Raw genomic sequence first — 119,327 nt, 5'->3', positions numbered from 1 at the left:
CAATCAAGGCCTTCAATTTTGTGCGCCTAAAATACTGAACGTGCAAGAAAGCAGAAACTAGGATCAAAGTAACACAACAAATCTTATGCAGGTTAGTCATCTGTTTTTTGCTTGCCTGAGATTATTTCTGGACTAATGTCTAAGCAGAATGATTACAAGGAACATACACCTACAGACAAAGGAATAGGAGGGGGCGGCAATTTAATGCTTTGATTTGGAGGCCTCGATCCTTCTTTAAGGGAGGAATGGGATGAAGTAAATAAATGTACTCCTAGATATAGCTTGATAGCAGTTTATATTCCAAGAAGAAAATTGCTGTTTAAATACTTGTCATTATCTTTCTCATCAGCATACTTCTTCACTCACATGAGAAAAAGTGAGAAATTTTCAGTATGATTTCCTACAGAAAAGATACTTACAGAATTGCTCTGCCAGTCTTCTCCAGCAACATTTGAAGCTACTTGCAAACATTAAGCAATTACATCAGTGATCTCAAAGCTACTGCAAGTCTACAAGTAAGTGGCTGTTGATAAGCACAGAAGTGCTTCTGCGGTAGCACTCGGCCTTTTTCAGTGTGGCACTAACACACCTACCTGCTGGTGGGTCTGTATGCAAGTCCACATGGGAGTTTGCTGCATTTTGTGCATCTAACCAGTGATAACTGGAGCAAGCAGGAGCGTGCTGGGGAAAAGAGGGTGGCTAAGATGCCTAACTGGAAGCTTAGGAAGCTGCTAGGAGCTGTGGATATTACAAAGGGGACAGAGAGAAGGCGGGAGGTAGGTGGGCCTGGGAGAGAATTAAAGATGTTGGAGAGGAGGCATGCCAGAGACAGAAGAGCACTGACAAGTCTATTGAGGGATGTAGGTGAATACGGTGGGAGGAACCTAGAGGTACTGTATATAGTGGCTGAGGATTGGGGTAAGTCCTGTAGCAGCAGGAGAGCTCTATGGGACAAGGGGGGTGACAGGACTGCAGCATTATTGGGGATTTGGAGAGGAGGTTACAAGCTGGAGAATGCAAAGGATGCGGAATACAGACCGGTAGACTGGCCTTCGTTAGTTCAATTGTTTACGAACAGCTCTATACTTCTTGCAAATTTGCTCATTATTTTCAGTTAAGAAGTGTTATCTCTACAATACCATTTTATATGGAAAATACCATGAAATGTAAATGTAATTGGTGTTCTCAACAAACCAATGTCCTCTTTCTTCTGAAATGATCCTTCTCATCATAGCTGAAGCGTGCTGTAGTGTCAGGTCAGGAGGTCAGAGCTCGTAGCCTGCCTCATGTCTTGAATGGGTATAAAGAGGCGCATACAGTTAGTCTGATACTTTTCATCAGCAGAGAATGAGGGAGCACGTGTAGAGCAGTCTGGCCCTCATGCAGTGTTTCTGTTTTTTATTAAATGCACTAATGCTATCTGACTTCTTTGCCAGATGATGGTTTGCAGTATTGTAATCAGGACTTTCTTCTTATCACGTCAAGGTAAATTTAGCTCTGTAGAGTCCCAAGTTTGTTTTTGTATTTCCAAGTCTCTGAAATAAGAACCTATATAACCTAAGACCTCCTTAAAAGTACTAAGTGGGTATACTGCTAACTGAGCTGGCAAACTAAATTATGTATTTATGCAAATGTCTGTGGCTGCTATTAAGCTAACTCATTGTATTTGACTATTCAGTGATTATGTCCTGTGATTGCAAGGAAGTATGACTAAGGCCATGTGCAGTCTCCGAAGTATGAGCCAATAAACTGCTTTGGCCAGAAGTGTTGTTATCCGAAATATGCAAGAGAAGTGGAAGATGAAACTATAAAAAAAATAAGACACATAAATGGTGTATTAATCGTAAGTGCTTGGGCATATGTTGGCTGCCTAACCTAGCACGTTCACAGAGTGACTGTTGTGACTGGAATTTTACAGGGTCTGTCCCAAGTTATATTCGTGCAGCACAGTGAATAGCTGCATTTGCAATGAATAAGAAGAATGTAAAAAATGTTAAAGAGTGTTTTATTGCAGATTTAGAATGAGAAATGACCTGTAAGCCTGCAGAGTAGTGTTAGTCAAAAATATTTTAAATAGTTGTGCCTAGCAAAGGTAGCCAAGCAAAGGTTGCCATTCAAATACAATGTGTTCTGTCTACCAGAAGATGGTGCCCTAAAACACATTCAATAATTTCAATTTTTAAAAGCTGTGATCAACTGCAAATGAGTATTTTTAAAAACATGTCAGAGCAAGGTGATCTGCAAACAAATCACCCAAGTCCAAATACATATTAATATCCAAACTTCATATTCCAAAAAGCTTGCTTATACTTCAAGTTATCACAACACACATTAACATATAGGACCCAAACAAGCAAAACAAAGCAATATAAAACACAATACAGCTACCAATTGAAAGAAAAGAAAAACTTCAGTCCCCCCCTCCCACAATAAAAACATTCCTCAGCATAATTTTTGTATGAATTTCACAAGTTTTTTGGTGTTTTGTTTTGTTTTTTAATGGGGCTTAGAACGGACCAGAGAAAAAGAATAATTATTACATTCCTCACCAAGAAATCAATCAGTTTTAAAATTGGAAATCAGAGCAGTAAATCCCTGAGTAATAATAAGTCTTATTTACCTTGTGGACTTCAAGGTATAATTTCATTGTTTTCTTAATGTTGGAGACAAGGAGGGAAATTGCAAAAAATCAGGTAGCATCCAATTCAATAAGCAGATCCATGGAGCAGCTTCAAATTGTTAAATTGATAAAGTGAGACAAGGAACTCCCTCCTGCATTGTGTTAGTAAAACCATGTCTGATAGACACACACTGCAACACAAGTCAGTGGGATTTTTGCTATTGTCTTCAATAGGGCTAAAGTTTCACCAGTGAATTCTTACATTTACAGATTCTCTGCTTTGTTGGTAGTAAACTGTTTGCAACTCAGGGAGACAAAATCCCCAGCAGACCATCAGGTCTCCCCGCCTGTTGGCGTGGGTAGCATTTCCTTGAAGGCACTGGCAATTAGAAGAAACAGGAGTGCACTGCCTGTGAGGCCCAGCCAGCCAATATTCACAGATCAATAACTCCACCTGGCTCTTTTGCTCCCTTTAAGTCTTAGACAAAGGAGTTTATTTAACAGAAGCAGCTGGCTTTCCTTAATATCGGATTTACTGATATAACTTAAAATCAGGCGTAAGGACTACCACACCAAATTAAGAAATGAAGTTCAGCTTTTATAATACTCTATGATAGCTCTTGTGCTCTTAGTTGCACAAGCCTGAGTCTTTTTGCAATATATACATTTTGCTGCTGGTTGTTAAAATTAAGCAAATATATTTAAAATAAAGTGGGGAGAAAAACGTGTCAGGATTCTCAAGCTGTAATTGCCCAGTACTTTGGGTTTTCTTGTATATAACAGTAAGAAGAATGATGGGGCTACTTATTAGAGCAACAGCAGCTGTAACTCTACGCTTTTTGTTTGCACAGCCCGGCACATATGGTCCTCTATGAGAAACGCAGCAGTTCTTGAGTGTGCTGTGTACCACTGCAAACATATTTATTTCACCCATGTGGGCTACATCTGTGGCTATAGTGTGGATAAATGTTATGTTCATTACGTGTATGACAGAAGTACGATTTACTGGTGAAGAGCGGGGCTGTAGTATTGCCCCTGCAGCAGGGCTGAGACAGGAACACTGCAGGGATACTCTGGACTAGGGCTGCAGCAGGCTCAGCTGGGCCTGCCTTTGAGGATTTACTTATTGAGCATAAGCTTTCAGCAGTAAAAGTAAGTGATTTTTATCATTTGATCCACATTGCTTACTAAAAAGGGCTGGTGCCTTAGATTCCCCAGATTCTCTCAGTCCCACTATGTTTTTCCCATGAGTTCATACTCAACAAAGCATGTGCTTTAATGACTTGCGTACCAAGAGGCTTACCGTAGAAACTTGCTACCTGCTAGCAGCAGCAGCAGTATAGAACTGTGCTCAAAAGGTGGAACAAAGGCAGATTTGTGGCTCAGAAGGACAGAGCTACAGAAGGACAACAAGCTCCTGCTGTATCTTACACTTCTGACTTCACACAGCATCAGCTCTGCAGTTCTACTGTAAAGACAGCTGCTCAAAATGCTGCCTTGCATGAGCACGCAGGCAGGGCCTCCCAATATGTCCTACCCACTCTGTTAGATTAATACTAAAGTTATCTAATGTTGTAAAGTTTAAAAACCAAAACAAACAAAAACTTAAAATAGAGTAAATTAATTTTTCTTTACATGTGCTCTGATGGACCAAGTTCCCAGGTTGTCCATGAGCCTCTCCTAATTTCTCAGGAAGACAAGCTTATAAAAATTGGCTGTAAGTAGTTCAAAGTAAGTAACAGGACAGAACATCCTAGTACAGGCCCCAGGAGCGATTGAAGAAGGAGCTCTGCACCGGTACACTTGAAGGCAGCAGCCCACGGGATGCCCACTGCCCCAAACGAACTTTGTGCAGGAGTCCCAGGTGGGGTAGATGAGGGCTCAAGTTAATGGGGATTTCCATGCGCTCTGTGGAAGGAACCTCTCTTTGTTCTCGGTGGCTATGTGGCTAACAGCAGAGTTTGCGTCTTTGCTGACAGCTTTCCCAGAAAGTCCAAGGCTTGAGTGGGACGGGGACTTGAGCTGCTGCTTTGGTCCCGCTCAGTGCCGTGGCATGTTTGCTGGGAAGCTTTTGCCACTGATGCCGAGGGCCCGCGCTGTGTTACTTGGAGCAGCGATGGTGTGCACCAGGACGCACAACTGCAAGAGGCGCTTTTGACCATCACACACCTGCAGACTAGAGGTGAAACGTAACTTGTTCCACAAGTAGTAAGCTGCAGAAGCACATGGTAACAGCTTGTTTAGGAGATCGACAAAAAGTGTAATGAAAGACGTGAACACACACTAGAAAAGAGCACTTGACTGCCAAGATCAGTTGTATTTGCACACGTATGTTCACAGGGACAGTGGACTATCTCTCCCATGTCTAATAGATTTGATTTTCAGGTCTTGCTCTGCATATTTACATGGTTTGTCGGATTTTTTTTTTTTGCTTGCCAGCCCTGCACACACAAACAAACAGATTGCCAATCAATTACCCTCCACGGCTGGGGACATTTTTGAGTACACAGTTGCTTTTAATGTTTAATTAGGTATGATAACAGGATAAAATGTTCTTGGCACAGCAGAGTGCCTACAGCTCAAACTTGCAAGGTATTTCTCTCCTCACAGGGTGCTCAGCACCAGCAGCGTAAGGACGCTGCTCAGGTACCTATTGTTAGGGCTTTGTCAGCATTTCTGCCATCAACACAAATGATGGTCAGGGATTTGCAGCTTAGTGGCAAAAAATTAACTGTAGGCTATGGTTTAGTATCGGAGGTCTCAGGTCAGTAGCCATGGCAGAGGTGTGTTGTTTTCTGACAGCCTTTTTCGTGTGTATACAGATGCAAATGGCAAGCAGTGCGGGGTCTTGTTTGTCACAGGATCAACAGATGAAGCTCTTGCAAAGTTACACAGACAGTAGTGTGCTTTTTTAAACTCGTGTCAATGCATAAATTGCTTTAGGCCACAATATGTTTATCATATGTCTTAGTACTGCCTTTTTTTTTAAAAAAAAGACTAAATAAATAACTGCAAATAATTAGCTGCCGTGCTAAAGCAGAGGTCCTTTCCGCAGAGTCACCTGGCCGGTTCTGGGGATTTTGCACAGGTGTGAGTCATTTGCAGCAGCGGGGCTGATCCCGTAACCCCCGGCCACTGCAGACACCACCGAGATGTCGGTTATTTTACTTGGCGCTCCCGGCCGCAGCCCCGGCAGGAGGGCGGGCGAGAGCTGCTCCCTTCCCGCGGCGGGACGAGGCCGCGGGTGCCGCCGGAAAGTTCCAGTCAGGGGCGAGAGCGGCGGAGCCCCCCCGGAAGGCGGGAACCCCCGGCGGTTGTTCAACGTCTCCCTCCCTGACAGACCCCCTCCGTGCGCGGCTTCCCTCAGGGCGCTCCTCCGAGCCCCCGGCTTCCCGCCCGGCGGCGGCCCGGGGCGCGGTGACAGCCCCACCGCCTCCCAGTCCGCGGCGAGCACCGGCACCGCCCGCCCGCCCGCCAGCCCCAGGCAGGGCTCGGTGAGCGCCGGCCGAGGAGGAGAGCGGGCGGCGCGGAGGGGAGCTGCCGGACCCGCCGCCGAGCAGCGCTGCTGCCGCCCTCTCCCTGACTGACTCGGTGAAAATCATTGTTTGGCTCCGGCATTAACTACATTCCAGCGGGACGCAGCGCCCAGTCTCCTTCCTCGCATTCCTGCCCCACACAAAGGAGTCCCTGCCTCACCGCGCCCCGCGCTCCGCTCGCCGCGCCGCAAAGCCCCTCCGGGCCGGCCGCCGCCTTCGCCCCCCGCCCGGGGGTGCGGGCCGGGCCGCGGCCCCGCCGCGGGGCGGCCGGCCGGGGGCGGCGGGGGCAGGGAGCCGCCGAGCGCAAATTCCTCCGCGCCGCGCGCCATTGACTGGACCGAGCAACTTATTTAAGGCTGGAAAGTGACACAGGGGCTCCTCGTCTCCGCTCGCCGCGCTCCGCCGGGCAGCCCCGCCGCACCGAGCCGAGCGCTGCGGCGCGGGGATGCCGCCGAGGTGACTGCCGCCTCGCCTGGTCGCCGCCGAGCAGTCCTCCGGAGAAGAAGCCGCGTCCCACCGCTGCCCCGCCAGGACCGCGGGAAGGGGCTTGCTTTTGGGGTGGGGTTTTTTTTTTTTTTTGGCTCCCCCCCCCCCCCCTTTCCCTTTTCTTTCTCTGCTCCGGGCTGTGCTTTCGCAGAGAGTTCGCCGTCCCTCCCCCGCCCCGCGCCGCCGGGCTCCGGCCGAGCATGGAGAAGTACGAGGAGGACATGGCACTGAAGGCCACCAAGTTCATGGAGGATCTGTCCCTCTACGAGCCCTGCCCGGAGGGTCCGTACAGCCGGGGCGGCCGCCGGGACCTGGCGCTGCACCCCGACCTGGAGGAGACCAAGCGGGTCATCGCCGCCCACATGACGGCGGAGCAGCGGGGCCGGAAGATGAACGGCACCGCCGCGCCGCCGCCGCCCGCCGAAGCCTTCCCCGCCGCCGCCCCCTGCGGCAAAGCCTACCCGCCCGCGGCGCCGGCCGCCCCGCTCCGCGCCGCCAACGGCCGCGCCGCCGCCGCCGAGCCGCCGCCGGCCGCGGGGCCGCCGTGCTGCGAGGAGGGGCTGTGCACCCGCTCCGAGGTGGCGCTGCCCTGCTACAGCGGCTTCGCCGACAAGGGCAAGCGCTACTCGGCCGAGGGCTACCGCTACGCCGCGGGCAGCCCCTACGAGGGCAGCTACGTGGCCAAGGGCGGCGGGCGGGCGGCCGGCGGCCCGGACGGCAAGTACGGCGCCGCCAGCCCGCGGGCCAGCCTGGCCGCCTCCTCGCCGGGCCCCGTCGCCGAGCACGGCAAGTTCTCCAGCCCGCGCTCCAGCCTGGGCGGCGCGGCCGCGCTGCCCTACGAGAAGTTCTCCAGCCCCCGCTCCAGCCTGGTGGTGCCCGGCCAGGAGAAGTACGGCAGCCCCCGCGCCAGCCTGGTGCAGTACGACGCCGGCGCCCTCAGCCCCCGCTCCAGCTACGCCAGCACGGCCAGCGACACCAGCAAGCACTCCAGCCCCCGCGCCAGCCTCACCAGCTACGACGGCGGCGGCGGCGGCAGCAAGCCCAGCAGCAACCGCACCAGCGGCATCAGCATGGGCTACGACCAGCGCCACGCCAGCCCCCGCTCCAGCACCGCCAGCCAGTACTCCTGCACCACCAGCCCCCGCTCCAGCTACTCGGACTCCAGGTACGGCCCGCCGGGCAGCGCCGAGCCGGAGGGGGCGGGCGGCGCCGGGCTTGCCCTGGCCAGCCCCCGCTCCAGCCTCTGCGGCCCCGAGGGCCGCGGCGCGGCGGGCGCCGCCGTGGTCAGCCCCCGCTCCAGCATCTCCAGCCAGAGCTCGCGGAGCTCCCGCGGCTCCATGAGCGCCTACCCCGAGCTGCAGCTGCCCTCGCCCCGCTCCTCCCTGCTGGGGCCCGGCCTACAGGAGGACGGCGCCGTGCCCGAGCTGGGGGACGTATACCACAAGATCCATGCCCAGTCCCCGCCGCGGCACGACCAGCAGCACCCGGCCGCCGCCCCCGAGGCGGCGCCCCCCTACGCCTACAGCCCGACCAAAGGCTCCGCTTCGGCTCCCAAATTCAAGCTCCCCTACCAGGTGACGCCGTGCCGGGAGAGCGGCCCCAGCCAGGCGGAGAGGCGGCTGGAGGCGCTGACGCTGGAGCTGGAGAAGGAGCTGGAGATGCACATGAAGAAGGAGTACTTCGGTGAGTGAGTCGCCGGGGTGGGGCGCGGGCGGCCGCGGGGCCGGAGGGGGCGAGCGGCTGAAGGGCGGTGGTGTGCGGGGCCTGCCTGGGGCCGGGTGGGTTTGGCTGTGGAGAAGGCGAGCGTGTGATGCCCAGGGCTGCTCGGGACCAGGTGCCTGCTAAAGCCCCGTATCGCCACGAATGCTGTCTGTCTAACTGGTGTCAGAAGTGCTTGTACCATAGCTCGTTCCTGGGGTTTGATCTCTCTCCCGTCTGTTCCTTAGGCAGTTTGCCAGGATGTGTGGCGCTTCCCCTTCCACGTGCGGATGGGAGAGTTGTCTGAGGTGTTAGAGAAGCTGTTTGTGCTGTTGTGGCTTACAGTGACTCTCGCTTACTTCCCTTCCTCTTGGGCTGCTGAAGTTTCGCTGATAACCTCCAGCATCTCTCAGACTGTGGCGTTTGTGATCGTGCTCTCAGGCCGTCTGTGATAAAAGTTATCAATGACGAGCGTGCCTGGTGAAGCAGTTTTTAGTGCCTCGTTCAGTAAAATCTTTGTGCTAGTTCAGAGGGCCTGTGGGAGCCCCGGCATTGTTTCTGCCCCACGAGGCGTCTGCTCAGCGTGCAAGGCTGGCGGGGGTCAGTGTCATCCCTGGGAGGGGAGTTTTTGGGAGAGGAGAGCCCTCTGTCCTTGCTGAGGCTAAATCAGCCTGTTGGTCGTCTCCTGAATTTCTGTTGATGTTTTATAGGACAAAAGTAACTTATTGAAATGAGCAACCACGTTTTGTAGTCACAGTAGTTAGGATTAAGCTCCTCTGTCTTTCTTAGTTTTGTACTGCGTGAAAAAGGCTAAAATGCCTTTGAAAGATGATCATGGAGCGTGCAAATACTGTCCTGTTTCTCCTGCATGGGGGACTGCAGATGAGCCGGGTGACTGCTGGCCCCGGGCAGCCCTAGGCAGCAGTTTGTTCCCTCCTTGAACGAGGAATGAGAGCTCTTGTGTTGGAGCTCCCAGCAGAGGAGAGAGAAGGAAGCCTAGGAAGATGAGGGCTGTGGATGAGCCAGTCCTCATCTGTGGCCTTTGAGGGGACAGTTATCTCTCTGCCTTTGTGTGCTGCCTGGGCACGGGGTAGAGGCTCCCTGATGGCGTGTGATTTCTGACAGACGCGAGCGTTGCTGAGGATGGAGACATGCATTACCTTGGTCGCCGATTAAAATATAAGGATTCAGACCGCTTATGGCACAGCATTAGTGTGCCCTGCATGGAAGGGAGGAGTTGTGGGGCTCCTTGCAAGCATCTGTGAGATGCTTGTAGTGAGACAGACCTGGGCTGATCAGCAGAGGTAGCTGAGCGAGCAGTACTCTCTCCTACAAGGAAAACCTTTCTGTGAACTGCAGTGGCAGAGTTTCTACAAGCTCTTGTGCCCAGACAAAGGAAACTGAATGCAGTGCTTACTGCCTCCCTCCATCCAACGTAGGGCTGAAAAGAAAGCTGATGGACATCCACTGCATCTTTTGCAGGGTCTGGCACAGTACTCCTCACCAGCTGAGTGACTCCAGCTGAGGACAACAGGTTCACTACTGAGTAGGTGTAGAAGCTGGATGGAAGGGCTCGTTAACACACTTAACTGCAAGAAATGTTTCCTTCAAAATTTCCATGGTATATGCTGCGAGATTGAGAAATAAGATGTATTCAGAGTAAGAAACAAGTTATAGCTGTCCTGAGCCTTTGAGAGGGGTTTCCAGTGGCCAGGGAAGCTGGATGTGCGATCAGGGACTCCAGGAGCAGCCCTGGGGAATCTGTGTTGTGAGTGAGTTTTTCTTATTTACAAGAATCTGACTGTTGCGAGTGTTACTACTTGCAGGTATCTTCTGTAGCATCGTGTTGCAGCATGCCCTAAACCTCGGCGGATGCATCCTATGTAGGATCAGCAGTAAGCTTGCGCCTTTATGCCTAGAGAGTGTACATACTAGCTGCTCTGTAGGTATTTGTTGTAGCAGCACAAAGAAGCGCTGCTGTGGCTTGCACCCTGGAAGCAGATGAAACCCAGAAAACTGAGGTGCTTTAAAAGAAAGTTGATTTCTGTGCGTTGTAGAGGTTTTGATAAATTCTGGTGGGCTTGATCCTGTATTTCTGGCTCAGATTACGCATGGAGGCAAATGCTGAGCTTTGGCTGAGCAAGTGCACGAGAGGTTGGCAGGGACGATTGCAGGCTGATGGGTCAGAGACAAGGAGGGCGAGGACAGGATGCAGAGAAGTCTGCTATTTAGTTTGACTTACCTGAGAGGGTCTTAAACAAGGTTAATAAAGGAAAGCAAGGAGAAATGCACTGATTTGCATAGCAGTTAGCACATACTACAGCTGAAGTCTTTGCTTGCATTCACTCCCTTAGTGCTGGTGTCTGGCACATTCTGAAGGCAGTCGCCGGGTGTTCTGTGATGCCCGTGGAAAACAGAAGTGTTAAGCCAATAGTCTAACAAGGTAGAGGGAACAGAGGAGATGGTTTAGTGCTCCTTGATTAGATGAACTCAATTGTCTAGTGAGTAAATGCTTATATGAGGACACTGGTAATTTTACTGTGTTCTGTGCCGCCCCCCCCCCCCCCCCCCCCAAAAAAAAAAAAAACACCAAAAAAACCCCACCACAAACAAAACCCACACCAAAACCCTGAAAAATTGAGCAGTGTGTTCTTTTGAAACTGAGGTCAAGTGACTAACCAGTCCTGTTTGGAGGAGCAACAACTCTACCCTACCTTCATTCTATTTGTGGGTCAGTTTGAGTGTTCCCCTTACTGTGCTTGTGCTGGCAGTCCCTGGCTGCTCTTCCACACCTCACTGCTCTGCTTCAGGAGGAACCTGCAGTCTGGGGCAGATACAGACGTGATGGAGGACATGTGCAGGGTCTGAACATCAGAGAGGCTCCAGGGGAGCCAAGCAGCATGCAGCCTGCCAGGTCTGGGGGACTGACAGCCATCTGCCCATTTTGGTATGAATGGCTCTGAGCAGTGTTGTGCTGGGAGCTTGGCTTTACTGCCTCACCTTCTCCATCCTCCCCTTTCTTCTGGCAGGCTTCAGTGCATCTGTAGAGAGGAGGAAACGCCCTTCCGCAGTTGGTTTGATCTGACTGAAGATGACAGTGCCGCAAAAGGAGTGCTCTGCATCTGCCCTACCCCCAGTTGCACAGCTGAGAGGTAGCACCCTGCCACTTCCAAGTGCTCCCACCAGCACATTGCAGCCACATGGCGCTCATTGATCTTACAGAAAATAAAGCCTGCAGAGAAGGAAGGGGAGAGGAAGGGTTGTTTTGGGCTGGATTGGTGAGCTGCTCCAATTCATCCCTGTTGATGAGGTGGCTGGAGCTGACCCAAGGGAGAGGGTGCAGACAGAGGGCTCTGGGAGGCTGAGACTGTTGCTTTGGCAGCAGCCTGCAGTTGCATTGGGTAAAGCTGTGAGAATTCACAGCTGTTTCCTATGCAACCCCTGCCCAAACTGCTTCATCCTCAACCCTCTGAGACCCCCTGTCTGTCCCTTATCGAGGTACTGACAGTTTACTAAATGTGCTCAGTTTAGTGGCAGATGCTGAGAAGAGGGGTAATAAAAAAAGTACTTTCACTCACTTTCATAACTGTTCTCAGCTGAGCATTTGTATGTGATGAGGTGAATTGTCAAAGTTGTGTTTCAGGGATGTTTTAAATTGAATGTGCATCCTCAGGGGTCAACAAGACATTTGTGGGTGTTGGGAAGTCACCAGCTCAGGTGCTGGCTTAAATTCTATTTACTTTGCAGAATTCTTCAGTCTGATGTCTAGGTGTTGAAAAAGACAGTTTAAAGCAAAAATTGGATTTTGGCATGCTCATCCAAGTCAAAGCAGTCCCTGTGGGACTGACTGTAAACCTACGGCTTGTCATCTACTGGGCAGGGAAATGTCATTGTGTTGAACAGTCATGCTGATTTGGCTGTTGTTTTTGAACAAGATCTCTTTGTATGTCCTGTAGCTCCACCGGTGTGTTGTCAGAAATGGAAGGAGAGTCGATGGAAGGGCGCAGGCAGCAATCTTGCGCTCCTGGCAGCCCCTGCTGTGCTACAGCCGTCACCCAACAAGGGCTGTCTGCTCATCTTGGTCAGGGTGGTGGGATCCAGTGCAAGAAGTGACTTACTTGTCTCACGGTCTTGAACTAAAGGGAGATGGAAAAGGCACCGTGAGACTAGGGAAGCGGGGGGGAGTGCAGATTACTTCCTGCCTGTGCAAAGTCTAGAGAGAGACAAGCAAGTTTGCAATCTTGCTGGCGTCCTTTGACACGCCTGTGCAGTGCCCTTTGTGAAGGTGCTTTTCCCCATCTCTGCACATTGAGTGTCTTCTCCACCTCTTGCTGCCACCTCACACCCGTATCTCTCGCATCTGATATGCAGAATACAGCAAGTTCATACCACATGTGGTACTCCTCAATGAGAAACAAGCGGTCCTGTCACGGAAAGCTGTCACCTTTTTTGTCTTCCACAGGCACCTTTGTCTGACCCTTCTCCACCCTGAGGGAAATGGCCCCTTTCTCAGTACCCTGTAGGAGGTTTACCAAGCGAAGCAGGGGTCGGTTGATGTCTCAGAATGAGACACAAAGTCTGGATTCTGTTAGTAACTGTATCATCTGTCTAGCAAAAGCCTGTTCTTACCGTAGCAAGTAGGCTTGACTTTTGAGAGCTCCTGGATCTTTCCAGAAAGCCATCCAGTAGTAACAGCACATGTTTTTTGGAGCACCACCAAGAAATGCTGCTAACATCCTGTTGAAAAGTGCTTGGTCTGGTAGGTAGGTGTGGGGAAGAAATAGATCCCTAGACCCATTCAGGTCTTTCTGCCCTTTATATACATATAGTCATCCATGCAAATATGTTTCTCTGCATTGAGAAATCCTGCTGGCATTGCAGGATTGGCTTTTGGGCCCTACAGTGTGCTTGTGAGTTCAGAGTTGCATGTTCATGTTTCTTTTGTGTGTGCAGGTTGATGTGACAGAAGGGTGTATATACAAGTGTGATCAAAAGTAAGACAGATAACAATGGTAAGTCCCTAGAAGCTGCATTGTTTAAAGATGAAATTTGAAAATCTGAATAAAATTTAGGTGAGCTTGCAGTTAGTGACCAGACTTGAGATATTTGCTAAAGTCTTGTTTTCTGTCTTATGATTTCCTGAAGCTTCCTTTGTGAAATATTAGATCTTTCCTATTTCCATCATAATAGAGGTAAGGGTTGATACATCATACTGTTTCTGGAAATAAGCAAAGATTTATTGTCTGGGAATGACTTTGTATTTCTCTTTATCTGGGCCTAGAAATCCTTTCAGCTTTGATAAGCAGCAGAGATCCTTCAGCCTTTGCAGATGAAAAATAATGTCTCTTCCGTCAGATTTGAGCCTTTAATAGGCAAACATCTAAATAGAAATAAACTTACATGGTGTGGTCTCCTGAAATGTTCAAACAGGTCATGTAGTTCAGAGTTCGGTTTTGCTGATCTCCCAGTTACAGCTGGAAAATATATTGCTGAAACTGATTTGAGAGTGGTCAGGCTTTTTTAGCTGAAATGCAAGAAAGCCCTCAAAAACAGGGTCAGAAGAGGGAGGTGTGTGTTCACTGGAGAAGGTGCAAGAAGAGCTGCAGTGGGAGATGCTGGGGTATGTGTGAATTAGCATCATCCTGGTCGCTTGCAGCTACCAGGAGCCTGCCCTCCTGTCATGGATCCTACGCTGAGACAACAGGCAGTGCAGACTGCGTGTGTGTGAAGGGGAGAGTGAATGGTGCTGCTGCGTGAGCCTGGGTGCATGACAGTAGTGGAGAGGGAAAGAGAGTGAATGATGGGCTGAATGAGTCAAGAAAGTAGTGATAAATAGTGATGGGGAAAGCCTGGAGCTGGAGGGTCATCCAAGGGAGGAAGGAGTAGGAGGGTGTAGGGAGATAATGTATAAAGAATTCAAGACAACAAAGAGGGATGCAAAAAATAAGCTTGATAACGCAAGTCAACAGAGCTGGAAAAAATAATTCTTTTTTTGTCTGATGTATGAAATGTCCTAGGAAGGATGTGGGAGTGGTTCTAGATGGCTTCTTGCAGTCCCTGCTAGCCATGCACATGCTTGTGAGTCTCCCTGAAGTTGGGAAGTGATAAACCATGTCATATGTAATAACAGGAGGGGAGATGTGGAATATAAGTGTGTTTATATTTTATTAAGTACTAGATGCATGTAACATACAATTAAAATTAAATGGAAATTTGGGCAACTACAACTTGCACGGAAGCATGTGTTATGAATGGGGACAACTGTTTTCTTACCTTCAGTTGCAGGAAACTTGACTGTGAACAGGGGTATTATTTGATGGTGAATGTTTTTTGCTTGGTTTTGTTGTTCATGCTTTTACTCTTGAGTTCTCTCTTCACTGTTATAAAAGCACTGTGTGCAGAGGGAGGTGGTGACTTCCAAAGAACTGCCACGCATTTTATTACGGCTACCACAGGTGAGGTTTCTGATACAGAGGTTTGGATGTGTAATACAAGAGTTGGCATAGACATATGCACTGCTGTGGTGTAGTAACTCCTGGTTTAATTGTTACCCTTTCCTGCTGCCTTAGGGTTTGGGAAATGTACCCATGTGCGTGCCCCTGTGAACGTACCTGGTTGCTTTTGAGCCGCAGGGCAATGCAGCAACGTGCCAAGGGGGAGGGAAGGGACGAGCTACCCCACTCTGTGGGCCTGAAGTAAAGGGGATCGTTTACATGCAAAATGTGTGTGGAGAAGGAAGTTTCTTTCCACCTGTCTCAAAGAGTCTGTGTCCTTGTGGAAAGGATACTGGTTTGCAAGGGTTGAGTGGAGCCTGTGTTGCAGTTTGCTTTGGTTTGGAGCATGCTGTGCCCCACTGATTGCAGAGCCACAGCGCTGCTGTGTGAAACGCTGAGCAATTCATTATGTCTGGTCGTTTTTTAGGGCTGTCACAAGCTCCAGGCCAGGACTGTATTGCATTCCTCAAGTAAGAGGCTCTCAAATTCTCAGAAGTAACGTCGGGCTTTAAAACCCACTCCCCTCCCCAACCCAAAAACCCAATCAAGTATGCCATCTTAGGGGGGTCAGGGAGACATGCTAAGCAAGATTCGAAGTAAAAAAACTGTTCCTCTAGTGGAGTTTAACTTGTATTGGCAGCTGTTTACCTAGCCTCTGTGCCTGATCCTCCACAAAGATTTATGTGTGCGAATGTCCCAGTTGGATGTTAAATCATGCACTGGAAATTCGTATATGGTGGCGTGTGAATTGGGAGTAAATTGTTTAATGGATTCTGTGGCTGCTGTATTTTGCAGAGTAGAAACATGACCCATTGTGAAGGAACAGGTAACTGTCAAAGCAGCTGTAGTTATGTGACTGAAGTTGATTCTTCTTAGTGGAAAATTTCCCTGAAGTTGTATCATTTTTACATTGAAAAGGTGTAAATGATACAACTTTGTGTGCTCCTGCTGATGGCTTGGTGGCAGCAGCAAAGATACCAGTCTAGGCTGAAATCCTTAATATCTATGGTTAATAAATTAGGATACAAATGTCTCTGTTACAGCCATACATACAGTGGATATTGGATATTTAGAAAGCCTTCTCAAAGCAAGAGAATTTGCCAAATACCAAAATGATTATTAAAAAAAAAAAGAAGGAAAAAATCTGGCAAAGTAATTTTCAGATGTTTAAAAGAGTTATTCATCAATGGAAAGGAAATAAAACAGCAGCAATAAGCCAAGCAGTTTTACTAAAACAAAAAATATTTTGCAGAAGTGTAGTAAGCTCTGAGCTTGGCCTCCTACCTACATCATATGTCCCAAAAGCTATCACAGGACAGTGCTTCACAGCATGTTGGCAGTTATGGTCTGGGGTTTTCCTCAGCAGCGCCTGGAGCCCCACGGCGTTGCAGGGGCATCTCCTTTATCCCGGACCCAGCTTGGGCACCGGCAGAGGATGTAATCCTGCGCTGCTGTCCAGCGATGGCTACCTGGGCAGCTGTCCTTGTTGGGGTGAAGGTGTTGGGATCCTGCAGGACCCCACTCCCCAGGTCCCCTGCCCCGCTGGTGGGGGAGGAGGTGGAGCCACCCCTATGGTGTCTCAGAGTCTGTGCTTTGTCTCGCAGCCTGCCGAAGTGGAGCGGTTCTGTTGTTGGCATTAGTTGTGTCCAAAATAATTTCTTATTTTGTGGCTGGAGAAACTAGGTGTCTCTTAGAGTGTAATGTGGCATTTGATTTTTATGCCTATCCTGGACAAAGTGCCTCCTCTCTGACAGGGCTGGGAATGTACAATATAAAGCAAAACTGAAGCAGCAAAAAGGAAGAAATGCAGGAATGTGCACAGTGTCTGTAAGTTTTATTACGAGCTTTAAAAGGCGCATTTTGGAGGGCTGCGTTCAACTGCCTGAAAGGTTCAAGTCCTGACAGGACGGAGGTACCTGAGGCTGTGATGTGGCATTGCTTGGAGATGCTCCAGAGGCATGATGGCTCCCGAAGCTGGTAGCAGGATTCCTGTTGGCTCGTTTGGGAGCAGGACCAGCCTTCAGCTCTTAACAAAATTAGCAGATGTGCTAATGATTGACCAATAAATGTTTGGCTGGATTTTTATGTGATTTTTCACTGTGCCTGTGTGGATGCTGTCTCTGGAAGTGGATTTTGTCCCTTTTTTCTACATTGGAGCAGATATTTCTGTTGTGTGGTATGTGTTATCTCTTTCTATTAACCTCACTGTGTTGTTTTAACTCCCTATCAGCATAGCCTTGTTTGTAACTGTGCTGTGAGACAGAGGAGCACGAGAAAACAGCCAAGTAAGTCATATATCTCTTCCAGCTGGAGTATTTCACATTGTGTGAAACTTCATTCCTTGTTTTTTGGAGCAGTTTTACTAAATCTCTAATGTCACATTTATGTGTTCCAGCAAACTTTTAAGAAAAGGCCTATGACTCATTAAGGAAAAAAACCCCAGCACCCCATAGCAAACACTCATTTAATGCTCAGCTGAGAACTACTGTGCATATAAAACATGTAAGAGGTTACACGGGGGACTCAGCTGGGTGTAAGGATTTATTGCTAGTAACACCTATTTCCGAATTTGAGATGCTGGAAAAGTTCCTCTCAGCAGGTTTTTCGCTAAAACCTGTAGACAGTTGGATTTAAACCTCTGTGTTGCTGGGGTTGTGGTGGTGCATGTGTGCTGGCAAGTGCAGCTCAGCCGTTGTCTCACCCAGCATGGCTGCGAGCCCTGACCCTCCCTGCTGCTGAGAGAAGGGGGCAACAGTGGCAGCTACTGTGTGACCTGGAAAAAGGGGTATATTGGACTGATGTGGTTGGTGCTGCCCGTTGGGATTGGGCTAGCATGGGGTCTGCCGATGGGTGCTGCATGCTGCAGGTATGCTTAGTTTCTCCTGTGATGAGTTTTTGGGAGCTGAGGTACCTAACACAGAATTGAGTTCCTCCAAGTGCCAGGGATGAGAAATCAAATTACTTTGAAGAGGAATGTGATCGGGTTGGAATAACAACACAAATACTTATTGCTCAATTTGGGAGAGATGGTTAATTCTAAAGTCTTTAATTGCAGGCAGCAGCACTGAAATGCATCTAGCTTGCTGTGAGGGTGAATGTATTTGTGAATATTGGGAGAAGTGCAGGGAAAGCAGTGTGCAAACATAAAGAATATTAATACCACATTGTCATGAAATAGCCAGGGATTGGATCAAATGGACAATGAAGAGGCATTTAATAGGTTACAAAAGGTCATGTCGAGCTATATACCATTGCTCTTTTAAAGAATTTGGCTGAACAAGGCTCATTTCAGTTCAGAACATATTTATAGTTTTTGTGAAAAGTAGATAGCTATTGTGGAAGAACTGCTGGGGACTCTCAGATGTTTTCCTGGCCATCGAAACATTTAATTGGTGAACTGTTTCACTTGCAACACCGCAGAACTTCTGGAAAGTGAAAACAAGATGTTTTCTCCCTTTTAATGTGGCCACTTGAAAAAATTAGAACATTTCAAAGTTAAAAGAAAGAGAAACAAAAAGCCATTCCTAAATGCAGTTTGACAGTTGTGCATATTTAGATGCTTCAGCTTGCTTGGATCATATTTCCTGTGGTCCGTGGAGACCCTGTGGCCTCTCCCAGGCATGGGAAATACCCTTTTGTTCTGCTGGTCATTGCATAAACCTTTCCCCTGTGCTGCAAGCTGGGGAGCTTGCGTATCCAAGCATATGCAGTGCAGGGAACTGGGATCCCGTAAGTAAAGCTCCTGAGCTTCAAAGTTGGGTGGTTCTGCTGTACTTTCTCCATATCCTTCAATGTTACCTCTGTGCTGGCAGTCCCAGCCTGTGGGATTTCAGGGAGCATTGGGTAAGGCCAGTCCTGAACGTGAGTTCTTGGTTGGGTCAGTGTGGTGTGCTGTTGAACTTGAAACACAAGGCCAGGCAACTGTTTGTGGATGTCCCAAATTTAAATGTGCGTAACTTGAGGTTCATTTTTGTGGGGGGGGCTTTGCGCGTGCAAAACTGCAGCATGCATGCAGGGAGTAGTTGGTTGGAAACCTTTGTTAGAAAGGGATTTCTAACAAGGTGGGGAGAAGTGTGATTTTTTCTTTTTTTTTTTTTTTAACTGTAGTAAATCAAGTACTGGCCTGACTGAATTGAGACAGCTGAGGTCTCTGCTGCTGTTGCTTGATTCTGTTTTCCTGGCCTCGCAGATATGACATTGCCTTCGGTAGCATTAGAGAAGGATCTTGGTTTTGTGTTCTGTCTTTGTTCCTGGTGTGAAATTCCTACTAAATCCATTTGTTTGGGCCAGATGTTGAATGATTGGAAAATAATCACTGGGGGAATGGTTCTGAGTAAGGGGATAGTGAATAGACTTTGCCACTTATCCATGGCTTCCTCTGCTCAAAAAAGTCTTCTCACCTGGCCATGTGCTACTGTCTGCTCCCCTGCCTGTTCTTGTCATTGACGTGAAACGCAGCAGGATTAGACCCATGGTCTCTGTGGACTGTCTCACCTGTCACTCATCTTTCCACCTCTCCATAACTAAGTTAGTTCAAAGAGGATGTTGATTTTTGGTTTTGTTTGTTTGGGTGTTGTTTTTTTTAAGGGGGAAAAGAAAAAAGAGAAAAAAGCAGAAGCACCAAAATATATTGGAGCCCAACATCAGCTGAGACAAAACAACTGTTTATACCAGGCAGCGGAAAGAGCTATAATTGGTAAAATGTTGCATCTCTCAATGTTTCTCTCTGTGTTGTGGCAGTTGCCATGCTGTTAACCTTGAGCATCCCAGTTCCTGGGTGTAGATGGGGGAAACAGGTAATTCCTCAAGGGACAAGGCTGAAGTTTTGATGAACGGCTAATAACTTTGTTGCAGCTCTTTTTTTGCCAAGCAGTTATGTGAAAATTCTCTGCAATTGGTGGGTTGCCCACTTTTAATCAAAGCCATACTTCCCAGATCTAAACACTCAATAGAAAACAGAACTGCACAACAATCAAGTGTGTTAGAGTCCAGATTTTGAGCTGGTTTGAGAAATAAGCATGTAATTTTCTGAAGTGTAGGTCAGTAGCTGGTCTTCTTAGAAAGTGTGTTGGCTTGTTCTACCTGTTCCCGGCTAGAGCAGGGCTGAGCCTCTGCAGTCCAGCCCTGTAAAGTAGCAGTGGCTCACAGCAAGTGATGCGCTTGCTCTGGTGGAAGACCCCTGTGGCTCAGGTGCAGACATTGGTGACTTAACTCAGGAAAAAAAACCTCAAGGCATCTCAAAATAAAATCCGTACAAGGTATTAACTAATTAAATTTTTATTTAGAAAATGGAACACTTATCTGATAAATCCAGACCTCCCTCATTCATGACAGTCCTGTTTAGGTCACAGGGGCATGTTTGACTTGTTTCTGACAGCTTGGAGTAATCTCTAGTTGTTTTTATTACACCACAGAGATCAGGGAATGAGTAAATTTACATCTGTGTTTTACCCTTGCCATGTTTCTCTGCCTGGTCTGCCTGGCCGCCTCTGTACCTCCCAGGATGTATCCACCGTGGAGCTGTTGGGTATATGGCTGCTTTGTGCTTTGGCTGTAAAAGCAATGTGCAGTTTGCCTGGGAACTTCATATCTTGACAGATAGACACCAATTTCCTGCAAATTATGATGTAAATAACAGAGCAGGTGGAGTTAATGGTGTGAAAGAGGGCTATAATGCTCTTTGAAGTCCTGCTGACCTCTTTCAGCTTGTACAAAGCCAGCTATTGGCCTTGAGTTCCCAAGTCACTCTGCTTGCTTGCAGGAAGACACCGTGGGTTAACGGAAGATGTGTGTGAATCCTAGGAAAGCTCCTTGTTGCAGAAGCTGATCCCTCTGTCTCTGGGCACTGAAGTGTCAGTGTGAAGAGACTAGATCCAGAGACTGAACCTGACTTTTCCGTGCATGTGATTTTGGCAGGGTGGGGTAGAGGTTGTGTCCAGAAGTGGAGTTCTGCATCTTCTGCTTTTCCTCTCCTTGTCATCTTCTGCCCAGAACAGAATTCACTTAAAGGTATCAAGACCTAAACCTGGAGAGGATGTAGAGAGCAGAGGAACGGGTACAGACATGGCTGATGCATGTGCCACCCGTTGCCTCTGATCTGCAGGTGGTTATAGAGAGCACCCTGACGCTGTGTGTGCTGTGGATTAAGTGCTCTGGGCTCTGGATACTGTTGCCATTTTTTTTTCCTTTGGTTGCCTTTTTTGCAGCAAAATAATAGGTCCTGCTTATTGATACTTAATGTTTTTTCCTGAAATTTTGGTGGCCATCAGGTGTTGTCTCAGATGCAGTTTTACAAACAGTTAGAAAAAAGCTTGCTGTTTTGCTTGGCCTGGAAGGAGAATATCCCAGTCTTATTTCTGTATGTTAGTTTTGAGGGAGACTTTCCTGTACAAGGTTGGTGAGAATGGCTGTGCCGGCAGGTGTTGCCTGGTCTTGGAGAGTGGTGCGGAGCTTCCTGGCAGCCACACAAGCAACACCTGCAAAGCAGGTCACTGCTCAATTCAGAGAGAGGAAAAAAATCAAATCCACAGCAGGTTTGGGCTTGGAGCTTTGAACACAGCAGCGGGCAGGCGCAAGGCAAGGTTTGCCCCTTGCTGTAGTTTCTGGCAGAGTGGAGGCATGGCAATTCACTTGCCAAATCCCACATTGCCCTAGAGTTTCAGAGGGCCCTTGTGCCGTGGGGTGGAAGGACTCAGGAGTGCCAGACCACGCTCTTTCAAAAAACAAAACCAAAAAACCTTCCTGACCTGTTAGGAAAAGGGGAATAGAGAAGAGGTAGCTTGGGTTAGGCTTAAACAGCCTTGCATACTGTGTAAGAGCAAACTGATGTTACTCTTTTGGGAAAAGGCTTTCTCAGCCCCTGTTCCACACCTGGAAGGAATTCAGGCCAATGAAGAACCAGCCCAGAAAGAGGTGATGCCCAGAGGCTGATGTGCATTTATTCACAAAGAAAATACTTTGAAGATGCTCCAAGTGCAGACTTGCAAATCAGCTTCCTGGTGTGCCAAGTGTGTGAAGCTCTGCCTTTCTCTGCTGCTGCCTCTGCTCCCCACCTTGCAGGGGCTTTGCCTGGCTTCCCCATGGGGTGGTGGGAGTGATGATGGGCAGGAGCAGCTTGAACCCGTCTGGCTGCAGCGGTGGCCTGGCTCTGTCTGGGCACCCCATCTCACTTGTGTCCATCTAATTTATTTCTGTAGCTCATGAAAGAAAAAAAAACAAACCACAAAACACGCTAGCTCCTGAGCTTAAGGCCAAATCTTGGGCTCCTTTCTGGGCAGAACTTCCTTTGAAATTACTGGGTGTTTCGCTTGGTTAAAGACTGGCAGATTGGGAAACCCAGTGTTAGATTATTGCAAGGTCAGAGAAAGGGTGGATTGCAAGGTCTGAGGGAAGTACTTCCTTTCATTTTTCTGACAAAGTACCCCATGAGTAATGAGTACTAGCTTAGAGCTTTTTTGTTTCCAAATAGGTCAGTCTGCACAGCGTGCCAGCATGGGGAATTTCTAACACTGCTCTGTAGGTGGGATGATAAGTGGAGGGGCTGCCAAAGGCCACTGTGCTTGGGTTGGAGCAGAGCAGTGGACTCATAGACCTGACTGCCCTGCCCACCAGCAGCGCTGTATGTTGTGCCTTGGGGACTTTCAGCATGGAGCTGAATGCCACCCATGGGAACCAGAGGTCAGCAGCAGCAGTGCTAGTGGGGCGAGGGTAGGCTCTGGGCTGCTGCTGAGAGCACACGACCATGCACAAACATTAGCTGAACCTGAAGCCACAGATGTCAGGGTAACAAATGATACAAGAATTTTTCCATTTTCCCCTTTTACATACAAGTGCTTCTTCCTCAAGCTTTTCCAGCCGACGTGGTTGGGTGAGGATGATGTGCACCAGCTGATCCCAACAGTCAGGGTTCCTCTCTTCTCTCTTCTAATCTTTTGGGTGGGGGTTATCCCTGCCTTAACTCCTGTCCCCTCTCAGCCTGCAAATACAAGGCCTGTGTGGGCTTGTACAAAGCCCATGGCTTCTGCAAGGAAGTAGCTGTGTTGGTCCCTCAAGGTTGCTACAAATTTTCCTGTGATATTTAAAAGCAGAGAAGATGATCCATGCAGCGGTGGGGTGGGGGGGAATGGCTCTTCAGAGTGTGAGTCACTCTGGGAGTGCCCACTGGGACTGAGCGGCTCACCAACATGTGCATTTGGGAAGCTTTTAAATTGATGTTCCTAACCAATGTGTAAAATACAAGAGAGAACTTTGATTCAAAAAAGGAGAGGGAGTCTGCTGAGAGCTCTGGCAAATATGTGGCAATATTTGCTTAAATTTTTAAGAAATATGTTATTTCACCTTTATTATGAAGCTTACATCTGTGCATTTGCTCCCTCACTGTTTTCTAGGCTTTTGCCATATCAAGGCATTGTTCGTTGGTCCAGAACTGCCAGCACCAGGGCTGAGCTGAAAGTGGCTCTAAAACCACTTTGTTTTTATTTTGAGCTGTTTTCATTTTAAGCACAGAACCAAATTATAGGGGCACTGTGGGGACATGTTAGGTTGTAAGTTTTATTTTGCTTATATATGTTTTAAGTTCGATTAGGACTGCAACCAAACTGCAGTGAGACTGATGGGAGTCTTCCCTTCTCAAAGGACAAGAACTACACACCCAGGTGGCAATCATTGGTAAAAACATCTCCCTAAACAGTAGACATTCCTGTGTTGAAGAAAGATCAGCAGCTGGGACCTGGGTACGCTGCTGGTGCGGGCTCAGTTCTGCAGACACCATTTCCACCTGTGACACTACTGTTCTGAAAGAACTAGTTACCAGCCAGAAAAAGTATTAAATAAGCCTGTGAACAAATTGTTGTTTGAATTTTTTGGACTATGCAGCTTGCAGTTTCTCACTGAGCAGTTGACTTAAGAGAACAGAGTAAGCGTTGTCTTGGGGTCTAAACAGGAGTAAGACTGACTCTAAGGTCAAGTGTGACCATTTCATAACAAATAGTCGCATGTTTGTTTTTATCCTGCAGCTCAGGGCCAGGGCACTAACTTTGTGGGGGCAGAGAGGGACGGTGAGATAAGGTTGTTCTCTTCTGTGCAGTCTGGAGTGTAGATTTGAACAGAGAACAAGCCACATGCTTGATCCTAAATAGGAATAAAATACTTGAAGTTTTGTTCTCTCAAAGACCTCCAGGATCTGGTCATTGAGAAATAGTAGCAAGTAGTGCACTGGGCAGTATTATACAGGGAAAGAAGAGGTTGGAGGCTGGGGGACATCCAGTATTGCAGGTTTGAGTTGAAGATCCTTCTGCTGTCAACAGATGCTTAGATATTACCTAGTTCAGCAGGTAAAGGACTGAGATACCTGCCAGGATTTAAACCTGGTACTGTAGAGGAACACAGCTTTTTTCTAGGTACCATGTGTGTTGCTTGGCTAACTCTTACATGATATCACACATCTTTACAGCATGTCTGTTGGTTCAAGGAAAGATAGGGAGAAGGATGCATGTTCATCCTGTGTTCTCCCTGCCAGAGACTTGCATGAATCGTTCCTGTCAGCCTGTGTCACTGACACCACTGCAAGATAAAAGCTGTGTTTCCCATCAGTTGAAAACCAATGGGGAACAACCATTTGTAGTGATAGCTTAGTTTTTCTTGCTTTGTTTGAAGAGACATGTCTCTCTTTCTGGCTATGGTGGAAGACAACCAGAGAAGACTTTTTGTGACTGGTACTAGACTGAAACAGAATCTGTTTTAATGGAGAATAAACAATGATTCCTTCTCTAAATTGGACAAATAGCTCCTCTCCAGAAATGATAAAATCCTTCATCTCTCAAAGGGGCACCAGTGGGAGAAGCAGGGGATGTGTAGGCACTAGCTCAGTCCCAGCTCTGTACTTCACTCTTAACCTTACAGAGACAGCACAGTAGAGAGATTCTTCATAGATTTAGTAAAAGCTACCCTTATTTCCATGGACATAATTACAGAAGAGGCTAGATTCATCTGGAAACAAAGGCTCTAGTAATTAAAAAAAAAAAAGGGGCAAAAATAAAAAAAACCCCAACAAATGCACGAATTCTTTTAGCTAGTTTTCAAAAGAGAAGTTTTGTGAGTTGTTGTGTTTTGTTTTGTTTTTTTAAAGGAACATTTACAAACATATTTCTTAGTGGATACAGTGAAAGGAGAGATTCCAAAAGGGCTTTTCTGCAATTAAGGGAATGGTTGCATTAGGTTGTGCTGCAGTGATTTAGTGCATGAGAAGGAAAATCCCGAGTGATTTACACACTGATGCTGAATGTTTTGATTAAAGGTCAGACTAAGAAATGCATTTTTATGCTTATTTGGAAGTTTAAAGAGAATCCACTGGGGAGTTAAATCTCTAAGTAGGAGTTGAATGTGTAAATATTCACAGGTAGCTCTTTAATTACCCATGTCATTTTGTTGTGAATTTAGTTAGGGAAAGCTTTACTTGAAGACTGAAGTCCAGTCTCTTCTAGTACCTACAATAAGGGAGAGCATTTCTGTAGACTGTCCTGACTTAGGATATTGCGTATGTAAATTCTGTACCTTACTGACTCAAGGGAGTTATAAAGTAGCTAGGAAGAAGAGAAAAGGGGTCCAGGAGAGCTGGTTGATTTTCAAGGATTGCTGTCTCCAAGCTCAGGAGTGGTCCATCCTGAAGCCAAGCAAGAGTGACAGGAGGCCTGCATGGATAAGCAAGGAGCTCCTAAGAAAGAAATGAAAACAAAATGTGTAACATATAAGAGGTGGAAGCAGGGACAGGTGACCTGGGAGGAATATAAAAACACTCTCTGAGCACACACAGTTGGGGTCAGGAGAGCCAAGGCTCACCTGGAGCTGAATCTGGTGAAAGATGTGAAGGTCAAAAGTGCTTCTGCGGATGAATGAGCAAAAGGAAGACTAGGGAAAATGTGGAGCAGGAGTACTGGGGTGGCCTTCTATGATGAAAAGCTTGGTGAATAAGGAGAGACCTCTGGATGTTGTTGAGCTTGGCTTTAGCAAAGCTTTTGATTCTGTTGCCCATAACATCCTTCTAGACAAACTGGTGAAGTACAGACTAGATAAGTGGACTGTGATTTGGACTGAAAACTGGTTGAGCTGCTAGGCTCAGAGTTGTGACCAGCAGGATAAGGTCGAGTTGGAGGCCAGTCACTAGTGGTACACCTCACAAGTCAATATTGGGGTCAGAACTGTTTAACTTCTTCATTAATGACCTGGATGATGGGACAGAGTACACTCCTAGCAAGTTTGCAGATTGTACTACACTGGGAGGAGTGGTTGATAGACTAGGTGTATGTGGTGTCATTCAGTGGCACCTTGACAGGCTGGAGAAATAGGCTGACAGGAATCTCATGAAGTTCCACAAAGGGAAATGTGAAGTCCTGCACCTGGGGAAGCAACAACCTTATACAATGGTATGAGCTGGGGGCCCAGTGGCTGGAAAGCAGCTCTGCATAAAAGCCCTCTGGGGTCCTACTGAACATGAGTCAGCAGTGTGCCCTTGTGGCAAAGAAAGCCAACAGCATCTTGAGCTGGTGTTCAGACCCGACCGTCTTAGATCACAGGAATACTGAAGATGAATGCATGCCCTGGACGTCTGTGCGGGAGCTGGGTGCCCCCATGCTCTATCCATGCACTGCATATCCCCAGTGTCTGGGCAGTTTGCCCACAAGAGCTGCGTCTAAACAGGAGACCACAGGGCCTGGAGGGTTTGGCGTGGGTTGTGTCAGCTTCTGGTGTGGAAGTCTTGGATGGGAGAGGCACCAGCTCCCACCCAGTGCCCAGACAGAAGGTCCTACTGCTGTGATGTGAGCCCACGGGGCAGCTCACATCTCATCTGGTCTTCCTAATAGCAGCCCCTCTAGTGCCCGCTTCTCAGGTGGACCTTCTGAAACTTCAAAGGCCACAAAACACCTACCACATAGATCATAATCAGATGTGAATTATCTTCTATTGCTTTTGTCATGATCGTAATCTGAACCACTGCTTTAATACTAGGGAAAATATTTACCACTGATGTTGCACGTGGCATTTCCACCGGGCTCTGTAACAATGAACAGACAGTGCAATTGAGGTGGAAAGGGTTACCTCTCTTTATTGCTCCTCTGCGTTTTGCTGAGTATTTTAATTAAAACCAGATAGAGGAAAATTTTTTACACTGTTTCTAATTTTTAGTGATTTCACCTGCTGTTGAAAATTGTATCAAGACATAACACCGAAGGGATGATGTAAAGAGGAATGAATGTTCCTTTTAACTGCTATGAATAGAGGCTTCTCATATCAGTTAAGTGTTGACTTTATAATTATGAGAAGATTACATGTTTCTGTTATTTTTTTAGCTGGTCCTGTAAGATGTAAATTAACTAACATTTCACCACTTTGTGTAACCTTTCAAAATGGAGAAGGGAGGTTTGGCTGATAAATTGCATAAGATCACATTATTTGGAGATGTTTACTGTAACTAACAAAGTGGAAAATTACCTTCCTAACCCTTCAGTCTTTTCTGTCTGCTCATTCTTTCCCTGGTTTTGCAGTTCTTGAGTTTTCTTTTTGCTGCCTCTGGAAAGGTTTTTATGAATAATTGTCCCGGAGGTGTTTGCTCCACAACAGTGCTTTAGTTGTATTTTTGTAAGTGTTGCTTTGTAAGAGTTAGCCACAACTCCTTTGCTGTCTGATGACTGGGTGGTGGAGCTAATGAGTTACTAAATGAGTGATGTCTGGGTGGTGGGATGCTTGAGGGGGTGGTGGGATGTCAGGACTGGGAGAAAGGAGCATCTCGCCTCTTGTTCGCCACTTTGAGTCTGGCATCTAGCTCCGCAAGAAATGGAGTCTGTCTTCCAAAGTTCAGCTTAAAAAGAGGATGCCTTGCCATCTTGGCATGGAGAGAGTGAGCAGGGTGGGTGTGGAGAAGGCACCCAGTGCTAGTTCTGGGAACAAGCCTGCTGTGATGTGCAGTTGGGTCCCGCAGTGCTGAGGGCTGGTTGGCAGCTGCCGGTGTCTGTTTTGTGAAGACAAGACTTGTTAGGCACTGGGGCACTGGTGCCAGTGCTACGCACAGTGATCATTTCAAAAGATAAATCCTTTCTCTCCTCAAGCAAATAGCCTCCAACATTAGCCGTTGAGGCCAAAGTATATTTCACTGCTTGCATCTTGGTGCCAAGTGCTATCGCAGACACGTGTTCTTTAATAGGAGCGGCTTAGCACTTCAGCTAAGTGGTTGCAGGTTTCTCCGTAGAGGTTATGGGCCAAGGGTTTGGCTGCAGGTGCAGTGGGCAGGTTGCGAAAAGAGCAGATGATGCCAAAACCCCATTATAGTTGGGGTTTGCCTTTTTTGCCAGGTTCTTTCTGAAATAACTTGCTGATGAGCATCTTGTATGTTTTTTCCTCTGTGCCCAGCTTTTGCAGAGGAACCAGGCAATTCTACCATGGGTCTGTCTGGGAGAATATAAAAGATGGGTGGTAAAAAAACAAGTGTGTTTCTAGGCCTGCAGTCTGCTAACTCTGGATGATGGTTTATCACTAGCTGGGAAACAGTGTATAACTGAGTGCATAAGCAGAGTCTACTACACATACTTGTTAGTTGAGTCCTATGACCATGCCTGTTTCCCACTGTTTTCATCTGAGAACTAGCTCTACTCTCCTTTTTGTAATTTTCTGGCCTTTTATACCCACTTTGTTCGCATTTTGTGTCAAGATGAGTGAGACAGGGACAAAGCAGGGGAGAGGGATGGTCCTGAGTGTGATGTTTGTGCATTTCTGGATCATTCGTTGATACTAATTGGATGTGAGTCAAGCACGTGTTCACATTTCTGTCGAATTAGCCAGATAGACCACATACCCCAGAGTTCACGCCAGCTGCTGGAGAGCAGACTGTTACCTGATCCAGAACTGACAATACCTGATCCAGCAAAAAGTCAAAGCAGTCCAGACAGACAGTACCTGACCTAGCAGAAACCCCGCCAATGTGAAGTTAACCATCAGTACTTTACATTGTGTGGCATCTTTTTATACGGTACTAAGAGTTGTAAAGCTGGATTTATTCAGTTGTTGGAACATGCCCTCCTGTACTGCAGTGCTGCTGCCTGTCTCAGTGGAAGGGTTACTATTGAACGAAGGGAGATCTGCCCACTCCTACGGGTCTGAGCGGTGCTGGCTGGCTGCAGCTGCCTTGGAGAGCAAGTCACTGAAGGTGAAAATGGAGCTCAGGTCCTTTCATGGTTATGCAAGCTCAGAGTTATCCCCTTGTAAGAATCATTGCAGACAGGAATCTCACTAAAGCCTGGAATAACCACCACTTGTCTGCCTTAGGTCTGCAGTGGAGAGCAGCCAAACGCATGGGACTGCCCAGGTCTCTAGACTTTTACTCCCCCCCCCACCTTGGATCCATAGGAAGGAAATGAGCCTACATATATAGCATGTAGTGTTACTGTTTCCTGGAGGTGGAGGAGGCAAAATTAGAATATCCTGTTTACATGTCGTTAGTGCTGTATTTGACCAGCTGTCCCAAGGGTTTTCAGCTTGCTAGATCGGGACAGGCTTTTCTTATGGTCTGAGAGTCTTCCTGTCCTATGGGAGTTGAGGAGCGTGGCTGTTTGCACTAGCACGGAGCATCTCCCTGGACTGGGCCTTACAGCTGCAGAGGAGACTGGGCTTTTCACTGTAGCCAAGGCAGGGAAAGTGAGGCTTGCCAAGGTAGCTACTTCAGAACTAAAATCTGTCATGAGCTGAAGGTGGGAGAAACATATGGCAAATGACTTTCTGAAACTGTTGTTCCTGCAGGATGCCCTTACAGGAAAGTATATCCCTCTTCCCTATGTTCTCAAAGCATCCTTGAGTCACTTGGCTTGCAGTGGCTGAAAAAAAAACTAGTTCAGAGGGTTGAGGTGACAGAGGTTTAAGTCATTTCCAGCTTTCCTTAAGTGAATAGTTCAGCCTTTCTAAATAGCTTGGTATAACACCTGCCTATGTGCATGCTTTTGTTTAAGCAAACCTATTTATACTTCTGGAAATGATAAAGAACCTCCATGCGGCAGGTGAGAACTAGTGAGCCAGTGTGGGTGGTGGCAATGCGGGGCTGCTGTGACTGTGTGGAAGGAGCTGGTGGATTTATAACCAAATGTGGTTACGTAATGCCATGCCTTTTCCAGACTGTCATGCTCATTCTGGAAATAGACGGTTATCTAAGAAAATAGAAAAGTGCACCTGGAAACTTTTAGACTAGTCTCCTTGTTTAATCATGAACCCATTTTAAATATGTCAAGGAAGGCAGCTGTAATATATGACCTTTTTCTGCCATATATTAGAGTGATGACTCATATGTGCTATGTCAGGAGAATGTAATGAAAAGTCTCTCCAACTTGACGTCTGTGCAGCTGATGTTTTCAGGTCTGACGTGCTGTGGAGTTCAGGGTATTTGGGCTGCATTGTTCATGCTTTCAGTGTCGCTGTTGTTACCTGGTTGCACAGATTTTTCTAAGCTGAAGCATTTGAATGGATTATGTTTTTTCTGTGTCATCTCAGAAGGTTTAACTGTCTTTACTCTGAAGACCATACAGGTGTCAATGGCTCCCATTTCATATAGAAAAGAGCCAAGACAGAGCGACTGAATGGTTTGCTAAAGACAACTAAAAGTAAAAACTGAAAAAGGAGGCTGGTACAGTAGAGTTGCTGACTGGTTTTGTACTGTGATAGTGACAGTACAAAATGTACTAGTGACAGATAGTAGATAGTGTCAAAGGCTTTACTGAAGCCTTTGTCACTGTCTCCCACAGCATTCTCCTAGAGAAGCTGGCAGCTCATGGCTTAGGCCGGTGTACTCTTTGCTGGGTAAAAAACTGGCTGGATGGCCGGGCCCAAAGAGTGGTGGTGAATGGAGTTTACTCCAGTTGGCAGCTGGTCACAAGTGGTGTTCCCCAGGGCTCTGTGTTGGGGCCAGTCCTGTTTAATATCTTTATCAATGATCTGGACGAAGGGATTGAGTGCACCCTCAGTAAGTTTGCAGATGATACCAAACTGGGTGGGAGTGTTGATCTGCTTGAGGGTAGGAAGGCTCTGCAGAGGGATCTGGACAGGCTGGATCGGTGGGACGAGGCCAATTGTATGAGGTTCAAGAAGGCTGAGTGCCGGGTCCTGCACTTGGGTCACAACAACCCTGTGCAATGCTACAGGGTTGGGGAAGAGTGGCTGGAAAGCTGCCCAGCAGAGAAGGACCTGGGGGTGTTGGTTGACAGCTGGCTGAATATGAGCCAGCAGTGTGCCCAGGTGGCCAAGAAAGCCAACAGCGTCCTGGCTTGTATCAAAAATAGTGTGGCCAGCAGGACTAGGGGAATGATTGTGCCCCTGTACTTGGCAGTGGTGAGGCTGCACCTTGAATACTGTTTGGTTTTGGGCCCCTCACTACAAGAGAGACATTGAGGTGCTGGAGCGTGTCCAGAGAAGGGCAACGAAGCTGGTGAAGGGTCTGGAGCACAAGTCTGATGAGGAGCAGCTGAGGGAACTGGGGTTGTTTAGTCTGGAGAAATGGAGGCTCAGGGGAGACCTTATTGCTCTCTACAACTACCTGAAAGGAGGCTGTAGTGACATGTGTGTCGGTCTCTTCTCCCAGGTAACAAGTGATGGGATGAGAGGTAATGGCCTCAAGTTGTCAGGAGAGGTTTAGATTGGGTATTAGGAAAAATTTCTTCACTGAAAGGGTGGTCAAGCATTGGAACAGGCTGCCCAGAGAGGTGGTGGAGTCACCATCCCTGGAGAAGTTCAAAAAAACATGTAGATGTGGCACTTCGGGACATGGTTTAGTAGGCATGGAGGTGTTGGGGTGATGGTTGGACTTGATGATCTTAGAGGTCTTTTCCAACCTTAATGATTCTATGATTCTATACAAAAATCTGCAATGTGTAGATAGGTATACTATTATTAATGTGTGGTATTAGTAAGCACAAAGGAAAGGTGATGAAAATACAAGCTTTAAATATTTTGTTTACTGTAATATAACTGTCTTGATGTCTGTAAACCTGCCACTGGAAACAGCTTAAATAAAACTTAGCAGGTCCACATTCTGACCTGCATTATGCCAGTGTAAATCTAAAGTAATGGTGTGGACAAGCATCTCGTTGCAGAGCTCAGATAATCTCCAGTTGGTGCAACCAGCTAAATGAACTTGTAGAAATTAAAGCACTGGTAGAAATTGCAGTATCCATGTTAATTAAAAATCAAATGTTTACATGTGTGTGCATTTGCAACATGAAATTTTTTTTGAGAAATCTCCTCTATCACAATCTGAACTGCCACTTCTGTTGCCCATTATATTGGGGTATGCAGTGTGAAGGTCTGCCCTTTTTTCCTACATCAGTGTGAATATACAGCTGGGCTGAATGCCTCGGTGCTCTATACCAGCTTCCCAACAAGAAATTTTCCCAGGAGCATTGCAGAGCTTTGGATGTTGGTATTAGATCTTTCTGGACTGAAACTAGGACCTGCAGGAGCATCACTCGCTTCTGCTGTCTGCGTGACCTATGTGTGTGTGTCTGCTGGGCTTGCCTGGTGACTGGTCGTGTGTCCTTCTCAGCCAGCAGTTGTACAGGCTCAAGTGTTTGCTGGCCCTAGCCTGTCTTCACCTGATTGCTGCTAATACTGCGCTAGAAATTTTACACTCCTCAAATATACTGAATTATATGTGTGATTGCACTACTTAGGTTACAGGCAAAATAAGTGTGGTTTGAGCTGAAAGGCCTTGTTGACCTTTGAGCTCTAAGAGGATCGTAGAATCATAGAATGCTTTGGATTGGAAGGGACCTTTAAAGGTCATCTAGTCCAACCCCCATGCAAGAGCAGGGACATCTTCAACTAGATCAGGTTGCTCAGAGCCCCGTCCAACCTGACCTTGAATGTTTCCAGGGATGGGGCCTCCACTACCTCTCTGGGCAACCTGTTCCAGTGCCTCACCACCCTCATTGTAAAAAAATTTCTTTCTTAAATCCAGTCTAAATCTGCCCTCCCTTAGTTTAAAGCCATTGCTCTTTGTCCTGTCACAACAGGCCTTGCTAAAAAGTCTGTCCCTGTCTTTCCTATAGGCCCTTTTTAAGTACTGAAAGGCTGCAATAAGGTCTCCCTGGAGCCTTCTCTTTTCCGGGCTGAACAACCCCAACTCAGCCTATCCTCATAGGAGAGGTGCTCCAGCCCTCCGATCGTTTTTGTGGCCCTCCTCTGGACTTGCTCCAACAGCTCTATGTGCTTGCGCTGAGGTCTCCAGAGCTGGACGCAGTACTCCAGGTGGGGTCTCACCAGAGCAGAGTGGCAGAATCAACCTCCCTCGACCTGCTGGCCATGCTTCTTTTGATGCAGACCAGGGTACGGTTGGCCTTCTGGGTTGCGAGTGCACAATGTTGGCTCCTGTCCAGCTTTTCGTCCACCAGTACCCCAAGTCGTCCTCCATAGGGCTGCTCTTGATCATATCATCATCCAGCCTGTATTGAAACCGAGGATTGCCCCAACCCAGGTGTAGGACCCTGCACTTGGCCTTGTTGAACCTCATGAGGTTCACATGGGCCCACTTCTCCAGCTTGTCCAGGGCCCTGTGGATGACATCCAGATACATGTCTGCAGCGAGACATTCAGATGTTAAGCAGTGGAGGGGCAGTAGGACAGGGAAGGGGCTTTATAGACACTGTTTTCCCTCCAAGTCATCCATTCCCAGTTGTGCTCTCCTTTACCTCCCCAGCTGTATGTGTCTCCTTGCTTTGCTAATCCCAGTAATCACAAGGTACTTTTAGAAGCAGGATTTTCTTCTCTGTCTTTTGTTGGTCAATAATTCAGTTGCTAAAGCTATTTGCAAGTCCCCTTGTGCCATGGTTGTCAGCTTGAGCATGAAGCTTGAGCAGTCTGCTGAGCTCTGAATCACGGACAAAGCAACCCAAAGCAGCACAGACGATAGAGCAGCCACGAGAATTACTTGGTCTTCCAGTTCATTGCCTCAGTAGCAAAAGATCTTTCTATAAATGCCAAGTGAGAAGTATAAATCATCCTGGAACTGCCATGCACTAAATCAAGAAGCACAGAAATGAATGAATATTTGTAAAGCAAGTGTCAGTGTAACTAAAACACTGCGCAGAACAATAGGCCTGTGATATGCCTTGTGCCATTGGGAGGCTCCGCGGCAGAGTCGGAGATCCACACAAAGGGAAGCTATGCAGAGGCACGCCGGCTGCGGCCCAGGCAGGATGAACTCTGTGCAGATAGTGTCAGTAATTTCATGGTTCAGAGCAGTAATTTCACATACTGTATGAAGCAATAAGCATTTGCTGCGCTAGCTTCAGGCTTTCACTGCGCGACTGGGTGGATCTACTTTAACAGTAACAAAAGCCTTCCAGTTTCCAGCAGCTGCTAAACAGAGCTGATACCGGCTCCCATGACATCTCCCACTCTGTAGTGCTGACCTGGAGCTGCTGTGGTTTAATTCACCAGCACAGACATGCCCTGGGCTCATAGCTGCTAAAGTATGAAGTCAGGGAGGGTGGTGTTTGAGAGTTGTTTCTACAGCCTTCTATGTTCCCAAACTCTCGCCCATCACCTCACCCTACATTTGAAACTCTGGGAAGTTTCTGGCAAAACAGAACAGCCCATGTATTTACTGAAGCAAGCAGGAATAGGCTGAGGCTGAGCCCTGCTGGCAGGGCTGATCCCTCAGGCAGGTAAAGCTCAGCTCCTGTGTCCTGAACAGCACTGTCATTCCTGGAACTGCTCCCAGCGCCTCCCTTCATGGCCATGACCTCTCCCAACAGCTTTGTCCTATGTGAGCTACAGCCTTGTTAAGCAATAGGCGGAGTGGGGGTGATGAAGGTTATTCCAGGAGCTGGAGTTAGAACCTAGAGCTTGCTTCTACAAAACTTCCAGTGAATGTGAAATTCACTGTGTTTGTAACCAAACATAAATTAAACTTTGATTTTTCTAAGTAAGTTCTACACACTCATCCCTCCTGCTCCAAGCCTTTATATTGCGTAAAACCTCTGGTAGCAGGTAGGTGCTGAAGTGATGGAGATCTTTTTAAGTCAGCAGATATATATCCCAAGGGCTGAGTAGTTTATTGGTGGGTTTTTACCTTCTTTCCTTGAGGAGGAAAGCAAGGTTGTGGGGGGCAATCTCAGTAAGGTTTAACAATGACAGCAAAAAGTTTCCTGGTCCACAGTATGCTTCTTGTCTTGCTTTGTGTGAGCTGTGATTTGTATTAGGTGGTGTAGCCCATCTTCCTCCAGTTTAACCTATGCCAATCTTCAGCATGGTCTCTGTGGGGAGTGCATGGGTACTTGCAAGCTAGAGTTGTGTTACTGGATGGGGTCAGGTCTCTCCTGGTACTGGGGTGTTGCGGTGCCAGGTGTGGATGGGCTGTGGCTTGGGAGGGAAGCTTAAAATGTTTACCTGAGCATTTCCCACTTTTCTTAGTTTGTCATTTTAAACCTTAATTCAAGTTGTGTCTTCTGATCTTCCCCTGGGGGAGAGGGCAGTGCTGGTAGCTTACCCAGACAGTCCCTCCATCATTCCTATCACAAGACAACTTAGGCCAGGTCTTCGTGCAATTGTTATGTTGCTGCTGAGTGTGTCCAGGATATATTTACTTACTTAACTTGTACATACCAGATTTTATTTTATGTTACGTCTTCAAGCCTTGGTATGTTTGCCAGGCATCTGCCAGGTGACAAATTAAAGCCCTCCAGCGAGAGCTACCTGTGGTGGTGAGGGCTGGGAGGCTTTCCCAGGCTACCTCCCTCGCTCCTGCCTGGCTGCTAGGAAGAGGCTCTGCCCCTCCACCCTGTGTAGGTGCCTTGTTTCTTCTATCTGTCTCTGACTGGGAGATGATGTGTGTGTTGGAAGATCCCTCCTCCTGTGGTTGTTGGAAGAAAGGGAGCATTTTTCTTGCCTGAAGTCACCTGTCAGCATCCAAGCTGCCACAGTCCAGGATGTCTGCACAGTAGCTGCCGTCAGCTTGGGCAGGTACTGCTGCAGCAGTGGCACGGCTGCCCAGGCTTGGGGCAGCTCTGATGCTTCACTGTTTACCCAGCTTCTTAGCAGAATATTTTTTTTTTAAAGGTAGTAGCAACACCCTGTGTAAAACCTGCCGGGGCATGAGATCACTGGCTGCAGGCAACACCTCCTGTGGCCAGTGACACCTGCAGGCGTCTGGCACAGCCCCTCCACAGTCCTCCCGCTCTTGCAGCTGGCCCCTACTGCTGCAATTTGATTTTTTGAGCTGAGTTAAGGCTTCCCTCCTCCTTTGTTCTTCCTGCTTCAGGGCTGTAGGTTTTCATTTCCCTGCCCCTGCACCTTGGCTCTAGGCCACAGGTGTGGAAAAGCTTGTTGGGGGCTTATGTAGAGATGGTCTTTTCCTGTCTGAGAGAAGAAAAGGGGATTTTGCAGTAGTCCAGCGTGATGTTCACTCGCCCTTTTCCCGGCACTGCAGCATGAACAGAACTGCAGAGGCGGGGAGGGATTCATCTGTGCCATGTGTTAGTTGTTAATTTTAGCTTTACCATAATTCTTGACGACAGGGCTTGGTTGTTTCCTATTGTAGGCAGCATGTAGCAGTTATCCTGGAGATACGGTGTGGCTGTAAGACAGTAAAGCTGCAGCTCGTCCCTGAGCTGTGGCGCACTGTCAAGGAGTGTGATAGCGAGATTCCCCTTCTGACTCACGCAGCTGCCACGTACTGAAGTTGAGAGGCCATATGGTACCATTTTTCTTGCATTTGTGCTAAACCCTTGACTCCAGGTTAAGTGAGGATGGCATTAGGCACAGGCTGATTTCCACACATGTCTGAGGACAAAGCTTGGCCAAAAGGTGGTTATACATCTGCCATTACACATACTCCATTTAACCTTTGTCTACTGCCTTTTCCCCAGTTCTGGGTACCTGGTGAAGTCTGCAATGAAGTACCAGCCTGTACTGGCATGGTCAAAAGAGCATCCCAGGATTTGATGTACAGGTCCCAAACTGAACTTCTTCTAATGTATAGGCTACTACAGGGAACTCTTACAAGTATGTTATAGCAGGCTGAACAAAAATCATATAGCTTTAATACCTTCTCTAGGTTGTTGCTCATACCTTTGCTTGTTATAATGCATTGCACTTGGTCTCTTGAGTCTGGAGCAATACAATTGACTACATCAGAAAATACCTGTCTTATTTTCTCCTGGTGCTGATATTACCATTTTGCTAATGCATGAGTTACCCAGAGAGCATCGTGCTTCTGGTGGCGGTGTTGCGGTACAGTGCTGGAGGCTTGCCTGATTGAGTCCAGAGATGTTGTTCTGACTAACACAGTCAAGCTCAGTCAAGTAGACTGGTTAACAGTGTGGGGAGCGCTGGCAATGTGCGGTAGCTAACTCCAGCAGGGAGTCTCTGGGAGCTCCTTCTCTTTCTAGTGTCATTTTTGTTGGTGATCTTTTGCTGTTGTCCACAGAGTGTGTTTGTTCAGTCTCTATTCTCATGTTTGGTTAAACACTGTGTGAGGATGCAAACATCTCTTCACTGCAGTGAAGGAACCTGTGACACTGTGCTCCTGCTCAGCCAACCTTTATGCAGACTTAGGGTATATGCAACATCTTTTTCTAGCTAAAGGGAGACACCAGATCGGTAGGAGAGCTGATGACCTGGGTGGAAATGCAACAGTTTGATGTGTTAAAGAACTGGAGGCACAGCTGGATAGTTGGAAGCACAGTAGAATAGAGGTGTCAGGAGGGGCAAGGAATTGTATAAAGGCTGAAGCAGTTGATCTGAAGTCATGTCAAGTGAAGTGTCAGAAACGAGACATGCTTGCTCTGTAACGGAACATTCTTCATAGGTGGTTTAACAAGCTTTGGAATTAAATCTGGGGGGAAAAAAAAGTGATGTAGCTGTTATGTCAAGGCTTTCACAAGCTTGCAGTGTGCAGTCTGGGCTGTGACTGGTGGAAAACCAGACCTGAACACCCATGTAATCAGTGCTTTTCCTAGGCAATTATGAGCTCACACTATATTCACACCACAGCTGCATATATATTTTCCAAAATACACTTTTGGAATTATACATGCGCTTTTTTTAGTATGCTAATCGTCTCTGTGGTCATTCATTCCTGGAGTTAATGACTAGTCTCTTAGAGAAAATGAGTTAACAAACTGACAGCTGCTCATAACGAATCACTTGCTGGAGAGGCCAGCGTAAGTTTAACATCCACAATAAATCCTTCTTTTGCTTCTGATGGTTCGGTGGAGCAATGGCAAAGAAATGAGGCAATAACTTCATTTATCAAAGCAGTTCATGGCTGTAGTAGATTTGTGCATGAGAGCTCATAGACAGAAATGCCAGAGAATTACAGACTGTGGATTTCTGCTCCTCTTTGAGTAATATTAAGTGTAAATGGGAAAAGGTAGATCTCTCAGTGTAACCTCACAGTCAGAGAGATAATCGATAGCTGCCAGTTGCAGGTACATGTTTGTCATGAAAAGATAGGCAAGAAGGGTGCAGGTAGCTGGGGAGCTCTGAAAGGGCTCTCTTCTGGCTCCACTGCCAAGAGCAAACTGAAACATCATACCAAGACCTGATGCTGAAGTAACAAATTGCTCATTTCTGGTGTGAGCCCCATGTTCTCTGCTGTGTGTGCAACCCCTCGTGCCCCAGGGCCAGGAGGGACCAGGGTTATTGCAGAGTTTGTGGTATGTGATGAGGCAGAGAGCAGGTTTGTGGTTGCTGTGCTGCTCCTGGGAGCAATTCCTGCAGCTGCTGGCTGATGGGATGCCTTTTCTGATCACAGTGTCCACAGTAATCAATAACCATCTTTCATCAGCAGTTAACTGTTAACTCATGGCAAATAGCAGACCTTTTTCATAACCTTTGGTTACAAATAAATAAATAGACGTAATAGCCTTGAATAAGCAACAAAATATTCTGAAATTCCCATTTCCTATACCAGAGCTGAGCTAGCCTAAAGGCCAACATTTTCTTAATACTTTGTTTGCAATGAACTGATGGACCTAGCTGGCAGCTAGTTTGTATCACAGGTTTAGTTTGGGACATTGGTATCTAATATTAAAGTTCTAGTTCCTGCTTCACTGGAACACTGAAATTGTGTTTAGGATTTAAAAAAAAAATAATCTATTATTAATAGATTTATTGTTTTTTAAAATTATTGTTTCATTTGGCAAATGTCCTCATGGTCCAAAATGGCAACGTTGTGCCAGGATGCTGAGCTAGTTGAATGAAAGGCTAATCTCTCTTCATGGTTTGAAGTGAGGGAGTTAAAGGTATAAACACCAGGAAACCCATGATTATGAAAGGTCTTTCCATTTCAGTATTTGAATATTAGTAGCATAGGAAGATTTTTTTTCTTCAAATATAATTTAACCTGACAGAATCCCATTTAAACCAATCACACTACACAGCCCATACAGGTGGCTGTCTTAATGCTGCACTGAACTGAAACAGTTTGGTTTCAGAAATGGGGTTTAAAATGTGTCTGGAATAGCTTGGCAGGGGCAGAGCTATTCATGGGCATCGTGTTGTCTACGACTGTTTCCTTGTGGAGAGTCTGGGTGAAGTCTCGGCTGTATTACTGGGTACTGCTCTCCTGCCAGGTTTGCTCATCTCTGTACAGCTACCTGCCAGGGAGAGACAGCATGTGGCATGGCAGCTTATGCCAATTCATATACTGGGAGTGGATAAAAGCAAAACCCATGGAAACTGAACTGAGACACAAGCACTATGTTAGCTTAACTTTGTTCTTTCTGCTATTAAAGTTTCTACCAGTTCATAATATGCTAATTTCCCCCCCAGAGCAGCTTGCATTTGTATTTTCTGTGTGTTTGTGTGTATAAAATGTTCACTGCACAGCAGGGGAGAGTTCTGGATGATTAAAGCCCAATTTTGTAGTTCTCTAGTTCCTAGACTCTTAAGTATATTAGCAGTTTTGTTGATGCTAATGATTAATGCTAAGCTTGTGCGTGCATTTTTAGAAATGGGGCCTCAAACAGCACATGAAGTACAGCAGCTTCATTATAGAGTTGTATGAGGCAAAAATTTCAATTTTTATTTTCTACTGTAGTGTTTTAAAAATCGCACAGCCTTGTCTTGAGATGTACTGTCCTGCTACAATCGAATAGACACCAACGGACATCTCGGAAAAACTTAAAATTAGTGGTCTCGAGTATGTGAGAAAAGGACACAAATTCTCCGGTATTTCATTTCCTCTTCATGGGGATACAGAAGCAAAGTGATTCTTGAATTATCTCCCTGTCTTGGTTTGAATACTGAGAGGTTATGCATAGATAGAAATAAATGCATAGGCAAAAGACTCTTAAAGCTGTAATTATGAGGAAAAAGCTTTTTAAAAACAAATGAAAAAACACCCCCAAAACCCCTCTTTGTAGAGCTTATTGAAATCATGACCTTTCCTGTGAGTCCGCCGTGTGTGGAGCTAACTGCTGACTTTGCCAGTGCTACCTTGGCTCTTTGTCCTTTGGTCTCATGTGGGCTTAATGGGAGCCATCCCCAGCATCGCCAAGAGCAGGCTTGGGCAGCAAAGGTGAATTTCTGACCCTGCTGAAGCGAAACTGCCAGCCAGAATTTTTGCCCTTAGACCATAAGGAAGGTAGAAGCCTTGCTCTTCTGTTTTGTAAGGTGCCCTGTTATGTTTATGAGCTTACGTACTGCTATTCATGGAAAGTTAAACAATTATTAAACATGACTGACAGACCCATTTTCCCGGTACTGCATGGCATCCACCGTGGACCAATGCTGTTGATGTTGCATTGCTGGAAAGGAGTGAAGATAATTCTTTTGGTTTTGGACTGAATTGTTGTTTTATTAGTGATTATTGAATATAATGTGGAGGAGCACCTAGTTGTGAAGATCTCACTAAATTATTTCTTGGGCAAAAGGAGTTATTTTCAGGGATTGTGCAGATTTTCTGTTCCCTCATTGCACCTGCCTTCTTTGGATTTCTGTTTTTAACCAGCCTCAGTCTCCATGCACTGAAACAGCAGCAGGGGCTTCCCCCCCGCCTCCCCTTTTATTTTGGGTTAACTTCCATGCATTTGTTTCACTCAAGCTGCCTGCTGCTGTCTTGGGTACTTGAATCTATTCAGGGCGAGGAGTTCATTGATTTAGGACCTGATGGGGTGTGTAATCAACAGCCCGGAGCTGTTTTTAGGAGCTGCGGAGGATTCTAACTTTCATTCTCTTTCTGCTTTGTAGGTATTTGTATAAAATGTGGAAAAGGTGTGTATGGAGCGAGCCAGGCTTGCCAAGCAATGGGTAACCTCTATCATACCAACTGCTTCACGTGCTGCTCTTGTGGTAAGTCAGATCTACCGTAGCCTTATTAAGTGGCTTCCTTTTGTAATACATATTCCTGTAGCAACCAGTGTACAAAGTGAGAGCTCATCTTGCCTGCTTCCTGAGGCAAAATTCCCATGCAAGACTCCAGCTTCAAAAGTTGTTTTTTATTTGCCATCTGTAAGTGTTCAATGGTGTTTTCTTAAGCAACAGCCCAGAAAAGTAGTATTTGGTTGTTTTAAGGGCTGCATTTACAAAATGGCTTCAACCTGGCCTTCGTAATCACTACATACTTTAAATCACTTGTGTTTATGGAACTGAAATGTGCATTTATCATTTTTACAGAAAAACAATAAAATTTGTGCAGCCAAAACTGTATTTTCACTCACTTTCTATTTGCAAATGGAACTCTAGCATGTATATTTGTCACTTTGGTTTATACATAATGCTCAAAAATTGTTCTCTTACGTTTGAATGTGATAAGAACAAATAGAAACCGCATGTTGAAACACCTTAAGCTGTTACAATATTTTATTTTTGTAGAGGAAAACTTATAGGTAAATCACTATCTCTTCCTTGCTGTTCTCAGGACCTCTTTAGGTTTCTCTTTTAATCTGAATGCATCTGAAAGCAATGCATTCTGTGTGTGATTTGGGAAAGTCATATCTTTGCCAGGGGAAACAGGACTTGGAAAATTCAGGGCAGCACTTTCAGAAGTGTTTGCCTTAAGTCAAGCATTGTGAACTTAAGTTGGAAACTTCCTCAGTCTTCTCTGTAACTGCTGAGAGCTCACAGATTCCCACCGAATTCAAAGGAAGTATGAGAGCTCAATTTTCAGGAGTCAGGTAATTTTTCTTGATATACCCACACATTTATTTAGGTTCCTAATATATGAAAATATTTGCCTAGATGTTGAAGATCTTGTTGCGCTACATATACACAGCAAAAGATTTACTCTGAGCAGAATATGCTGAGCATAAATTGTTTATAAAAAGGATTAATTAAGGATGAGAAAAAGAGTAAAAGATTATTGGCGTAGGACCAAATAAGTTGATAATGAAAAGATCATTGTAAAGTTCACTTGTGAAAGGAGAAGTGTTGTCTTCTCTCCTGAGATTTGTATGATAAATATTGGTTTAAAGAAACCTACAGCCTGAACATAGAATTTAGTGACCTTTATGAATGACTCTGGACCATTACCAGGTTCTACAATAAACTTGCCTCAAACCTTCAGGGATCGCTCTTGACTTTGCTCAAGTCTGACAGTGAATGACTAGCTATTTTCTTGGCTCCCAAAGTGAACAGCATCTTGCTTAGCAGAGGATTACAAAATGTGATATCGGATAATATCTATCCACTCATCGCCAACATTAACCTAACCTAATTGCATGGGTGAATTCCAGCTTCCTCTCTGGGGCAGGCTTTTTTTTTTTTTTTTAGCAGTCAGGATGTGTATCTGCTATCGCAGGGGTCTGTACACAGGTCGCTTTGTTCCTCAGAAGAATGTATAAGGGCCGAGGAATGTATTTTAACAGCAAAATACAAACCCAACTTAAGTATTCAAAAGCACAACAAGCTTTTCTGACTGTTCTGATTAGGTGTGTGTGGCCAGTGTACATCTACCACAGGGCGACTTGAGACATGTCCGTTTGGAGCGTAATTTTGCCCCACCCCGCAGTGCCAGTGGAATTTCATGATTCACACAGCTTTCCGTGAGTCACGCACACGCACGAGGAAACAGTGCTCCAGGTTGTCTTCTGAGCTTCTCACTGTACTGCTCATGGGCTGGAGGGCCCAGCTATCATCTGCCAGGATGTTTCGCAAGCAAGAAGGGCTTGGACTTCCTTCTGTCTGCAACCTCTGATACAATCCCATCAAAAGGGGAGCGTGTGGGGACTTTCTTATGTTAGGCACCAGAAAGGTGGATGTACTGCTCATGTGGCAGTAGTGCCTGAGTGAAGGTAAAAAAAACTTGATTCGAGTTTAGGTTCAGATACGTACAACTGTGAGCCAAAAGCAGAGCTTTTCCTCTCAACTCAGCTCTGAAATAGTATCAAAATGAGCTTGGAAAGAGGAAAGAGCTGGAAAGAGGGTCTTGCATTAACTCTTTGGTTTCCCACTTTATTTGGGGCTGTGTGGTCCTTGGAAAAACCAGAGTGATTCAGGATGGTGCCAGTAGATCCAGACCTTGAGAATGAGGTGTGCAGGTCCCATCTATGGGAATTGCATCCTGGAGTGTGCTGCTGAAAAAGCTTTACAGGACCTCTTGTAAAAGCAACCAAATGCAAACTTCTCACAGTACTTCAGTTTATGAACATTTTACCTTCACTGTCACACTGGTGGGACCCAGGTGAGAATTCTGTGCTCTAGTTTTGGTGCCCACCTTTGAAGAGATGAGGAAGAACTGGAGAGGGTCCAGAAGTAGTTACACAGATGATTAAAGGCTGGAGGAAAGATAATCGTGAGAGCCCAGTGTATTTTGGGTGTCGATGGGAGGAACATGTGGCTGGAGCTCGTAAATACTTTTACCAGAAAACAGCATTAGAAAGTGGACTCATACATACTAGAGACAAACACAAGAGATCTTTTCTGGAGGCTGAAATTACACAATTCAAATAAGAAATCAAAGACGGTTTTTATACAATGAGGATGATTAACTGCTGGAACGAAATAGCAACAGAAGTGGCAGATTCTCTATTCTTCTTTGTTTTCAAATTAAGACCAAATTTCCCTTTGGAGGGTGTTTTACATTGAGCCAAACTTTTAGATTCAATATGTAGGTAACTGGGTGATCATTAATGACCTTCGTTAGGCAAGAGGTCACAGCACACAGACTAACGCTCCTTCTGAGCCTTTGGCAGGAGAGTGGAGAAGTAAGTTAGTACTCTCTGCCTAAAACGGTTCCTATGCACTGGTTCCTATGTATACTTAGAAATCTGAGATAGAGTAAGAGCGCAAACTTGCCTTTCTTTTTCTCCTCTTTTTTTTCCCAAATAACAAGAATGATCCAAACTCTCTTCCAGCAGTTATCAGTCTTACTTTCAATATAATGAATCTAGAAGTAGAAGGCAGTAATTGAAGAAGAAAAATTCTGTACCTGAAGACATCTGATTTAGATAAGGGACCAATACTTAACCAGCTACAATTGAAATATATTTTTTTATTATTATTTTTTAAACCCTTGGGAAAAGTTGTGGTTTGGAGACCACTCAGGCTGAAATGTGATAATGAGTGATGGAGCCTCCAAGGGCCTCATTTCAGCACTCGCCAGTGAGTATTTTCAGCTCAGCAAAGACAAGTGCAGTTATGCAGAGAAGCGGGAAGAGACCCTCAGTAGGAAATTCTGCCTGAGTCAGAGTCCTTTCTTAGGCACTTCTTTGAGTTTAACATTGGTTTCAGTGCCAAGTGCCGTCTGTCAGGGTGCCCTGGTTGAAGAGGGCAGCACGTGGCAGAATGGGCCATCCTGTGCCTTCCAGGGGAGCATACAGTGCTTGCCCCAGTGCTGTCCTTTTCAATTCCCACCATCGTATATCACACCATTGCTGGAGGGTTTGTGTTGCTTGTAATTAAGAGGAAAACCTAAAATACACTCACAGATGCAGGCACCTCTGAGGACTGCAGTCTTGCTAGTGTAGAAGTGTGAGGATGCAAGGATGGATTCTCAGGGCTCTTCTGCAGTGATGGCGTTTAGCTCTTGAGAACGTGAATGCAGAAAGATGAGGAAATATTTCAGAGACACATTAAATAGGAGACTTCTGTCCCCTTTAGACATTTTGGTAGAATGCTCAGATGGTAAATCTCTTCATTGTCTTCCTAGGTTCTGACAACTTTGTGATAAAACTCAGTAATACATTGATTCAGAGTTGTACAGGATCTCCTCAAAAAAAAGGAAATTGTGCCAGTGAGCTGAGGTCAGAAGAAGAATGGAAAGGGAAAGTAAATGCTCTACCTAGCAGGCACATTTTATGTTTTAAAATAAAACGCTGCATTTCTGCCTCTTTAATGTGTTCAGTGGGCTTTGGGTAGTTGAGCCTTGCTCCCATAACTGAGCAAGTTCAGCATCTGTAAGCTAATTTTTGTTATGTCTCTCTGTAAACCCTTACTGCCTTCTGCAAAAGCCATGCTCCTCAAATAGCTTCTTTCAGAGGTCAGATAATTCTCTTCAGGTAATGTAAAAGCCAAAGTGATTTGATCCCAAGGTTTCCCAAGGTTTCCTTGGGATCAAATAGTTCAATGTAGATCTTTATCCACAATCTCTTGGAGAAAACAACTGAAGCTTGTTAGGATGGTTTTTAAATGTAGATTCAAATCCTTTCTCAGCCCTAACACCAGTGGAACCTCTTTTAGGCCTAGATTCAGCAAAACACTTAGACATGTGCTTAAATATGTTACATTACTCATATGTAAGCATGCTTTGCTGAATCTTAAATAACAGAGACAAATTCAGGCAACAACATATACTGTCCCTTCTGTTAAGTGTAAAATTTTAGTTTTGGCAGGAGTTCAGTCACAGATTTTGCTTACAGTAGACAAGGGCTGAAAAATGTCTGCCTGAAAAGCTCATCATCTAATTCCTTTTGGTAGTATTTCAGAGTATGACAGGATTTCTTGAAGAATAATTGAAATAATGCCAGATCACTTGTGTGCTCTTAAGTGCAGATGATCAGTTGCAGGAATTAATGGGCTCTTTGATACTCATTACAGAAGATAACTTATCAGGTGCCTCCAGTTTGCAGATCATAATGCCATCCATAGCATCGTTTCAGGCTGAAAATTTTAATCCAGTGGCAATGATTGTAGAAACTGCAGTAAGATAAATATTCCTCTTTACAATGAGGAATATTGGTTTGTTATTTTTTACTCTGAGGGTGGAGGAGATGGGCAGGGAATGAGCTTTGCAGAGCTAAGGGTCTGAAGTCTGTACTCTCAAAGCTGACATTTATTTCACCATAAAAAACAGGGACACATTCTGCTCTCTTATATGAAGGCAAATGTTTGAGCATGCCATTTGTCTTTAATTTGCACTTTTGCCACTGGTTTTAAGGCACAGGAAATCACCGCAAGATCAATCAGAAGCCTAAAGCAAACTATATAATCCCGAAGGTATGCAGCTCATTTCTTACCTGGTAGCTATTGATCAGACTGGAGCACTCACAGGGGTTTTGTACAGCAGTTTTATTTTAAGGGACAGCTCATAAAGGTATTGCAGTTTGGTTGACTACTGGCACTGCTGCTGCTGTCTCAGTACCAGCCGTTGTCCAGACTTCACAAGCTCACTGCTACAAGCCTCTAAGAGGAGGATCACAGCGAGGGCTGACAGCACGGCCATTTTAAAAGGCCCAAGTGGGACAACTGCAGCACTAAGTACTGTTACCCTGAAGGTATAAAGAGCAGTTCTGAATTAACCTGTGCCCTCCAACTGACGTGGGAGGGGAATTGGTTCATGGTTGTGGACGCAGTCCGCCTTTTTGCTTGTATTAAGTCTGGGAGGCAACAGCTCCCTTCTGACTGAGGCTGCTCAGCGCTACTGTATGTAGATGTCTATTAATAGCAGGTTGCTCATGTCCCGGCTTGTAGGGAGAAGTTCCTTCTGACACTGGAAATGGTCTTTTGCGTATTTGCTGCCCCGGGTTGAACTTTGTTTGCTCTTGGTGGTAGTAAGGCACAGAATGTCTTAAGGGAGCTGTGTCCCTTCAGTGTATATTTATCAGCAGTTGGTGAGTTTTTAAAATACCCAAATTCCCAGTGGAAGGTTCATTTTCAATTCATATTTGTTCTGTCCCCACAGCATATTTATAAGTTTGGCATGAGTCACTGCATCCAAATTGCACACTGCCAGTACTTGCTTTGTAACCTTAAATTAAATTCTCTGTGAATGTGATTTTCATGTAGAATAAAACAAAATTCAGTGTCAAATCTGAGCTCTACACGGTGTGTCCACCAGTATTAGAGTTGGTAATCGGTGGTACAAATGTGCGCGTGTGTCAGTGGCTTTTAACTCTTAAGTGCCTCGTGGCTGACTTCTAGGTGATGCAGTTGCAGGTTCAGTATCCGTTCATCTGACTGCCACAGCACCAAGGAAACACGGCAAGAACACTTAAGGGAGAGGAGCTAATGAGTATTGCTGCAAGGGGTACATTGCTGTGCAGTGAAAGTCTGCTGGGTGGCTAATGTCCTTGCACGCTTTTCCCTGCCGTTTTCTAACCACGTACTGTCGGACCGGAGCAGATTGGAATTTGGGATTTTTGGTTTGTAATCCTGCCAGAGCCATTGGCTAATACCTGGTGCTCAGGGGAAGACAAGCCGGCGGGTGATTCAGTGCTGTGCATGTGGGAACATTCCTCCCCGACCCCCGTGGCCTGGAGCATGAGAGCTGGATGCCCTCAACTTGCATAACTGCGATTGTTACTCATCCCCAACTCAGACCCCGCGTTCAGATTGAATTCACGGCCACCTGAACGTTTGGTGGTTTCCAAGCCATAACTGGAGCTGGCAGTAGGTCCTGACGCACTGTGCGTGGGGCAGTTACTTTGAGGTGTGATTCAGAGGAAAAGCCAAGCACTTCGGAGAGGTGCAAGTTTGGTTAGGAAAAAGGACAGAAGGATTTGCTGTATGTGCTGCTAAGACTGTGGTTTGTGTAGATGTGTAATTGAGATAACTCTCATCACTGCTGCAGGAGTGCAGAATTTTGCCTGAGTCATTCTGCGTCTTTGGGATAAGTTACAGCCTGTGCTTAGCCCCGTGCTTTCCGTTTTAACACCTATCAGGACAGATAGTTAAAAGCTATTTCAGGTATGTCTGCAACTGCAGTCCCAGACGAACCCATTAATGCAAAATTCACGGAAAGGGAGGTGCTCGCTTTAAAAAGAGGCAGTCGGATGGTAGAGATGACAGCTGGCTTCAGACGGTTTGGGTTCACCTTGCGCAAGACTCTGAACCATGAATGAGTCTCAGCAAAGGAATGTAATCTTGTCTTCTGGTAATTAAAAGTCAAACTTGGATACCAGCCCATGTAAGAGCCCAAGTACCTTCGGGTACCAATTGGTAGAAAAATGTTTCCTTTATCTTGATCCATGGTTAGTCTGATAATATTCCAGGCTTTAGAAAAACAAAAAAGGATGGGATGGGAAAAGGGTAATCAGAAATGTTTGAGATGGGATTGACGCAGGAAACTCTCCTTTATTTAGAATGTATTTAGTTGTTTTTTTACATTTTAGGAGGTATTTAGTAGTTTCTCTGTATTGCTCTCTGTTGTCCCAGCTAGCTCTGGTCCAGCAGGGCACTGATCTGTGTGCTTGACTTCAGATAAATACACCAGTCTATTGACTGTGTCTGTTCTACAGACGAGACTACTAGATGTTATGTCATGAAAGGTCTTCAGTTCTGTGACTACTTTAAATTATGTTAGTTCAACTCTAGGAGAGAACCTGTTTTTTAAGGGTGGCTCATCTGATTGGCCCAGTCCTGGGCCTTACTTCCATGGGGACATCTCAGATGCTTGAAGATGCATGTGCTTAAAGTTGGTTTGGGTTTTTTTTGGGGGGGTGGGGGAGTGGAGGTGTGTCTTAATACAGAGTCTCACTCTTCTCTGAGGGCTGCTTTGGCAGCTAGCGTTGGTAGATCTAGATCTGGAGGCTGACCCCTAGGGAAAGGTGGTGTTGATAGGTAGCTAGCCGGCAGAGAAATGGAAAACATTTCCATTCCCTATTTCTGATTATCAGAGGGCATGCGATGAATAGTTGGCTGGTGGTTTGTCTCTGTCTCCTTGTTTCCTTGAAAGGTAGTAATTGCGTTCTGCTATTAATTATTCCAGCATGAAATGCATGGCTTTTGATGGTTATTTTAATTGGTGGGGGTTGCCTGGCAACTAATGATGGAAACTTTTCTCTGTGTTGATTGACTGACCATAGATGTATTCCTCCCACAATATTTTTGTATTCATAATGTGGAACCAATCACTGACAGCACCTGTGATCCTTTCAGGGGCTGGAAAACACATAAAGTACAAAAAATATACTCTAATTAACAAGGTTTCTGCCTGTTTTTTATTTCTCTGTAAAAACCACAGAGAACCTAATCACTTCCTTGCATAGTTTTGTGTGTTTGGAATGCCACCTATTGTTTAGTGTAACAAGATTTGCTAACATTTCCTTGTTTCCTTATCAGCATCTATTATCTGCAGGTCTTGATTGTCTTAGTCTGAAACCCACATCTCTTGTGCATTTTTTTCATCTTTCCCTTCTACTCTTTTTTTTCTCATCTTTCTTGCCTTCCCCTCTGCCCATTTAAAATGTTTTCTTGGAACACATCTTAGTTTCTCTAAAATAAAAGATTCCCTTGGGCTGCTGTTGAGTTCATCTCTGAAAGGGGAAGAAATCCAGATAATCCAGAACAGAGTGCAGGCAAGTCACTGACATTATCAACAGATGTTTCTGTTTCCTATTTCCAGGTTCTGTAATTTTTAAGTATTACCTAAAAACAAAGGGAAGAACAGGTGGAAGGAAAAAAAGGAAGAAGAAAATGAATGAAAGGAGATACACATGGCTAGCTTCCTGTAATTTTAATGATCTATGTTTCTGCTATGTGTTGTACCTATATATTTTGCAAAGTGCCTAGTTAATGCTTTAGTGATGTCCTTGATCCTTTACTCATCTGAAAACTAGACCCCAGAATGCTATAGCTCTCTGAAATAATTTCTAATTTAATATAAATCATCATCACTTCAACAATAAACCAACTCTGTCTCCACATGTGCCAGTTAATCAGTTTTGTCCTTCATCACTTCAGCACTCAGTAAATCAGTTCTTCTTCCCACAACCAACTGATCATTTATTTTCCAGTGCCTGTCTCGGTAAATTTGGTCTTCACGCACAAACCTGTCCATGTACACAAACATGTCCATGCTCATGTGTTTAGCCTCCCCTCTAAACGTGTGTCACCTGGATATTCTCCTGTCATTTGACTGAATCTCAGTCTTTCCTCTCTCCTACCCTTTGGATGTGTGGATCTCACCATTACTGCTCTGGACTGACCCAAAGTGTGGTCTGTGGGCCACCATTACCTGATTGTTTTCCTGGTGTGTTGGAAGGGTTGAACTTCAGGTTTTTTCTCTGATGCATCTTCTGTGAAGAAGGGAAGGCCAGCTTGTCATCTCCCTTGACTTTTTCTTCTTCCTTCTTTCTGCCTGTGTTTGCTCTGGCATGTGCCTGTTCTACTACTGAAGAATTCAGACTTTATTGTTACTTCTGTGTGGGCATCTTTTGTTCTTCATTTCAAATGAGCACAATGAATTTCTTTAGTAAAGATCTTAACTGCATGTCAGTACCTTTTTCTCCAGAAAATAGTGAGTTTACCCCCTTGCCCTTGGCAGTGTTTGAAATCTTACTGTACCCTGGTCATTTTGCGTTTTGACTTGTTATGCATATCTTAGGTTTTTCCTGGATGCCCGAGTTCCCAGGGTCTAAAGACTCTAGACTGCTGGCAGCTCATCATCCCCTTACCAAGGAGGCAAGATTATACCGCTTTGCAGTCGTGGAACCTTCAGTCAGTCCTTCCTCACCAGCAAAGCTCCTTTTCCAAACTTCCCGTGTACTTCTACAGCTGAACAGTTTTCTGTTTCTACCTGTTTTCTGCTGTCTCCAGTCTTTGACTTCTCGCTGTCCCTTCCCCTGGTGACACTGCAGCGCAGTGGCAGGACCTCTCCTCTCCCCTCTTGCCAGGCCACACACCCGCCTCTCACTCCTGCCCTGCAAGTCCTGCCTAACGAGGACAGGAGCTCTTAGCAAAGGACACAGTACAAAGTGGAAATCTGTTTTTTGCTGTTTCTGTTATCTTCATCTTCATGTGCTAGCTAACAAAAGGACTCTCTTGCTTTGCACCTCATCCATGCCTCCTATCCAGGCTAGATTACTAACTCATTCTTAATAATAATTCTTGTTTACTGCTTATTTCAAGGGAGAGATATCTGTATGGCCTGAAAATTCATTGATGTTCCACACCAGAAAGCAGCCTGGGTTTTATCTTACAAATTCATTTTACAGATTGAAGGTTTCCACTGCCACTCTTCACCTTCAGGATGCTTTTACTTCTTGCAGGTCTAGAAAAGCTGTTTCCCGCAAGAATCTTGCCATGTACAAAATAAAATAAAAGATCATTTTTTTGGTAAAGTTTGTCTTCACATTTATAAAATAAACAGTGGTAGCAAACTTTAGCATTCTGTCTTTCAGGCTTTCTTCTGGCAGAGGGTATTGGCAAACAACAGACAAAAAATTCTTAGCTGAGAGGATTGATAGGTTGGTGGTCACGAAGGGGTAAATCGGCCCTGTGCGTCAGAGGACAAGGTTTTACTCCACTTGCTATGGGCTTCCTTGTCATCTTGGGCAGATCGCTTAGCCTGTCTGGCTTTGCCCATGTGGAGATAATTCTTCTCACCTACCTCACATGGATGATACTGTGCTGATTTCATTAATATTTTGAAAGTATTTGGAGATCCTGAGGTCAAAGTACTGGACAAGTGAGAAGTTTTGTAAATTACTAAATAATTATTGTTATATCACAAATAGATGCATTCACTGGAGGAAACGCAGTGTCTGGCAGCCAAGCCATACTTGGCTGCATACATAGGTGCTGCAGCATACATAGCTGCTGCAGCATGCTACTGAAAATAATTACTTGCTCAAATAATGCATATTTACAGTTTCTAGAGGACCATTTTGAGGATTATATATGATTAAATACATGGACTAATGTAAGATTTTTAAAAAGACTACTTTCCCAGCACCACTCCCCAGAGCCCTTAGTGCCTGGGCCACGTGAATAACGTTCCCATTCCTCTGTCCAAGCCCAATGTTGTGTTTTTAATTTATTTTAAGTATCTAAGGAATGCTGTCTCCAGTATTCAGAGGACTCTAAATCGGATGTGAGACACAAATGCACCAGAGAAACTTATCAGAGAAACGGGCTTGGCACGAAGCCTACTTAAACAACCATATTTTTTTTTCTCATTTAAATGATGGGACTTGGGAGGATTGGCCTATTATAGCTGCAGTGGGCTGTCCTTGGGCACCAAGGAAAGTGCTTTGGTGACCCCTGGTATTTGACATGAGCTGAATGTTTTGCTTGCTCATAAACTTACTGTTATAGAATGACCAGCTTGGTTCTGGTAAATTGACTTCTACAGGTCACTTTCCAGAGTTATGTACTGGCAGTGGATGTTTTCCTCCTATCCTTGGGCTTTTCAGGAAATTTTAGCTTGGTTTTAACCCAGGTAGGGAAGAGCTCTTGTTCCCAGCCACTCTTCTCTGCCTCTCTCCCTCAAAACACAGCACAGGAAGAAACTAAGTAAATTTGATCTTAGCCAAAAAGCATGTTTTTCCCCTTCCAATAAATATCTCATTTCCTGAAAATCATGCCTTTGACCAGGACTTCTACTGGGACTTTTTAGATTTATCATCACTCATGGCCAAATCCAGTTTCAGCTAGTGTCAAAGTATTCTTGACTTTGTGGAGAGGCATGAGCTCTTAGCTAGGCAGCAGGAGCCTGCTCCCATCACACTGACGTTAATGGTGTGGTTTGCCCTAGGTGAGCCTGTTGCCTGTACTTGTATAAAAAGCAGGTAATTTTGCAATATAGCTTTGATTATGAACACTATGCCAGAAATAGTAAGGAATTATTTTATGGTTTTACTGAGAAACTCCTAGTATTTTACCAGCATGAAACCTATATGTGGGTGCTCTGCATTGAACTGACAAATAAAAATAGGAAATCTTCATGCTGCAAACTCGATCCCACAGTCTTGAATTAGGTACAGTAAATACTTTCTAAAAGCCCTGCCATGGCCTCCCTGATGGCCAACATCCAGTCCGTATTCAGTGCTCCTCCATTTATAGGATTATTGACTCCATTTGGCAGTTCACAGGACCAGTATCTGAGTGAGCGCAGGCAGCACGCTTTGGCAGCCAGCAGAGATAATGCGATATTCTGTAGTGCCGGTGCGTATCTGGAAATCAGTGCTGGGCTGCAGGGGATGAAAGCAGTCTGGCTGGGGCTGGTACCTGATATGTAGATGCTCTGTGCTGTCCCTTAAACAGTTGCCTTCTCTTGATGATCCACCCTCTCACGAGAGCTCACCAGCTCTCCTGGCTCAATGTTCAAATAAATCAATTAGAATTATTGTCTTAAAGTGGTGGAGAAAGCGGGAGTGTAATAACATTGGGTGTAGTCCTGTGTTCCTTGCCTGCCCCAAACGTCCTAGCAGGCTCAGGGCATGCAAGGAGTGAGGAGGGGTTCCTTGGGGAATGGTGTTGAGTGTTTGCTGGACACTTGGTCCTCTTGCTCCTCTTCTTATGGGTGTTTAGTACTTGAGGAACAGGTCTGTGCCCTATGGTCCTGGGCCAGAATAACCTCCTACCATCATTTTGGGCTAGTGGAGGCTCAGGTGCTTCAGCATTTCGCCCACAACATTGGGTGATGAAACAACCACCCTGCAAGCTGAAATGGTAAAGAACATTCCAGTCTCTCTGTGCCATGTCCCACAAAACTGGGTGACAGGTGAAGATGTAGCTCAGTATGTTTGCATGTAAGTTTTAGTTTGTGCATGGCGTGACTAGAGAGGTGCAGAAGCCTACTGGAGGCAGTAGGTGTTGCTTACGCTCTCCAAGCACCTTCTGCCGAGTGGTTTTGCAAGCGCTCCTGTTGGCTCATGCAATCTGGGAGGAGTGCTTTGGCGCAGGAAGGTATAGGGGAGGCTGTTGATAGCCGTGGCCTCTGAGACGGCATTCAAACCCCATGGTAAACTCAGTTGTTTGTGAGGTTACTTAGGCTTTGCAAAGTCATTCCCAGAGTCCCCTGTGAGTGCTTGCTGCCTTGTGGTGTTAGGGACAGGCTCACAAAAACAGGTTTCAAGTCCCACAGACGCTCTCCCTTTCCTCTGCCCGTTCATCCCATGGAGTGCAGGTGGCACAGAGGCGTTGGGTGCTTGGTGAGGGGTTCTCTCGCTGCTTTGTGCACCATCCTGCTCCTTTCTGTCTTCACAAGCTCCTTTTAGAGATGGAAAAAACCCTGTATTCCTTCCCTTTCCTGTTCAGGGTCCCATATAACCTCATCCTCACCTCCCTGTCTGCTGTTACTGCTTCTCCCCCTGTGACTCAGCTGGTCGGTCCCTAGCACTGCCATCCCCTGCCTGCTCCCTCTGTCCTGCTCCTGCAGCCCAGCCTTGGCGTGGGCAGGCAGCCTGCCTGTGTTCAGCAAGGGGCTCCCAGCTCCTGTCTGCCCAGCTGCCCTGCCTTCCTCTGGCAGGGACTCTGCTTCCAGCAATGCTCCCTGCTCTCGATGCCTCCTTAGGCTTGCTTCTTTCTCCTCCTCTCCCCCAGCCCCCTAAGCTGATTTTTCTTGCCTAAAACTATCAAGCCTTGACTCTTTGTTTGCCACGCTCCTGTGAACTTGCACTGTGTTTGGAATAGTCGTAATAAAAGTGAATGATGAGGTAGGCAAGAAATAGGCAAAGAAGTGGAGGAGAGAAACTTTTAAAGTATCTCCTGAAGAAGAAGTAAAATCAGCAGTGGCTGCTGGCTTCTGACAGCACAGCTGACTCAACTGGTACAGGCAGCTCACAGTGCCAGTGCACATGCAGAATACGGCCGCTAATATCTGCCAGCTCTTTTAATTGAACCTGTGCAGAGTGAACGGCATCTGATTTAATGCATGTTTAAAAGCAGGAATGGATTTTACAATCATTTTTGATTACTGACTGCTGTGTCTCAATGTGTGTCTATTAATGTGTTTTAAAACACAAGTGTGGTATGTCCTAATGTTAAATTGGATATAGTCATAGAACCTCAGTCACTTAACTCAGCTGTCTGCCTGGGTACTCCACACTGTCACTCTTCCAACTGCGTTCCTTGCAAAATTTTTCCTGGAAATAATGTACATAACTTATTTGAGTGAGTCAGTGGATTACCGACCTTAGGAACCACAGCAGTGTAAATTCAGACCTATGGAAACAATTTGCTGAATCAGTATTAACGGTCCAGTGGTCTCTAGAGCAGCAGTCTCCAAAGTGGGGTGCACACACCCCAGAGAGTGCTCAAGATGATCCATTAGGGTGCGGGAAGAAAATACTTCAGTAGTAGATGTATATAACTTATAAATAAATGTACATGTATTGGGGGTGCACGCTCAAATATTTTTTACTGATAGGAGGGCACGCTCAAAAAAGTTTGGAGACCACTGTTCTAGAGGAAGAAAGCCTAAAGAATACACAGCCACCAGGACTTGTTTTGCTGTTTCGACAAGTTATTTAACAAAGGAGAATGTATGCGCTTGGGGAAGTGAGGGTGGAAATCATCTACTTAAACTCTTAAGAAGGCATGTAGGTGAGAGCCTGAGATCATGTTTTCTAAGCCTTGTTTTTGAACAGATGTTATTTTTTATTACCCTGGTTAAATTCTAGTAGCAAATCATCCCTATTGTTACAACTGTTCTTCTTCAGGCTGGGCTGCATGAAGTTGGTTCAAGTAAAGTGGCTAGCAGCTAATATCTCAGAAGTACCGTAGTGTTTAGATGATGGTGGTGAAGATAATTTGGTGTTACATACAGAGATGGCACAGCACGGATGCTGGCAGATGCAGACATACAGTACCTGCACATTGAAGCCTCAGGGAGGTTCCAGTTAAATATGTGCGAAGGGGAAAGTCATCCTTTATCAGTGAAGTTCTGCAGCTGATTCTGTGCAGTTTTGAATGATTAACTTTGGGGTTTACAGCAGCCAATGCATTTGGTGTTTGTGGTTTGCTGTATAGCTGCTTTTCCACCTAGCCCCAATGTTGGGCTAGTGAACAGGATACGCGAAAACAGAAAACGAGGGAAAATCAGAAGAAGGAATAACAAAGTTTGATATGAGCATGGCTGAAGGCAGAGGTTTTCGTTGTCTTAGTCACCACTGGCTGTAGTGGCGAGCTGATGTCTCATGCTGGGTAGGGAAGAGAGGAAGGAAGTGGATTTAGTGGAAAATTGATTGCATCTACTTGGGCTCTTTCCAGCTGAATCCTGAGTTAAGTACATTCATCCTGAACTAATCGTTGGGGAGAATTGGCTGAAATCTCACATACTTCTTAAAAGGAAAGCTAAGCATTAAAGGAACAATATCCTTATTGTACCTGAGTGCCAAAAGAAGTGAGCGTGCTATCAGGAGTCCTACCTATTCAGCTCTGATTGGAAGCTGCTTGTGGTTTTAGTTCTAATGTGACCTGGTGCAGGAAGCTGTGGTCAGTCCACCACAAAACATCAAGGACGGGCCATTTTGGAGGGCTGATTTCTGATTATATTTTGAATTGGCTGAGCAAGCCCAAGTTCATTTCAGTAATTCAGTACAACTATAATTTTCCGTTTTATTTTATTTACAGCAAAGTATAATGGAATATTGTCTAAAATACGTATCTAAGCTCCTCGCAAGGTTTTGTTGAAAGTTACACAGAACAAATCTGAAGTGACGTTATTAACATCGGTATAATTGTTCACCAGTGTGAGCAAGGGAAGAGTTGTTTCTTTGTGCAGTTCTTTCAAACTTACTGCTAAATAATTTAAACCCAAAGAATGTTCTTCAAAACTGGCAGAATGTTTTAATACTTTGCCATCCTGAGAATATTTAGATTTATTTTTTTTTTCCACTGGGTACTAACCTTTCTAAGCTTTCTTATCACTTGTGATCCTGAGGACCATTCCCTGATACATTCTTCCATTATCACATGAAGAAAAAAGTTATAGCTGTTGCTCAAGATGCCATCTCTAGGCACCGTGGATCTCAAAAATCTTACCTTACTGTGAAGGTTTATCTCAAGGGAATGAGAATTGAGCACTGTCAGCTTGATTTCACAAACACATGGGTGCCATTGGTGTTGGCTGCTGAACACTTTCTGGATGTGACTCAAATCAAGCATTGCTGGTGTGTTTAGGTTCAGCAGCAGCACCCTTTGATGCTGCTCGCACTGAGCTGCTGACACGTACGATGCTACTGGGAGGAAGAAAGTAAACTGTTCCTGTGCAAATCCATTCTTGTTTTTCTGAGACAACGCAGAAGATAGTTTAGGGAAATTGCTCATCTCCCTTGAGGCTCTGTTGCATGTTGCCACAGGATTGGGCTGTGTCCACTCCTTTTGTTCAACATACTTTTATGTATAAAGTATTAGGAGAGAAGGTGATGCTGCAGCTCACTCTGTGCAGAGATGACATTCAGCAATCTGACTTGCTGTTCCAGCTCTTGATCAGATTTCTGATCATCTGCTTCAGAGCCAGGCTAAGCTATGATTTTTAGTTGAGGCTGAACTTGAATTAAGAAGAGAATAATGACTTGCAAGAAAGAACCTGGTAGCAATGGTGAGGGGTCTGCAGTGCTCTCAGTTCAACAAGTTTACCTAACTTTTTCTAGTTAAGTTTGTCAGGTGGAGTCTCTGGTGGGTTCTCACCCTGCTGTGAATGTCCAGGTGGCAGTAGGGACCAAACATCTTTTTTTAATTATTTTATTTTTATTTCATTTTATTTTTTTCTTCTTTTTTTTTTTTCCCCTTCCTTTAGTCTTACTGGAATACAGTGGGTTCTTTGTTTGGATGTATTCCCATGGAAATTATCTCCCGTGTGTATTACAGCAGTTTTCCTCATGAAGGCTCATGAGGAAAGCCTCGCTGCTCATTAACTTCAGGCAGTGCAGAACTCGGTGGCTTGGTCATGTCTCCTGCAGGGAGCTCATACACACAGTGTGAACTTTTTGAGTCAGGGACTATCAGTTCCACTTATATGTGTCTACTTCTGTGTTGCACAAAGAGGACCTAAGCAGAATCTCAGAAAGCTGCTAGATAAAAATACCGGTTGTGCCTGTGATCTGCATCCCGTTTGTTTCCAGGTGCAGTTGAAGACTGAAGTTTCAGGCTTTGACTTACAAAGCTCTTCTCTAGTCTGGTGGTGATGACTGTAGAGCCTGCTTTGTTCTTTCGGATGCAACAGAAGCTTGAGATCAGCAGAGGTTTAAAACAAACAAAAGGGAATGCTTCATACAATGCATAATGAAATTGTGGAACTCACTGCCATAGGGACAGCGTGGAGGCCAAAAGTATAAATGATCTCATAGAGGAATTAGACAAATTAAAGAAGGATTGGTCCAGCGAGGCTATTAAACATAATAGTTATGATGCAACCTGCGGTGCAGGAAGGCCTTAAGTGCTGGCTGCTGGAAGCTGAGAGGTTATTCTTGGGAACACATCAGCCTGTGCGAGCCCTGTTTCTAATGCACTTTCCCATTGAGCTTCCACTCTTGGCCAGAGCTGGAGACAGGATACCGTGCTAGATGGATCCTTGTTGCTGCCATTATGGTGGTTCTTACTGGACGTTGAATGAAAACCACCCACCGCGTTGCATGGGTAGTGGCCAGCAAAGCTGCTCGGGAAGATTGTGTCCTGCAGAGTCAGGAAGACTTGGGCTGGAATAGGCTGCAGTTTGGTGATGGATTTATTTTGCCATAGAATGGGCTGGCACTGGGACCCTGGGATAGTGTGATAAGCCAAGTACTCCTTTTTAAGTCCTGGCTTACGGGCAGCAGCTGGAAAAGTGCAGTTCTTTGCTGATAACAAGCAGGGTCTATGATGGAACCGTGAAAGCTTTCCACAGGGGAAGCTACCTTGGGGGAAGAGCTATACCCCCTTCCCTCCCGGCTTGTTGAGTGGTGGGGCAAAGCCTGTGTTGCTTTGCCCTTGTTCTTTACTTTATGTTTTTGCATTTGTAAACCCAGCCCTGAAAAAAATAATCTTAATTGAAGTATATTTGGAGCCTAATTTTACATTTCCCTGTTAGTGCGTCCACTTGCTAGCTTATTAAGAAATGTATTTTAAGATACATGTTAATATATAGGCCCAAAATAGCTATTAGATCAATGCAGGCTGTTGTATTTCTGTTTTTAAATATATGCTTGGCTTATTTTTTTACAAACTCCTTTCCAACATAAGTTCTTCTGTTGGAGCTCCATGGAAATGATTTATGTCTTAACGCTGAAATTGATGGGTGGTATGGGATAGAATAAATATATAAGTGGAAGAGAAAGGAAACATCTGCCAATTTTAACTTTTGCAAATTATATGGAAGCTTGAAAGTATCTGCTAAGTTTGTAATACGGTCTGCACAGGAACGCTTTGCCTGAATACCAGAGGTCAGAGATCTTCTTGTCCCTGCAGCATTAAGTAACCTTTCAGTTAAATAACCTGACCAAAGAGTAGGAGGAGAGAGAAAGGAAGAGAGAATTCCACACTAGAGTAAACATGGCATGGAGATTATGGATACCCTGCCAAGAAAGGTGGGGTTTCCCAGCAAGGTAACAAAAGATACTAGCTAGCTATCTACATAATCCTGCTGGAGACTGACAGTTTAAGTCATGCAGCTAGGTTGGGGCAGAAATGTACCCTCCATGTCCTCCCCACCTAGTCTTGGGCTTGCTGGCTTTGGTGGTGGCAAATGATGCAGAGTGGTCAGAGCAAGACTGCCTCAGTGCAGAAATGCGAGGCTTCTTGGCAGCAAAGGCGTGCTTCTGGATAGAAGGGTGTTTCCTTCAGTGCGATAGCTGACATGAGGCAAAATCCTAGGGAAGATAATGAAGTTTTTCATTTTGACATCATGGCAGGTTAAGGTAAACTGCAGAGGAGAGTCTAGAGTTTACCCTGGGCTACAAACATGTCAAAATGATAAACTGTCTTGTTTTCATCTGGATTTTACCACATGTTAGTGAGTGCATAGCAAAGACAGACTTTCTTCTGGCAAAGATAGTACCTTGGGGCAGGTCTGCAGCTTGCATAAATTGTGATGAATTCAGTGATGCTGTCACAATTTACACCAGCTGCAAATTCAGCTTAGCACCGTCCTCTGTGGTGGGAGGTGTGTGGTACCAGCACGTCCGTGTGGCAGGAGCTGGCACGCTGCTCGGGTGCTGGAGAGGTGGCACAGAGCAGTGCAGAGCCTGGATAACAGCCCAGAAATTGAAATGGTAATTGTATTATACAAGAGTGTACTTTTGTGAGACTCCAAGTAAGAGCTGGGCAACGGTAGTCGGGAGGAAAAATAGTTAACTGCCATCTGCCTCTCCAGGACAGATCTACTTGAGATAGAGAATGAGAATGAATACTGACTTTGTAGCCACAGCTAATTTGCACCGAAAAGCTCTTTTTTTAGTGTACAAATATGAATTAGTATAGAAACTTAAACTATGGAGGAGTTTTCAATTGAAATTTTAAAAATAATTTATTTTAAATGATAAATTATAATTTTAAACAATTTTTGTGCTTTCCCTGCATCGATATTTTTAAAAAGTTCATCTCCTGATCTCTTAAAAGTGTTCCTTCATATCTTGCTATATTTGCCTACCTGATGATAATATTTGATTAGAATTTGTTCACAGACTCTGAATGCTCTTTCCTGAAAGAATCTATGTAAAGGGAGAAAACAATACACATCCTGTACTCTACCTTCATAGGCCTCTAGCATACGATGCCACCTTTTGTTTGCAAGAGTTTAAATTTCAAATAAAATCCCAGCATTCTTTTGAAAAAAAGGAAAGGGCCTCTCCCCTGCTTAGATTGTCAAATCCCAGACTAGCCCGGAATTGAATAGGCCAAGTCAGTGACCTCAGGCAGAAAGAATGTTGGTTATTTACGTAGGGCTTCTGCTATTTTAGCAGCAAACCTTTTCTTCTGAAAGGACAATGTATACTGTTTTGTGTTTATGGCCAAGTAAAAAGCTTGTACATTTGAGATTTGCATCGTAATAGCCTCGTAACTCAATATACAGCATCCTCAAAAACAGCAGTGCGAGGCTCTGTTTTGTCTTAGCCAGTGCAGGTCTTTTAGAGGCTTTTACAAAAGTTTTCTGAAAAACTGTCCTAAAGATTCAGCTGCTTATATGTTTGCTTTGGTGGCTTTCTTTTCCCCTGGAGTTTTGCTTTTTTCCGAAAACTAAAATTACACGTGGTTTCTTTATGAGCTATCAGGCCAGTGCTCAAAATATTTTGATGCATCTCAAGCTAAGCTGTGCCTGCAGCTTGAAACCAGGAAAATGTGTGAGAGTGTGTGTGTAATTCACACACCGAGCATTTTTCCTGAAATAATGGAAGATCTTTACAGGCTTTCTGGCCTGGTGGATGAGCCTGCAATTCCAAATGGTTTTTAAAGTGTGCCTTTCTCAATAGATCGTAACCATGAGGAGCTATTGTGTGAGTAAAGCACACATTTAGGATCCAATCCTGCATTCCTTAAAGTCAATGGGAGTCTGAGCGTGAAAGGAATGCAGGATTGGGTCCTGAAACAGGGGAGCAAAATTGTGTGCCAGATTGCTTTGAAAAGAAGAATACAGCACATCCACAGTAGCCACTTTTTAGTGTTTCAGATTTCAAACGGCTGGAGTCTGTGAAAAGTGGCTTCTGCCAACATGCAGTATCTTCTATTCAAAGGAATTTGGCATCGATTTCCCCCCCCCCAATCTTAAAAACCCTGAAAGCCCTAGAAATTCACCCCTCCTTTCACAAAGCCTGAGCAGTTGAGCATTGTGAGGAGGGGACGGGGCAGTGGTGGTGGGGGATGGAAGCTTCCCCAAGCCCAGGGGCTGGGGCTGGGGCTGGGGTGCAGTCCTCCTCCAGCCCTTCCTGCTGCGAAGACCCTGCGCTGCCCCGGCACCTGCCACGGGGGCTGCGGCTCGAACGCGGGACCCCGTCACGAAGAGGTGGTGCTCACGTTGCTTGGTGGCTTTGTGTGAGTCCCCTGTAGGAGACAGAGGAGAAAAATTTAATTAACAGTTATTCAGGGGCTAAAGCAGCCTCCGCGCTCCCCATTCTCAAGTGAGTGGAGTGCCAGAAACCCCCTGTAAAGAAAATCTCTGTGCAGATAGGCAGTCATAAGCCAGAGGGAGGGATGGAGAACTGCAGGCGCAAACTCACATGTGAGTAAAGGAGAAACGGTAACAAATAAAGAAAAAGTATTGGAAGCTTTTGTTTTCTTTTGGCACATCTTTAATTCCTGGGCACGCAAACCTGCTCTACCAAGTGAAAGTAAACATTGGGTGAAATTCTGCATCAGTTTTATCTTGAGATGACTGGGTAGAGGAGGTAGCAGAGGTGGGTTGTTATTACTTAGTATTTTCACTGATTTATTCCATGTTTGTAAAACTTGGTATTTCTGTTGAAGTTTCAGCTCCTGGAATCATCTGGTGACTTCAAGTTTAGCTTCCACTTTTCAGAAATAGTTGTCTTCTAACCTGGGGGTTTGCAGAGAACAGATTGGATTCTGGCTGTTTCATTTGCCGTTCAGCTTTTGAGTTATTTTGGTCACAGTTATTCAATCATTAAAGCATGTACTTAGAGAGCACACAGGCGCTCTTCAGAGGGCAGGTCACACCTTGCACAGCAAGAAAAGCTGCAGCATCTGTGCCAGAGTTTAGTTTAAGGCTGTGGACAGTGGTTCCCATCATGGTGCCCTGTGCTGTCGTGATGGTGTCCGCAGGCCATACAGGAGATCACTTGGGCACCAGCCGCCCCTGGATGGGCTCGGCAAAGGGCCCCACCACAGCCCATGGGTGGCACGTGGGGTGTAAAAGTGCGTTTGGGTGCTGCTGCATTTGGGAGTGTGGGCAGCCTGTGTGGATGGCCACCACAGACCGGCTCTGAATCAGAGCAGTCCCAGACCTATGCCAGGGGCTTTTGCAAAACAAAATTACCAGGTTTGTCCTAGTAAAGTTGAAGTTTCTGTTGAGCAGTGATGGAGACTGTGGCTGCAGGTGCGCAGCAGCTACACAGATACGTTTGCTCAGCCGAAGCCACCTTGTGTTTGTTTTCACTTGTACAGGGCTTTGGGGCAATACATAGGAATTTTCATTCCCTATTATGGTAGCTGGGAAATATTTGAGCAAATGTTGTTGCATATTAATCCTCTGTGTGTGTTTACATGTTGCTTTAGCCTGAACGCTTTGAGAGACTGTCACTTAAGGTGCTAACATGAGACTGATAACGATGCTGGTGTCACATCAGTCACTGCAGAGATGGCGTCTCTGCAGTTAACAAGCAATTAGGTCCATGTTTAACATTGCTACCTAAAACAGATATGCACAGTTCTTTGGTCAGTCAGGCATGAAGAGCCAGGGGCTGCTATGCTGAGAAAACTGTGTGAGTTGTGGACTAAAGCTTCCAGAATGCAGAGATTCTCACCGAGTGTCCTGTTCAGCCTTAGAACTGACAATCTGTAAAATAAGAAGTGAGGGGAAGAAATCCCAGTGAGAGAAGCAATGTGATCTGCTTTTTTCCTCCAGAAAGAGCTGTTAAAGGACACTGTATTTGTGTTGCTGCTGTGAGGCAAGCCAGGAGCTCATGGTGCTGCTTTCCCAGCAGCAGCAGCAGCAGCACGTGGCCATCCCGGGCGCTTGAGCGAGCCCCCGATGCCGCGGCAGGGCAGCCGCAGCCATCCTGCCTGGTCCTGCCGCAGCCTGCACCTTGCTCACCTGCGTGGGGGCTCCCGGGGGGGCCGAGCCCCCATGGGAGAAGAGGCAGCAGAGCCAAGGTCTGTGCTCGTGTGTGGCCAGACCTACCCTGGCACGTCCCCAGCCAACGGGAACGGCAGGTACTTGAATAATATTCCATGGTGATAGCTTCGGCTGTTGAGGCTTTTAATTAGCTCTCCTTTAACGAATTTCTTCTCTTTAGCAGCGATACCTACAGCTGAACTCCCCAGTTGCGCTCTATATGGGGAGGCTTTAATTACATTTTCTGACTAAAATACAATCCTCTTGTTCCACACAGCTGTAACATTAGAAATAACAAGGACATTATTAGTCATCTCGCACTTTGTTCCCTCTAACGCTGAAACTTTCCCGCATGAAGTTACAACAAGAGGCACATATATCATGAGAATATTACAAGAGAGATCATGATGGCAAGGAGGTACGCTGGTATATTTTTTTTCAGCACGCTGGTAGTCTCAGGGACACACTAGGCGTTATCTGTGAGGCTAGGCTGGGGCTGCAGCATTCCCATTATGTCAGAGGGGAACTGTTTGTTTTTAAGTAGCGTCAGGCACTGAGACAATGCAGGCTTCTCACATGAACTTGCTTACACTACAATGCTAGTAAATCATTATTATTACCCAACGGTTGCGTGTTTTTAATCATCAAAGTACTTAAAATATTATAATAATGCTTGGCACTTTTCAACTTCAAAGCACACTGCAAACAATAATTAGGTCTAATAACCATGCTGTGACAGTGAGACATTGCTATCTCTTGTCTTACAAAGGCGAGGGGGGGTGTTAGCCCCCGACGCGGTTGCATCATCCCATGTGAGACTGGAGATCTACCACTGAAGGCTGCGACTTGATAAACTCACCTCCCCATAGGCAAATACCCCACTGCCAGCAGCGGCAGGGAGGTCTTTGAAGATGCTTTCTGAGCTAGTGAGGAGAGGGCAGGACATTTTCAGTGCTCTTTTGGAGCACCTCCTCAAACCATAAAACCTGGTCTGATTCAGATGTTGTTCCATGAAGGCCCGGAGCAGCTTTTGAAACAGCGTTGGAAAAAGTTTTACCCCATCTTGGCTTCCTGGCTGGTGTGTTTTCACCACCCAGCGAAGTGTTGTGGAGACTTGGAGAGAATACTTGTGGACAGCCTGTGTCAACTGCGGGTCATTTTTCCTTTTGCAAGCTGAATCGTTGAGTTGAGTCCTTCACTAAAGCAACAACTCTCCCATTCCTTCCTTTTAGTTTGCAACACATAGGGGAGAAAAATTGTGCAGGAAGTAATTTCTAGACACATTAAAATACCAGAGACTTATAAACTGGTTAAAGGTGAAAACTGATGTTAAAAACCTAGAGCTGATTCTGATTTTTTTTTTTTTTTAAAGTTCCAAAGGCCTGCTTTCTTCTGGATGTTTGTCATGTTGGTTGCAAACACCCATTGTGATCATTCCTTGGGACAGAGTAATTTCTAGCTTGCATTTTATTAACTGCTAGATTATGTACATGAAACTTTGCACTCTCTGCTGGAGCATTTGCAAGGTCTCTGCCTCCCACCTGAGGTGGTGGAACCCCCTTATCCTGGCGCTCACTACCCCTCAAATGTGTAGGTGTCAGTCAAGAACTGTAAGTTCTTTGCAACAAGCATTTGTTGTCACCGTGAGTGCATAAGCTTCGTTTTCTACAGTAAAACAAGGCTCTAAAGGACACTCGGGGAAAAGAGGCTTCCCTATAAAAGCTAGTGTTACATGCCTGCATGCAGGCTGCAGGCTGGGCAGCTTCTGCCCCGTCCCGTGGTCCCCCCGCGCATTCCTGGCCGACCTGCTGCTCTTCTGGTCGGTGTGAAACAGAGCCTCTTCCTCGCTACTGTTGAAAACTGGTCTGACAGGGCAGACGTGCCAAGGTGGGTATCCAGCAGAAGGAGGAAAGCAGCACAGTGTTTGTGAAACCCCATACTTGTGAACTCTGTGCTAGGCTGCTCATTATAACTGCTCATTATTATTATAATGAGCTATTGGCAAGTTGCATCAAGTTTTGTCAGAAACTCTTGACTTTTTTGTTTCAATATTATGAAAGCAAATAGTAACCCGGGCTTGGCTATACTCAGTCATTCAAAGGAAAGCCAAGCAGCAGGTTCTGTGTACCAGTGGGCAGGATGATATTACCTTGTCTAGCTGGCCAGGCGTTTGACTCATCTGGCTAAAGCAACATCAGGTTTTTGTTTGTTTTTTTTTTTAACTTGTAATCGCTGTCTGATTGACAATAATAGGTTACGGCTACACAGAACAGGCTGGTGCTGTGCAGGACCCCGAGTTACTGTGGGACCTTGGGAGGTGAAACCGCCTTGTCCAGTACACCGAGCTCAGGCGGGTACCCTGACCTTGAGGCCTTGCACCCGCCCTGCTGCATGGCTGCTCTGGGGCTGGGAGGTACCAACGCTGCATCGCCTTGGGCTTTGTGTCTCCCTGGCTGCAACTGCCAGCGCTTTCCTCTTGGTTGCAGTTTTCACATGATGCCCAGGCACTCGCAGAGTTTGGTGTTTGACCATGTTCAATGCTGTCACTTAGCAAACTCTTCTGGAGGGCAAATGGAACATATGTTTTTCCCTTTATTTCTAAAATGCAGTATGTAGAAGCCAATATAGTGCTGCCATGGCTATTTGTGTGATAACTTGCTGCTTCTTGTTTATGAGATAATTATTGTACGATCCCTGAATGAAATTCCTCTAAGGTAAAAGGCCTATCTTATTAATTATTGCTAATAATAGTAATTATCATGTGAGCAAACTGCTTTGCCTGCTTTATGAGTTTAGGCAAGTCGGTTCCCTAATAGGTGGCTTGTTTTTTTCAGCTGTAAAATGGGGAAAATGATATTATTCCTCAGTTTTGAAAGGTGTCACTCTGCAAGTGCTGTGTAAAACAGAGGTGTTTTTACCGCGTCAGCTGTGTGGAAGGGGGGCTTGCTGTCTGTTTTGGGCAGGCGTGGGGGGCCTGCAGAGCGGCGTGTGAGCATGGGCTCACAAGTTGTGCAGTGGCTGAGATGGAGACTCGCAGCTTTGCTGCGCTGGGGTGAGGTGAGGTTGTTTCATGTTGCCAGGCAATCAGCTGCTAAATGCATCTGATAACATAAGTGTCTTTGAGAGCCAGGCCAAAACATCAGTTTTGGCTTGTTTGCTTTGGGTCGTAGGCTTCCCACTCCTTCCCAATCTGGGAACGTTCTGACCCCACTGGCTTCTGCCAGTGATGCTGTGCTAGGGAAACAACAGGAGCAGAATCTGGGCCATTTCTATCAACCTGAGTACTGGAGGCTCTGCACACTGGGATACGGGTTCTCATCCACCTTGTGCAGTGCCTCGGGAGATGCTGACGCCTCTCCAGATTAGGGCGTTCCTTTAATGTGGAGATCCTTCCAGCAACGGAGTTCAGGATTTGTCCCTAGTTATCTCTGCTGCTGCTAACCATGATGGGTGTGTATTGAGGGTGATGGCCAGCGCTTCTCCACCTGAAACAAATGCACCGGCAGTGTGTGTGAGCAAGGTGGAAGTGCTGCATCAGCATGTCCAAGGCAAGTCCCTGTTCTGGGTGCAGCCACTTTATTTCTACCATCTAACGACAAGTTGTGTATTAAGGCTGGGTCTGGCAGAGCCAACATGGCCTTTAAAAAGCCATTCTGTCCTCTTTCCTTTTCTTCCCTCCCTTCCATTTACCTTTCCTTTACCTTTCACTGGAGAGGTTTAAAAACAGCTTGGATAAGCAGGAGGGAAGATCTAGAGGTAGTTGCTCCTGCATCGGTGAAGAGAGGTCCTGTGACCCCCTGATTGGTGTCCCAGCCCCATGCCTTGTTTCGGTTGATGTGTAGGATGGACCAGTTTTACCTAAGAGTCCCAGAGGAGATGGGACGGTCTCTGTGCATTGCCCATGCCACCAGGCTTCTGGTCCCCACCAGAGCTACCAGGCAGCTAGAAAGACAAACAAGAGCTGACTCCACCTACCAGCAGTATGGAGACAGCAGCCCGTGAGATCGACAGCCCAAGAATGTGCACACAAAAGAAGCATTTCCCTCGGCCACGACAGTAAAACCACCAGACAACCACATGCAGCATGTGATTTCCCAAAAGCATCAGCCCAGATCCCAACTTCTTTGTGCCACACGCTGTTTCCCAGGATCAGATCACAGTGGCAACATGTAAAAGGCACTTTCAAGCACTGAAAATTAATCATATTTTCCTCAGCATTGTTTATGGAAACCGTGGAGAGCACTCCTGCCCCTCTGTGCTTGGCCAGCTGGCTCAGCTCACTGGCCCTCAGAGTCAAACCCTCCGCAAAGAGCAGCAGTGTTTATGGTGGAGCTGCTACTCTGCCTCAGTAGGAGATGTCCAGGCTTATTCTGTGGAGTAAAAGCTTTGGCAGTGATCTGGGAGGGGTCGTCTGTTGACCTGTAAATACAGAGCCTCTTGCCCTCTTCCTTGCTCTGTGTCACTGCTAATGGCAGCTGGTAGGCACCGAGCCATCTGCTTGCCAAGGCTGCAAATGGCTTGTGAGAGCTCCCAAATGTTTGGGAGCTTTGGCCAGTGGGACCCTGACACAGAGTGGAAATAAGGTGAGTCAGGATGAGTGCTGTTTCCTTTCTCCCTCTCTGGTTTTACACTGATAAAATGGTGTTGCTTTCAATGGAGCAGCTCTGGTGTAAGACAGATCTGATCTGCTGTATCTAAAAACTGGTTGGGCTCGGTGGCTTCTGAATTCCTGGTTTCGATCCTTTTTGTTGGGACTCTTTGGAGTCCGTTGTGCATTTTGTAGCTGTAAAGGGAGCCATCAGTTAACAACGATCACAGTCTTTGTCAATAGAGTTGCACAAGTGCCAATGAAATGGCAAATGTTCAAACTTGAAAATGAAATACCTTGTTTTCACTGTGATTTTCTGCCCTTCCCTCTGTCATGTGTGCCTTTACTGCTTTAGTATCACAGGGAGCTGTGGGTGTAGCTGCTGTGGCATTGATTAATGTATTAATATTTTTAAAGGTGACAGGAACATCCATACGCAGTATCCCTTGTTTGGTCCTTCAGAGACAAACACATCGCTGATGTTGACTGCAGTGGATGTATGCCTGCTGTGATTTCACCTGCTAAGAAAATTGTCTCAATTTACAAATGAGCCTTTCCCCCCAGAATAATCATTTTTCAGTTTAGATTTCAAATTTTCCAGGAACTGGTATCAGCTGGGTTCCATAACCTGCACTTAGAAGTAACACCTAGTCAATAAGGAATTTGTTAAGGCAGGATGGAGCCGAGAGCCTAACCCTCACCCACGTCTCTGGATGGACCCTCCAGGGAGGAGAGGGGCGAGGAACTGGCCGTGCAGACAGGCGCAGCAGGGTGTGCTTTTCGCTTTGCATCCTGAATGACTGGGTTTGGGGATGGAGCACAAAATTCTGACAGTGCCGTATTTTAACAGGGAGAAGACTACGAGGAAAAGCGTTCTACAATGTCAATGGCAAGGTGTACTGTGAAGAAGACTTCCTAGTAAGTAAGATTTCAGGCATTTTTTTATTGTTTTTAAACCAAATTGTTCTTTTATATTGGTTTGTTTGCTTTGAGAGAGGGTTTAGTCATCTGGGGCCTCCTGCCAGTGCTGGAATTGGGAAGCATTTACCACTAACTCCATAAAGGCAGGATCAGGCCCTGGGTTTGAAGTGGTGGCTATGAAACCAAGTACATAACTGTCCATAAGCCATCACAAAGTGTAAATTATGAGAAAAAACACTGGAGCTGCTCAAGCTTGGGACTTGAATTGCAGCCACAAAGCCTCGCCTGCCAAGCTAGAGCTCAAAGTCAAACATCTGGGGAATACCAATCATAACAAGAGCGGAGACGTTTTTGACTGGAGCACGTCATCGCTGTGTACAATGTTGCTTTGTTGCAGGCGCAGTTTTAATCACTGCTCTGCTCGGAGTGATGTGGAGCTGCATTGTGATTAGCTAAAAACTGTTAGCCACGGAGGAGCAACTAATTTTCTCTCCATGTGCCCAGAGCTTTTATAAACACTTTACTTTAATAGAGACTGAGTCATGAAGAGAAAAATGAAGCTTGTTGCTGAGCTGTGTTGTACCAAAAATAAAATATTTGTGCAATTAAGGGTGAGGATTGTGCAGTACACAGAGCATGGTTTGATAAGTGGCAGACCATTTATAATTAAGATTAAGAGGACGGCATGGCTGGGAATTGAAATTAGAGAGGAATTGTATATTTTAGCTTAGAAGATGATGAATTGGCGAATCAGTATTTTGAATTTATACCACCTTTATTTATTGAAATACCAATCATATAGAAGCTTGGGTCTTCAGAACGACTTTCCATTTCTAATGAATATATGGCCATGCTTTTTGCAAAGAACTTATTGAAAGTATATCTCACAACAAAAATGTTACTGGCAGGTCAGAGTGCACAAATGCATTTCTCATCAATGCAATCCATAAAAATAATGGAAATTCCTAAAATATAAGCCATATTTGCCTTCATGTGTTACACCTTTACTCTCAGCCTACCACAGCTGGAGCCTGTTGAAAAGAACAAGTTGTATTTTGTGCAGAAAATAAGTTTCTTGTTATAATTGGAATGTGTTTCTGTTTTGCTTGCATTTTAGGGAGAAAATTGTTTTTTCTCCCTTGCTTTTTTCAGCTCTTTCTTTCCTGTGTTTCTGCAGAAGCACAGGGAGAGGGAGAAGAGGTGGAGTGTGAGATGGAGGGGCTCAAACCTTTGAGATTTTTATTTTGAACTGTGTTGGAATGTACTTTCCCCATGATCAGAACCTTTCATCCAGACTTAATGACACAATTGTTGTTATTAGCTTGTAATTTCAGCCTAAGCATGAGAATTTTAAATCTAAAAACCTCAGTCTTTTGGAGAACATTCAGTTTTCAAGGGGTGGGGGGGAAACCTCTTTAGTTCTTAGACATGTTCTGTAGTAGGCTTCTGAAGGGAGATACTTGCAGTGATTTTCCCAAGAAAACAGAGGTTAAGGACCTGATAGGAGTAAACTTTCTGCAAGTTGGGGAACTGTTGGGACATATAAGGCACAGATTTAAAAGCCCAAACCTCCCACAGGTGTGTCTTAGCAGATTCCCATTAGCACAGAGGGGTGGGAGAGAAGCAGACCAAGGGACTCACTGCTACGTAAGTCAGCAAAAGAAATGAAATTCTGATGTTGTGCCTGCCTGTGTTAAGCCAGCTGCTTCTCAGAAAGTGATTTCATCTTCTCTCAGCTTCCCCTGAGCAAACGTCATAGCAAGAATACTGGGAATTGTCTTGTTTCCCTAATAAAATAAAACAACTTTGCCTATTTTAGAGTTCTGTGGACAGAGAAAGCTCAAAGCTTTTCTCAAAGTCAGAGGAAAAGGCTGCAAAGTAGCAATTAAAAAGGAAATTATTTTAACTACTTCATATTCCCAGGTCTTGCTTCTAACCACTTGGAAACCCCAGTCCTCTCTAAAAGGAGGTGTTCTCAGTCCAAAGCAGGGAGCCAAATGCTTTTTCTGTGTAACAGGATTTCAGTCTCTACCATAACTCCAAATCTTAGTGCAGCTTTATATACGGATTCCCTGCTGACAGTATGGTAGTGGGATGTTAGGGAAGGTAAAGACTGGGGGGGGGGGGGGGGGGTATTAAAAAAAAAAAAAAATTGCTGGTGGGTGAATTAGGTACTCTGTCCTCTGACCACTACCATGCAAGCTTTGCAGGCCAAGGAGAGAGCGCCAGCAGAGCTATAGGAGCTGCTATGCATTATAACAGTCTGAGGAGTTGTTCCATAGCCCTGAATCTAGAGGTCTTCCACAGAGACGTGCCTCCTCCCTCTCTGCAAGCCTCTGCCCTGCCCGATAGCAGCCGTGTGAGTACATGCTCGTACCTTTGACAGTTCTTGCAGTGGGAGACTTGCCTCTTAGCTCATTGCAGCCTCTTTCTGGCCAGTAAATGCAGTCAGAAGCAGAGTGGATCACATTCTGGTCTCATTCTTAGGTAAGAGCATAAGAAAAAGATTGTTTTAATTTGGGGAGGTAAACAGAGGCAGTCTACCTACGTTGTAATTGTATTCCTGCTAAGAAAATACTGTCTCCCGTTGGTGTCCTTGCTCTTCCTTGGCTTTTGTTTGCCTGGGAACTGATCAGGAGAATCAAGTGCTCCTACAGGTATGGGAACCTGGTCACAGCTCTGTGGAGTTGCAACCCCACAGCTTGTGACCAGCTTATTTCAAGGATGACACAAACATAACAGGAATTAGAAAGCAGAGCAGCTTCAGAAAATTTGGGCAGGAGGTACAATGTGCAGTCACGCTGGGGTTATTGGTGAAATCCATGTAGTGACAACTGAATTGGAGGGGCCTGTGTGTACATGGTTAGGCTTGCAACAGCAGGCTGTTCTTTCCATGGATTCCCAGGGACGGATGTGAGGAGTCAATGTTTCATTGCTCACAGCTCTGCCAAAGCAGCAGTGGTCTGAATGAGCCCCTCATTTGCCCTCCCAGCAAGAGGCATGCTGATGGGAAGCAGCTGACTTGCAGATGTAGTGCAAATGGGGAGCAGGGGTGGTAGTGGGCTGAAGCCTCCCTGCTACCTGGAGGAGAGCCCATCCCCTTCCCACCCTCAACAGACAGCACAGGGCAGAGCTGAGGGCTGTGTTTCTTGTGGAGCTCTGTCCATCCCCACTGCTACCTCTGTGTATCCCATTAATTTGCTGCAGGTGCTTCTTCCCCATCATCCCTGGCATCATACTGGGGATGTCCTGCAGGCCAGTCCAGGCAAGACACAGGGACTGCAGTAAGTCCCACTTCGGGACTGCAGTAAATAGCACATGAACAACAATGGGCAGAAAAGCTGAACTGGTTCTTGCTGTGAACCAGTCAATGTAGGAAGTTTTAGGGAAGAATGGATATTATTTATGGGTTTCTTCTTATTGTAACTGTTGGAAATGTTTAACATCCTATAGATGTCAGTATTTTAATTCTCCTGCATTACTGCTGTTTTCTGTGTCAGAATGGCTCCTGCTGGAGAAGAGTCTCCAGAGCTGTAGTTGATGGCTCATCTGCGATACCTGGTTCTTTAACTCCCACTCACTCAAGACAGATCAGCTCTTTCTCTCTATCAAAGGTGATACGTGGAATTCATGGCAATATTATGTATGGTCCTTGAAGCCAAGACCTTGAGAAAAGTCATTATCTGATCCTTAGAAATGTTTGGCACCTGTTGTAAGAGCAGGGCTTGCCTTCCTTGGCTACACTGTCCCTTTTGAGATTCAGCACAGTGCTGGTGCCGGCTGCTCCGCAGTATGTCTTGTCCACCCCAGAGGCAGTTGCACTTCAGCGGTGAAATGCTGTGTGGGTCACATTTTTTAAGAGAGCTCAGTTGTCACTTAAAGCGTAGCGAGTGCCAGAGAGCTTTGGCTACCAAGTTGTTTCAAAAAAATTGGTCCGTAAAAGTGTGACATGAGGTGCTGCTAGCATCAACCATTTAAAATCTGTCCCTTTCTTTGAAAAGTGCTTTTGATTTCTGGACGAAAGGTGTTAGAGAAATATAGATACTATCATTCATTATGAGCAATTTCCACTGCGCAGCCATAAAGCTATCCAAAGCTCAGATACACCCATCAAAACCTTTGGCAGTAGCCGCGAGGTACATTCTTCTAGCAAATAGTTTTCCCACATGTTTGCTCTTACTGAGGGCACAGATTATCTTTCTCTGAATCAGGCGACTCATTTTCTCATTCTTTCCAGGGAAGAAGTGCTAGAAGTTTTTAGACCCACTTGTGGAGTTGTAGCTGGGGAAGGGATGCCACATGCCACAGTCATCCTTGTGAGAACGGTGCTGGCCTTCTGTGTGTGGGGTTGCAAATCGATGGGTGAGGGCTGGTAAACCCTTACCACCTGGAGGACATGGCATACCTCTTCCTTCTTTGTTTATTTTTGTCAGCCTCCTGCTTCCAGCCCTGATTAGCTGCAGATTCTCTCAGTGCTTAAACCCAAGCCATATTGGCTAAATGTAGTAAATTAATCCGATTTTAAAAATATATATGTATATCCACATAGAATTCCACTTCTGCCTAAGCATGGCGTAGAGATTGCCTAATCTACGCAATTTCCAGTAGGAGCACTTTGGTAGCAATATTGCATGTTACTGAGTGTAAGGAGTAAAAAGAGCAAAACCAAACCCCCAGACTTTTCATTGCTTTGCTTTAGCTCCAGGGAAGATCCAGTTACTCTTTTTCATGCCACCTTAAGGTAGCAAGTCCAGCAATATCCAAGTCTTGCCTCAGCCCTGTTAGGATAGTTATTTCATGAAAGGAAATAAAACAAATGACAGTTTAATCCTTCCCTGAAAGCTCTTAGGACACAGATGGCTAACTAGCCATAACAGGGACACTGTTCCTGGTGAAGTGAACAAAAAATAAATGCCTTACTGTATAATAAATAATCCCAGTCAGATGTTCTTGCTCCATTTTGTTGATAAATTGCTGCATAATCATGGGTGAAGGAAAAATAGCTCAGTAATTTTAATTTGTCTTTTATTTTCAATGCTTAAATACCATGGAAAGAAATTTAAAAGAATTTACTGTTTTTCTTGGCAAAAAAGACTTCAAAAATGTCACCAAAGCAGCCTGAATCTTAGATCTATTATCTATCTTTTTTATTTTTTTTATTTTTTTTTTCTTTTTGATAGTCTTTTCCTTTTTCTCTTGAGGTAATGAACATTATTGAGTGGGGGTCCAGTAGAGGTTAAGGAAGGAGAGAATTTCCCTCCAGGGAGAAGATGAGAGGGAAAATGAACCTCGTGACAGATGTTAGTTACATTGCTTAATGCACTACTGGAAGACACTCAGATGCTCTGGAAATAACCTATTACAGACACCACAAGCTGCAGTGCATAGCACTAAGGTCATCCAAAACTTCCCCTTTTAAGATTATCTCTTTCACTGTCTTATAACTTTGCCAAATTTAATCATTTAGGCTGAACTTCTTCACGCCAGGTTTTTGCCTCTGGCTAACTTTGCTGTCATTAGTTGTTGAAAGTTTCATCTAAAGCTGTTCATCCATTTCAGTGAGTAAGACTGGAGGAAGATCTGTCACTTTGCCCATAAATCCTCAAAGAGAAAGACTCTAAAAACTTTGTTTTGCACATGCCAACCATAAGGAGAGACTTAGCACATTGCAAGCCTCCAGGAGGCCTTTGGGTGTCCCTTTTCTGCCCTTCCCAGCCCGGAGGGTGGCCAGTCCCTGTGATGGTTGCATGCTGGTGCCTCTGGCTCCCTGCCCTGGCCTCATTCCCTCCTGCTCAGGAGAGGCAAGGGCTGAGGCTGTGGCAGAAGGAGGGCAAGCAGCCCACAGCCCCAACAGAGCTGTGCCTTGCAGCCCTGCAGGCTGCCTCTCAAGTCTTCCTTCTCCTCTCCATCCATTCTGCTGGGGTTTCTGATCCTTCTCTCCCCTACACCAGCAACTGGTACCTGCTCAGGACACTCTCCTCCTTGCTACAGCTGTAGCCTCTTTGCTCTGCAGCTGGCCACTGCAATGCAGAAGTTGGCTACAGAGAACATACAGGGCCTTGTCTCATATCCACAACTGTGAAACTCTCAATGATTTTAAAAATGCAAAAAGATCAGGGTGTGCAAGACTGGTAGGGAGGTGACAAATGGAAATGATCAGCCTTTTGTGGGGGAAAGGGATAGGACATCAGCAGAGGACTAGCTGGGTGATCGGCAGTTCATGAGAGCAGGGCTTGCACCTTCATCTCCTGTAGCACCAAACACAACAAGGCCCTTACCCGAATTTGGGCCCCTGGGCATGGCTGCAATGTAAATATTAATACTAACGAGGCTATTCTCGGTTTGTGCACATGCTGTTTTCCAAGCCTGGCAGTGTGGGAAATGGCCTGTCCCACTTGCTGGGGCCCTAGGAAGATAGTTTTTATTTAGTGTAATGGAAGCTGGTGTCAGCTGGAGTCAGAGGTTTGATTTTCCATCTCAGCAAGTATAAATGTTTGGAGATTCCCCCTTGGGAGGTGAGCACTGGGACTAGTGCATTAGCCAGAGAGCCCATTGCTGCTAAGCGAGATTCTCTCAGAAGAAATAGACTCATTTGAAAAGGTAAATGATTACAGTTGCAGCTTGTGTCCATTTCTTATCTAATGGGAATAACAGAGCAAATGGAGTTCTAGATAACTGTGAGGATGTTGTATTTAGGAGACTTGCTATTAAAATGCATGTTCCAGTCAGAGAACAGACAGACATGGGTGTTTATTGATATGTTTAACGGAATGATGGAATCAAAGCTTGGAAAGGGATTTGATGCAATATTCCTGACATACAGAAGTGCAAGGAAGTCTGTGAGCGTTTTCAAGGCGCTGACGGCTCTAGGTTGGGACAGGAGGTGGTTTCAAGTTCCAGAGGCATCGTGAATGCCGAGCATTGCTGTGCTCCCAAATACCATCACTGAAAACAAAGGCAAACAGATTATAGTGTGTTACTGTAATTGGTGCATGAGGGAGTGAAGTTCATGTTGTTACTTGTGTGTGTCTTGCTCCAGCCCCTCCCTGCCAAAAAAATTGTAATACTTTCCTTCCTTAGTTTTTCCTAAGTTTGTAGTATGCCAGTGGTATGGGTTTTTATTTTATAAACGAATTTGACAGTAATGATGATTAATTGAGATATTCTGAATTGAAGTGTTGCATCAAACCTACAGATGGACTTAAAATTCAAATTTCAAAATATTTCGGGATAGTCAAGTATTGATTGGCCTTTGCACTTTGGACGGGAATATGAGTCAGCATGAAGAGTGGGTAGAGCTGGCAGTTTGGGTTCACCTCATTGCAACACAATACTGTAGGGCTGTATCCCGTATCAAGAAGTTACAAGTCTATTGAAGCTGGTGGCAGAAGTCCCGTTGACTTCAGGGGGGGTCCTGGATTTTCTCCCAGGAATTCATCCCAGAGGACAAATTTTTAAAGCTAGGGCCCATATAAAAATGTTGGCACCAAGGCTGAGAAACTAAGGGTGAATGCTGCAAACACTGCATGGCATGGCCAGCTGCAGGTCTGCTAATTGAAGAAAACTGGTGTTTTGAAATAGGAGACCAACTGGAGTCCAGAAAAATCTCTCAGGTTTATAAAAGAGCAATACACAGGCAGTACCTAGACCCAGGTGATACTGTAGATAAACATAATGTGATGAAATGTCAATTTGTGAGTAAGGTCTGTATTCACTAAAAGGATGCTCAGCATTTCCTGAACTGGGTTACGGATTGTTAAATGGGTCAACAGAATCACTCTCTGGGCCGTGACAAAATGGACAAGGAAAGACAAAGGTGGGGGCGGTTCTGAGATGTACCAGTATGGACTAGCTTTTGCAGCTATCCCGTACTTCACATTTGCTAGTGGAATGTTTTGAAGAGTGTGTTACAAAGTCGTTGGTTTCATGCCAGGTACTCCCCTATTTCCTCTTGAGGTGGTGATCCAAAAAGTCAGATTATCCCATTTTTCTTAATATTACATTGAAAAGTAAATTACAATAACTGAAGCACACTTAAAAGAGCTAGAGCTCTTTCTAATTACGTGTAACTCCTGCCAAACACTTGTAAGCAGACAGTGTTAATTCTTTTATATGGGAGAGTTAGGAAAAAATATGTGAGAAAGTGGTATGTTTCCACTTCTGTAGTAAACGTTGGTGTTAGTTGCTGTTATGTTTTGAATTGAAATCTTTCAACAACTGTTTTGAATAAAATCCAGATATTTTTTTTTCCAGGAAGCTATGTTCTAATGTAGACAGTTTCTTTCACAGTATACATAATAGATGGTAGCAGTGACAATAAATAACCCACAGCAAGAGTATAGCGCTGTGCAATATGAAGTGCTGTACAATGTGAATCAAATTAATAGATTTTGGGCCGTATTATATGATGCAGAGTTAAAGTTGTTGCTTTAGGCTTTTTTCTTGATCATTGTCACTGCAAAGCTTCCACAGGAGTTTGTTTAAGGACGATCTAGGTAAGAAAATCATTATTGGCTCTTAATTAATCAGACAGAAAGTAGCCTTGGTGAGTGCTCACACATGGGTCTCTGTAGGCTCTCTAGGAAGTAAATGGCTATTCCCTTCTCAGAGGCTATAAAACGCCTGACTGCTAAGGCAAAGTTGGCTACCAGCTGAATTCCTGATTTTTGGCAGAGTTTTGTGCATGGCCAGGCCAACTGTTATCTCTGTGCAGAACACGAAGTCCCTCCTTGCCCTACCCATGTCCTTCAAACATAACGAAGTGGAAACGCAGAAGCAGAAGAAAAGCTGCTGCAGTAGCGTTTCCTTGCTGGCAGCAAGACAGGGTGAACCAACAGGATGTATGAAAGGGTTTCAGCGAGACGAAGAGTAAAGTTCTGGACTATTTTCCCTTAGTTTAATCTCTGTCACCTGCCATGAGGCTCCCGTATCTTTGAGCCTGAGAAGGCCCCATTTTGTTCAGTTCAGTTTAATCGCTGCATTTAAATATGTGTGTAAAAAAAACAACAACAAAACCCCATCTGCATGAAACCAAATTTTATATTCTCTCCCTCTCCTAACGTGATCCCATGAATTTCTTGCATTGTTGTGTCCCATGTACTAAGGGTCCCATGCAGAGAGCAAACAATAAAGCAGCGAGAAGACAGATGCTCTGCTAATGGGAAACCAAGGAGAAGAGAGTCTGTGAGGGATTACAGGCAGCCTGGGGTTGGAATACATTATTAGCATAGCACCCAATTCAGAAATTAGTTTTCAGAATTAAATGCCTGAAGCATTTTGGCAAAAACTTGATCATCCCTCTCAAAAGCCCTTAAAGCATAAAAGAGTAGGAATCTCAGGTCTAGGCTGAGCAATCACACTTGGTGACTTTGCAGTGCTGTAACAGTGAATTGTAGTTTTTACGGCTTCATACCATTACCCGGGCAGCAACTGCCACACCTACTGAAATGTAACCCACTCGATCTGCTTACACAAACCTTTAGCAGGTTTTGAACATCCTCATCAAAGAAGAAAATGGGCCTGAATGAGATTCCAGGGTCTGTTTCCAGGAGGAAGGTTTTGTTTTGTTGAGTGCATAACAGCAGGGAAGCGCATCAGTCTCTCCTTGGGCACGGTTAGGCATGCGAAGGAGAAGAAGCGACATGTCTTTTCAAAGATCTGACATTGCCTAAGGTAGAAACTTTGGGTCCTGAAGCCTTTTTCAGGCATGCTATTTTCTGAATGTTTTTGCTTTTGAAAATCATTATGAGAACATCAAACTTTAAAAGACCCTGGGTAGACAACCAAGATTGGTTACAGGACTGAGGGCAAACAGGAGAAATTGTTTCTCATAGTACTTGGTGGGATTATCCTCCATGCATAATTGTTCATTATATGCTCAAAATTCATTGTTAATTTCTTTTGGATATATTGCACATTAGACAGAAGAGTTATAAACCCCAAGATTATCACAGGAGGACACTAACAGGCCTAAATACTCAGGACAGAAGGGGACTTGTTTTCCTCTTACATTGAAACAAAGACTCTTGGGCAGAATCATTAGAGATTTTTTTTTTCCCGTTTGATAATCAAAGTATAGTGGACAGCAAACAAAAGAAAAGTTCAGCTAGCCAATTCTCCTACTTTATTTTTTACTCTTCTATTCTAACATAATTAACATATTTCTCAAGGTTTATTTAGGATCCCAGAGTCTTATTTTATATAAGCATCATTGGGGAGATTGATTACAAAGTCTTGATTCATGCATATAAAGTTGAGATTTTATTATCCTAGGAGAAAAGTCAAGGACAAGGTAAATATGGGAGAAAACAGTTGGGACCAAACTAAGAAATTGGCAAAAATCATATACCAGCTCTTCAACATGCACTTGTTTTCTTTGCATCCTGGTAACTAGCATCTTCTTTCTGAGTCACAGAAGTGAGAGTAAAGGGTAACACTTCATTTTCAGCTTTGAATTTCAGAGCTGTTCTTTTTATAACAACTTCTTTCAATGTTTTTATATATGCTTAATGAGCATCCATAACGGATATTTGGGAAAGTTCAAAATTATGCTGCTTATTTGTCCTGGGTACAGACTGTCTGTAGACTTCTGAATGTTTCTGTCTAGTTTGAGAATGGTCTGTATTTACATCATCTTACTAGTCTGCCAACAATTTTTTTTAATATTTTTTTTAAACTGGCACATAGGAAACCCTCTAGAGCAAGGCTAGAATTGAGCCCAGTACTGCTTACATCCCAAATGAAATTGTATGTATAAAATACCATTTGTACAGGAAGCATAGCTGTGATTTGGCTTCTCCACTATGGTCTTGCCTATCAGTCTGTATTACTTCACTGTTTCACCTCAACCTGTTTTTCACGTCTCCAGATTGTGAGGGAGGGCTGGTGTGTGCAATAGCTCTTTTTCCCCTCCTCCAACGACGTCAGTAATAAAAGAGCCTACAAATCTGTAGAGGATAACCTCCTCTTCTCTTGCAGTTACCTAGTTCACAAGCGCTGGGGGACCAGTGCTGCTTCTACCCACCATTGGGGAGGCTCCTGGGTGTGCTGAGAGATAATAAAGAGGCCATTCTGCCTTGTCTGCAGTCTGGAGCAAGTCACAATTTCTGTCTCATTGCACACGCAAGATTTGTGAAGGTTAATAATAATCAAGTGCTTCAAAGACAGAGGTTGCCAATTTTAATTAGTATTTTAAGACTCCATTTGTAAGCTCTGCTTCTAAAATTGAAAACTTAGCACAACAGCCCTGTTTGAACTCTCCAAGTTAAGAACAAACTCTGCAAAGCAGAAGCTGACAGGTGAGCTACAAAAATGTAGAGAAAATAATTTATTGTTTACCTTAAAACAGCAGTGTCCACAGTAGTACCATCATGTAGAAAACAGTGGTGCTGGGATCCGAGGCTGTTACTCTTTTCCAGTCCAAATAGATTTAAAGCACAAGCAGAGCTGAATCCAAAACCCTGATCTCACTGAATCAGGTCTCCAGTTTGTCTGGGATAGATACTGTGATCAGAAAAAGAGAAGAGTGTAGCGGTAAAGGCCCTGAGCCCATTAAATATTTTATCACTGCTGTTAGCCTTACTGCCATTTTGCAAAGTCTTCTTAATTGGGTAATCCAGTTCTGGATGTGTTTGACAAATAACAATTCTCTTGTTAAAAACAAATAATGGTTTTAATTTAATAGAGTTAGTCATATAAAGAGTGATTTTTGTGTCAGCAAAACCTTTTTTTTTTTCCTGACAAACAGTGTAATTTATGACAATCTAGTTAGCAAGAAATGACGTTAATCTGACCACTATGCTATTCTGTTCCTGGGGAATAATGTTTCTCCTTAATCAATAGCTGGGTCAATGCTCCTTTGCATTCCTTATCAAATGACAGCCAGATGGTACTGGTAAATTCATTCCAGCAGGATTTTAGAATTAGCTGGGTTTGTACTATTGTTAATCCTCTGCTGTCTGTGCCACTAGGACCTACCCACCTGTTTCCAGTAACCCTCGAGTTCGAAACCTTAGGAAATAGCCATCTAGCCAGATGGTTACTCAGATACAGTGCAGCCAAGAAGCATCCCAAGCAGTGAGGCCTTTTTTCTGCATCAGTAAGAAGAAGAAAAAAGCAAAAAAAAAAAAAAGTATCTTGCAGAAATAGCCAGCTAGGACTGCCCGCCTCTGTATTTGTTCCTCAACACCCTGGTCTCTTTTGATAAAGTTTCCAAATTTCTTAAGATTGCATGAGCGGTGTTCCTTTGTGTGTAGAAAATTTTGGAGCTGTGACAGCCACCGTACTGTCATTTACTGACTTTCTGGGCCCATCAAAGTGTCTGCGAGACCTTTTCCTTCATAATCACTTTGTTGCATAGCAACGATAATTTTGTCTCTAACCTGTTGGTCTGAAATAACATGTAATCCCCTCACACCAATAAAAAGGAAAACATATGGCAGCTCTAGGCTGAGAACCACTGGCTTTTGAAGTGAGGGGACAGTTAATCCTGACTAAATCAAGGGGGGAATGGAGCAAGCCGTAAGCTCTGTTGGGCTGAGGCTCTGAGGATGCATTAGATGCCTGAGCCAATTAACCTGTGCTCTGGGAGAAGAGTCCAGTTTACACTCATCCTCCCCATTCCCTGTCTTTTATCTTGTGCAACTAAAGTACATTTCAGGTGAGCTTTGCTACAACCTTAATTGCTGAAATAAGCATCACTGTGCAATACCATACAAATAACTGGGCACCCCTTCCCTCTGGCAGGAAGGAGTGCACATGCAGCACTTCACTTATATGGGACTGCAGTGGGTGAGGGTAGAGTTCAGCCACTGCAAATACCAGTTTCAAAATTACATGGCTAGAGTTCTTCAGGCACATGCCTCTTGCCTGTAGGGTAGTTGTTTGGTAGGTCAGTCATCTGGCCTGATAACCCTGGTATTTTTTGTATACCTCTAAACACAGGGCTAAAGACAGACTTTGGCATCTGAAATAGGATCTGCTTTGGAGACGCAAATACAAAGTTAAGGTCAAAAACACTCACGCAGGGAACACAGAGCTTTGGTCCCAAGTGGGCAAAGTGTCTCCCTGCTGCCATGCCCCCGGCACTGAACCCGAGAGGGCTCTGTCGCCAGGCCTGCCCAGCCTTCCCGTTTCCCACTGCAGGCTGGAGCATGGGCTGGCAGGATTTGTATCATCTTTCTGAGGTCCCTTACTGTTGCCCACATTGTGCAGGGAGCCCACGCTCTTACAACTGGACTTTTAGATTCTTCCCTGGATATAAAGCTTGATATCCACGAGACAGCTAAACCCTCCTTGGGCCTGTCTTCATTTTTCTAGCCTGCATATAGCACTGAGTGAAATGTAGGTCCAAAATCTAAGGTCAGTGAGCATCTGGTCACTAATTTGAGCAGGAGTCAGGAGGCGAGTCCTATGTTATTTACTTTGCCAACAACAACCACCAAAAGAGTGAATTCCAGCACACCAAATGCAAACTGGCCAAATAGGCTTCAAAAATAAAAATAATATTGTTACATTGGAAATCTCAATGGAAATCTTGCAGTGCATCAGAAAGCCAAGCTGGTATCTGAGCGTGCTGCAGGAGCAGAGCGAAGGCTTCTGAGTCACTGTCTCCCAAACCTATTGTATAGTTTGCTATCATGTACAGCACAGGCTGGAAAATAGCACAGTGTTCACTTCAAAGGTATTTCTGCAGCTAGAGGAGCGGCTACTAATAATCCTTTCTTTTCTATCATTTGAACAGTATTCAGGTTTTCAGCAAACAGCGGACAAGTGCTTTGTTTGTGGACACCTCATAATGGAAATGGTAAGACACCTAAATTCCTAACGGCGGGGTAGCTTGCTTTTCATGTACTTTGGGTAGTGCACTGTGACACATTGCGCTTTTTCCCTAGTCAGACTATCATTGTGTCTTTGCTGCTGTCAAGGTAATTTTTGAAACTGAGGCAGTAAATAAACAAAAATATCTTCATGCTCTATTAAGTACAGTAAGTGGGGCTTCTTTTCTACCTGAGAGCATGAGAGGCTGTTGTTCTGCCACATGCCAGTTTAAAAAAAAATATATATATAAAAATAGAATTTTAATACTATAGGGGGGAAATACAGCACAGCTTTGTATGAGACCATGGTAAAGGAAAACAGAGGCTGTGCTCTGTAAGACAGTAGAATAGCAAGAGCTTTGTCAAGTAGATGGACAGAGATGGGCTAGAGAGGAGAGGGACATTATCAATAGTCCTGAGGTCGCCTGCTCTGTGACTTGCTTTATTTATCTTCTGCCACTTGCTCCATGTCAGTTAAAATGCATTATTGCCAGTGGGATTTGTAGGGAGCCAGTGGTCAGACTTACTTTTATAATAAAAAAAAAAATCAAAGGGCTATGGGTTGGGCCAGATGCTGCTGGCATCATTTCAGTGGGTGAAAGTAGGAAGAATTTAGTCTGTTCTTCCTAAGCAGAAATTCCCAAACAAAATGAAGTAGCTTGCACATTGAAGAAGTGCAGATCATGTACTATATTTATTTTCCTCTTGCTTTAAAATGTATATGAACCTCAGTATGCCTAATAGAAGTAGCTATTGCGTTGCAAAGACGGAGGTTCAGTAGGAGCTGGAACGGAGACTTCGCTAATGAGGATTCTGGCTCATATCCTGGCACCACTGGTTGGACAAGGTTATTGTTCATTTTAGCCCAAGAGCAAATTTCTAGAGTTGTGTCATGCTGGGATGGGGAGGGGTATCCTGACTTGCGTGCTTTGAGCTGGCCCTTAATTGCAGAATCCCAGGCAAGAGTCCATAATATCTTGTTGGTGGAGCTCAGTAGCTGGAAGCTTGGCAGGTGCTTGTCTGCCTTTCTCCCATCATCAAATATGCTCTGACAAAAGGAAACAGCTCTGGGAGCTCCAGGAATTAAGCAGTCTTATTTGGCTAATTCCTTCGTGTTCCTCCCTGGGAGCGCACATACAACAAACGTGCCTGCATAGTAGTGGTGCCCGCGTACAGCTAAGGAGTGGAGAGCTGCAGCCCCGCAGGCCTGGGCGCAGCTGAAGCTGTTCACGGCTGAAAGCGCAGTTGCTCTGTGCGAAGGGGTGGCTGCACAGCCACGCCAGGCTAACAGCGTGTGTTACGGAGCTGCCTAGATAGCAACACACGCGCAGAGACGAGTTGTTTCTGGCTAGGAGCGGACTTGCAAACCAAATGGAGTCTGATGCCACTCACTGAATGGAGAGCTATAGGGCTTCATTAGAGGGGAAAAAAAGGTTAAAATAAATCGATTTTGTTCATTTTTCTGATGTGCTGCTTCTTATTTCCTGTTGATTTGATCTTTATTCATAGAATCATCTACAGGGCCATGAGAGCTTGGCCTGTGGAGATTTTTCATCTCCAGCTTTATAGCACCTCCAAGCTGAGCACTGCAGCTAGCTGATACTTTTTGAAATTACCTTCCAAAGGTATTTCTTACACCTGAAATGTATGCAACTGGTGCTAAAACCTGTTGAGAGCTGCCTGAAGATGATACTGTGTCTCACTCTTCCCAGAGGCTTGTTCATGGGCTTCGTGCCTCCTCCTTGATGTCCCAGTGCCACACTGAGCATTGCATACAAGGACGCCAGGAGGGAGGGGATCTGTTCTGTAGTAGTGTGGCTGAGACTGCATCAGGCCTTTCCCTGAAACCTTTAAAATGCAATAGACAAGGTCAGCATAGGAAAAGCCTGGGCAGATGGATGGATCCCTATCCAAACTCATGGATACAGATGGAATTTTAACAGAAACCGACGGGCCTCTATGAGTGATAACCAGTCAGTAACTGTGGTGGATTAGGATCCTTAATCAATAAAGGGACACCTATTTATTTTCTTGTTTTGTTATTTTACTTTTTGAGAAATGACTGGTTTGGATTCTGTCTGTCACGGCCTGTTAAGTTTTGTGAATTAACTCTGTATCCCAGTAACTTGTATTTGGCTGCAACAGATTTTCCAAGAAGTGGTCTCTGAAGCCGTTTTCAATTTCTGTTGGCAATGTTGGCCCTGCAGAGCTAAGACTGATGGGCGTTAGCCTGATTTTCACAGTTCTTTTTATTGGGAGCCTACTGAAACCCACTGAAATAAGCAAGTTGATTGTTTTAAAAGGCCCCTTGCTGACAGATCTGCAGAGTGGTAATTTCATCCTGAAGTGCTTTTCTCACTGTCATTATTAAGAATCAGACACAGCAGTATATGGGGGGGAATCTCATGTAATCACGCATCCACTTATCTTGCTGTTTGCCTCTTAAGATCTTACAGGCCCTTGGGAAGTCATACCATCCTGGCTGCTTCCGCTGCGTGGTGTGTAACGAGTGTTTGGATGGAGTCCCCTTCACTGTAGATGTGGAGAACAATATTTACTGTGTCAAAGACTACCATACGTAAGTACGCAACTCCATTGCATGCTTGGAAAAATTACAGTAGTTAAATTATTGGTATAGTTATAAGCCTTGTAGTAGATAAAAAGGGTCATTCCTATTTGTTCAGATGTCCCTCAAGTGCTGCTCTCACATGTTGCATTTGTAAAGTATTTTAAAGTTATATTAAAGGTCACTTCATGGGCCCAGTGTGGCCAGGTCAGGTTGAAAATCAACATCAGAGGATGTACTTCTCTCGTGGCTGTTTCGTTACTTCTTTCGGAACTTTCAATACTAATTAGATCAGGCTAATTCTGCAAGTGATGGTAGGTTCCGCTGGCTGTTTCTGAGTCGGGGCTCTGGTAGTGCATGGCACTGGCGAGTGTAAGTTAGGTTAACCTAGACTGGACAGTAGACATGTAATTAGCAGCTGGTGTTAGAATGACTTGAGCCTCTCCTGACAAAAAGTTTTGTGGTTTCAGTGATTGCCTTTGGACTCCTTTCTGCTCCTGCTCGAAGGCAACAGGAATGCTCTTAGCTCCAGTCAACCAGTAGCTCAGCTTATGCAGCAAGAGTAAATCACTCTGCGCTCAACCTTATTGGTACCAAGTTGACTGTGTTACAAGGATAGAGTGAATGTTGTCTCAGTGATTGTTGTACAATGCAGCTGTGGATAATAAGACCAGTTGATGCATTTGGTTTAAGTAGATCCTAGCCATGATCGGCCCCTCTCCTATTTAGCACGGTTATGTCTTCTGACATCAGATGGTGTCAGTCCCCAAGTCAGGAGCTGCTTTGCAGTCAAAGCAGCGAGTCTCTGGAAGAATTTGAATGGTGTTATGAGTAAAGGAAGGTAAGAGAAAGGGCATATGTGGGAAGAGGGCTGGATTCACTATGCCTAGAGGTCAGGAAGACCTGAGCAATAAAGCTGGGGTAGATCAGCCTCTTCCAAATCTCCTTTTCCCTAAGTATGATCAAACATTTAAGGTGTTTCAAATCCTGTGTATCTAGATTTTGCTAAAAACAAGGCATGGTTAGAATAGCTCTCTTGGTTCTACTTTTTGAAGAAGCTTTAAATGTGATTTGAACACTTTCTTCTTGCACCCTAGGGTTTTTGCACCAAAATGCGCTTCCTGTAACCAGCCGATCCTACCAGCACAGGTACATGTTAACATGCACTGACTCTTTAGAGAAAACAGCTGTTGGCATATGAACACTTTGTAAAAACACATTAGGTGTTTTTCCTCCCTCTTCCAGAATCTATACTATGTCAGATGATACTAAATTAAATACAGTTCAGCAGTAATGTCACTCCCAAACATTCCCAGAGGTTGTAATAGTCATACTACTTATGCAGCATAGTACTTTGTATCTTTAGGGTGCTTTCCAGGTCTTAATTATGCTGTTATAAATCTCATTTAATTGAAAGCCCTGACTGGGGCTCCAAGAACAACCCAAGAAGTAAAGCCCTGTTTATTTTTAGAATCTCCTATTAGCTCAAGTAGCAATTTTCCTTGTCTGCTACGTTTGCATTTCTGATGTGGATCTGTTAAGATGCCCAAACTTGAAAAGACATCTGAGGGTTACCCTGACCCTGTGAAAAGGCCACACAGTCTGTTGGCCTGGGGTGGCAATGTAATGCAAGTGCTTAAAGGGGTGGAAAAGGCAGCAGAAAAGTTGGCTAAAAGGGAAGCCAGGTGAATGACCTGCTTGCAACCTCAGCCTATCCTGACATTGTAGTTAGCACGCTAAGACTTGTGCATTAAGACATCCCTTTTCTGCCTGTCCGCAGTGGTGCTCCCACTCTGGTGGGCACCGGACCCTCTGAGTTCCCATTGCTGCGGTTACTGACCAGCTCATTTGTAAGCAAGGGCCTCAGAGCCTCCCTCCTTTTCCTCCTCATGTTTATATAGAGCCAGAGCTTGCATCCTATAAGCTGATGTGCCCTAGTAAAGCCTGTGGCTAGAGCCTCTCAGCATGCCCACCTCCATCACTCTGCGTGTTACTCTCTATTTATCATTATTATTTCTGTTAAATGGACAGGTCTCACATAATTAAAAACCTTATAAAAGCTGAGCCAGAACTACTTGTTCTCATGATGGGATGTGAGGAGAAAACCCCTATATAAATTTAACTGGATTTGTGTCTTATAAAATGACTTTTTTTTTTAAAAAAAGCAGTCCTGATGACTCATCTAATGGCTCACAGGATACGCTCCACGTTCTTTCCCATGGAGGTTTCTTAGGTTAGTTCAGGTCTAGCACTGCAGGTACTAGCTTGCCCACAGCTTCTCTCAGACATAGTCTACGTCATATCTGATGCTCTAACCACACCTGGAACTGGAAACAATGCAAGGCAACAAATTTAATGAGCTCTGTCTTCAGAGGCTTCAGAGTGGATCAGGGAAGGAGTCTGTGAGGTTACAAGAAGGGTATGGGCTGCTCTGCAGGGCCTGGGGCTCAGCCAGGAATTACACAACTCCATTGCATCCACCCTCACACTGAGGTTTTTGCCTGTGCACATAATTACCTACCGGACTGGTATGTAAATCCCTATGGGGTACATACAGCGACATGTGCGTGTGCAAAATAGCTGTGCAGCAGATGGTTTGAGGGGAATACAAGTCCTGGAAAACTCGGGGCAGGATGTCTACAAGGAAAAGTTACCCAATCAGCAGGTCATAGTTTTTGGCTGGTAATTCGTTCAGATCCTGGGTGCCCTTGGAAAATAACTTGATTTCAAGACTAATTTGTCCCTTGAGGATGAAGTTTTGGCTACACTCTCCAAATGACCTCTACAGCTTAGATATGTCAGACACCCACGCTGCTGCTAAACAGCAAAAACAGCGGTGCAGTGCTGTGCACCAGGGGACAAGACCCTCAGCGGTCACAGAGCCTCTGCTCTGCAGAGGAAGAGGGAATCCCCCAGGGAAACAGCTCTCCAAAGCAGTAGGTTGGGCACTGAAAGAAGATTGAGAAAACACCACCTACAAGCCCACTCTTACCTTCTCTCTGCTTCCCCAACAGGGCTCCGAGGAGACCATTCGGGTGGTGTCAATGGATAAAGACTACCATGTGGAGTGCTATCACTGCGAGGTAAGCATCAGGCGCCTCTGCCGGCCTGCCCCACGGCAAGGCTTTGCAGACAACTATCAGCCTCTTGGTAGGTGCCTGACTCGCACCCCAGGGTGCACTTGCTGGCCCTTGGATGCCTGGGCAGGTTGGGCCCTGCCCCACATGGCTCCTGGAGGGGAGGCAAAGCGATGAGTGCTAGCTGGGCTGCAAGTGGTGCTGTCATCTCTAGTACCAAAGTAGTTTTTTTTTCCCGTTATATTAACTTAAAAAGCTGGGTTTGGTCATTTGGGTTGAATTTTCTCAATACTTCCAGATGGGGAGAGAACAAAGTGTAGGTGCCTGTTCTCTTTTTCCTGATCTCTGGATACAGCTTGTGTGGCTCTGATCTGAGGAGACTTGAATTCACCTTGCTTATGCAGGGAAGGACCCTCGCTCTTGCACTGGAAGGCTTTTCTAGGGGATCAGTGGTTTTTCCATGCTGAATGAGTATTGATTCTTCACTAGAAAAGAGACAGGGATACCACTGACTTTCTGTAACTTTTTTGGGCGTAGTTTCTTTTTGTGGAGAACTTTTAAATGTTTATTGGGGCAGATCAACTTGTGGGATTAGTGCTCTTGCTTCGGAGAGGAGAGATGAGTTCAGTCCTAGCTCTGCATCCGGGAACACGAGGAGGGAAACAAACTCTTTAATTTGGGATCAACCCAAAAAGTCCCTTTTGCTGATATAATATGCAAATATCCACACAGATCCTAACTGTGCTACCTAACTGTCTTGGCACCAGAGGCAAAAATGCAGCAATACTATCTTCTATGCGCTTTTGCACAAAAAGGTTTTACAAAGAGAATTCTGACTGAGGGAGAAAATAACAAAATTCAGGGCATCTTGAAATGTACATGAACCTAAATGTAAGGAAGACCCCCTCCACTCAGCTATCTCCTTCCATCAGAGATACCTGATACTCCATCCTTTTCTATTAATTTTTAAAGATAAATTGGCACAGGAAATCGCAGCATTTTGGAGAGCTGTACTTCCCTCCTCCTTCTTCCCCCATCTATTGCTTTGTGCAGGCTTCACCTAAGATGACAGCTCCCTCCCCTGCTCTCTCAGGCTATTGACTTTATATTAGAATGTCCCAATGGGGGTTTATTTTCAGTTCTGTTTCATTATTCATTTCCCCATTCTTGTTCCAGTTTGAGGCAAATCAAGCTGCCTCCACATCTGCCCAGAATGGCAGAGTGCATTTGTGTACAGAAATCAGGGGGTTAGCCATGTGTTAACAGGGGTAGGTTACTGCCTAATGGTCTCAAATCAGGTTCTCAAACTGTACACCCTGGGTCACTGCTGTCTCCAAATATGGCTAGAAAAGTTACTGCCAGTATTTTGAGGTATTCACATAGAGACTTTTGCAAAGGCTATGATGACTTACACAGCCACTTCTGAAATGCTGTTAGTGCCATCATCACCTGGTGGCCATGCAAAGTCAGTAGTCAGTTTGGAAACTTTGCTGCTTCTCTGTATCATCTCTTTCTTGTGCAACCACTTAACTTCTGCTCAAGTTCAAGCCAATTTACAGATCAATAGACCCCATTCTAAAACTGAAAGCCACTGAGAAGGTAGGCTTTTTCATTGCAGAAGAGGAAAACAATTTTGGAGAGGGAAAAAGGTATGAATACTTGGCACATCTATAGGGTATCTGAAATTGTTAAATTCTAATGAGGAATTTTAAATCTTACCTGAAGGACTATGAAGTTATTATATAACATACAGTAACACACGGAAAAGTACCTTGGCAGCAACATTGATTAAAGCCTCCCTAAACTAACACTCCAGTTTTAAAGCTTACTTTAAAACCCATTTTTCATTCTTATTTCAGCATTGTAACTTGAGCTATGAAAGCTGAAAAAAACGTACTTTGTGTCTAATTAAAAACTTTGCATCAGTTTTCAATACTAAAATGACCTATATGCCCACCTTGTTCAATTTTTTTTTTCCTTTCTGTTAAGTGTGGAGATACATACTCAGAATCTCTGGTCTGTCAGGTCTGGTCACAGGAACAAGTTTTAAGTATTTAACATACCTGAAACATCAAATCCAAGACAAAACTGCCATGACTTTTAAATGTTCTCAAAATTATAATGATGACAACTGAGAACCAGGATTGTTTCTGTTGCAGCATACATAACAGTCAGCAGGCTCATCGTTTGTTATTTTTCTTTTTATCTCTGTTCCTCCACTGTTGTTCACCCATGTTGTCCCTGTCCCAGAGGTAGTAACATATTTCCACTAAAGATGAACCATTGGCCTTGAAGTCTTTAATTTTTTTAAATTCCAAATTGAAGAAAGTGCAGCCCTACTTCAGAAGTAAAACATGTCTCATCTCCCCCTCCTCCCATTCTCTACTTACGCTCCCCCATTTCTTGCTCACTGCCTTGTTGCAGAATTAGCTCCTTCTCTGTTCTAAGTTCTTCCAGGTTGTATGTGTAAGGGTCAGTCCTTGGCCTGTTTTTGTCTGATTTGCATCAACATTTATTAGATGAAGAAGACACCACGATGGGAAACAATGGGGGGAAAAAATGCTGGGTACTACTATAGACTATCCTGTTTGATTTCAGTTATGTCATTTTGCTTAATATGAGATAGTCAGGGTCCACCTACCAAAAACTCTTGAGGTTGCTGGCTTTGGAGGCATGGGAGGGAGTTCTTGGGGTTATGCAGGATGGATCAACATTGTTGTGAGATGACCTACCCAAATCACTCACTAATCCGGGATGTATGTTTCTTCTAGGATTGTGGCTTGCAGCTCAATGATGAGGAAGGCCATCGTTGTTACCCATTAGAGGGCCACTTGCTCTGCCACGGCTGTCATATCAGGCGCCTTAATATTAAACTGCCGTCACATCCACCTCCAAGCTATCCAATGCATGTTACAGAACTCTGAAAGACGTTTCCATTTCCAATAAGCCATTTGAAAGAGGAGACAAAAATCTAAAAAATGACTTTCCTGTTCCTTTAAAGATGAGATTCCAGTAATAACCATCTAAACCAGCTATTTATTTTTTAAATCAGAGGTGAGGGGTCCTTTTCTGATCTTGTACATATGCATTCTTTTATCTAGACATTTTCACTGAGACACTGTCTACTTGAACAAATAATTCACCACTAAACTGTAAATGGCAGCATTTCTAAAAACAATGGTACAAAGGGCTGCTCTGCACTCCCTACTCACTTTCCTTCCATGGAGATTTTGCCCAAGTAAGGAGTGTAGAATTACTTTCCAAAAGTTAGCACCTTATCATATTGCAGCAAGCATGATAAGATAAATGCTAGCATTTTAGCTAGTTTTGTTGAATTCTGGTCTTAGAGAATACAGTCTGACATTTTTTTAAAACTTAGACTCCCAGAAGTAGTGAATAGGAAGCAAACAAGTGTTTCTAGCAATGCCAGCTTTCAGCGTGCATTAAATAATGGCACTCTGTGAAGAAGCGTCAGGCCAGCTTTCCATCTGACAAGGTTCCACAGTCATCCAAAGACTATTTAGCTTGTTAAAGAAATATGGCAAGCATCTCATATAAAAACCATATTGCAGAGGAATATATCCAAAAGATTGGCACATGCAGGGTCATAACAGTTGAAGAAAGTTACAGACCTCTGTAATGGCTTGCCATGTACAAATGTAGCCATGGTTTCAAAATGCATTCATAGCAACTTGATTTGGCGCTTACTAAAGAATTCATCTTTTAAACCTGTTTTTTTTGTTTAATAGGGTTAGCAGCCCCTTTCTATGCAAAGGTACACTTGTCTTTATACTACTTGTTTTATACAAGACTTCATTTGTTACCAACTGCTTTATGATTGTATGTTGAGAAGTTATTAAAAAAAGAGCGGGACGGTGGTTTTTGTATTATCTTTTCAGCTTTGTGTTCTTTTCTAGATGTACTTTTTAACTGATTACAGTGATTGTCTTCATTGGGAAACAAAGTACAGTTTAGCAGAAATAATAATTTAGAGAGTCAGACCATTGAAACATTGGTATTTTATAACAAGTATTAGATGTACATAGAATGTACACACTTTCATATTTTGCATAAGCTTTTACAGTAACCTCAGAGCTCTGGGGAAATATATGTCTTCCATATAGGAAGTTAGATGAATCTTTTTTATGGTTTGTTTTCTACCATGTGTTGATGATTTACATGCAAATCACACATCTGTATGTTTAAAAAATTCCTTGCATTCTCATGAGAATTGATCCAGCCTTCCTGAATCTATATTTTAAATAAATCCATCATTGCTGTCTTTAACTGTATCCAAACTTACAATAAAATAAAATTCTGCTCCAGAGGAAGTGGAGATACCAGACCAGATTCTCCGCATGTGTAAATTGGGATGTTTCCATGCCAGTTTTCAACATGTCGAGAATCTGACCGATCCATTCGGAAATGATCCCATGTTAAATTCAGCATGCAGACTGATGAAATGACTTGACTTATTTGGCAACACCATTGCAGTTTAGTTTCTTATGCTCCATTGATTTTTTGAAAGCCATTTGTGGTGCTCTTGAAGAGTACAAAGAACATCCAATGGACACTAATTCCTAAGTGGAATAATTAACTCCCTTAACAGAACTTTTTGATAGTCTGGAATTTCCTTATGGGGGAAGAAGGGGGGGCAGGAAAAATTCCTGAGAGCTATTTTTTTTTCTGTTAGTAAGGAACAAAGGGTATGTTTCCTGAACTTTTGCCAAACTTCCATTGGCCTAGATTAACCTGTCCTACTGACTGCTCCTTGGCAAGTCCCATGCTCCTTTAAAAAGTCATTTTCTAATTAATCTATATCAGTTTATAATTAACATATTTACTGTGATAGTCATGTTTTGAAGGAATTTACAGTGCAATTAGTGCCCCATTTCTACAGTGTGACCTAAGAGGCCTGGCCTGCAAAAGAGAAGACGCTGGGTGCATGCACACTTTTTCTGCAGTTGCAAACATTACCTCTGTGTCTGTAGTCACCAGCCCAGCCTCAGAAGGAAGTGGAAGTACATGTGCCTCTCGCCAGAAAAGGGAAAAAAATTTGCCTTAAATTGGATTGTATGACTAGGTCACTTCCTTAAGGTTATTACAAACATTGAAGATATCAGAGCTTCAGGATAAACTTCTAGCATCAGCTACCATGTAATACTTTTTCCATTTAAGGAAACTGCTTTGGACCACATTTAGCTTTGAGGCATTTTTACTTGCTTGTCTTTACAATATATATTAAGGAACCCAAATTTAGAAAGCAATCATTAAAATACACAGAGAAGGTTTAGGTCTGTTCCTGTGAGCAAGTCATCCCATACCAGTACTCGCTGTACTGGGAAACCGCTTTGCTCTACGAGTATAGAAGCAAAACCTTCAAAATGACAGTGGCCAGAGATGGAGGTGACTTACTCTGGCGCTCAGCCCAGTCTTCTGCCAGTACCTTCCTTAAAACTTGCTGCTGAAGGAGGCAAAGTGCAAGTCTCCACTCCAACATACTTTCCAAGGGACAGCACACTAACATGTACATACTCTACCTTTTCTTCTTTTTTTGAAAACAAGCATACTGTAGAACAGAGTACTTATTTAACTCCATTTCACATGTTAATTTGTCAGTCTCTTGTAGTTCTACTCAGTTCCAATGTGCTAAGTATCATCATGGTAAAAATATCAAAAGGTAATAGTTCAATATAGAGTAAGCAATTTGTTTAAAACCAGAAAGCAGCAGTTGTTGTTCCAGTGTTTTCTAGACAGGTGCATTCCATTACTATAGAATGAAATACAGCTTTGCTTTTCCAGCATTTAGTATAAAAACTGGACACCTTGAGTGAAATTTGCCAGGGATTTTTTGGGGTTTGTTTTGGGTTTTTTTAATTTTTTTTTTCCTTCTTCTTCAATCACAAAATAAAAGCAAATCTAAAATAATGATGTACTGTACTCTTTAGCGCTAGTGACGGTTTCTGCACATTTTACCTCCTGTCTGGGGAATTATGTAAATTAGAAAGCTTCCTTTAATTATTTTCTGAAGGAGTATTCTTATGTTAAATTAGTTCAACACAAATGTAAACTTTCTAGAGTTCATTTTACGATGTGCTTGTTCTTCAGATGCCTTTGCTGTACTTTCAGAACATTTCCATAAAGTTAAAACAGTAACGACTTGCTCTCATTTGCATCAGGACTACACCTTTCCATTTTTGTAAGGAATCTTACAAAGTCCCTACAGCACAAAGCTGTTGTAGGCGATTCAGAGTCCCTTGTGCGCTGGAGGACGCGTTCCAAAGGACCAAAATGATAATTTGAAAACAAAACAAAAGAATGCACTCAGATAATTGAGCTTTCAAAGAGGGTTTGTTTGGGTTTCTTTCCTTTTCCTTTCACTTGTGTGCACGTGTGTGTATATATTTTGTAAGGTGGAGCTTCAAAAGGAAAACATGGTTAGAGGAGCTCTTTAAGACCAGAAATTCCAGAGTAGTTAAGTAAACCAAAGCTCTAAAGGAGACAAAAGCTGCTTTCTTGTGTTTCAAGAAAAGTTTAAAAGTTTGTGATTCATCCTGTAACTAATGCCGTAACTAGAGTATATAATTTGACTTAAATTAAGTTTTCATTTGAGAAATATTTTCATTTTCTTTAAAAGAATATAGTTTTCTTCCAAGAACTTGGACCAACGTTGATTTTTATTTTGTAGGAAATATATAAATTCCCAGTTTGTATATCATGTAACTAGTTTACATGCTGAAAATATACATTAGTTTAACTATTTTTGTATATATATCCTTGTAAAACCTCTCAATGTGCTTCTGTCTTTTAGTCTTTAGAATTACTTGTGGTTTTGTGTTTCAGTGTTTGATTCCCTTGATTGTTGAAGAAAAAAATTGGGAAATGTAGATTTATTTATCTAAAGAAGAAGCTACTTGCTATCATCTTAAGTTATTTAATATTAAAGTCAGAAGTTTCATTTAACCTTAGATGCTATAATCTGCTTTTTTCAATAAAGACATTTTGTAGTTATCTTTGATTTTGTAGTGTGTTGCATACAAGTATTTTATTTTTTTTAATCTAGGTGGGCACTAAAACAATTTTCAGGAGACCCTTGTATTGCCTACAGAAATGCCTAACTGATATTAATTGATTGCAGCTGCATTCATGAAAGATTTTGGTCCTCCAGTGCAAGTGTTACTAATTAAGGTCTAAAATATGCCCACAGCTAACAGTTTGCAGCTGTGCTTGGAAAAGAATTTAGCCACTCTGGCAATTTTTAATTAAGCTTCAACCAGTCTGGCTAGTTCACATGTAGGACAGTCAGTATTGAGGAACACTTCCTTTTCAAGACTCCCATTATTTTTTTTGAGTGTTCAGAAGAGAAGTACTTGCCTGGGCTATGAACTTGCATAGCTTTAAGCACTCAGACCTTGGGTTTGGGGAATTTTCTTGCTAAGTCACAGTAATTCAGAAACCATGGCCAGAGTGCCAATAGGATCAAAAAGATGCTTTTTTATGTATTTTACCTTTCTGAAGCTCTTTGCTACTTCCTTGTCTCCAGCTTTGTGGCACAGGTGGAAGCTTGGTCACATTTACCTTCCACACACAGTGGTCCTGCAAGAGCAGCTATGTCTGTCAGGCAAAAGATTCACCAGTGCTGGTGTCTTGGCTCCAACTATGGCCAAAAGCGGATGCCTGGGGAAAGTGTACAAGAGCCAGTTTCTTCCTAGTTTCCTCATATTCAGTGACTTTCCTTTCTGTTAAGCTGGTCAGTGTACCATCCTTGTGGATGCTCTTTCCTCCAGTGGCTTGCAGAAGCCAAATATTCACAAACTGCTACTTCAGTGTGATGCCACCCTCTCCTCCAAAGTAGCCTGCTCTGCAGCTCTGCCACCCTGGCTTTGCAAAGTCCAAATGACTTCACATTTGGAAATGAAACTTACTGGTGGTTTTTCACACAATGGCTATTTTAGCAAATTTTTCTTTTGCACAGACAGAATGGAAAGAGTTACAAAAATGCCACAATTGTTTTAGGGACACAGTCTGCACTTCTGTGCTTTGAAACAGATGTACCACACTTCTGTAGGGCCTTCACATACATGCTATTTTCTCACTGTCATAATTTTTTAAAATTCATTCAAAATGAGAAATTCATGCCCTCCTTGCAGAAGAATAAAAAAAGCACAAAGACTGGCCAACTGAAAGCATTTTAACAGTACCTCACCACGTGGGTGACACAAATGTAGTCAATAAAATCTAGGACATATTCTTAATGCAGCAAGAATTTATACCAAGCCATAACCAGCCTGGTTGAAAAGAACAGAATACTTTAAAATACTAACTGCCCCTCGTAGGCCGCCTTGCAGGAAACACATACTGGAAAATGAATATACGTTCACTGCAGGAAGGGTGCGAGTCGGGATCCCGCTCCCAGAGGGGAGTACCACAGAAGTCTACAGTGTCATAGGACTCCCTGGCATGGCATCTGAGCCACAGGGCAGTGTGTAACTGGAAGCTGTTGCACGACACATGGTTGCTAAATCTGGCATGCAGATTATTCAGGAGGGCTTTGCTAGCCCTGCTCTTCACCTCACCAGCCGTCCCCAGGTCTGCACCCTTCACCTTGCAGCTATTGAGTAGAACAAGGATTTTTCCAAGTCATCCCAGGGCTGAACCAGAGACACGGGTGACTGGCTCATGCTGGGAACCATTAGGAATGTGTGAACTAGGCTGGTGAGGCTGCCTTCAGCTCACATCCCTGTTATCCAGCTTTTAGTCCCCCTAGTTCATAGATTCATAGGGTAAGTGAGGTTGGACAAGACTTCGAGAGGTCATCTGGTGCAACACCCCATCACCAACACACACACTCAAAGCAAAATATGTGTGTGTGTATATATACATATATATATATAGAGAGAGCACCTTATATCTGTAATACCTTAAATATTCATTTAGGTGTGCCATTGGGGAAGCTGGAATTGCAATCTCATTCCTACTGCAACAGCATTTCTTAATTGGCCCAGTCTGACAGGTAGTAACAAAGCTGCTCAGTGTTCACATTTGGCATTGCAGTTTCTTTCCAAGACACCAGCTGGCTGCATCACCCATGCCCATGCCTTTAACTTCACACCAGCTAAGAGGAGAAGAAGGTGGCAGAGGCTAGCAAATGTAGAAAGACAACCAGGGCCCTGCTGAAAACAATACAAACAAGTTCAGCTCAAGTATGAGCGCTGCAGTTTGCAAGCGTTTTGGGCTGGTATGGTTTTTTGCAAAGGCAACATCTGTGATCCCCCCCCCCCAACATCCTCATTTCAATCACCAATTTATTTACATTAAACATTGGAACATAGCAACAGACACCTTTACTTGTGAAATCTATTTAAAAGCAAGGGACAGTAATCTGCAATTACAGCCACTCTCCCATCCAAGAACTCAGACCTTGTTACTCTGAATGCAGCTTCTCCCTGCTTGCTGCCCCACTTGCAGGTCTATTTCATGCAGCCTTAAAAAGCACTGAATTTAGCTGAATTTGCCAGACTATGATCCCAGTTGGTGCTACAACCTCGTGCTTGGGGTTCACTTACAGATACAAAACTGAAGGAGGAACTACTAAGCAAGGTCTGGAAATAGTGAGCGAGAGCTGGACGTTGGGCAGGACACATCAGTCTTCTCTGGATGCCTAAGCTGGACATGAAAGTGTCAGCTATTAAGCAGAGGGCATTGGTTTCTGGAATAAATTGCAGCTTATCCCTCCAGCACCACCGCTGGGCTCATCAGCAGCTGAATTACGTATTTTAAAAGCTATGGAGTTAACCACAATTTTTGGTAAAACTCCAGAAGACCAAAAATATTTTCTTCGTGTTCAAAATTCATTTAAGATCCTATCCTAGTGCTCAATGCAGGTCTCTCCATCTCTTCACTTAACACTGAGGCAGCAAAAATAAGTTGCCATGTTGTTTATTAAGAGCACATAATAAGAACTAGCACATTTCTGCTGTACCTGCATTTTCTCCGTGCTGTCAGTTTCTGTCCCATCAGAAGAAAATACACTACATATTAGATATCATAAATTACTATGCTCACACACACACACCCCCCATAGGAGAAGCACAAACAGAAAACTGTACAAAAAGTAAGAAACCATGTGGAGAACTGGTTTGCCAGAAATGATAAAATAAGTGTCTATCCAGCAACACATTTAAGAACAAATTCTTAAAGGTTTGTGTCACAGCTGAAAAAAAAAATAATCCACAAAACCCCACATTTGTATGTACATGTCTGGGAAGTCATCACCTCGAAGAACAAGTACTGCATTGGTTAGTTACAGTAATTCAAGTGGTTAAATGGACTATCAAAAAACCCCCTGTTCATTAAAAATTTGGCACATTTAAACTATTGCAGGAATGTTAAAGCCAACTGATCCGTTAATTACTAGCTGCTCTGGCGAGGCAAATGAAAGCCAGAGGCTCCCCTTGGTGCTTCCAGGCACAGTAAGGAAACAGTGATACGCACGGTTCCCAACTAGTGTAAATGGGTCTTGCACCGCTAAAACCAAGGAAGCTGTGCTGGTTCGTGCTAAATGAGAGTGTCTCATGCTCTCTGTGAGACAGGGCATTAGGAAAGAAAATTACTGTATCAAGCTGTGTCTTTTACCACCTAAATCCTGCAGCTGAAAGCTTCATGAGTCAAATGCGACAAGCTTACCAGAGGGGAAATAAAGCAGCAATAAATTCTGCTCTGTGAAGGTCAGTTATTGTTTGGCTTCAGTCTCACCTAAGGGCCTTTACCTGAAGTTTGCAAAGGTCACACACTGTGTGTAAGGGTGGATGCAGGAACCAAGTAGGGAAAAAAATGAAAACGGCATGCGTGGCAGGGTGCAACACTGGGGAGAGAGCAAAAAGACTTACCTGCAATACCTGCAAGCTGTGTGTTTAACTGCACTTACCTCTACCAGTGAACATGGCTCCCAGAAATTTTTTTCCACAGAGCTTCTTTAAAGTGGTGAGGAAAAAAAGGGCACCAGTGTCCTGCAGCCAGAACTGCTGTCTCTCGTCCAAAAGGATGCTGGTGGCACTCCTCCACAGCTGGCTGTGCCTGGGCTCACCTGGGAGCTGGTCCTTTTTCTCACTCCTCCTTCCTATATCAGAAAAATAATAGAAAAGAAGAAAAAGCATCACAACTTTCTGCACCATTCAACTTTTCTGTTCCTTATCAGGGCATTTCCCAGCAAGGGAGAAGAGGAAGATGGCACCCTGCCAGGCACAGGGTTGTGGCACCTCCGCAAAGGCTGCTTGCCAGTGGTCACTCTGTCACACATGAACCCCTTTTATCAAAATGGCAAGTCTTGGTCCAACAATCATTATGGTCACTTTAAACACACCCTATTGCTTCTAGCAATGTCTTATCATTTGGAATAGACCTTTTGCTACCTACATTCCCAAGCCGTAAAAGCTATACCTACAGTTTATTTGGCTCATTGTTCTTTTATCACCCCAATATACCACACGCAATGGTAAAAGTGACAGACATTCAGCTGTAGTAAGATTTTTCCTTTAGTTGGCTATAAACATTATTTCATTCTCTATTTTTAAAAAAATATTTTTAAAAAAAGTTACAAATAACTTACTTTCCCTGCAGTCAGCTGCTAGCTGCTCTCTTACTCGCAGCACATTTTCCAAACTCTGGACCAAATCCATATTTTTTTAAAAGCCAGAAAAAACTATTTTAAAAAAGAATAAGTTTACTGCCAGTTAATATGTGATTGGCCAATTATTTTCCAGAAGCCCCATCAGAATGGGAAAAAATTAATAAAAATGTCTATATAGGAGAGCCCATGAATGCCTCTGAAATGGAGCAGAAGTCCTTAAAGAATGTGCTGTTGCACCTTCCAAACTGAATCAAAAAAGAAGGAAGGTGGAGCAAAACAAAGTTTTCTTTAAATATTTCTTGTTTTATTCTGCAACATACAGCAGAAAATCTGCTAAATCAATGGCTCTGGCAGCCTCCAGCCAATGCTTTGATAAAGCATGCTGGATTTCATGATATAATTTAACTTTGACTTGATTCCTTTTTGCATTAATCATAATATCTTCAAAGCTGAAATATTTTCCTTTGCTGATGAGCCAAAAGATAATATGAAGCCAGGCACCTACTGCACTGCAGTCAGTAATTTCCATATCACCTTTCCCAAAAATTTTATGGCTTTACTATTTGCACCCCAGGTCTAAGGATCTCCTGCAGCAGGAATTCGCTCGCAGGCTTAGCAGGCTCAGTCAGGGAGTGCAAAGCAGGAGGTACCAAAGACTGCTGTTTTCTTTGAGCTGGTTATTCAACTGCCCTTGTACATAAACACGCAGCCCAAAAGAAAGCAGCACTGTAGAGAGGATGCTGCAGAGACTCAGCAACGCTTCCATATTAAACAGGAGCGAAGAGGTGAGCAGGACTGTATGTAACATGCCAGCTGCCATCCTGTTTGCAAAGGACCAGCAAAGCGAGCTGTTGTCTCTCGCGGTGGTGCAAGAGCAGTCTCTTGACACTTCGTCCAAAATCTCTGCAGCGCTTACTATCACTGCACACGGTCCTTTGTATCTGCTCATGGAAGCGGCAAGGTTTTGTTTGTCCTAACAGCACCTCCCACCTCAAAAAACCCCAAACCCACATATATGAACTTACTATATATGAACTTGTCTATATTATACACAATATATAAAAATAATAAATCTACATGTAGAGGTGTAAGTGGGCTGAAGGGCTGTTTTGTGCAAAGATCACATTTTAGAGGGAACCAGGCCACCCGAGATTCACTGGCAAAGGGTTACAGAGCATTTTAAGTGTATCCCAATATTATTCTTTGGAGGCAGGTGATAAAAACACTTGCATGTAACATAAGCACATTTCCTCACCCTACCTGGCAGTGCACATTATTCCATGCTCCCTCTCCAGCTGAAGTTTACTAAATATCCTATTTTACCAGTAAGGAAATTCTCTGAGTCGCAGATATGCGCTCAAGGACAGGGACCCATGAGCTCTGCCCGCTGCAGCCATGGCAGGGCACAGGCCAGGGCCAGGCTATGGCAAAAGATGGGGGTCAAACTCCTGTGCTGCTTTGGGTGACTGTTGCTAGATGCCGCCCCACAGCCTGCTGCAACAAAGCACAGGCTTGCGAGCACAGCAAGAGGCACCCTCCTGGGTTTTGTCATGCTTGGGTCTCAGATGAAAAAAAGTTGCAGCATGTTGAATTAAAGAAGCCCAAAAGGTGGGAGAGCCAGAGGTGACCCAGCCAGTTGCTCAGTTTGAGGAGCAGACGGCCACCGTTCAGCCTCCCACACAGTGCCAAGTGCACTGACTTTGAAGGACATGGGAATGTTACCAGAGGACCTTTTCCAGTGGAAATATCAAAGTTATTTCAAAACAGATACCCCTGAGGAGCATACTCCATCCTCCCCAGTGCCTCCCAGAGCACGCAGTCGAGCCAGCTACCAAGCAAGCATTAGAAAGGCAAGAGCAGCACCACCGATCCCTCTCCTCCTCTTCCAAAATGGCTGTTCGGAGCCAGGGGCTGGCACAAAGCCTCATCAAACCCCCCACGTTGTGTAACCCCAAGAGGCTTGACAACACCTCTGCCACGTTTCTTGCCTGGAGGAGATCAGTAATTATTTCTGGGAGGGCATGGAGGAGACCCTCCTCTCATGCCTGCTGCTGTGAATTGCAGTGAACTCCACTAAATTCCACCACAGCAAGTCCAGGTTTAGCTGTGCAACTATCTTCCCCCCCCCTCCCCCCCAGTAGAAGCTTCTGGAAGTCACTAAAAATAAGTTTGTTTGGGTTTTTTAAACCTAATCCAAACACATTTGTGTCGTCTTTCAAGATGGCACTTCCCCCTTGTCCCGACTTGACAACAGATTTTTCAGTCATTAAGAATGCTCTGCATGCACAGAAATATCTCGGGTTATTTTTCCCATAATCAAAAGAAAACAAATCCCAGAGCAGCCCTGGCAGGCCGCTTCCGGCCAGCACCGCTGCCCTGCACAGAGACCCATCATGCTCAGCTGCTGCCTTCAGAGGGCAAACAAGAAAGTTTGCTTCAAGACAAAATTAGACACTGAAACAAACTGACTTTCCACACCCCCCCCCCCCCAAAAAAAAAAAAAACCCACCCAAATTCTTGCCCAACTACTTTGCCATTAAACATATTCCAAGACAGTCATTTAGATGTATATGAGCAGCTTGGATTGTATAAGCCAGCATTTATGTTCTCTCCCCACTCCCCCCTGCCGTCAGTACCATTTGCTATATTCCTGGTGCTGCTGGAAGCTCACATCACACTGCTGGCACTTGTAAGCATTTGTGATACAGCTCAAACCACGCTATCAGCTACCAGGATGCCCTCTGCTATTGCCTGCTTGTTTTCACATGCTTTCTGCTACAAGGCCCTTCCTGATTATGAAGGATTGGCATTTAGAAGGAACTTCAAAGTTATTTACCTCATTATCCTCCTTTAAATCCTTCCCTAATACCCTAATCTGCTGTGATATCTAAATGAATTTTGCCAATTAGAGCTGGTAGCACGCTATGGCTACCACCTGTACCCATCTATCCTGTCTTAAATTTGGACAGTAAGTTTCTGAGGGCAAAAAGCTATTTTTTAATTACAAGGAAGACATTCTTGCAACTCTACAACTACAAGTTTACAAGTAAACACCAACAAATCTCTCAGTCTTGCCAAAATCTTCTTGACCTAATGTAATGGCAGTTCTGCTATAGGAAGTATTTATGTCTAGCATCGAAAGCTGTCCTTATATATTAAAAAAAAACAACAAAAACCAACAACAACAAAAAAAATCACCCCATACCACTATCACAGCCATCCTTAGCATTACCATTCCTGCAGTGGGTTTTACATTGCTAAGTACAAATTAAAGAGATTTCATAAGCAGTTCACAATAATTTGCCCAATTAATCTTTTGCTTTCCATTATAGATAACATTGTCAAGAAAATTGCTGGCAACTCTCTAGAATTGTTGATGAAAGCTTCTGAAATGCTTTGCATTCTTGTGATGGGGACCTTAGCAAGAGACCACTGTCAGCACTCTCTTAGCCTGGGGTCTACAAGGTCAGATGAGTCACTGCAGCGTCTCCTTTTCACATCTGATCAAGTGTGCAAAAACCTGGGGACAAATGCTCCTGCACATTACTCTTATGTCCTGGGGATCTTCATTCAAGAGCATTCAGAGAAAGCAAGCATGAAACAAGGCTGCAAAGCGACATCATTTAAAAATGTAAGCAGAGTTACAAAAAACATCTGGGGGCCTAAACCAACCTTTTGCTATCCACATACAGTACCCAGCACAATGGAGACCTAATGTATTATTGAGCCCCTAGACTTCATGGTTTAATAAACATTTTCGTTTTAGCAGATCTGCTAATTCATTAGATGTCTTACCTTTTGCATTTACAGCAGCTTTGAGCACCCCAAGGTCTTTAATCCTCAGCTAGGACTCTTCCCTTAAAAATACTTATCATCATACTGGATGTGCCACCATGAGAACGCAAAATAAATGTTTCATGTCATTGTATTTTTCAATGGGGATTTGCATGAACTACACTCCAGAGAGCTCTGGAAAAGAGGAAAGTTACAGTAGCACCGATCACTATAAAACATTCAGAAAGTGAAGCTCAAACACATAAAGGATCCCAGTTGTGAAAGGTTCTTTCACTGCTATTAACTGCAAAGAAATAACCAGAGGCACCACTGAATATTGCCAAACCCCCGCTGCATCGGGCTTTATACATGTAGGATTGCACAAGCCACTACGCTAGGATTTTATATTCCCTTTTAAGCTGAAACCTAGTTCTTGGTTTTGTTCTTTGCTAATGAGAGGGGTGTCCTGGGCAGGGAAATGCACAGAGACTAGATCACGGCTGAGAGAAGAGCAAGGAGAGAAGACAGTACTGCAAGGGGGAAGGAAAACAACTGCCTGCCTTTCATTTGGAGACAAATTGCTTCTAAGGGCTGGGCTTCATGACAAAAACAACAGCCGAGCATGGCTCCCGAGGCGGTTCGTTTGCCTTGGCAAAGCCACTTGGCCAGGGGGAGGCACAGCCGGGTCTTAGGACAAGTTAATCCTCTCCAAGCTTGGTCCCTCAGCAAGTCCTTCAGCAAAGCTTAGAGCAGCTCCGCGCCCATCAGGGAACTTGAGGACCACCAGAAGTCAGGGACCTACCAACCGCCCTGTGTCCCCTGGTGGTGTGGACACCCTCTGCCTTACTGTCCTCATGTCCCATGTGGAGCACGAAGTGGCCTCCAAGTAGCATAAGCGTTTGGAAAGATCAAGACCAGATATTACACACATAGACTCTCCCTTTAATGCTCAAATCCAAGCCTCTAAGCAAAAAGCAGCAGCAGCAACACCAGCCAACTGCAGTAATCACAGTCCAGTCACCAGAGTCACTTCTGTGGTGGGCTCCATGCCTACTTGGGCTCCATAGAGATGAAAGTGTCTGCAGCCAGTGACAAGCTTATAAAAATAAAATGCCTTTATTCTTTGATTTTCTAACTTTTTTTTTTTAAAGTCATACTAAAGAAGAGGTGTGAAAAGGCAGAAGCTTTTCCATTTGAGAATGGCTCATTCCCCAACTTTTAAAATATTTGTGTACAGGATGCTGCAGAACTCCATACAGCCACCTAGTGCTGGAAAAAAAATCACTTCCCCACTTCTGTGACTGTCCTCTGCAGTTCCATACGTGTATTTGAGACTAAGTGTCCGGCAAGGAGGAACAAAAGCCAAGTCTCTGCAAAAGTCAAGACCGCACACTTCCAGTTATGGGCAGCAGCAAGTCTGAGAACAAAAAGGCCAATGAACTGCACACACAGGAAACGCGCTTTTATCCCGATAAAGAAAAAAGAAAGACATGCCACAAAAGACATGGCTACTGACTGTGCATTCTCCAGTGGTTGTTATCTGTGGAATCTCTCCTCTGTGCTGCTGGGCTAAGCTGAGTAACAAGTAGATCTGCTTATTTTTGAGGGTACTCGAGCTGCCCACCCCACTGCTGGCCCTCCCAGCTCTGGCTCTCCAAACGTGTTGCTCTCTTCTCTTCCTAACAGAGAACTACCAAGATTTGCTTCAGTCAAATCCTTCTCATTTCTCATCAATTCCTTGCCATCACAGGACCAAGACTGCCTGTCCTCATATCTAACCACAGCTATAAAATAAAAGCATAGCATGCTTCTTCCAAGTCACTTGCTCCTACGTTCATACCACCTCCTCCTGTGTGGTAGCACAGGCAATCGTGCAGGTGTGCAGTGGAACAGACCAGCGAACCAAACTGGGTTAAAACTGATGAGCAAAGAAAGAAAAAGAAAAAAAGAAAAAAAAAAAAAAAAAAAAAAAGAGGTTTGCGTTCAGCCAGATCAATTACCTGGTTCCTGTTCACCGCATAGGTGAACAGATGCTTGTGCCAGCAGGAGACGGGGGGCAGCACCAGCGCAAGGTGGTGGCCTGATGTATTCAGCAGCTACAGCCCCCACCACAGCCAGAAACAGCCAACAGGAGTTTGCAATATGCCCTGCAATGCCTCCATTAGGGCATAACCCTAATTAAAAACAGGTCAGTTACTTAATACCTTTCTTTAAACTCATTATATTTCCATAGCTTTTAAACTGGTTGCCTGGAAGATGGCAGAGCTAAACCTGCTCAGGAAGCGTGCTGTTTGGATGTCAGTTTGGAATATCCAACTTTATTGTTTTTTTCCCTTAGAATTCAAAAATATTTTGCCATGCAGCTAGCTAACCAGGTCTTAGATGGATATGGTTTCTTGTTCTCTTGCTTATAAGGGAAACTTGAAGCAAATTAAAATTATTCTGGCCTCGTACTAAAGGTCAGCATTGTGGGGAAAGATGACTTGTTCGGAATTCAGTCAGGAAGTTTAACACAAATAATCCAGCTTGAAGTTCTGTGAGAACAAGTCCCAGCCAAAAAAAAAAAAAAAAAAAAGTGCTGATAGAACTAATTTAAGTACTAAATCTCTCCTTTCCAAGCATTTTTTCCACCGATAAACCCAGAGGCTTTTAAAGCTGCCATGTGAACAACTATTTAGTTGAGGTGTGAAAGAGATGCTATTGGTACCTTCCCAGATAAAACCAGGCTTTTATCGGGAGACTTAAGCAGGAACGAGCAGGGGAAGGAATAAAAGGTATTGTTGTAAATTTCTGTAAAGATGGACGCACTATACAGAGTGTCACCATTACTTGCTGTAAAGCATTAGGCTGCCTCAAACTTTTTTAGCAAAATGTTCATGCCATAAAAGAGGGAGATAAAACCCAACAGCTTATTTGCAAATAACTAACTAATTCTTTGTTAGTAAAGAAATGCCTTGCAGGTGTACAGATGCCTTCTGTATCTGTAAAGCAACATTTGCTTCTCTGAGGCTACATAATGAATTACATTTGGAAGTGTTCATGACTTAGAGAAAGTCCAGAAAGACTTTTAAGATATTCTATTTGCACTAGAAACAGGTATTAAAAAACAGATATTTTAATTAATAATTAAAAAAAAGTAGATGCTCTATCTTCATGTCACTGCCAGCCTTGAAAGGATGACTTCAAAAAGAATTAGAGAGAAAGCATTTATGTTTTAGAGAATATGTATGGGTTTGTGTGTATTTAAATACCTATATACTTGTATTTTTTAAATAAAGTCCACAGGGACACAGTGGGTCAGGAGATCCCTCCCAAAACTCTGGAAATGAGAACTGAGTTGTCTATTCCTCGCAGGTTTATACCTCTTGTGGTTGGTCTGACTGAAGCCAGCAGGGCTATAAAAGCATCTGCATCCAAAGATTTAAATCCAGACTTGGCCAAACTGGTTTTGTTTTTCTGGCTGACCAAAAGCTGTTACCAAGAAATGCACCTTGCAATCCCCTCTCGTCGTTACAGAGCATTTGGTTCCACCAGTAAGTGGCTGCTCGCATCAAACAAGTTGTACCTGGGACTAGAGAAACATCAAACCAAACAACCTGCAATCTTCCTGTAACAGTCGAATAGTACAGCAAGTGTGGAGGGCCACAGTCAGTGATGAACTGTCCTGCAGATAGGAAAAGCCATGAATCGACTAAGAAGCCTATGTAGTTCTTAAAAGAATTTCAGTGCGTTTCCAGAGCTGCTGAGCTGGAATAATAATCAATTCACTTTGAAAATCCAATAGTAAGCTTTAAATTCAGTTTCTATACCTGAATCTAACAGGACAACCTGCCAAATACTAGTAATAAAAAAGCCTTCATGTTTTATGGACAAACATTTTGATAAATTTTCAGGAAGAGTTGCTGTGACCTACATTTCACCAGCAAACGTGCTTTGTGAACATTGGCACAGTGCTTTCAGCACAATTCAACGCTCAAGTCTTTCCAAAGAGGTTTCTGCTGTGTTACCTGCACACCCACTCTCATCCCGTCTGATCCTGCACGATCGTGACTCGCTGCTGCCCTCTTTATTCCAGTATCGGCTCCAGTGCATGATAAATACGGCAGCGCCAGGAATCTTTCTCCCACTCGGTGACTCAGTCTCCATTACTTGAGTATTTGTCCTCTCTTCTCAGCAAAAATAACCTGGAGAAAGTTACGCTTCATTCAGGGGGAAAAGAAAAAAAAAAAAAAAAGAAAAAAAAAATCCCTGTAGTCCGGGGGGGAAAAACCACAACAAAAAGCACAACTGACTCACTGAGTGCTCCCTTCCAACAAGCAACGTGATGTTTTGCCACCCAAGGTGTTGTAATCAGACCATTAAAATGTGGCTGTTCCCTTTCAGCTCTAATGAAGCATCAGCAAATGGATAACATATCTATAGCCTCTCTCTTTCTGTCTGTCTCTGGGAGGCAGGTGCAGACTCAAGTTAAGGTTCACAAAATGGATTCAGATGTGACCGATTCGTAAATTCCCAGGCAGCTATCCGGAGAAGGCTTACCGCTGCCAAAAATGTGGACTTTGGAACATCACTGAATGTCTTCTGTGTTTACAGTAATGGTTTTGCTTCATTCAGTTCCTCAAGAGAAAGGATCAGGAGGACATTAGAGAAATATTAAATGTTATGGTGTTTAAATGAAAGTGCCAGCACCAGTGCTCTCGCTCCAGCTGGTTAGCAGGGAGACACACCCACAAGTGCTCTCCCTAGGCAACTGTGGCATTTTCCTAATGTATTTTGAACAGTTATTTCAGTGGGAAAACCCCCAAATCTCAATTTCCTAGATAAGGTTACATAATAAAGTATAACCACGAGCAATCCAGCTCTGCCTTAAATAGGAGAGACATTTTTAAAATGGCTTTTGGAAGGTTAGTTCTCCTGTACCATGTAAAGCACCAGCTTTGTATTAGTGATATGGAAATATTAATTTAATTCATGGTCAATTTATTTTTTGCCAGTTGACTTGCTTGGGTTGTTTTTTCAGTTTGTCTTGTTTCTCAAACCAGTAAAAATGAAAGGACTCACTGAAGTGTCATTTTCAATGATGAACATTAAAGACAAATGTTCCTTTTGGCCAAACCCAAAAAAGTTCCTACAACTCTGCTCTTCACTTGTAATAAAGAGTCAGACAGTCTATTATTTATTCTGTTTCATTATTTAGTCTACACAATATACTGAAAAATAAGAAACAGCAATGCTAACCCAAAGAGTAAAATTCACCCCAAATCTTCATTTATACATGTAATGCCAGCAAAGCCCCTTGGCATGACTGTAGCACAGCAGCAACCCCATTTTTATGCTCTGAAGGAAAAAAAGCTTTTCCAACAAACCTGTTAAGCTTCAGCCAAATTTACTAATAAGAATACCTGTATGTTTTCTTGTTCTTTGCTTGTGTATAATATCCATGAAACAGAGAAATGTGTCATCAGAGATGTCTGAAAATGGCACTGTATCGCTGAAAGACAATGACAGTGAACCAGATGCAGCAGAGTATTTTGGGTTTCCCCCAAAACCTCTTTCTCCAAAACAGGGTATCAGGTAGAGTCCTAAAGTGTCAGCTTAACTTTAAGCCTATGAATCATGCCATAAGCAACCAGAACAACCACCATTTCCGAGCACCAAAGCCTGACAGTCATCCTCCAAGCAGCAGAGACGTTGGAAAGGCAATGGTGTTCAGAAGCAGCAGACAGTCAGGAGGCTTTTATAACTCATTACATCCTAAAGGCGGTCCCACAGCAGAGTACAGTAATACAAAACAAGCAGAGTCTTGAATTTATGCTTGAATACTTTGATCACTTTGTATTTGTCAAACTCTCCTTATTCACCAAACAAGGTGGTTTGGTGAATTCCCCATACAACTGGCAGCGAGCAGCTCTGTGCAGCACCATCTCCCTCCCATTACTGCTGCCTCCAGTTAAACAACAACGTGACAGCAGTGACACAGAACAGCTGCCCCCAGAAAGTTTACTTTCGTAGGCTGTGAGAGCCTACCATCTGTGACTCCCTGCACAATGTCACATCTACCTTTCATGGTGCTCAGGGCTTTTAAAAGTCTCCAGAGCAGCAGTGGTGGCAAGCAAGGGGGAAATAATAAACCTCCTAGCATCAGATCACTTTTGCAGTTTTGAGGGTAATTTTTGCCATCTTAGAGGACTAAAATAGATCAAAAGGCCTGTTTTCCCATGCCCCCCCCCCCCCCAAATTATTGACAAAGTTTCTTCCTGGTTGTGAATGCTTCATAGGGCTCATGAGTAGTAAACAAATCAATAAACAAACAAAGCCTAAGAAACACTCCCCCCTCCACATTCATTTTTTGCTGTAGCCTCAAGCTCTGAAGTGATACAAGAGAGGGAAAAGAAATTTGAATGGATACATAGAGGTCTATATAGCTACAGCATAAATATTTGAAAGTGTAACCCATGAGAATACTGACTGCGTGCTCAAGAAGCCAGTTGCATGTAAAAAGATTTCAGTTGCTAAGTTAGACTCCAGATGAGGTTTTAAGAGCTTCAGGAATTTGTGCTCAGGTGCCTGCCTACTTCATTTTCTAGATATTTTGTTCATTACCACTTTGTCATGCACACTTGAGCCAAATCAAATGGCCTTGCACTAGCCATAGATACATTTCTGCAAGAGAGATGGACCAAGATGACGTGTGATGGACGTCTGATGCAAAGGAAGCTTGCTTGCACCTCTCCTAGCACATTTGACCATCCTCAGGAGGAGCTCAGCCCTGTAACCATGCCTGTGGCAGTAACATGTCACACTAGTGCCAAATCCTGACAGCCAGACCAGCTGGCACCACTGCTGCTTGCACACCTGGCTTTTCCTGAAGTTCCCTGCTGACAATTGTTATCATCTGCTCATTTACAGGGATCCCCCCCAATCGCAGTCCTTCTCTTCCCTTCGGATATTTGCATGTTGTCCCTCCTCTAGGTAACCAGTGAGCACCACAGCTGGCCTCACCAGCAAGGTCAGTAATGATGAACCTCGTTTCCATCCAGGAGAGCCTCTGTAGCTACACGTAAACCTTTGCTGACCTGAACTATGTATTTACTGTTTTCTTGCTTTGCTTGTAGGACAGCAATACAATAATATTGCCAAAACAGCAAAAGCTTATATTCTCTACTGTGACTTTTTGGAAATGGGACATTTCCGGTAATCCAGCAGAACACTCTGGTTATATCCTGGAAAAAAAAAAGTCTCCTACATCTCCCACCTGGTTGTCTCTAAGGGTGCAGGTACAGACTGAATGTGCACATCATGGTTTACTGTGCAGTAATCATTGGTGTGCCCCTATCACAAGATAACTCAATACCCTATGACTGGGTGGAAAAGCCCGGAGACAAAATGGCAAGGTACAATCAGTAATTTCCAAATATGCTTCCCCCCATCGTTTTTTATTTGTTGCTGCATGCTTGACCTTCTGAAGTCTCACTGTAGAAATTGAAACTAGTACAGATGTTTTTGTGAAGTAAAAAAAAAAAAAAGACTGTCAAAGAGAAGAGTCTAGGAAAAGTCACTAAGATATCCTGTTCACACATCAAAGCATCACTTGGCAAGTATTTGAAAGTTGGTAAATAATTTTTGAGCAGAAGCATAGCCGGTAATTTCAACTACATTAATAGCTTCTTGCAGAAGCTAAGCCTTTCTATTTCCCAGTGTAAAAACAAAGACTTGCTGGAATCCAGGCAGCAATAAAGCTGTTGTGTCTATAGACTTATGCAGGTAACATTAAACACATACCTCTCACAAACAAAGCAAAACACAGGTAACTTAGTGCTATCATCAGCAGAGAACCGACTCACTCAGATACAGCATCATTTGTAATTAAGCTAGCATTCCGCATAAGAAGCTGAATAGGTGAACAGCCTACAATTGCATAGTTACACTGGGAAAGAGAATGTATGGACAATATTTACACAGAGAACCCAAAAAGCACTGCAGCTCTACAAGTAAGCATGTAAAATTTATATTCTGAAAGAAATTAAAAAGACAAAGTAATAGCAATTCTTAGGAATGAAGCTAAGTATCGTATGAAGAGCAATAACAGCTCTTTCTCTTAGGGAAAAACCTCACATAATGTTGCAGGACATTTTGCCAAGGCTTGCACACATCCTGAAAAGACTTCTCTGCAATCTTATTATGGCTACATACAAGCTGACACCAAACCTCAGAACTGAAGAGTCAACAAAATGACAAAAAAAGATGAGAACCACATTTTGAAACTTGAGCCTCTCTCTAATTCTGTGCAGAACAAGTTTCCAAAGTTGAGATTTCCAAACTGAGTAAGGCTCAAAGTGCAGAGAGACATTTGTTTCCAAGTCTTTTTGTGGATACCACGGATGTCTGGCCTGCTGACATAGTTTAAAGTTTTGAAGGGAGACCGTGTCATACACAAGAGTGGGTTCCTGTCAGCTGAATGGATAGCTCATTCGTGCAGTGCTGCCTGAAGAGTGGGTGCAAGGACAATACTTAACACTTCTGCTCCTGCCTTCTCTCACTGTCTTTCTTTGAGCAATTTGCTTAATCCTCAGTAACCCATCCACAGAGCTGAAATAGCAATATCTATCTCCCAGTGGTATCACAAGAAATAATTTGTTGACGTCTGTAAGCTGTTTTGACTCTGTGGTGATGGACACCAGAGAAAGATTTAGAAACAGATGTCTGTGGAGAGAGAGGAAAAAAAAAACTGTGAATGTGTAAACATATAATATTTAGTACTTATATAAATCCAACTCTGTCTAACAGAGAACTTCTACTTAGTAAACATAACTAAAGGATGGTTTCTGAATGAATTGAACTATAACAGAAGGTCTATGTGATTTTTCCTTACAGAATTCAAACAGAAGGACTATACTTTCCATGATAGTATCCGCAGCAATGCTCGTGAGATAACCGAAAGGATGTTTTGCATTGGACATTTCTTCTCTCCTAAGAACATAGATGAGGTTAAAAGAAGAAAGCCAGTGAAGTTGACATAAGGACTGTACTTCAGCAAGCAAACTTTGTGTGAAGATTAACCAAGGTCAAGATCTTCTTCCCCATTAGCAAAGACCCTCACATCCCATGTGTGAGAATCACACGGCTGATACTTAAGGAGGAAGGATTTCTGGTATAAATCAATAAAGTTAGCATATTTTCAGCAAATATCGGAAGTGAGACTCACAAGAAGTTTCTGTATGCAACAAAGGCTTGATCTGGGTTTCCACAGGACTGCTGGCCTTAGACACCAGCATATTCCTGCTGCTCCATTCCTAAATGTTAAGATTCAAAGAGTGGTGCCGCACTGAAGTCAAATGACACCACAATAACCTGCAAACTGGCTCTTCAACACCAGCAAAAAATAATGTTGCCCCACTTAAAACCCTAATCAAGACTTGAAAACTGGCTAACATATGCGTTTACTCTGACTTCCAAGGGAGGTACAATTTAAAAGCATTACAAGTCATTCATCTCAGTGAACCAAAAAAAAAAAGCAAATAAAGTGCCTGGGGCAAGCACTTCCGAGCTGCGTATCTGGGACAGTTTTTAGTTATGGTTAGTCATTGGTACATTCTTGTTATCAACCCACACCACTTTTTACCTCAATTAAGGACAGCTAACAAAGTCTTGCAAGGCATAGTTGAGACAAATCACGAGGCTTTCTACAGTACAAAATTTGTTGCTATTATTTCACATCTATTTTCCTTACTGTTTTTCTTGCATTAATTCTTGCCCCTTTCATAGCTTCAGGTTCACTCTTTTGGAAGCCAGTCTGTTCAGTAATCCCAATCTCATTCCCATTTCCCAAAAACGACAGCAAAGCAGAACAAAAATCTCTTCCTTGATGTTTCCAATGGTGGAGACTGGAAGGAACACAAGGCTTGCAGGAGAGAAACGCACTTATACAGAGAGAGGGATGACCAAGACGACTCCAACCAGAAGCTCCCAAAGAGCAGCTGAGCACTGTTCGTTCACTCCTACAGCGATCATGCCCAAAGAACATAGCCAGCTCCAGATCTAATGAGTAGTTTGACTCAGTCCTAACCAGAACAGATCAAGGACAACAAGCCTCTTCTGAGCAACTCTAAAGATCTGTACCTTGTACTCCTTTTTTCTTTTTCCCTAATGCCACACAGCACAAGGAACAGAAGTCCTACAAAGCATGGATATTTTCACAGAATCACAGAATTGTATAGGTTAGAAAGACCTTTAAGATCATTGAGTCCAACCATAAACCTAACACTACCAAGACCACCACTACACCATGTCCCTAAGCACCTCATCCAAACATCTTTTAAATACCTCCAAGGACAGTGACTCAACCACTTCCCTGGGCAGCCTGTTCCAATGCTTGACAACCCTTTTGGTGAAGACATTCTTCCTAATATTCAATCTAAACCTCCCCTGGCGCAACTTGAGGCCATTTCCTCTCGTTCTATCACTTGTTACCTGGGAGAAGAGACCGACCCCCACCTCGCTACAACCTCCTTTCAGGTAGCTGTAGAGAGCGATAAGGTCTCCCCTCAGCCTCCTTTTCTCCAGGCTAAACAACCCCAGTTCCCTCAGCCGCTCCTCATAAGACTTCTGCTCTAGACCCTTCACCAGCTTCGTTGCCCTTCTCTGGACACGCTATCTTGGCACAATTCCTCCAACAAACAGGAATGGCCATCAAAACACACCAAAGAGTAGATGTTGGGGACTTCACTGGGATGTGGGATCCCCATGCTCAAGACTCGTCTTGCCAGACTCCAGTGACCTGGAGTGAAAAACTCTGCTTTGTCTCAGACATAGAGGGTACTTGTTTTCTCATGTCCCAAGTGCAAGCAATCTTTCTTCTCCCAGTGCTTCCTCCCGTCTCACTTACCCCAGAGATGTTCTGTAAAGTGATACATTTCAATTACATTTCATTCAGCCCAAAATAGTCTGACAATCTCTAATCTTCGCATTTATCTGCTCTCCTTACTCCCTGTGGTCACATCAATTTGAATTGTCCTGTGTGAAAAGTTATTGTCTTGGATACAAAAGCACAGAGCAGAATATTTATAATACTTAGGAGACTAGCAAATTTTTGTGTTGCTGAACATGGAGAATCACTAGATAAAATCCACATGCACAAGCAAAACTGGGACAAAAATCTTAGTTTTAAGGTTAGGAAGAGCCTTTTACCATGGACCTCGAAATGAACTAGCGGTAACCTTTGGATCAGTGCATTGGGTGTATTCCTTGCACAAGGGACATTGCCTAACACAGATTGACCATGCATTTAGTACATTTAATACTTTCATTCATAAAAAAAAAAAGTATATTGTGTTTAAAAAAAACTGGTAAACACACCCCCTCCATATTTTCCTAAAGTATACTTATTAAGATTATATTATCTTGCACCAAAACTAGGTGACACTTTAAAAGTCTTTTATGCAAATTTCACATTTACATAGCCATTTCTCAGGTATTGATATGCCTGAGCCAAAACACTGAAATCATCAAAATACAAATATTAATAATAAGATAATATTACATTTGGCAAACAGAGAAACATAACAAATGGTTACATTTACTGCAGGAGTGTTTGAATACAAGTTTTCCAAACGGCAAAACATGAAATCACCTTGCATTCAAAATGCAGCTGTTCTGCTATTAAGTAGGAAATAGAGTTTTTAAACTAAAATCCTGTTAAACATGTAGGGAAAATTTTGGCAAGACAGATTGTTTTCCATCATTAGATGACATTTTGAAAGCTGTTTCCTAGCAGAACATTTCATTGCAAATATTTTGGACACTTTAATCTGACTTTAAAGTCAACTGAGATCAGTGCTTGCATCTCTTACAGTTACAAGATAAATAGCAGATTTCTGAAGATAAAAATAGCTCTCCTTTCCAAGGCAAAACCAGGTTTTCAGAGGGAAAAGTGCTAAAATAGGTCACAGGAGTAGATGCATATTTTTCTTTTCTTTTAAAGAAATAAGTCCTTCACATAGTTACAGTTGCACAGTGGTTTAATGTCCAAGATCTCATTTAAATAAAAACTTAACTTCTAGAACATTAAAAAAAACCACTCTCTATATTTAAGTGTCTGGTGGACAGGCAATATGCACTGCCCAATTTAATTTCTATGAACCTACGGCTAGGACTTTATTATCCTTGAACACCTGAAGTAGTGCAGCACATTCCCTTCCTTGGGGACATATTGATGCTTCACAAAAAGAAGAGAACGCAACATGTTTATACTGCAATATCATGTACTCTCATACAGTGTGTTTCTTGCCTGGCATTACATTATTTGGGATGGTTGCACAGAGAAACCCACTCTGCCCCTTAGAAGCTCAGATGTCTCAGAGATGAGATTCATCTCCAAGGTAAGAGTAGGCTACTGGCCACAGACTGCTTTGATAAATGAGAAATCAACAGCAGGAGCAGGTAATTGTAACAAAGGGCTCTATCACCCCCATTAGAAACAAGCAAACAAACCAACTAACCCACCCCAAACCCGCTTAAACACATTGTGTTTGTATGACCTCAAGGCATGAGACAAATAAGCTGCTCTTCCAGGGGTGGGAACCCTCATGTGCAAGGGGGAAAGAAGCAGCTACTTCCTTGCTGACACTCGGGGCACAACGCAGGATTGTCCTTACCGTTGTGGGCTTCAACCACAAAAATCCCACCTGAGTAACTCCAAAGTAAAAAACAGACTCGGAGCTTTCAGCAAAGCATTAGAGAGTCCTCAAAAACATGAAATATATTCCTCGGTCAGTGCAATAAGAATACAGTCATCTTTCAAAAAAATTCACTGAATTTATCAAAGACTTTCCTAGGATCACAGATAAACATCTTTTTGCAAGTTCAAATCCGAGATCTCCTTTGGAATGACTGCCTTTTCTACTAGTTATGCCCCATTCTAAAATTAGAAAAAAAGTTATAAAAATTAGGCTGATCCAGAGAAAACAAAAAGGGGGAAAAAACATCCCAGTAATTATTTTATTCCTCTCACATCTTAGAGTATTTTTACTAGCCTTTCTAGTACAGGTCTTAAAAGGGGTTTGTTTCAGATGTCAGGACATGCAATGCCACCACTAAGCAAGCACTAAGCAAGAACTGCACTCAAATTACTAGGAGACCACAGACAGTGACATTTTCTTGGTGTTTTGGGGAATCAGCAGATCAGTCTCTCCCTTTGGAAGGGAATACCCACATTCGGAACAATACCACTGGTAGCTGGAAAACATACATACTTCTTAAGGCTTTCCAAGTGACATATCAAAATAGATAATACAACACACAGGGGAGTAATTCACAGATTGTTTACTGGATTCAGGTGTCCTAGATATTGCCAAATTGCACAGGAAGATTCAGCTGTATTGTGAAGGGTGGCAAGGTTAAGTCTAAGACTTGATATGAAATAGGTGATGTTTCAGGTGCCTCCAGCCAGTGGCTGTGCTGAGGTGAGCAGGGTGGAACGCTTCACCCAGAACTTGGATGAAATTAGGAAGGTGAAAAAGAAAAGAAACTGGAGACGATGCTCTGTGTGATACTGAGGGATCACATCACTGTGGACGTAGATGGCATGGTATCACAGCCTGCCCAGTCTCAAAGGTAAGCGCTTGGGCCAGTTTTCAAATAAGACCAAGTAAGCGGGACTTTCTTCATCCAGAAAATGAAACCGGGGAAGACTTTACAGTTCACTCTAAAGATCAGACCAAGTAAGCATATCACAGCCCAAACCATCCATCTTTGGAGATGCACCACAAGTTTATTCCAATTCTCATAGACATTATGAGGGCCATATGCTGCCAAATCAATGGAGCAGAGGATCCCTGTTCCTGGGCTACATGACTGAGGCTGCTGAGAACGGCACACCACACCCCATGCTCTTCTGGCTGCGAAATGCATCTATTCAGATGGGAAGAGATGTTTCTGTGACACCTCATTCTCCTGGCATGCTGCACATGGAATTAACAACAACAACAAAAGGAGTGGGACATTTCTCTATGGTTTACAAAACAAACAGAAAAAAAACCCCCAAGAAATCTATGACTAATATGATATAGTGAAAAAAGAAAAATCACACAAACATCTCTGTTTCCATGACAAGGTTTATATATAGCAAGATGGTAAACAAGAAGAGCTGCTGTGTTCAAAGTGGATCACACTGACTGTGGAAAGACAGCTTTAGTTTACAGTATGCGAATATAAATGAAACCTGTTTCTAGACATATAGAAGCATTATTGACAATCTGCAGCTAACATTTATCTCTACCTGTATCTCCAAGAGGTTAGTTCAAACCAAAAAGTGTGTGATATCTGATATTCACCTTTATAACCACTGACAGGTTTTGAATTCTGAGAGTTCTTGGGATCAAAGTCACTTGAAGGAGCTGGGAGGGAAACATCAGAGCACTCCCTGCCTCCTCCTCCACATGTGCTTTTCCAGACACCAGAGCTAATAATCACTGGAAAGCAGATTTTAAGGCACGTGCTCATACACTGGGGATTACAACACCAGGTGTGGCCATGGAGGACCTATTAGAGCCTAACAGGAATTCAGTTTAAGCCGATATTTTTGTTAATATTTGTGCTTATGCTAAATTACAGCTCAAAGAGTAGAATTGCAGTCACAAGTTTGGGAGCTTCTTGGGAAGACAATGATGGCACCATTCCCATTTGGTACTAGATGTGACTTCAGCGTTCAGAATTGAAAATGTGTCCAACGAAACAAACAAAACACTCACTCAAAACCCACCACAAACATAAAGACATTAGTCACTACATCCTAATGCACTGAAAAAAACCCCAAACGTCAACCATAACCATCTTAAAAAAACCCAACACAACAACCCACAGAAAGAGAAAACACATTGATTAAAGTATTTGCTATTAATTATCCACGGTGGAACATGATATGAAAAGATTCATCTCAACCTACCAGGTAACATTACTCATGTCTGCATGGCTGTAACAAAAAGAAAGATAACCTTATCTGCAAGCTATTTGTAAATATCAAAGATCTACCAGGAAGCAACATGAGAGTTTCCACAATTCATAGTTATCTTGTTGGATTTGGGGGGTGGGTGAGCTTGGAGGGCGAGAAGAAAAAGACAAAAGAGATCATGTTAGTTTTCAGCTATAGTTGGATGGTAGCAGAGTAATGTAGAAAAGGAGACTTACATACACCTTGCAGTATTTATGAACAGCTGGGCCCAAATATGCTTCCTTATGCAAACAGGTACTTGAGTATGTAAATCAGCACTTAAACAAACAGATCTCCATG

General features: G+C 44.2%; 1 protein-coding gene across 4 annotated transcripts; it reads left to right on the top strand.

Moving 5' to 3' along the window:
• Positions 1-6,353: 6,353 nt before the first annotated feature.
• WTIP (WT1 interacting protein) lies at positions 6,354-92,528 on the top strand. 4 transcript variants are annotated; one of them, XM_072873826.1, is made up of 10 exons: positions 6,354-6,714; positions 6,794-8,325; positions 41,055-41,156; positions 69,108-69,175; positions 72,679-72,792; positions 82,920-82,982; positions 85,443-85,573; positions 86,659-86,710; positions 88,576-88,644; positions 91,410-92,528. In XM_072873826.1, the coding sequence occupies exons 2-10, from the start codon at positions 6,843-6,845 to the stop codon at positions 91,560-91,562; spliced, it is 2,235 nt and encodes a 744-aa protein (XP_072729927.1). In that variant the 5' UTR covers positions 6,354-6,714; positions 6,794-6,842; the 3' UTR covers positions 91,563-92,528. The 4 variants fall into 4 exon arrangements, with proteins under 4 accessions (XP_072729927.1, XP_072729926.1, XP_072729928.1 ...); XM_072873825.1 differs by having other exon boundaries at positions 6,354-8,325; XM_072873827.1 differs by lacking the exon at positions 72,679-72,792 and having other exon boundaries at positions 6,356-8,325.
• The last annotated feature ends 26,799 nt before the right edge of the window (positions 92,529-119,327 follow it).

Source organism: Ciconia boyciana, chromosome 9 (assembly GCF_034638445.1).
Source record: "Ciconia boyciana chromosome 9, ASM3463844v1, whole genome shotgun sequence".
NCBI classification, from domain to species: domain Eukaryota; kingdom Metazoa; phylum Chordata; class Aves; order Ciconiiformes; family Ciconiidae; genus Ciconia; species Ciconia boyciana.
This window is presented reverse-complemented; position numbering and strand designations above follow the sequence as displayed.

Excerpts from the sequence above, each read along its gene's own strand:
- WTIP (XM_072873826.1), top strand. The coding sequence starts at position 6,843 with ATGGAGAAGTACGAGGAGGACATGGCACTGAAGGCCACCAAGTTCATG. Across the intron at positions 72,793-82,919 it reads GCTCTTTCTCTCTATCAAAG|TATTCAGGTTTTCAGCAAAC; the intron begins GTGATACGTGGA and ends TCATTTGAACAG. Across the intron at positions 88,645-91,409 it reads TGGAGTGCTATCACTGCGAG|GATTGTGGCTTGCAGCTCAA; the intron begins GTAAGCATCAGG and ends TGTTTCTTCTAG.